The 124,083-nt window shown below is 43.4% G+C and overlaps 3 protein-coding genes across 3 annotated transcripts; 1 reads left to right on the top strand and 2 right to left on the bottom strand.

Moving 5' to 3' along the window:
• Positions 1-34,981: 34,981 nt before the first annotated feature.
• Positions 34,982-99,324, bottom strand: LOC307236965 (myocardin-related transcription factor A-like). Its single transcript, XM_080009560.1, has 20 exons — positions 99,299-99,324; positions 86,463-86,627; positions 61,486-61,551; positions 54,378-54,433; positions 53,941-54,016; positions 52,866-53,027; positions 48,279-48,451; positions 47,965-48,099; positions 47,815-47,877; positions 47,298-47,485; positions 45,986-46,112; positions 45,287-45,521; positions 44,411-44,586; positions 43,015-43,995; positions 42,530-42,718; positions 42,024-42,140; positions 40,637-40,780; positions 39,055-39,147; positions 38,927-38,978; positions 34,982-38,835 (listed from the first exon to the last, which is right to left on the bottom strand). Exons 2-20 carry the CDS (start codon positions 86,587-86,589, stop codon positions 38,297-38,299), a joined length of 3,699 nt encoding a protein of 1,232 aa, XP_079865686.1. The 5' UTR covers positions 86,590-86,627; positions 99,299-99,324; the 3' UTR covers positions 34,982-38,296.
• A 3,124-nt stretch (positions 99,325-102,448) lies between these two features.
• ccdc97 (coiled-coil domain containing 97) lies at positions 102,449-109,521 on the bottom strand. Its single transcript, XM_080009908.1, has 7 exons — positions 109,161-109,521; positions 108,526-108,711; positions 108,255-108,414; positions 107,486-107,574; positions 106,514-106,715; positions 106,176-106,281; positions 102,449-102,750 (listed from the first exon to the last, which is right to left on the bottom strand). The coding sequence occupies exons 1-7, from the start codon at positions 109,320-109,322 to the stop codon at positions 102,528-102,530; spliced, it is 1,128 nt and encodes a 375-aa protein (XP_079866034.1). The 5' UTR covers positions 109,323-109,521; the 3' UTR covers positions 102,449-102,527.
• Positions 109,522-114,215: 4,694 nt separating this feature from the next.
• On the top strand, positions 114,216-121,244 carry slc2a6 (solute carrier family 2 member 6; the record flags this gene model as incomplete). Its single annotated transcript, XM_080009561.1, has 8 exons — positions 114,216-114,308; positions 116,207-116,478; positions 117,418-117,514; positions 119,195-119,294; positions 119,773-119,966; positions 120,092-120,267; positions 120,446-120,714; positions 120,943-121,244. 8 exons carry the CDS (start codon positions 114,216-114,218, stop codon positions 121,242-121,244), a joined length of 1,503 nt encoding a protein of 500 aa, XP_079865687.1.
• Between the last annotated feature and the right edge of the window lie 2,839 nt (positions 121,245-124,083).

Below are 124,083 nucleotides of genomic sequence, written 5' to 3' on the forward strand. Positions count from 1 at the left end.
GTACTCCAATCAATGCCAGTGGTCTGTGCTTGCCGTCTGCAGCCCGGGTTCTTTGCTTGTGGGTGCGTCATCCTGAGTCAGGATGCAGGTTCATCTTGTGCATTTTGGGACTGGTTTGTGCGTCTGTCCTCTCTGGGCTCGACTTCTCCGCGGGTTCGGGGTTCTTCTGTGGCTGCGGTGCTGCGGGCTCAGAATGTTTGTGCAGCTTAAGGGATTCTGTTTGGCTGAGGCTGAGGCCGCGGAGCCTTTACGCCGCTTAGAGGCACTATGATAAGTTCCTGACCTCATACACCAGCACCATTTGGGACCGATCCCATGCACTCACAGGTGGATACATCACACCACCGGCATCTTCTGCACATACTCCTTTGAACACCCTCCTGATTACGTCTTTCTTTTTTCTTCTCCTTAATTGCTATAGGTGTCAAAGAAAGACGCCACGTGCCACAATTGTTGTACAAATATGTGTCAATTTTATTATGTTTTGTCCAATACGTGTTGTTTATTGTTGTTTGTTTGTATCACCCTCTTGGAGAAGAAATAGTAATGATAAGTTGTTTAGTTGATCAAAACGTGCTAAGATTGTCCTCTGAAGAGGGGGACAAGTAGTGGCCATAAATGTAGAACAGAAATGCTGTGCCCTTGTCGTTCCATAGGACATCCAAAGGACGGAGTCATTACAAGCAGTTCTTGATGACTTTTAAAGATTGCCTTTACAAGCTTACAAGGGACTTTTTTAAGGAAGGTACAGAGCATTATCTCTGGCAGAGGTGGAAAGGGTACTGGAATTCCCTACTTGAGCAAGGTATTGCTTCTGTAGAGACAACTCACTTGAGTTAAAGTAAAGGTTGTGATTAGGGAAGGGACTCAATTAAGACTAGATAACTAATTGATTAAAATACCGTACTTGTTGTTGAATTGTAGGCCCTTAAATTACCTTTACATGGGAAAATGTCCTTAAGTACTTTAACAAGGAGGTCTGAGCCCTCGCCCACCTAGTATTAACCAAACCGGGGGTCAGATACAGGTCAACAGAGAAGGGAGGAGAACAGAATGGAAGAGAAGGGCACCTGAGTAAAAGAAAGAGAGAGGGGAGGGGGGGGTGCGGTGTGGGGGTGAAGGCAGGAGAAGAAGCTAAAAGAGAATAAAGCACCAAACCCTTTGCAATCCTATTGAACAATGACTTTTATCATATAATAATTTGACTATTAGTCTCATCTCCTCTGTGCGCTATACAATATAGATCATCTGAATAGTGTTATCGTGTTTCCATATGGTTTAAAAGGATAACACACCTGAATACACACCAGCGTCATGAGGACACTGGGATCATCAGGACACATAATCCCAAAGGATTTCATTCTGTTTTCAGATGTCAGTATATTTTATAGTCACCTCTTGCTTTACTGTTGTGATTCAAATGCGTTATAGCACTGTTTTAAGGCTGCACAATCCCAGATAAACATGATTTTAAACTTTTTTCTTGATGACCCCATGAACCACCTATACCTGTATCTGTGTGTGTTTGTGTAAATGGTGATAGCACATCCATATTTCAGCACTTTTCCCCCCGTTTTTCTCGTGGATCGTGGACAATTTGCAAACACTCGACAGAGTAGTTCACAGCGTGGTCAAGCGGCTTGTCTGTATTTGGTTTGACGGGTCTGTCCTACGCTCACCTCCCTGCGAAGGAGGTAACGGGGTTCATTGCCTCGTTAAGCCATTCTCTTCTCTTCTCTTCCTCTATCGGTTTCTCTTCTTGTCTCCCTGTCTCTCTCTCTCTGTCTGTCTTTCTCCCACACACTTGCTCCTTGCTTAGAGCAGCTTGCATTCACAAGACATGGCTTTTTTCCGCCCAAACAAATTGTCATATACCGTCTTCTTGAAAAAAAGAAAAACTATGTTTTTTTAGGTGGCTTTAGGGAACATAACTTGTGGAGCTAGTTCTGTCAGACAACTCGACAGCACCACACGCTTCCACACCCTCATGGGCCGGTCTATTTAAGCAGCCAATCCCTCCTGCCCTACCTGCTTTGCTTCCTCCTTTGCTGAATGTTTGAAACACATTTGAAACTTCAGATATGGACGGTTGATGGACAGCATTGCACGTGAATTGATTTTGATTTATTTTTGCTGTAATACCCCCTTCACCCTGCGTCTTGCCTACAGACAGAATCATGGACAATGCCGTTTGTAAATGAACACTGGACTGGAACCGGGTCATTGATTCCGCCTCACCCACCCAACCCTGGACCACCCGGCCATCAACCCGGATCAATGCTAATGATGTGCCACAAACCCTTACGACTTTCAACGAGAGCTCAGAGCTCACAGGATAACGTCATTTTTTTAGAGCTGAAAGGGGCGCAGAGCGGATGTAGAGGACTGTATTCTGCGCCTCGGTGCACCGATGTTGAACTGCTTGAGTTCCGCTTTACGTCACTCAATCAAGTCCGTTTAAAAGTGAGTTCTGCTGTGCATCAAGTCTGGGTTGATGAAGGGGAGGGTGCAGCTTTGTAGGAAGAGAAGAGTGAGAGTTTTGAATAAACTGGGGAGGGAACAAACCTCGTGGAAAGCTGATGAAAGCTATCACTGGTGTGGAATCTGAAGATCAGAGTACTTCAGTGTGTGAGTAAAAAGGATTTTTTGGAACATTGTCATATAGCATCTTGCCTCCACAATGCATTGTGGGACACACTTGCCAGCATAATGTTTGGATGCTACTACTATTTCACATGGTTTAGTATGTCATCCTGTTTTTTTTTTATATATACACTATTTGACAATACTATGGTTTGGGACATACTAAACACTAATTTGGTGGACTACATAGTATGCTAGTGCCATTTTGGATGCAGCAAGACACATTGTCCGATTGGAAAACCTGGCAACCTCACCTCATACATAGGGAGTGTGTGTGTGTGTGTGTGTGTGTGTGTGTGTGTGTGTGTGTGTGTGTGTGTGTGTGTGTGTGTGTGTGTGTGTGTGTGTGTGTGTGTGTGTGTGTGCGCGCAAGGAGGTGGTGTGTGGCGATGATATGATAATGTCGCTGTATCAGAGTCAGCCATATATCACTTGCTGATAAGGTCACACCTGAATCATAACCGTCATAATGCGATGAGCCTGGGCCACCACAGCGAGCCGCCGCCCGGGAGCCCACACACACATCATATACACAAATAGACAATGGCTCAAAAACTGAACATTTCAGAAGACCAGTAGAAAATACAAGAAAACAAAAGATAAATAAAGAAAAAAAAGTATTTTTAACATTTCGGTTCAAGCTTTCCTCCACCAATCCAACGTGCCTGAGCCATAAAACAAAATATGTTTACATAATAATAATAATAATAATAATAAAAATAATAAAAATAATAATAATAATAACTGGGCGCTTTTCAGAAACCCAAGGACACTTTACATGCAATATGCTTTAAAACACATTATTTAGACTCAGATCCAACATTTGGGAGTATGGAGGGAGAACAACCAGCAGTTGGCCACTTGAAGACAATAAAATATGTGAGGGAATGAAAACACAATATTAATTATTAATATTATTATTAATAGAGATTTCATGGTAACGTTTCTGTTCTGGAACAGTGGAATGCTCTATTCCGAGAAAAATCTTGGAGATTTGTTTTTGTGGTGCAACGCATAACCCTTAAAATATAAAAAATGTCATCGTTATCGGTAAGTAAATCTCATTGTTTTCCTAAAAAAATTGAGTTCATCACGGGAAAATACGTTGTTGTTGCATGATTGGGTTTATTTCACGACGGACATTGTTCATGAAAGTATCTTCCTTCCTGCTATTATAGAAAGATCTTCAGCCAAAATTACGGTGGCCAAAGGAAGGAAGAAAAGTTTACTGGATGCACTATGCCGCCATAGATTTATATCAAGCAATGGAAAATGGCTTAAATTACAATTCCAAGGTTAGGTGAGCTTTTCACCCAATGACAATGTGTGTGTGTGTGTGTGTGTGTGTGTGTGTGTGTGTGTGTGTGTGTGTCTGTGTCTGTGTGTGTGAGTGTGTGAGTGTGTGAGTGTGTGCGTTTGTGCGTGTGTGTCTCTGTGAAAGCTGGCTTTGCCCTCCCCTCCTCTCTTTCCCCTGCAACCAGAAAACAATTGCCGCTCTGCTAAATTTAGAACGTCTGCGCTTCAACTCACCGATTTCTCTGACTCTGCCCCTTCTCTCTCTCTCTCACCCTTGCCCTCTCTCTCTCCATGACAAGTAAGGCACTTTGGCTCGTTCCCTCCATCTCCCTTCACCCTGCTATCTTTCTTTTTTGTACATCTGAGACACAACTCTTGTCTGCCATTGTTCCTCCACGAGAGAGAGCGAGGGTTGGAGCGAGAGCTGGCGACTATAACAGAGCCTGTAGTGACCTGGAGGAAGGGGGGGCTTAGTTAGCTGTAAACCCCCCCCCCCCCTTTCAGCTCTGACGCATATACATGACAAAAGACAATGGATAAGCCAAACAAGGGGACAGCCTCACCCTTCCATCTTCCCTTCTACTTCTTTGAAACACACACACACACAGTCAAAATACTCTTTCTCTCTCTCTCTCTCTCTCTCTCTCTCTCTCTCTTATGCTTACCTGGGTGTGAAGTTCTCGTGAAGCTTACCAGATCAGGTCGTAAATAAGAACCTACGTTCCTGAGTAACTTCTCTACAGTTCCTCTGTGTTTGAGACAAAAAGCCATATCAATATGAGTTATTAACGAAATCGAAATCTTTATAATGCAAATGTTTTTATTTGAATGTATAAAAGTTTGTTCGCTATACAATGCCGAATGATGGGGATATAAATGCAAGGTTTCAACATGTAATTTATCATGTGACTCCACCACCATCAAGGGACCGAAGATAAGAAGTTATTTTCCTGTATCTGTAAGCTGTGAATCTCCATATCACGATAAAATTTGGTATTTGTTTTCATATATTTTCTTATTAATAGTATGAATATTGAATTTTGAGTATTTCAAAATCATTTTAATGTTGGATTAACTATGAATTCCATGTTGACATACCTGAGAATGTCTGTATTTGAATTCCTGACGTGTTTATGTGTGTTTATGTGGACACGGTTATATACAATGTGTTTGTGGTGTGGGGGTGGTGTGGTTTAAGCAGCCACACCTGTTTTGGGTCTAGGTAATTGGGACCAGAATCACAAGTTCCTCTACGTCCATTGCTTGTCAGAGCAATTAATTAGCAACAGGTAAATCATCCATTCCCACACACACACACACACACACACACACACACACACACACACACACACACACACACACACACACACACACACACACACACACACACACACACACACACACACACACAGCCTCTGTCATCTGCTCCTGGCTTGTTACATCTTGCCACTCTCTACAATAAACTGGTGTGTTTGAAAGATCTCTGCCTGTGTCTCTGTGTCTCAGGTGGTGTGTGATAGGCGGAACTTCCACAGTGGCACCTGAAAATGGACACTCTGGTATGGAGAAGGGACCCGGAAGGGACGTCCCAAGACACACTGGAACCACCAGCAGGTTAACGGGCAGCCACAGCACCAGCCCTCTCCCGACTGGCAGCAGCAGCACCCAGGATGTTCAGCAGAGGACTGGGGGAGAAGCAGCCGCAGCAATCACCATGGGTGACAACCTGTTGTTAACTGCTCCCCCCAGAAGCCACCACCAGGACCATCCAGCAGCCCAGCTTCCAGACCACCCCTCCAAGCAGCCCCCGCAACAATCAAACTTGGCTTCACCTCCAACATTCGGCACAGCAGCCAGGGATTCTCCCTGGCTTCAGTTAGGTGTTGGGGGTATGTGGGGTTTTTTTTTGGTGTGGTTTAAGCAGCCACACCTGTCTTGGGTCTAGGTATTTGGGCCCGGGATCAGAGGTGACTCTACGCCTGTTGCTCATCAGAGCAACAGGTGTAGCAATAGGTAAATCACCCATCCCCCCACACACACACAGGGAGAGCCTTTGTCATGACATGTGTCCAGCTGCTCCTCGCTTGTTACATATTGCCCACTCTAAACAATAAACTGGTGTGTTTTCTGCATCTCTGCCTGTGTCTCTGTGTCAGCAGCCCACGCCTATCACCCACGGGTAAACGCCACTCGGGCGGTGTGGTGGCAGACAGTACTGCCACAGTTTAGAATGAGTGAATTGGCTGCAATGGAGGGTTGTGTGTGAATGCTATCAAATTAAATAGGTACATAAAGAAGAAACAGGCTTCACTGTTGGTGTACCTAGAAAGACACCACGCCGAGGGTTTGGATCAAAGGTTATGCCCCACTTTATACCTGTAATACCTTTTTATATATTTTACCTTCCCCAACGGCTTTTGTTCCTGGGTTTTTGCTCCTCGTTTTTCTATCTGTTTGATTTTGCTTTGAAACCACGAAAGACCCGTGGATGCGCAACACAGATCCTCTTTATCTTAATTATTTTTGTAGTTTTCTCAAGGGCACACTACACAACTTTCAAAGTTTTCAGATGGCTGGACTGTTCACACTACATGAAACTACACTACTGTCTTGTGATTGGGAATCTCGCAGTCATGTGGTTTCACACTACATGACTGATCGCCTACAGTGGCTCACACATTAGTCTGTCGGGTTTCCAAACTACGCTTTGTCCCAAAAACACACGCGAGAAGTGACACCGGAAATGACGTGATGCCATGCATGGGACAGGATTATTTATTTTTTATGAGATTCTTGATCTATGTAAAAAAAAAAAGTACATTTACATAGGAAACATATTAAAAACCTAGAGAATAAAAGTAAAATAGCTATGTTGTATGTTTCTGGCTGCTGCTCCATGCACTCCCGTCTCTCAATCTCTCCTTCTTGACCCCACCCTGTGTCTGCTCTCATTGGCTGTAGTCACTCCCGAGTCAATCCCAACACAACCAGATATTAAATGTGATTGATTTTTTGGCATCTGTGAGCCACCGAATAGTTCTCTGCGAGAATTCAGATCTTGTTGTGAGCAGTTCACACCACACGCTCGTCGAATGGGAGCGCACTTTGATTTTCCTCGGATCTGGGGCTTCCCTCGGCGATCTCCAAAAACCTGGAAAATCTGGCCAGAATCACATAGTGAAAACCAGTTCAAGTTAGAGTTCAAGTTCAAGTTTTTGTATCCTAGTAACCTGATTTCCCGAGTTAATAATAGCTTTGTAATAAGTATTGAATGGCTATCAACGTTATTTGCAAGTTTATTTTTAAACTGCAGGTACTCCTGACTTAACGACTTACCTGTTTAACGACCATCTCAGCATCAAGCATCTCATCGTGCATCACTGTTCTCAGTCTCAGTCTTGTTCCCGCAGTCTGTCAGTAGTCACTACACTAGCGTTCGCAATCACCACACCCCCTTACTGTGAAATAACACGGGTCCTCGCTTAGCGACTAATTCACTTAACAACCTGGTCCTAGGAACGGAACTCGGTCGTTAAGTGAGGAGTACCTGTAGATAGTTAAAAACAATTGAATGAGTTACTATCCGATGCCCAGCTCCAAAGGACCAAGACAACTAGGCAACACAGTTGCAACGTCTGCCTTAAAGCAGACCACGCATGAGGCCCCGGGGACATCCTGAAAAACACTGCTGTTGCGCCTGTCCAAGCTCTGAACACTGTGCTACAGTGGGCTTCCCCACTGGAGTGTATCGTGGATTCCAGACCAGAGCCAAATCGATGAGTGGAGCCGCACTTGCTGAACCTCTTTTGAGGAAGACGCTGTGTCAAGTAAAACACAAAGAACCCTAGCGCCTTCTGATTAAGAGTTGGTGTTGGATAGTGCTTTGAATTCTTCGATAGGAACTCCATTCCTGTCAAACCAGTTGATTGGATTATTTTTCAGTTAAGAAATCCATTCTTTTCATCTATTTGTTTTTTGAATTGGTTAATTTCCTTAACCGATTTATATACTTGATTGGATTTCATTAATTCTTCTCAAGAGAGGTGGCGCCCCCTGTTATGAGTGCAATTTATTAACTGATAACATAGTTATAATCCTACATGGCTAAATTAAGTTCATCAACCATGCCAACTATACCCTGGGAGGACTGTGTGCTACGACAGAAAGCAAACAAAAAGATCGCTGACCTTAACAAGGATATTCGACTGCTTTCTGATGAGCTGCAGAAGAAGGATTCTCTATTGTCCGAAATCGTGGATGACACAGAATGCATACTGACTGTCAGTGTAGATGTTAAAGTTTTTTTTCGTGTGCCAATTTGCACGCTTCGATAAGTGCAATTATTTCTGCGGCTTGGGCTGATAAGTGGCCTGGTATTTTTTCTGTCACTTCTGGTATTTGTGTGTCCATGTCTATGACTGTGAACCCAGCTTGTTGTGCACCAGTGTCCTTATTTCTACTTGCAGTTCCATCTACACATAAGTTAATGTCTGGCTCTTCTTCTGGCTCTCTTTGCTGTCTGGTTTTGTGCTTTCCTCTAGGATATTTATGCAGTCGTGATCATATGGTTGGTCTTGTTCATCTACCGTCGGTAGTAGCGTAGCGGGTTAAGTGGGGTGCAGCGTTTCAACGTAATGTTTGGCATTTCAAATAGTTTTGTTTGGTACCGTAGCCACCGCTGCAGTGTCATGACATGTCGTTTCCCAGTTTGTAGTATCAAATCAACTGCATGTGTGAGTTTGAGTAGCCTATGTATGGGTCCGCTGCTTCTGCAGGTCTTTCTGCAGCGGCCACTGCTTTTATGCATGGTGGGAAACCCACTGCCACTGTGTCTAATTTCGAAGAAGAATAGGCTACCGGTCGTTGTTTTTCCCCATGCTCTTGGCATAGGACTGAGATAATTTGATCCACAAACTGGGTGAATGGTTTTCAGGGGTTGGGCAGGCCCAGAGTGGGGGCCTGTGTCAAAGCAGATTTCAAATCATGAAACGCGGCCTCGGCAGCAGGGGTTCCGACTTCGAGACTAGAGTGCGAGAGCAGAAAGGAGGGATACCCAGACTGCATAGTCAGGAATCCATTGACGACAGTAGGAAGTCATGCCGAGAAAAGACATGAGTTGGTGCTTAGTGCAGGGAGAGGGAATAAGACGGAGGGCAGCGATGCATTTAGGCGAAAGTTGTTTTCCCTCATGAGATAAAATACTGTATCTCCCAGATACAGTAGGTGACAGAGGTACACACTAGTTGGAGTTTATCTTTAATGACTTTGTGACCATTGTTGGCAGGGAAATGGAGAAGCACGAGAGTGACTGTGTGACAGGCTGCAGCGGAGGGGCTGCAGAGAAGGAGGTCATCTACATATTGTAGAAGTGTGGATCAAGCAGGGAGAGTTAGGGTGAAGAGGTTGGAAGCCAAGCAGGAATGGAAAATGGTGGGGTTGTCACATGTCCAGGAGCTGTTGTTAAAAGTACAAGCAAACCAAAATTGGCTGTCAGGGTGGACACGTAGGGAAAATAAGGCGTTCCTAAGATCCACTGCAGAGAAGTGAGTGGAAAAAGGCGGCGTTGCAGTATAGGGCGGAGGGAGACATGAACAAGGAAGAGGCAACGGTTAAGTCAGACGCAATGCGTTTAACGAGGTTACCGGCATAGGTGGTGTCTGGTATGGCCCAGACGAAAGCTGTGGTTTCAGATTGTAGAAGGCAGCGAGAGGGACACAACGACTTCTAAGCCATCTTTGGATGAAACAACACTCAGGCCTACTTGGTGCATAAGGTGCAGCCTCACAGATTGATAGGGCAGGAGGAAGATCAAACTCAAACTAAGTCATATAGACAGCTGTTGAGTGGGACAATGTAGCGCTCGGTTTTTCTAGTGTTGCTACAGCCGACGACAGTTCAGGTTTTAGTGGACAAAGGAGGTTTAACGGGTGTTTTGGTGGCGGACATTAGTGAGCACAAGGCTCCTGGGTCGAATAGAAAGGTTAATTTGTGACCTCTAACATGTAAATCGAGGGTTATTAATTACACAACGGCATTATAATACATGGACATGTGTACTTCCTCACCACTTTTATCATCGGGTGAAATTGACTGTGTGTGTGTTCGATTCACCTGATCAGGTTGAGATTGGTCATTACCATGGTCCTTCGCTAGTGTTCCATCCCCCTGACGTAATTTCCCTTGGTCAAAACGACTTCTGTTATATCCAGATTGATTGGATTGTTCTGGGCGCTTGCGGGACCAATGGCCGAACTTGCCGCAATGGTAACATGGGTCGTCGTTGTGGGTGTTGTGTTGGTCATTTTGCCGTTGTTGCCGATCATGGCTGTCCTGGTTTCCTTGGGTGAAGCCTGGGCCAACATGACCATCTGGCCGCTGTTGTCTTTTTGTTGCTTCGCCTCGGCTTTGTTTTGTTTGTGCCGTGAGTGGACATCTTCAACGTGTTTGACTTGGGCAATGCTGGTGGTGTAGTCCGCAGTTTTCCAGGTGAAACAGAAATGGCCCAACGTCACTGAGGGGTGGATGGAGTCCGTTTATGAACGTCGTTTGAATGTGGACTTCACACGGCGTGAGCAGTTTCTGACCCGCAAGGCCAGGTTTGGTCATCCCGCAGTGGGTCTCGTACACACCCATTAGGTGACAGGTGTCTTGGGGAACCGTTTCCTCCGGTTTTTGGGTGCATTGTGAGATGTGGGTTAAGGTGTAATGGGAACGCCAACATAACGTATTCAGGCTCATACACGGTATGACGGTACCGGAGCTGGTAGCTCATACACAGGGCTTCAAATTGGGGACCCCCTGTTCCCCACGGGACTGGTTATTCCTTTAACCGCCTCACTTGTGGTTGCGGAGTGCATATTTGTGACCCGATGGATTTGGGGCGGGTGCGGTGGCGCCAAGGTCATTGGGATTTTTTTCAATTCGGGGGCTTCATTTTGGGGGGCATTTTGGGGTGGGGGTCGATGCCTCGGGGCATTGGAGTCCAGGTCTGGATTCGGGTACCATCGCAACAGGGCATGAAGAGAAGGATACAGAGAGGCATTAGGTTGATATGCTGGTGGAGCATTTGGTTCTAATGTTTTTGGTTCTTCTAACTTAGTCCCTCTTTTTTCTGTCCCTAACAGTGTTTGTTTTGCATTTTTACCTTTTTTCAGCATCTGCTAACCATTCACCATATGCCCACCAGTCTACATATGTGACCCACCTCAGCAAAACCCGCTGTCTTGTGCAGTTCCAAAATCTCCAGGAGCAGCCAAATAAGTTTAAAAAAAATCCTTCCTGAAGGAAAATTAGATTTTTCCAGATTCGTGTTCCTTTGTGTTTTTTTTATCTCTCAACTTATTTTAAAAACCGAGTTTGATTTATGAATAGTAGAAAAATGGTGGAGTTAAATATTCCTGTTAGATTACATAAGGAAACATAGTTCACTTACCGAGACGCTGAATAGCACTGAACAATGCCGAAGGCCAATGATTTCCTTTAGAGCGAGCGTCCAGGTAAAGATCATTCCTCCATATTGATGTGAAGTCACAATGTGAAACGGTTTTGATAGAGTTCAACCTTTAAATCGTATTACTTTTACACACAAACGGAGACATCATTGTGGAGGGGGCGTGTACCAACGTCTACCATCGAAGAAGAAATCCTGACATCACTGATGTCAATTCTGTAAACAAGACGAGGATCCGGTTTCACTTGTCAGTGATAACATTAGTCTCCTTGATGTTGTGGATTACTAGAAGCGGGTGGAGAGGATCTGAAGCATATCGTGGACCTTAATCTGACCAGTGCGATAGATCCAAGTCAGTGTTAGCAGCGCGTACTGGACTTAATTTTCCGCGATGAAAGTCAATTCTCCGACAGCGCTGCTGAATTTGATATTATCCCGGGACTTAGAGAACATTTCAAACAGCGGATTTCAACCTGAATGTGACGATGAAACTGAATATTTTCAAGAACCACCGGAGGAGACCTACGATACACCCATTGTTGTTACAACGGAAGAAGTTGATGATGTGATGAAGTCCGTTGGGGTTGGTGATTGGCAGATTTTCAGATTTCAGATTTTCTGAGACTCATAATTTTGATAGACTCTACATTTTATTGTGTTTTCCGTACTTTTAAACTCCAAAATAATTCCACTTTTATAAAACATGTATATTCTTACTGTTAAATAAAAGCTTTTTTTAAAAACAAAATTAGTTGTGTGTTGTTGAGCTGTTTGTGATTGGCCCATTCAGCATTATGTTAATTAGCAATTAGGCTTTTTTTGTCCGCCAACCCCATTTGCATTCTGAGAGCTGGCTAAATGAACCTGGTGTGGGTAAAACTTTGGAGGTGATTATCTCAGAAACATGGTTTGCCACACCCTTGTCATTAACAAGTCATCGCTCTAAAAGTATTTGCTTGATTTGCACAGGTGACACCTTGTTTTGAAGCTCTGATTCTCCACTTTCAAATGATGCAAAAGAACAAACTCAAAAGCCAACAAATGACCCTAAAGTACGCGGTGGGTCACATATAGTCATGGTTGACATCAGGACATGGGAAGAGTTCATCATAATGTGATGAGCCACAGCGGGACTAGAGCTGGTTCTAAGTGGTTTCAACAGGAGTTGTTTATTGTGACGAGTGATAGTGTTCATCTTGCATAACAGGGTGTCTGTGGTTTTCTAAGTGCAAAAGAGTGTAACACAACTGCATTTGATTATATGATCACACAATAAAAACAGTATTGTAGCAAATATAATATTGTAACAGTGGCTTCTGGGCAGTCCAGGCCGATTGCCTCACTAAGTGCATCTCTCCAGGACACAGTTCTGTGGGACCCTCCACTTGTTTGGGCTTTCTTCCAACACCTGGCCATCAGTAGTCCTGGGCTGAGGTTGTGGTCCGCGGTCGCAAGAGATGTTGGGGTGGGGCTGCCTCACCACCTCACCTCGCCATCTCCAGCCGCTACCTGACCCTGTCTCCGGACATTGTGGTCCACCTAGCTGGTGCTCCTGCTGTTCCGACTCGTCCTGTTCTGGACCCCTCTCCAAAAATGGCACCTGCTGACATGGCAAAGCCAAGGTAACACTTCTCATCTTGGGTAACAACCTCCTCTTCGAATTGTAAAATGTTGAAAGAGGCCCTGATTTCTACATATTTGACAGCAATATTGTGTTAAAGGATGGCGATGTGGAGACTTTAGTCAAATCGTTTAAGACCCACTGCTCCTCGGTGATGGATAAAGTGGCTCCTCTCAAACTTAAACTAATAAATGAAACGATCCAGAGTTTTAGGCACAAATGGTGAATGGCTGAGTGCTTGTGTAAAGCCAGGAAGCTTGAAGTACAGGTTACATCTCAAAGAACTTATGGGTGTCCTCAATGACATGATGAAGGGTGACAGATCTTCTAATTTCTCGAATTGAATATCTTCCAGTAAGAGAAATCCTAAAGTCCTAAAATTTGCACAGGGTGTTTGATCAATTTCTTACTGAAACGGGTCTCCTTAAGGTTCCAAATGATATCTTCATGGCTGCAGATGCTGGAGAGTGTTCAGTTTTGGTTTTTATGAGACCTTAGCACAGCATTTGATACCGTTGACCACCACATACTAATCAACAGGCTAAAACACCTGGTGGAAATTTCTGGGACTGCATTGGAGTGGTTCTCCTCCTATCTCATAGATAGGACTCTCAGTCTCTGTAGGTGATTTAATGTCAGACACTGCTGCTCTGTCATGTTGCATACCCCAGGGTTTGGTCTTGGGGCCTACTTTATTCTCCATATACATGCTTCCACTAGGACAGATTATCAGTAGTTTCAGCGGCATCTCCTATGACATCCAGTTATATTTTTCCTTCAAAGCTGATGAGCTTAATAGACTTTCTGTATTCTCAATGAGAAACTGGATGGTAAATAATTTTCTGCAGCAAACACAGATAAAATGGATTTCACGGAGCTTATTAATGCTTTTATCTCATCACGTTTGGACTACTGTAATTCTCTTTTTACCTGCCTAAATAAATCTTCCCTGGACCATTTACAAACCGTCCAAAATTATGCTGCTAGGCTTATAGCACGATCCAACAGATGGTCACACATTACACCTATTTTAATCTCTCTGCACTGGCTTCCTGTTCATTTTAGAATTCCTTTTAAAATTTTGGTGCTCACGTATAGAGCCCTACATGGCCAGGCTCCACAATAACGGACCTCACATACCACGAGCCGATCACTTCCGACCAGGGTCTTGTAAGTGTCCCTTGGACACGTTTTAAGACTCAGGGAGATCGTGCTTTCCAGTCGGCAGCACCTAAGCTCTGGAATAGTCTCCCAATTAATCTGAGGTCCCTGGTGTATGTGGATTCTTTCCAAAAGCAGGTAAAAACCCTTATCTGTTCAGACAGGCATTTAGGTAGCGTGTGCTTTGTAATGTTTTAACTTGTGTCTGTCTCCACTTGTGTGTTCTATTTATTTGATTGTATTTCCTTTTTTGTTTTGTCAGGTTTTTTTACCTTTGATTTTATTTAATTGTAAGGCAATTTGTGAGTCTGCGAAAGGTGCGATATAAATAAACTTTACTTACTTACTCCCCCACCCCTCTCTCTCTCTCTCTCTCTCTCTCTCTCTCGCTCTCTCTCTCTTTCTCTCTCTCTCGCTCTCTCTCTCTCCCTCTAATCCACTTCTTTCTCTCCGTCTCCCCCCCCCCCACACACACACATACACACACACCCACACACACACACCCTCCCCCCACATCCCCCCATCGGACTCACTGCGTTGCAGGTCTCGCGCAGCCAATGAGCTCGCCACTAACGCTATTAGCTAAAGCTTTGATAAGTGCGTTCGGATCCCAACCTAGAGTACCACAACCCCCCAAGCACCATTATCAAAGCACCATCCCACTACACACACACACACACACACACACACACACACACACACACACACACACACACACACACACACACACACACAGAAACTACTACTGCATCAGCATTTCTGCATGTGCCGCGTTGGCATAACGCTGAATGTGAAAGGGATGTGTGCGTTCAAACCTGTTGTTCGTCGAGGCGTGGAAGCCAGATCACTCACGCGCGTGTGAGCTTGCGTGGGCCATGTGCACGCGTGTGTGGGTGTGTCTGTGTGTGTGTGCGAATGTGTGGGCGTGTGGGTTTGTCTGTCGATGTGCATTGATTTCACTCCCATGCCATTAGCATTTGGCCTTATGGCTGTGTGTCTGTCCAGAACAACTGCTGCTGCTGCTGGAATGAGACCTTGTGAAATACTTGAACAGAATAGAAAGTGCCACATTACAATCACAAAGTTTCATGTAATCATATCGAACTATATAATCATTTTTTGACCGCTGTTACTCCTACTACCACTTTTTATTAGTCATGCCCCAATGATGTCAGTTTACTTGTTTTCATCTAATTAGCATAACTCACTTGCTACAGAAACACAGACAAGGGAAAAACAAGAACACTTAGTCCTGGGAGAGAAAAGTTCTTCAGCTCCAAGACTTATGACATCAGGTGGTGAAAGCCAGGAGCACCTGGAAGCCTCGGGACGACCAGCCTTCTTTCAACCAGGAACAACATCACCATCGGAATATGGAACGTAAGGACCATTCCCCGCTTGGTGAAAACCACCCAAATAGCAGCAGAAATGAAAAAGACAGAAAACAGGACAGACAGGACAGAAAAAGAAAGATGAGTGGAGTGTTGCTCTATTCGGGTCGTGAAGAATACGATGGCTCACTCACAGAAGGTGAGTGGGTCATCACTTATGCTATCAAGATCTACACAGAGAGCACTGACAGGATGGGAGGCCCATGGATCAAGAATCATCACAGCATCATTCAGAACAAAGAAGCAGAAGATCAAGGTGAACGTGATCCAGTGCTACCCACCAACAAACGATAGTGGAGAAGAAGTGAAAAGTTAATTTTGGGAAAATACTCAGAGAGCACTGACGTCACCATCCTAATGGGAGACTTTAAAGCAAAGATTGGAAAAGATAATATCCCATCCCATCACCTAATCGATACAACACACAGACTGAGAGAAATGAGTAAGAATGGAGAGAAGTTCACAGATACTTGTGCAATCGAACAAGCTTGTCATCGGAGGCAGCATCTTCCCCCAGAATATCCACAACGCAACATGGGTGTTGCCAGACCCTATCGCAGAGAATCAAATGGATCACATCTGTATGAGCAAGAAGTTCACAAGATCACTGCAGGACGTGAAAGTAAAAAAAGGGGAGCAGATGTAGCATCAGACCACCATTTGCTAACTGCTAGACTGAAGCTTCAGTAATAGAAGAATGGGACAGGCGACGGGAAATTAACAAAAATGCAATGCGAGTCTCCATAGGGACGCAGAACATCTAGAGGAGTACAGATTGAAACTATAAAACAAATTTGAAGTTCCCCAGGATTTGTTTGAGGAGGAGGCAGCCAGTGGTGAAATATAAAAGAAGAAAAAAAAGACACTGACGTCAACATGTCAAGAAGTTGTTAGCTACAGGAAATTTCAGCAAAAGGAATGGATATCTGCTGAAACTCTACAAAATATCAAAGTAAGAGAAAAAGCAGCAGTGCAGCAAACAGCCTCACAAGAGCATCAAAAGCAAAGGCACAAGAAGAGCGTACTGATGCAAACAGAAGAGTGAGGAAGTGTATCAAGGTGGACAAGCTGCAATACAGTACATTAACCGCCTAGCAGAAGAAGTGGAGGATGCAGCAGGCAATTGAAAAATGAAGCAGTTGTATGACACCACTAGAAGGATGTCAGGCAGTATAGCAAGCCACAAAGACCAGTGGATGATAAAGAAGGTAACACCATTATGACCACAGAAGATCAACTCAATAGATGGGCAGAACACTATGAGGAACTACTTAACAGACCCCCACCACCAAATCCCCCAGATATCCAACTAGCAGAAATAGATCTCCCATCAGCTGTGACACACCCATTAGGGAGGAGATCAGAAAGCCTGTACAGAAAATAAAGAACGGCAAGGCAGCAGGATACCACCGTGAGGCTGCTGTATCCTCTCTTCAGTTAGATCTGGAAAGAAGAAGAAATCCCTTCAGACCGGAAGGAGGGCTTCATCAACAAGCTCCCTAAAAATGGAGACCTGGGCAACTATTCCAACTATAGAGGGATAACCCTACTCTCTGTGCCAGGGAAAGTGTTGAATAGAGTCATTCTGGATAGAATGAAGGATGCAGTTGACTAACGGCTAAGAGACCAACAAGTGGGATTCAGGAAGAATCGACCTTGTGTCGACCAGATTGCTACTCTTCGTATTTACACTTGCAGCTTCCTCCTCACAAGTGAGACTTAACATCTATAAGGGAAAGACGAAGATAGTGAGGATGACTGCAACCAGCTTTGAACCAATCACACTTGAAGGCAGCGGGCTCAAAGATATAGAGTCCTTTACCTACTTGGGGAGTACCATTGAGAAACGGGTAGTTACAGATGCAGATGTCAAAGCAAGAAAAGGCAAGGCAAGGTCAGCCTTTCTACAGCTCAAGAACATCTGGCACTCTAGAGCAGGGGTTCCCAACCTTTTTATTATCAAGGCTTTCCATTCTTTGTAGAAGCTGATCGTGCAGCGGAGCGATCGCTCCGATGCGCAGCGGAGTGAATGACAGAGACCACAATCAATAAAATGCAAATCTTTATCAGCAACAGCCTATGAAGAATTCCTGATATCCACTGGCCAGACAAGATCAGCAATAACGATTTGTGGACAAGGATGCAACATGGCCTTCTGGCTTCCCTGGGGGCCCGGGGGTCTTCTGTGGCCGCAGGGCAGGGTACTCGGAGCTTTCCTGCAGCCGCGGGGTGTCTACAGGGCTGCCGAGTTCAGGGGGGCTTCGGGGCCCCTTCCGCTGCTTGGAGGCGCCACGACATATTACTGGGATAAGTCATGTACACTCACCGGTGGACATCTTACACACACACACACACACACACACACACACACACACACACACACACACACACATAGTTCTCCAAAGAGGGGGGTTGGTGGTTCTCTATAACAAGAAACTGTGATCTTGTCATCCTCCAGGTCGTCCACAGGACAGAGTTATTGCAGCAGTTCTTGATGATTAAAGAATGAATAAAGAGCTGCATTGCAGGTTGAGAAGTTGAACTCCACTTGCAGACTAACTCTGTCCTGGATGCAGCGACACAAATACTCTGTGTTGTAAGCCCAGCATGCTGACATGCACAGGTAAAAAAAAAACAAAAAAAAAAACACATCAAGAGACTGGGTATTTCTATCTGGTATCAGATAGAAAAGAAAGCTAATGACCAAGAACTTTGGAGGTCCCTTGTCTGCAGCCTATACTCCAGGAGGTGTGTCAGGCATAAGTAAGTAAAGTACAGGTTACCATAGTGCTACTATGTTAACTTTGTAGGTCGATATGTACATACTGTATGTTATTTCTTATCTCACTTTAATTTGTATCTCTTTCTGAACTACACATTTTTGCTGCTGTAACGCCTGAAATTCGCTGTTTTTCAAAACTTTCATTTAAGTTATAAATTAGGAGACTATGGAAGAGTACGGGAGACTGAGTGAGAGAGAGAGAGAGAGAGAGGGATGTGCATTTTAAATCTCTTCGGACAGCGAGGTACTGTGGGTGTGTCGCATTCACTTAAGAAATGATGTATGTATTATGATAAACATTTAGATAGGTATTTATTATACATATTTATAAATACATTATTTATCGGAAAAAGTGCTTTTCTGATTTTTCCAAAATATTTCAAGATGATGATCGTTAATAGAAACAACCATAGTGGGATGAACAGAGCCATCTTTTCTCTAAATAATGATCTCTTTTGTTGTCATTATGATAGCTAACGGAAAATAATTGTAAGAGAATGAAACACACTGTCGCAAGTCACCATGGGAACATGATTTTGTACTAATTTTAGTTGATCCATTACACCTCTTCTCTTACCTTATACTTCACTACCAATATAACTCATCTTCCCATAATAAATCTTTCCTGTCTTTGGACCATATGGAACTTCCCCTTTGATATCCAATATGTGACACTATCCTGAATTCCCTCATGTATTTCGGGCAGGGCCAATGCACTATGCGATGAACCAGCCCTTCTGTGCTGATGCATGCATTGGAAATCAATCGTGCGCAGGCGAACCGCGCAGACAAGCCCTCCTATGGGTCCTTCCTGATACAGAAGAAAAGCTCCAATAACACCACGGGTCATTTTTGAATTGTTGTAGTCATCGGAATGATTAGTGTCCTAATAGCGACTGATTTCCTTGTGCGATTCAAGCGATTCAAACATGTGATCGTATTGATTTGGGGAGTGAGAAGGTTAGATGAACATGGAGTTCATAATCACATCACGCTCGTTACAATTTGGACTTGGACACTTCCCAAATAGAAAATAGCTTGATATGAGATGACAAAAGATGAAACTGTAAATAAAACTCTAAAAATAAATTTTCTATGGAAATCAAGGTGCAAAGGGCCAGGTGCAAAGGGCAACCTTCGCCACCCCCACTGCACGTGCCTGCTCACAATGATGGGTCAAATAAGCCTTAGGTTAAAAACAAAATTTTCTAATATGCGAGAGTTGGTGAAAACAGGAGCATTCGGTGGCCGGTCGCTTTTGGGGGAAATGCTCTACAGTGTTATGTCCTCCATCACTCCGACACACACACACACAAACTCCTGTTCTTGTCCTCCTTCATTCACTTGAGGACTTTTATGTGCCGCAGCCACTGAAGCCAATCATTCATTTCGATCAGAGCAGACAGGAGCTAATCAGGGACATACATCCCATTAACACAGTTGCCGACAAAGCGCAAAATAGTCAATAAGTCAGTGCTCGTGTGCGTGTGTGTGTGTGTGTATGTGTGTGTGTGTGTGTGTGTGGAGAGTGGATCTATCTGGGTGTATGTGTTTATGTGTCCTACTCCTAGTCTACTAAAATAATTCAGATAAGCCTCCCCCAGTACATAGTTCAGCTCTCTAAATGACGTCCCTACTCCTTCCTCAGCCAAGTCAATTCAATGTGCGTCCTAGGTCGGACAGGCTAAGAAGGCTCCCAGATTTTTGTCCCTGCTGGACTTGGGAGGGTAATTCTCTTCCCCATCCTCATAATCATCCCTTCTTTCCTAGCGCTGACAGTGTTCCTTTGTTATCGCTCACGGCTTGACACGCCGGCTACTGAGCACTCTGCGCATCGGGCCCGGTCCTTCGGCAGCGGGGAGCGGAGACGCTCCCGGTGAGGCGGTGCTGGAGTGGCTGGGAGCCTGGCGGGGAGCGCGGGGGTTCTCCACACCGTGCGCACGGAGCGGTTGGAGCGGTCGTCACGGAGCGGTGCCCGCGGAGCGTTCCCCACGGAGCGGTCCCCACACGCAAAGCATTTCATGGTCCCGCAAGCGGGGGAAAAAAGTGGATGACTCCTGATTTTGGATTCTAAATTGGGTATGAAATGATCGCGCCATCCTCTGGAAATGGGGTGAAATGAGCGTTTCTACCCCGTTGTCACGTTTCCATCGTTGCCGATCGGAGCTGGAGCCGATAGATACCCGTGACTACTGCAGAGTCATTTGTCCGGGGGGTGAATGCCGATTGTAACCTTCCCACTAAAGACAAAAGCCAGATATAAGCGGGTATTATTTTTTTGTGTAGTTGAAAAGTTTTATTAATAAGAAACAAACAACCCAGTACCATTGTTTTTTATTGCATATCCTCATATGCTGTTCATCACGTCGAGCACTATGGAGAGAAAATATAATAGTACAGGCTTAAAGACGTGAATGGCCAGAGTTTGCGAAGAAGCTTCAAAGCGAGAGGGATGGTACAGTAAAAAAGTGAGAGGGAGAGAGAGAGAGAGAGAGAGAGAGAGAGAGAGATTTGAATTAAGCCAGGGAAAAGTTTTGTGAAGCGGTGAGGTACTTCTGACGCATTGTCTCTGAGCTTTTTGGCAGCACTTGAGAGAGCCCTCTTTGGCCTATGTGCCAAATAAAGGGGGATTTGAACATTGTACGTCAGGAAAAAAAAAGAGTAAGGAGGAGAGCGGGAGAGGGAGAGAGAGAGAGAGAGAGAGAGAGAGAGAGAGAGCGTGTAGGAGGAATCGTCTGGAGAGATTGAGGGAGCTTAGCGTGCGAGAAGGAGAGAGAAAAAGAGAGAGAGAGTGCAGCAAGAGATGCAAACTGGGCCACTGAGCGACAGAGAAGAGCGGGAAGTAAATAAGGGAAGGGAGGAATGAGCCCAGGTGTTGAATATCCCTGCCTGTGTGTGCGTGTGTGTGTGTGTGTGCGCGCGTGTGTGTGTGTGTTTCTGTGTGTGCATGAATGTGTATGAATCTGCATCTGTTTTTGTGAGAATGGATGCCATCAAGTGTGTGTGTGTGTGTGTGTGTGTGTGTGTGTGTGTATGCGTGTGTGTTTGAGAAGATGACCTAAATCTTTGTTGCTTATGTTTACCCATTCCCAATGGGGGAGGATGGGGCCAATGAATCACTTAGGAAGTGCATCAACATGCGCTCGCATGCAGCATGTAGAGGTGTAGAGGTGGTAACAGATTTATGGGCGACTCAATGTTCATTTGCATATGGATGATCAACGCACACGCACACGCACACGCACACGCACGTACAGTTGCATACCAACAGACCACATCCTCTCACATAAAGGGAAAGACAGACGAGTAAAGTGCAAAAAGGATCTCTATTGGTGATGCAAGAATCGACTCAGGATTCTGGAGTCACTCTGGCAAACGAGTCGTTTGTTCGACTCAGTAACCGCAGCGCTCGATTTGTAAATTAAAAGAGCCGAGAGCTCTGGACCTCGGCGCCAATTCTTCTGAACGTCGTAGGAATCTCTTTACCGAGTCACTCGTCAAGCGACGAATCTCTCTATTCTATTCTCCCTTCATGGTCTGCTGATTGGTAAGCGCAGGGTTCCTCTGCCTGGTAAACCTGTGGTATGTTACTTCTGTGCCTATGAACCCAAATTCCGCCTCCCTGCTCTGGAGCCCACAATCAGTGCCTTGTGCCTCGACTTGCGCTTAGATAAGTCGTTCAGCTGCACAGCTCCTCTGCGATTCTCCTTCGGGCCGACATTATCGTGTTGTTCTTTGTTCCGTCTTCTATCTGCCTTAATGAGAAACACTGTGGCATTTGTCTTTTTGCACAAACACAATGAAAAAAACAACTTTCATATTCAAAACGCTTTCCCCTGGCTTTGTCGTCGCATGCTGGGCATACAACACAGAGTATGTGTAGGCTATTGCATCTAGGATAGAGTTAGTCTGGAAATGGAGTTCAACTTCTCAACCTGCAATGCAACCCTTTATTAATTCTTAAATCATCAAGAACTGCTACAATAACTCTGTCCTGTGGACGACCTGTAGAATGACAAGAGCACAGTTTTTTGTAATACAGAACCACCACCAACCACCCTTTTTGGAGAACTATTTATCATGTTTGGGTCTATAAACAACTAATCACTACTACAAGAGGGGGAGAATCAAAGGGGTGAGACAATTAAACATAGAACCAAACAACAACATGCATATGGAAAAACATAAAAATAGAAACAAACAACATGTACATGGAAAAACGTAAAAATAGAACCAAACAACATGTACAGGGAAAAACATAAACATAGAACCAAACAACAACATGTACATGGAAAAACAGAAAGAAACAAACAAACAACATGTACATGGAAAAACATAAACATTGAAATAAAAAACAATATGTACATGGAAAAACATAAACATAGAAACAAATAACAACATGTACATGGAAAAACATAAACATAGCAACAAACAACAACATGTACATGGAAAAACAAACATAGAAACAAACAACAACATGTACATGGAAAAACAGAAAGAAACAAACAAACAACATGTACATGGAAAAACATAAACATAGAAATAAAAAACAATATGTACATGGAAAAACATAAACATAGCAACAAACCAGATTCAAGATTCAAGATTCAAGATTTTTATTTGTCACATACATATACATACTTTCATACATATATGCAGTGAAATGTAATGCAACGCACCCGGTGATAGCACACAATATGTCCTAGGAAAAAATAAAATAAAATAAAAAGTAGAAAATTCCTTTCTAATAGACCGACTAACTGACTCCTAAAACGTAATACAGTAAGTGGAATACTTATAGAATAAGATAAAAATATAAAGAATAAAATACAATAAAAATAAAATTGAAATAAAATGGAATAGATAGAAGGAATATGCCTATGTATATACAGATATATACAACAACAACATGTACATGGAAAAACATAAACATAGAAACAAACAACAACATGTACATGTAAAACCATAAACATAGAAACATCAGAAGACAACATGTATCGACAAAACAGAGTTTATTAAGTCCAGGAAAACTGCAACAGCAACTGGTCCTGCAACGTGGCCTCTTCTTGTCATAGTTATGGCAGTACATGAGGGGGAAAAGGAAAGGGTTGTAACCAGGAAAAGCACCTGGTGGCGCTCCCTGGTCACAGCAGGCCGGAAAACCCCCCCGCGCAAGCCACCAGGACCAGAACCCAGCCGGCAGGGGGCCAACCCTGTCGACCCCCGGCCAACCACACCCCCACACCAACCCACCAGCGCCCCGCCACCCCGGAAACCCCACCGCCCAATGTGGGTCGTTGGTAATTGCAGTTAAAATTGCGGGGTGTGACCCCAAACCCGATTTCTGTTATTGCATTTTGTTGCATTCTGTTGTACGTACTAGATGTTCTCAACAACTCGATGTTGCCAATGTTTGTCAATGAAGGGAGAATTCATTAATTAAGGGGGAATTTCGCAAACCCCGCAAGCACTGAATCAATAGAATCAGCAGAGACCGCTGCGTCAAGCAAAGTGAATGTTATATCAATAGAGTGACAATTTTATCAACAAAGAAAATGGTATTCATACCAAGGAAGCGTTCTAGCAACAACGTTTATTGTATATTGTGGGGATTATATCAACGTCATTTTTCAGAACACTGGTAATAGCTAATTTCCAACTTCCGACAAAACCATTCAGTCTCAAACACAGAAAGCTCGACACCGTTTTTGAAGAAAAAGAATGCGATTCCCCCCGGAAACTGAAACATCTGGTGACTAACAGACGTTGACAAAGCGTTTCTGAGACACCACAGACACCTACGCTTCTGTCTTTCATACACGGTGTTTTCTTTGTGATTCCTGAAGACAGCATCCGGAGCGCTGGCTTAGTGCTCGGAAAACAATATGGTGACGATTTTGAGACACGTTTAGAGACACGTGTGCTGCGAAAACACAGCTGACGTGTTCTCATTAACTGCTTGATACAAAGGTGTATTGTTTATTTTTTAGGTTTATTTTTTATTGTTCATTTTTCAGATTTGGAATTTTTTTGGTTTGTTTATCATCCGGTTTATTGTATATTCGCCAATTTTCTATTGTTCATGGTTTAATTTAAGGCTTATTTTATTGTTTATTGTTGTTTGTTATGTTTACTGTATATAGTTATTTATTTCGGTCTTCTAGTTAGATTTGTTGTATATTGCCAGATTTTTTATCAAAAATAAAAAAAATTTTGCTTTTGCAAATTTTTTGGCTTTTATTTATTGTTTATTATTAATTATTAAGTTATTGTATGTTGCCATATTTTATTGGTCATTGTTTAATTGTAAGTTTATTGTTTATTGTAGGGTTAATTGTTCTTGTTTATTGTTAAGTAATAGCAGATCTATCTATCTTGATGTACTGTAACTTTTTTCCTTCCTGTTCCTCCATGTTCTACATCTACAAACTTGCTCATGCATCTGTGTTGGACAGGACTTGGCTCACTGCGTAACACAAGGAAAAGGAAGGCAAGTGGAGTCAAAACTGGTGCAAATGCAGCATATTAAAATTTGGGTTTGTGGATGCAAGTGAATTGATCCGTGCTAACTGAAAACATGAACATGCATCAGATTTGATTAGATTAGATTAGATTAGATTAGAGGCAAGTAAAGACAAAAGCAATTAATCCCAAATGTATACTGTATGTACATTCCGCAAACATGAACAGGTATTAGATTAGATTAGATTAGAAAAAACAAAGACTGCCCTTTGAAATTTCAAATTCATTGCAACAGATTTGAAGTCAAGGACGACGCTCACACAGCCCAAATCCAAGCCCCAGCCCCGACAAGGACGCAGCGTGGTAAAACGCAATGCATCATGGTAAACACGCAGCACAGGCGTCTGGATGCCGACCAGTTTCCCTTCACTTATGATCTCCCCGTCTGTCTCTGGCAGACGCTCAATAGTTTTTGCTGAGCGGAGGGCGCAGGCAAAGTATGGAAGCTGTCAGAGTCCATATGATGCTGCCTCTGCAGTTTAGGGAGCGAGAGAGAGAGAGAGAGAGAGAGAGAGAGAGATTGATGGGGAGGACATGAACAAACAAAGCCCTGCCAGACAACAATGAATCACATGCATATAGAGGACTTCAGGTAGAATTCAGGTCCCACACACACACACACACACACACAGACACACAAACACACACTCACACACACACACACTCTTGTACCGGTCTCAAAGCGGGGTCCGAGTAAATACCACTGGTAAGTGAGGACCCATGTTTCTGGCGCACATCTAAACGGAAAAAATTGTCAATTTTGAGACCGGTCCTCACAAGTATAGTAAAACAAGCAAATACACACACACACACACACACACACACACACACACACACACACACACACACACACACACACACACACACAAACAGACGTAGGCCAAACTGTACACTGCACACACTGTTTATCGCGGGCTCAGACCGGCACGAACACTCCACAAACCAAACATGGGGTCACTTTTTTTTAGCGCAATTCCAGGAGGGGATACTATTCCAACGTATTCAACTTGAATGTTACTTAAATGAGGTTGAGCTTGTTTGCGGTGAGTAAAGAGTGCGGGAAATTGTACCATTTTGGACGCACAAACAACGATGAAGTGAAGGAGAAAGAGAGTTAGACACACCCATGACATCGATACAGAGAACTCATTTGGAAGGAGCTGTCTTTCGTCAGTCGATGCATTTCAAACGCTTTTTGGATGCTGACGATAAAGTGTCGTCGTTAAAGATCGTGTGTGTATGTGTGTGAGGTAAAGGTCAGTGGAGATGACAGAATTCGCCACTTGGTTGACCTAAATTGAAAATGTCCTTTATGTGTGTGTGTGTGTGTGTGTGTGTGTGTGTGTGTGTGTGTGTGTGTGTGTGTGTGTGTGTGTGTCCGCGCGTGCAGGAGGTGTGGGAGGCCTGTCACTGTCTCTGTACAATCTCTCGTGTCGCATCTGCTTGCGACACGCCTGACCTACATCGGCCGCTCACACGCACACGTGCACACGTGGACGCACACCTTTTGCACGCGCACACGCAGAGCTGGACGCGCAAATAAAAGGGAGTATTTTATTGAATGGTAAACAAAATAGAGCTCTTCAAGCTCGGGAGCTTGAATTTGCGCCGTTACTTCGGTTTTTTGGTGTGTGTAGTAGAAACGATGGCAAACCACGGTCACTCTACCCAAGTACTAGATTTTAAAGGCAGTTCTAGTTCATACTGCGTTGACCTTTGCAATAAATCAAACACAAACTTTTGGGTACATTGTGGGGTTTATTATCGATAAGTCAATTTAGGTGATTTGAAAAGAAATTGATCGATATCAGTGTTTCCCATATTCCCAAACTTGAGCTGGTATCCCGAAATCCATGAATTGCAGCCTTGCCAGTTTGATCTTGTAACACAAGAGTATTTTCATTCAAATGGAATTTGAAAAATGTCCACAAGATGTACCGCAGCCCTCGATCAGAAACAGTACATCCCACTTGTCTTTCAGCATTATTTGGAGGAAAAGTCTGCTGGGATATTAGTCAAAGCTGTTGTCCATTGAAGACGGACCAAGCTCTTTGTCCTGAGGTCAGAAAAAGATCTGGACTTTTCTAAGTTTACCCACAATGTTTAGTTAAGCCCAAAATAAATGTATTACTGTTTTTAAGTGCGGTGAGGAGTGCTCTGTTTTCAGTGTTACGGTTATGATTTTCGTGTCTGCTCCAAATGCATGATTATAATGTATCTATAGTATATTTTAAGAAGCTGGTGGCCATGCCAGCTATTACAAAATCGTGACTATGAAGTGCTCGAATTTTCGGGTTTCATTGACGTGATCTGTTTAACATGTGCTGTTACATAATGAGCTTTGACGAAGCTTATGTTACATTTTGGATTTTTTTTACCCAAACTAGTCCATTTATTGTTCATACCACCCACCAAATACTGTTTTACAAAAAATAGTGTGCTTTTAAGACAACCCTGGTTCACAGGCAGACTGTGACACACACACACACGCACGCACGCACCACACACGCACGCGCGCGCACACACACACACACACACACACACACACACACAGTTTAGCAACGATGGTAGATTTGCAGAAATGCAGCCGTCACATTAAGGCGAGGATTAGATGATCCTTAAGCTTCTCTCACCATGCTGTGGAACTTTCCATGTGGGGTGCAGGGAAGGTATAATCTTTATACAGACACACACACACACACACACACACACACACACACACACACACACACACACAGACAATAGACTTACATTGGGACATGCACGCACACCGACTAATCCTCATATGCACAATGTTTCCGAAACAACCACTAAACACACACGCTCGCACGCGCTTTACACAGATCAAAGCAGACGCAAATCCTACCTTGAGCATGTGCACAAATGAGGTACAGACACACACACACACACACACACACACACTCTCTCACTGCATTGTGTGCTTTGGCAGTCTATTTGCAGAAGTCTAGCAGCAGTCTAGCAGCAAGTAATTAGAGGTGAGACAGCCAGACAGGTAGAGGTGATGATAATGGGATGCTACTATTTCTGTTCCCCCTCTCCGCCGCTCATCTACCTTCCTCTCCTTCTTCCCCCATGTTTTTCTTTCTGCCGCTGTCCCCCTCTCTCTAGTGCCGTCCAACACTAGACAACTCTAGTCCGGGTGGAATTGGAATGGCGCGCGCGCGCACGCAGGCAGGCAGGCAGGCAGGCAGGCAGGCAGGCAGGCAGGCAGGCAGGCAGGCAGGCGCACGCACGCACACACACACCTCTCCTTTTATCCCTCCTCACACCTTATCTTCCATACCATCCTGAAGCGGAGTCCGTCTGCATATCTGTGTGTGTTTGTGTGTGTGTGTGTGTGTGTGTGTGTGTGTGTGTGTATTTGTCCTACAACCATGTGCATGTGCGTTTCAATGTCACTGTCAGCATTTTTTTTCTCATTCACGCTTATCTTTACATACAGCTGAAGTATACCAGCTCATTGCATAAGTGTACATCCTTTGTGCGTGTGACGTGTCGACATGTGTGTCACCTCGGCGCAGCTCCGGCGTCTTATCTACCGTCCGCAGCCAGGGCGACGTTGACCTTGAGAACCTCACCGAGGCGTCACGCTCCTCCGTTCCTGTTCTTCCTCGTCTCATCAATTTGTCCCGTCTTCCCTTCCTGGGTTCCTTCCTTCCTTCCTTGGTTCCTTCCTTCCTTCCTTCCTTCCCTCCCTCCCTCCCTCCCGTCTTGTCTTTTTTTCCCCTTAAGCCGAGCTTTTGAAATCCCAATCATGGCTAACTGGCCCTTTTTCTGCATCCATTTTGGTCTCACTTCGTTAGTACATAGTAATAGTTGTCATTTATACCCTAGAAACCTATACCAATAATGTATCCTGTTGATAGAATCTCATTTTGTATATTATCTATATTTGTATATAGTTGGTTATTTCTGTTCTGTATTTTTTGGGGATCTTGGTGTATAGTTCGTTATTTTTATTATATATATTTTTTTTTCTCCGTAATTTGATAAATTCTTTATTAATTTTTTTATTATTTTTGATTTCTAGCCTCCCCCCCCCCCCTTCCGTGCTAATTAGAGAGAAACTCACCAATCCTCACCAGGACAGATAACTCGTACATAAAAATGTGACGGGCGGAAATAAACTGGGATGAACTCTGAAATTCTGATTCAAAATAAGATTCAGATTCAGCCTTGGGGGGTTTGGGGCTTTGAGCTGATGCTTCCAATGCTGCTCCATCAAGTCACTGGAGATAACCGGTACGCTGTACGTCTATACAGTATAATCTCACTCAATCGCCGTTCCATCATCTTCACATAGTGTGTAAGTGATAGATATGGGAAAAAATATATATTTTTAAGTGTTTGTCCAATGTCCATGTGCAATACCAAAGTTCTTCCTCCGTGTCCACAGAGCCCTTGCCAAGAAACTTAAAAGACCCGGCTGAATAGGGTTGGGTTCCCTGGTGCTCCAGGATGGGATGGGATGTGTGTGTGTGTGTGTGTGTGTGTGTGTGTGTGTGTGTGTGTATCTCTAAACGCACTCCTCCTCCGGCCTAACTCTTCATCCTCTTTCAGTCTTCATCCCCCCTCACTGGTGTGGAAAGTTGGGGAGAGAGTCAGAAGAAACAGATAAGGAGCTGAGTTGCTTTTTGTCAGATTGTCTCCTTGGTACCGTGTTGGACCGGTGTCCTGCTTCCGGGCCCCCGAGGCCTCGCGGCGAGGACGGTTACCGTATTTTCACGACCATAAGGCGCACCGTACTAAAAGGCGCAGTCTCAGTTATGTGTGCCATTACTGTATTTAACACACACATAAGGCGCACCGGATTATAGGGCGCGGGTTTTATATACCGGTACATATCCTCTACTACGTTTAAATACCTCTACTGCGTATTTAAAAATAGAGCGGGAGCAAAACTGAGTATGTTTGTGCTTTATTCATGTATTTATTACAAAGTATTAATCAAACCCATCGAAGTCATCATCCTCTGTTTCTGAATTAAACAGCTGCGCTAAATCAGACATGCCAGTTTCCCCTTCTTCGCTGTCAGAGTCACTTTCCGTGCCGTGAGGCTCCTCGGAAATGATGCCGGCTTTTGCGAAAGCTCGAACAACAGTGCCAGCAGACACGTTAGCCCAAGCATCTACAATCCATCCGCAAACTGTGGCGTAACTTGCCCGGCGCTGCCTTCCACTTTTCGTGAAACTGTGGTCTCCGTCGGTCATCCATCGCTCCCACGCCGCTCGCAGCCTTACTTTGAACGGCCGGTTCACACCGATGTGGAGCGGTTGTAGTTCCTTTGTCAGACCTCCCAGAATAACAGCAAGCACAGCGTTCATTTGTTTCACCTTGTTTTTCACATCGGCTGTGAGATGGGCACGCATGGAGTCACAGATTAACAGCGATGGTGATGCGTGGAAAAAACCACCTGGTCTCCTTACATACACCTCCCTCAGCCACTCTTTCATCATCTCCTCATCCATCCAGCCCTTTTCATTTGCCTTAATAACGACTCCAGCTGGAAAAGTCTCTTTAGGCAAAGTCTTTCTCTTAAAAATCACCATAGGCGGCAGTTTCTGTCCATTTGCGTGGCAGCCAAGCACAACAGTAAACGACGCCTTTTCATACCCCGTTGTGCGTATCGCTACCGTGCTGGTCCCCTTCTTCTCCACCGTGTGATTCACCGGGATGTCGAAAGTGAGTGGCACCTCGTCCATGTTGGTGATGTGGCTTGGCTGGATGCGTTTGTCGGCGATGTGTTTGCTGCAGTAGGAGTGGAAGCTCGCCAGCTTTTCATTATAATCCGCCGGACGTTGCTGCGCTACTGTAGTCCTGGTCCGGATGGAAAAATGGCACCGTTTCATAAAACGAAAGCACCACGACGGACCTCCTTGAAAATGTTCAATTTTAATTTCTTCCGCTAGAGTTACTGCTTTTAGTCGAACAGTGACCGTCGAAACGCTCGCCCCACTCGTTCTTTGCTCGATGATCCACCGCTCGAGTCTTTCCTCCAACTCGGGCCACCTCACCTTATGTCCGCGGAACACACATAGGGCGCACCGCACTATAGGGCGCGCCGCACATTTTGAGGAAAAAAATAGACGTTTATATGCGCCTTATAGTCGCGAAAATACGGTAAGTAGCAACAAAACGAAACAGTTGACTCATCCTAAAGATCCTAAATTAGTCCGCAAATAAGTGACAAACTCGCTGGTGGGTATAGGCGAGAGAAAAGCGGGACAATTGAAGACGAGGGCGCGGAATGAATGAGCAAATGAGTCACCGCTCCTCCCCCTTCCTTCTAACCTGGAGCAAGGCACCCACTCCCATACACCTACAGCGGGGGGTGGACTTCCCCGTTTGGGGCGTCAAATGGAATTCCGTTTCCGGATTCTTCATAAAACCGTGGTTGAATACGCCCGGGGGAGCGCCGCCGTCATCCCCCTTCATCCGGCTTTCGAGGAAAACCACAAAAAAAAAACAAAAAAAAAACGAAGCTATTGACGGATCTGGAGTTTACACAACAAAAAGCGTTACATCAGCCGCTCTTCGGCGGGGTGATTGCGTAATGATGTCGTTTTTTTGTTGTTTTTTTTTCTCCGCCGCTAATGCGAATGCGCGGTGGATTGTTTTAGCCTTTCAGTGGGAGGCCGGAAAAGCATGAGGTGGAATAGATTTTAGCCTCCCCCATCCCCCCCCACCCCCCCCCCCCATCTCCATTAGTCTATAAAGAGCTGTTATTAAACAGCCTCCCCATCGCCTCAACTATCCATTCGGTCCATTCATGTGGATGTGTGGGTGCGCATCTCTCCCGAGCCATACCCCCCATTTAATTGTCCTCCTCTGACTCACTTCTCTCAACACTTCTGATCTATCATCCTATCGCTCACCAATCAGCTTGTTGGGTTGGAATCACAAAAAATAACATATAACTCATCGTCCTTGTCTTCCAATTCAGATTCGAAGGCAACACAAGGATTTTCACGTGCGCGCAAAGTCTTACGGGTCTTATGGCAGGTCACACATTTCAAGAGCTTTTTGTCCATCCAAGTAGTGCACACACTATGGGATTAAGCAAGGACGGGGATTTCAAGGGGATCAACACATCTTGGGATTCTAGCGCACACACCAGGAGACTCCACACTCAAACCAAACTTATTTATTCTTGGAAGAGAGTCTTAAGTAATTACTTAAGTAATTTCCCCCTGGGATTATTAAAGTATTTCTGATCTGCCCGTCTCAAATCAAGCGACTGCTGGGGATGGGACGAGGGATTTTCCTTGAGATCTTGAAATTTTGTCTGGTAGTGAGAAATCCTCGTGAAAGTCCTTTGGCGTATTCTCGGCATTACCGTGCAATTATGTTCTGCTGTGGTACCGCCACAAGTGTTAGAGGAAGAGTCATATATAGATGTGTAAAATAGAGGGTTGATTAACTCTACCCCTGTCACCCATGCTTTTACTTTGTTGCTATGTATAGTTTTCCGTTCCTGGTCACAGCAAGGATCACAGGTGTGAGGGTGGGGCCTGGAGAACGGAGGGAGATGCTGGACTACTAATCCCCAGTTCTATGTCCAGTGAGTTTGATTCTTTGGGACCATTTTTCTTCTTTGCTTGCAATGCATTGCTGTTGCTGATTTCTATTTTTGCATTTTGAAGGGAGGACATAAAATCCATTTTTGTGTTCTGGGACATTTCACTTGGACCAGTATAAGGAGGATTTGGACTTGGATTAACTTTGCACTCCGTGATTTCCTTTGTGAATTAACCTTTTCTTTCCTTTTTCTTTTCTCATAAATTGTTATGTGTGGCGGACAAAGGGCCGTGGTCAAGCCACGGCCTCAGACGGCAGCGTGGCTTCCTTCCCACGGCCGCCCAGCTGCCTCAAATCGGCCGAATCAGCGCTCGTGCTGATTGGTCCGACTCGGTGCAGGGAGCTTTGTGATCAGCACACGGGCTCGTCAGCCGACCAGCAGCCAGATCGGAACGCCTAGCTGCTGCGCCCGAAATAATTATTGAAAATTATTTATCCTTTTGGCCAGAGAGCTTTTCTGTTAAACTTTATCATAAAAAACACTCACCATATTGGCAAACCATGGCCAAAAAGAATGTCTCCCTCCCTAAAGCCCAACCAGTGGGCAGAGACCCCACATTGTGTTAGCATACATTGAAGTTTTCATTTAGTACATTCCTTTGTTACTGCCAAGAGGGCTTTAAAGGTACCCAAAACCAAATTTCCTCATTTACATTAACCAGATCTTAGTAACTACATCACAGTAGCACTCAAATGATAATAGTAAGCTTAAGCCTTAAGCTGATTGTTCTACTGCTACAAAGTTCAATTCCAGAGTCAAATATTCTGGACACGTCCAAGTTCTGTCAACTTAAAACTGCTTATTTGTCCCAACAAAAACTCACTGGATTCCAAAAAGTATCGGAAAGTTGTTCCATTGCATCAACGCTGTTAAATAGAACATTGATTATAGGTCTCTCGTTTTCTCTCTCTCTGAGAATGTGAAAGCAGAAAAACACAAAAAGGACAAGTCAACACCACTCCACCATGACTTACCCTTTCCACATATTTTATGAATTCCATGACTTTCTATAAATTGTGCATAAAGCTTCTGACTGTTCCCCTTCCCCCCATCACTCAAAATCTTTAAATGTCTATAAAAAAAAAAAGAAAGAAAAAAAAAAAAAAAAAAAAAAAAAAAAAACAGAAACAGAACACATCTACACGTACACTACTCTCAAAAAGTTAGGGATATTCGGCTTTCGGGTGAAATTTCAGGATGAACCTAAAGTGCACTATAGCCTTTACAGGTGATCTTAATTTGACCTTCTCTAAACTTTTGAATGCACATGTCCAACTGTTCAATGTTTCAGTACTTTTTGCACAACTTGCTGTTCTCTAACAAGGAGCTGAACGGCAAAATTAACAACAGGTGTTTGATCCATGAATCGACCAATACATTTCCTGGTTCAATTAGAATTGGTATTTAAACAGTCCTCTTCATCATGCTGTTCACATTTTGACATCATGAGACCAAGACGACACCTAACAACTGATCAACAGGACCTCGCCATTGTGAGGCTTCAAACAGGATGTTCTCAGGGGGAAGTGGCCACTGAGCTTAGAGTGTTCACTCTAAGTGTCACTTAGAGTGTACCTGACCACACCACCAGGCACAGGCATCATCATCTTGCATGGGCTAGAAATGATGGCCGCCAACGATGTGGGAGACGTCAAGGAGAGCGCTATGCATCAGCCACTGGTGTCACCAGACGAGCCTTTGGTGGTGGTGGTGTTACAGTGTGGGCAGGTGTGTCTCGTCAATACAGAACTGCCCTACACTTTGTGAATGGTACAGTGACAAGCCCATACTACCTGAATAACATCATTAATCCAGTCATTGTGCCCCTGCATGAACAACACAGGCATCATTTCATCTTCATGGACGACAATGCTCCAGCTCATCGAGGTGGCGTCATTAGGGAACGGCTGCTGGAGACTGGGGCACCTCAAATGGAGTGGCCTGCACTTTCTCCAGACCTGAATCCCATAGAAAACCTATGGGATCAGCTGAGTCGCCGTGTAGAGGCTCGTCACTCTACACCGGTACACCGTACCCCAGAACCTCAATGACCTGAGGGCCGCCCTTCAAAAAGAGTGGGGGGCCAGGCCTCAGCAGACAATAAGTCGACTTGTGAACAGCATGAGACATCGTTGTCAAGCTGTAATTTATGCTCAAGGGCACATGACAAGTTGAGACATTGACAATTTTTGTTGTGGTATACCCACCACTGTTGTTGGCTTTTGTTTCAGTAAATTGTTTGAGATGAGGAAATCACCATTGCATGCTTCTACTTAAATGCCCTACTTTCATGATATAATATCACTGTAGCGTAAACTTTTTACATTTTTCATATATTTCACCTGGAAACCAAATATCCCTAACTTTTTGTGAGTAGTGTATTTACACTTCATGTAAAGTACCACTTCATGTAAAATAACCAATCGGTGACCAAGATCAAGACTAAAAAATAAATATCTTATTTTACAAATCCTTTGAGTGCCAGAGATTAAAAAGAAAAGAAAAACCAAACACACCGTTTTTACCTCTTTATCATCATTTGCGTACAGCAGTAACACGTAAAAAAAAATAAAATAGAGACTGACCGGTGATCAGATACTGGACCTCCACGGCGTATCACAGCTTTTATATTCAATCACTGTTTTCACAGAAAACAAGCGATTCCATCAAATTTCATATATTCACTGAGAATGGCACTTTCGGCAAGTTTGGTGTATACGAAGAGTTGATCTAGGAGCTAGTTTTCCAAAATATCGCTCCCTAAACCAGTCAACGATTTTAAGTGCAATGTCGGAATAACAAAAGAATTATGTTAAGCAAGTATTGTTGGTAATAATAAAAGTCCTAAAAGTAGACCCCAGAAACGAACGCATATATATATATATATATATATATATATATATATATATATATATATATATATACATATACATGTGAGATAGTGATATATGCTGGGTATTGATATATAAGGTAAAGTGAGCGAAAAATGTGAAAAAATAAACAACTGCTATTATTAATTACTATTATTATTATTATTATTATTATTATTATAATTAATTATTATTATTATTATTATTATTATTGAGTGTTAAAGACTTTGCACTAGGGGATTTGGAGTCACAAACTTTTCACAATACACTGCTTCCAACTCCTTGAATCTGCACAAAATACTAAAATATTCACAAATTGGAAATATGAGTAAGCGTAAGAGATACGGATAGGGAAATTTGATATTATAAATTATGTAAATAATGTGTGCTATGTAATCGGATTACTTTTTACTTGCGTGAGGCCAACCTTTGTATTTTTTTAATACAATTAAAAATTTTAAAATGACCTCAATATCTTATTATAATCATTTTCAATGAACTGTTACGAGCAGAAATCATGTTCTCTCTTTGTTTTTCCATTTTCTAGATTTGGTACAGTGGGATGACTAACCAACCGAGCGTGTTTGAATACTGGAAAAATCCCCATAACGTTCAATTTAATAGAGGAAAAGGGAGTGGGAATATGAGAAACCTAATAAAAAAACACCAAGCTTACGGACTTGTTTGCTGTATATATTAACCACCATGTGACAAACGTTGTTACTTTTAAAGCAAATTTGAACCTCATCGGTCAATTTTCAATAACAGTCTATGTTACAAACGGAAGTATAATGTACATGGAGGTTACAGCTTCCCTTGCATCGACCTCCCCCGAAGCCGTGGGGAGGGAGTACAGTGACACCCCCCCCCCCCGTTTTTTTTTTACCAGGCAAAAACACGGGGATTCCCGGAGCCAAACTTTTGCTTTAACTAAGTTGCAAAAAAGTTTTTAAAGTAACTTTTCCCAACGCTAAAATATAAAATGTAAAGAACCCATAAAGGGGTATTTAGAAGAATACAATCACCAGATTGGCAAAGGTACTGATGCAGTACAGGCTGTCCAATTATAACAATCTTTATGAAGACAGCGCATCAACAAAAAAATAAATAGTGCATATGTGTCCAATAATTTAGAGTACACACACACATAGAAAGAGTACGAAAGTAGTACGTGGAAAAACAAAACCGCTTGGTGCTGCAAATCAGCACTGTAACCGCACAGCGCACATCACCCCATGTAAAGTCACTCATCAGAGGTAATGAATCATCGCTGCTGTTGTATTTGTACATTCGGCCACGCTTACACAAGAACAAATGAAACAAAAATGCATCCCATCGCGACCAGAATGGTTGATGTAATTTGGCAACATCCCGAATCAAGAGTTAAGACCGCGAGTTTCACATGTAGCGCCTCAAAAGAGACCCGATACTCGCAACAACAAAACGCTGCTATCAGCCTGTGACATTTTCGCTGATTACGCTCCGCCATTTAGCGTTGGAAACAATTAACCTTGTTAGCACTGTTTTTCCTCCTGAGAGTTTTCCCCACCACCAAAAATATGTTAATGCATAAAGTCACACAATATCTTTTGCCGAACGCTCTCACTTTGAGTAATGACGGTGACATTTGGTTATAATGTTTGCCCTTTTAAATGGAGCGTACATAAAGTAGTAATGGCATCTCTAAATCCGTGCAGTCTGTTAAAATGCTGAAAATGAGGCAAAAATGGTACAGTGTCTAGTCTTAATATATAATATAGGCACAACTAAAGTAATGCCTGTGCAGTATAATAGATGACATTGCATTACATTGCTTTGCATTGTATCTATGGCGTCTTTGGCTTTACGGTGCAAAATGGTTCTGGTAGGTGTTCCAGTGCAGAGCTACAGTAAATGAGTCCAAATCATTCAAAACGATCTTCATGGCAGCGGGCAGACATCACAAACGCAATTAAAAAGTTGAAGAGATCATTTCAAAGATAGTTCCTTAGGCCTGATCTCTAAAGCAGCGATTCTCAAGCTTTTTTTTTTTTTTTTTTTCCATTTTTAGGGCCCGAGGAATTTGATATGCCACCAATTTGATGAGGTTTGGTCTCCGGGAAGATTTTTACGTTCGATATGATTTAATCCAAACTTCCACATCAAGATAACCGAAACTGTACTCAAAACCGTTGTTACTGAATTGTACATTCTCAAATGTTACTTGTAAATAAAATAACAGTGAAGTTTAACTACTAATCATTTTGCTGGGGAACCCCACAGGAACCTCCTCAAGGACCCTTTGGTGGTCCCCAGATCCCATGAGAGAACCACCGCTATAAAGCAGCAATTGTGTTGTTCCGCATTGTAAGTATTTATTTTTAGCGTTCACTCAAAGTGCAGAAACCCCTGACCCCGCTCACAATTTTCCGCATCGTTAAAAAATATTAATGAGAGCGATTCATTCTCATAGCAATTGACTTTCGGACTGTTAACCTGTGAGTTTACGACAACGACTGTACTTTCTGCACAAGAAGGTGCAGTGTCTGTCATCGTCTATCATCCCTCTAAAACTTTGGCCATTGGATTGGCCCTTCGGTTTACCTGAGGCGTTAAAATAACGATTATCACACACTTGCCAAGGCCACGTACTGGGACCGCAATGAGGCAAAAGCTCTAATTTCTCCCAGCTGTGGAAATGAAAGGTTGAAAGGCTTCCACTTTAAAGTGCCCGAATGTAATTAATTGGAGTCCAGATAGATGGCATGTGCTTTCAAACGACTAAAAACGAAATCATTCGGTGTCTATGCATGCTTGCCTAATGTCCGTGTCTAAAACTGTAACAATGTCATTACGATGTAATAATGTAATTACAATGTAATTAACAGAAGTAATTACAATGTAATAACAGTGTAATTAACAGATTGTAATTGTAATAACATGTAATGTAATAAAATGTATTTGCATTTCTGTATCTTGTATCACAGACAGGAGTCCCAGTGTATCTGCAGGTCCACGCTGTCCAGGAAGTCGGTGGAGAAGACGCTGGTGGGCGTGTGCGGCGCCAGCGGTGCCAGCCCCCGCTCCCTGGCCCCGTCCCCCTCGCCCGCGGTGAGGTCCAACCACTCCATGGCGTCTGCGCCCGGGCCGTGGTGGTCCGCCATGCCGCCCAGGTCGTAGGTGTCCATGGGCGAGGGCGGATGGTTGAGGATGCTGGCCGTGCTCAGCATCTGGCTGTGCAGGTCGTCGATCACGGTCAGCGGGCTGCCGGGCTCCACGCCCAACAGGGGCTTGCCGGTGGTGCTCTCTAGGAAGTCCTCCAGGCGGCCGCCCCCCCCGCCGCCGGGGGGCGCTTGATGGTCCTCTTCCGCGGCGTCGTTTCGCAGGGCGTCCGAGCAGGGCGGGGGCGTCGGTGGGAACAGCGCCAGCTGCAGCGGGGAGGGGGGAGGCGAGGGGGTGTGGGAGCTACAGTGGAGGCGGGCTAGGGAGGGGTCCGGGGACGGCTTGAAGGAAGAGATTTCTGGCAGCGGCGACAAAGAAAAAAAGGGCCATGAAACCCAACCTCTCACACCTCATTACATTATATTTGAAATTCTGGCGTTGCCTCTTACCACCGCTCTGGAAGAGGAGGTCGAATAAGTCCTCCATTTGCTCCGAGTTCTCCTGAGAACGAGGAGAAAAATGAGTCCTCCAGAAACGCTGAAGTTCAGTAGAATGGGAAGGTCAGGTTAACACTTACCTTGTGGTCGTGGCATGAGGCGGACATCTTGACGGAAGCTGGAGACAGAGGACTAAGCAAGACATCATGATCCAAGGCAGAGTACACCTCCTCCTGCAGGAGAGTGGAGGATGAGGAAGAGAAGGTAAAGGGCATATGCGATGGCAGCTTAAATTTAAAAGGCTGTTGCAGCTGTCTAGGCATGATGAGATAAAAGCCTGGAAAATGGCCCCTGACTTTTAAAGAGATCTTACATTTAAATAATGTAATATTTCTAAGATGATTAAAAACATGTAGTATTGAATTCCTTGAGCTCAACAAGAAATTGACTTGGAATTACATCAAGAGGACACATCATCTACCGAAGAAGTTCAGGTGTAAACTGGCTGGAATGGTGCGTCTTGCTGACTCTATTTTCTCATTTAAGTAGGATAAGGACGATTCTGAATTGAATTATTTCCATCTGGGGCACAAAGAGCAGCTGGATTTACTAGATTATCTATAGTTCCTTCCAGAAAGGTGGGCCCAAAGAAGGGTAAACATCAGGTCAAACATGTGTTCATTCAAAGTTAAAAAGCTTTGTGATACGAACGGTAACTGACATGAATACTAAAATCACCATGACGAACAACTTGATGAAAAAGAGAAGAAGTCTTGCTAAAAGCTACCACTGCAGCAATAAATGATAAATAAGGGAAAACAGCAGAGTCTGAAGTGCAAGTCGTTTCAAATTAATCGGGCTGCCTTTAAGAAACCTTCAGTACAAGATCACCTTTCTTAGCTTGGTTAAAACAGCTGTAACCTGGAGGGTGCAGTTGAAGTAGCCGCCTGTAATAACTGGGTTGTAACCAAGACTCATTCAAAGCTAAAATCGAAAAGCAAAAGACAGAATAAAGTCCTTTAAAATGAACGTTCGTTTGGAGAGCAATCTAATGTGGACCAAGGCCACAGTCTAGTATGTGGGGTTAATACTGGCGCTCGTCCGGATCATTTCCATAATATCGGGTTTCGTTTGACAGACCTATTTGTAATAATTATGGGGATATTAAGGCTACGCAAAACGGCAGTGGAATGAAATCAATCATTTTTTTCCACAGGATTTGAGTGGAAGCTGAACAAAAGCAATCGTGGGAAAGACCATGGTCTGCTGCCGGGGAATGTAAAGTGAGTATGTCAATTAAATTGAAAGTTTCCCAGCAATGCTCTTTAAGCATCAATGCTCTTTAAGAAGAAGAAGAATCACTTTATTGGTCTCACAGGTGTGAATGCACTTAGCGCGCACACGCACGCACGCACGCACAGAGTGGTGAGGGAATGCCTCTGCATTCAATCCCTTCTCCAGGGGGCAGCCAGGAGCAGTAGCGCCCAGGGACCAATGTGGAGCCATGTTGTGTCAGGGACAGGACAGGAAGTGTCCTTTTTTTTTTAAATTGGTTTTTTTTTTATATTGAATGAGACCCCCTGTGAGCACGGGGAGAACATGCAAACTCCCTAATCATGCAAAGGCCACTAATTGGAAGATTAGGGGCCTTTCCTGATTTCTGTGTTAATGCAGATGGAAAAATAAACAAATATTTGACAAAGTATCTTTTTGTTGGCTTACTGTTCGAGCAGCAGGTGAGAGACAGTCCTTCTCTGACGGGACGGTCTCTGTGTCCACAAATAAGGACTTCGGAAGGGGCATGGCTGATATTGTCTTCCCCAATTGAGATTGGTCTTTTGGAGTTTGAAGTCCCGCCTTCTGCGCCTTAAACCAATCAGAACAGGAGCAAGACAGCTACGGTTATGAGACATTCGGTAGCAAGGGAAGCTTTGACTCCTTTTTCCAAATTGGGTTCTTTGCGAGTCACTCAGTGATAAAATAGTTGTTTGATTTTCAGACTGTTCATTCACTTGATTCAGTCGCTTCTGAGTCATGGATGGAATTCTCATAAGAATCGTCTAATTCTGTCAAAATGATTTATTAGACGGAAGTATGCAAACTGTGGATCTCAGAAATCTCTGGATCTCTTTCAACCAAATTCTCTTCAAACTATTAACATAATTTAAGTAAATACAACATAATTTACTTATCTGCCAAAAACATCTATTTTGGTGGAATTTTAAAGTGTAAATCGGCGAATAACGCCAAAGGCCTCGACCTTTTTTGCATCTGACTTAAATTTGGTCCTCAGTAATTATTTTCTGTGAGTGAGATTGGAAAATTCAGAACAGTGACTCAACTCCCGATTCATTTAAAACATCCATTCACTACGAACGTTTGCGAATCTGTGTCATTACTCGAGAAGTGCGGTGAGGCACATGCTCTGAATTGGAATTAAAATTTTCTGAGCATACATGGCAAATGTCATTTTCTACAACCCTGGGTCGAATAACTGACACCTGTGGGCTGTCGAGTACAACAGCCTATTTGTGACTCCAATTGCAACTGGAACAAGTAGAAGCTTTTTTTCTGTGCAAAATTAAACTGCACTACTGGGCCGTGGGGTCACACAGTGATTTTAATTCATAAGCCGAAACTTGACAGTTCTGAATTGGGCGCGACTGCGATTGACAGAGAAGGAAAGCACTGCTCTTCCTCTATTAGCAGAAGTACAAGCGTGTCCTCGTTCCTCCGTCCTGTGTGTTAACAGCGTAAATTGGCGCCGTGGAGGTAATTGTTGTAGCAATTAGCGGCGCCATCATCGTCACTGTCCAAATACATTTGGATTCCATCGGCTCGCTCTTATCGACGGTGTACGCCATTAACTTCCTGCTTGTTATGGGACTCACCGGGGAGGTTCTTCAAGACTCTCCCATTTATTTCCCCATTCATGTAGAATTAAAGAACAGTGAGATTGTTCCGTTATTGCCGTAGCGACGGTAAGACGAGCACCCACCTAATGTTTAAGTGGCCGGACAGAGCTATTAAATCACAGCTGTGTTATATTATTATTCGATACCGACAGTTTTGAATGACTTTTGTGAAACCAAGCTAATTCTGAGCTCACCATTATGTTTGGTTCTTTCAAAGAGCCAAGGTGTGTCCTCTCTTTGGATTGGCTCTGAGTGTCGGCCGGCCGAGGGGGTGATTGGCCAGGGATCTTGGTTGGCGTAGATTGGAGTCGCTAACAGGTAAAAATATTCAAGTACATGAACCAATAATATAGATAGATAGATCGACAGACAGACAGACAGACAGACAGACAGACAGACAGACAGACAGCTAGGCAATAATAAAGTAATAAAAAAAGGCAAAAAATAGCAATATGTTACACACCTAGGAATTAGCAAAAACAACATTTGAACAAAATGTAAATATATATAAAAAATATGTGATACCAATAAACAATAAATAGAAATGTAGAAATGTACAACAAAACAAACATAAGATAAACCGAAAAACTAAACAAGAAACATTTGGCAATGTACAATAAACCTAAAAATTAAAAATAACTGTGGTGAAAAATAACATCAATAAAGAGGCTTAGGTGAAACAATGGCCAGTAGGAAGTACCTGCAGCGTAATGGTTGTTTTGTCATTGGAGCCGGTTCCTGGTAACTCTGACATATTATTGGTCAGCGCGATCAGGAAGTGGTTGCCATTGCTGTCGGTGACCAGTGTTGGAGTGGAGCCGGTCTTGAGGAGATCCAGGTGGTAGGAGGGGGTGGAGCCTGGCTGCTGGTTGAGGAGCTGCTGTGAGACCTTTGGGGAGACAGATATGCAAAATAAGGAGCTTAAACTTAGTTTAGAATACTTATTTAGAAAAAATTAAGACATTTCCAGACATGTATCCATTATTTTTGGACCGCTTTATAAGATGACTAAGACAATTAAATTCACAATATCAAGATTTTCTCTTCTATTTTTTAGGAAATCTCATCAAATAGCAAAATAAATTGACCTTGGCAGATGACTAAACTCTTATCTTATGCTAAGATAACAAAAAACAATAAAGTGAATACATTTAAAAAAACCTAGTACCCTGCCTTGTCACTCACCTTTTGCGACTGCTGCACGACCAACTGCTGCTTGTTCTCGAGAAACCGTTGCTGCTTCGGTTGCACCGGAGCTTGTGTCTGGCTCTGTTGCCGTGGTTGCTCCGTTTTCTGCTGCTGTTGGTGCTGTTGCTGCTTCAACCTTTGCGCCAAGAGCAGCTGCTGCTGCTTCAACAGAGCCTGCTGCTTCAGGGGAATCTGCTGCTGATGCTGCATTTGCAGAAGCTGCTGCTTCATCTGCTGCTTGTGGGACTTCTTCTTCCTCTGCTGGGAACGATTGAGAAGATTCTGGCTCTGCTGGTCCTGGAGCTGCTGGTTCTGCTGGTTCTGCAGACTCTGCTGCAGCAGCAGCTTCTGGATGGCCTTCTGCTGGGCCAGCTGGAGCGCCGCCTGCTGCAGACGCAACTGTGCGGCCTGAGGAGCGACCACCGCCTCACTGGTGTTCTCCTGCTTGAAGGTCACCTTGGTGCCGATTGACTGGCGGGGGGTGGATGGGGGACGGACGGGGATGGATGGCGGGAGATTGAGGCCGGGGACGTCGGGTGGTTCTTCCTTCACTCGGACCAGAACCGCAGGCTCCGCCACCTTCACCCCTCCTGCCTTCCACTCCCCTCCTCCCGCTCCTCCCCCCACCTCTCTCCTCCCGTGCTCCAGCTGCAACCGCAGAGCCTCCACCAGCCGCTGCTTCTGCACCAGCATCCCGCTCAGCATCTCGATCTGCCTGTCCTTCTCACGCAGCATCTTGTCTTTGTCCACTGTGGGCGCCACATCGCGGCCTCTGCTGGTGGCGAGGGGCGTGGTAATGGTGGTCGTAGTGATGGAAGAGGAGGAGGAGGAGGAGGAGGAGCAGGTGGTGGTAGCAGAGGCAGGTACGCACTGAGGGAGCTGGCAGTGCTGGTGCTGGCCACACAAGCAGCAGGGTGCTGGGACAAAGGAAGCAGGCTCTTCTTTGATGGCGGGCAAACAGGGACGGGGTGAACTTACCTGAGAGAGAGAGAGAGAGATAGAGAGAGAGAGAGAGAGAGAGAGAGAGAGAGAGAGAGAGAGAGAGAGAGAGAAATTAAAGGTCTGAATATGAGGCTAAGCTGCATTGACAGCAGTTTAATTGGTGTCAGGCGATGCGGCTAACAGGTCACGCATTGAACGGGGGAGAGATTTTGGAGGGAAAAGATACAAAATTAGAAAAGAATGAAACAAACGTAAAAAATAAAATAAAAAATAATACATTTCCGGTAGCCCTTTGTGTCAAAGAAGATGGTCGTTTAATGAGGTGAAAAGATGGGCGGCGGGAACATGAAAGTGAAAATTACTCTTAATAGGCTAGTCGCTAGCTCCGATTTCAAATGTCATTATATAAAGCGGTGGAGTCGTGGCGTCCAGAGAAGGAACTCTTTCTGACCATTTCTCCCAGTGCATCGGCGTCATAGCAGGCGTCTTCTGGACTCGCGGCCGAAGGAGAATGGTCGGTGAGGGCAGGGGAAGAGGGTGCGGAACGGCCAAAGGTTGCAACCTGTCGTGACGGAGGCGCTTCCTGGTGCACAGGCGACCGACCGCTCCCTGCATCTTCAGCGTCACCTGCACGAACAAAAGATCACGTTTACCCATGTTTTTCCCTCTTATTTTCCCATTGAAGCTGCATTAAGCGATATTTCTGCGAATTAAACAAATCTGACTCCCGGTAATTTCAAGGAGGATGCGAGAAAATTAAAAACTACAACAAATATGAAAAAGTAGTTAATATATATTTTAAGCACTAATTTGACATGACTACTTACATTTCCTGACATATATTCATTCAAGATTTCTCAATCTATTGGGATAATAGTTTGAAAAAAAACAATGGGGAATCACTGGGAATGTTGTTAGATGGGGAGGGACGACAGGAGAGAGAAAAGGGTTATTATTTTTTATATTATTTTTATTTTTCATTGAAAATAATAAAAAAAAAAAAATCATATTTTAAATATTTTTTACTTCAGGTTGAGTGCCTTGCTCAAGGGTGGCGGCGTCACTTGTGGTGGATTCTTTCGACCCGCTCTCTAATCACTGAGCTGTTGCTGCCTCCCAGCTCAATTACTTTTATATTACATACAGACGCCGAACCGTGCAACAAAATGTGCTTAGCTCCGAACAGGAACTCCACACGCTGGATAAACAACTAAGTGCCTGATTGCGTTTAATTGGATGATTGCACGGAGAGGGTTTCACTACGTTGCGTACAGCTGGCGTAATCACAGAGCTGAGCGGTAATTTCCCCCTAAATGTCTTCTATTACCTGAGTGGAGAAGCAGAGATGGGGGCTGCTGCTGCTGCTGCTGCTGTTGTTGTTGTGATGCAGAGTTGTTGGGGGTTCCTCCCGCACCTGCGGTGGCCCCTGCTGGAGGAGGCGAGGTACCGCCGCCCTCCCCGCCGCGCAGCTCCTGGTAAGCCCGGAGCCGCTCAATCAGGTCACTCTTGGTGCCGGAGACCGTCAAGCTGCGGAGCTTCAGCTCGGTCTTCAGCTCGGCCACCTGACAGCGAGAGCGAGAAAAAGAGAGAGAGAGAGAGAGAGAGAGAGAGAGAGAGAGAGAGAGAGAGAGAGAGAGAGAGAGAGAGAGAGAGAGAGAGAGAGAGAGAGAGAGAGAGAGAGAGAGAGAGAGAGAGAGAGAGAGTGGCGAGAAAGAGAGAGAGTGCGAGAGAGAGAGCATGAGAGAGGAACAATGAAAATATGAGGTAAATATAATGGGGGGGGTTGAGATTGAACCGAGGGGCACGGCGACGGCAAACGTAGCGAAGCAATAAGACGGAATGATCCATCACTGTCAGGTCTTTGTGTCAGTGCCGAGCTGCGAGGCCATTTCTCAGCGTCACACCAGCTCGCGCTGGCATTTCAAGTTAACGAAGGAACTGATAGAATAACAACAGCTTGTACGAGATAAAACCAGCAACGACTACAACAACGACGGCATGGTCAGGAAACCCTTTTTATGTCCACCTTCATTTCGTCCAGGTTGGGGGGGAGGCAGGCCGTTGGGGCGGCATGCTGCCGGCTGTCCGCGCTGGGCTGAGGCGGGAGGGTGGCGGAAGGAGCGGTGGTGGTCTTGGGAGGGGAGGGGGCGGCGGAGGAGGTGGAGGTGGAGGCAGAAGAGCAGGATGAGGGAGGGGGAAGCAGCTGATCTGCCTGGGGTCTGCGAGGAGGGAGGATGGATGTTAAGATACTCGACAATGTCTGGGATTTTGATCATCGTAACATCGTGAAATTGCAGAAATTAGCCTTTACCCCCCCCGGTTCAGGACAAACCCTTGGATTGTGATTGATTAAAAACAAAGAAAAACTGCGCAAATCTACAAATTATACCAATTTCTGTCCCTATTGCCACTTGATGTGAGTTTTAATTAGAGACTTAGGGAAGTTAGGCGAATGTTCCCACTGTGGTGGGATCAAGATGGCGCCAATAATACACTGCCTGTAATGGGGAGAGGGTAAAGATTTGTAATACACACACACACACACACACACACACACACACACACACACACACACACACACACACACACACACACACACGAGTCCTATTAAGCATACCACTCCAGATAATGGAGATTCGTCCTCATAAAACCAAACCAAAAACCATGTCGTGGAGACTTTCACACCTAGAGTAGCCCTTCGTATTGGCCTTCATCATCTTTTGGGTTGCATTGTACAGTTGTGAAATACATGACAAGGTATGACATGATATTTCTTAAAATGTGGGAGAAAGAGTCTTCTCCCACATCTTACACCCAAAGGCATTTCCAAACAGAGGTCTGCGGCCTGTAGGAATTGCAGGGGGTCCGCAGCAAAATTATTTATTTATTTATTTATTTGACTAATTTTCCATGTTTTAAAATAGCATTTCATGCAAACAGGCTTGTTTGTCTTAGCGCAAAGGAATAGGAGCGCAATAGCAACTTGTTATGCTTATAGTGTAAATACATTTTGATGAAGATTAGTTTGTGTTTCTGTTCTCAATGACCAAACCATAGTATGGCTATAACTCAATGCACTGCTTCTGAAAGAGAAAAATCTTTCTTTCCGTTAGATTTTGACTACATTTTGAGGAAATGTAAAAATTGCGATTAATCACGCGATATTTGTGCAATATAATCGTGATAAATAGAAATTTATAAATCTACTCATTAATTATTTCAATCATTTCACAGTCCTCATTGCTATTTCATCTCACTATAGATAACACAACATATCTAACATGTTAGATACATCGAACAGAGCGCATATATGGACAGATTCAGATTGAGAGACTGACTTGGGTGGAGCGGGCAGGATGGTGTGATAGTTGTAGTTGTGCTGCTGCTGGTTGAGGATCTGCAGCTGCAGGAAGAGTTGCTGTTGCTGGAGGATCTTGGCGTAGAAGGAGTCCAGCTGTGGGGGAGGTGGCTCCCTGTCCCCCCTCTGGTCAGGAGGGATGTACTGATGGTACTTGAGCTTTTTAATCTGCTGAGTAAAAACAGAGCCCACAGTCAAAGCGACGTCCCGAGCCAACACGAGAAGAGCCGCTGTTTCATCGATTCATTACATCAAACCCCTCGTCTGGGGGTATTTACCGAGCACACTCAAGCTCCTTTGGGTCTGCGGAGCGGGATTTCAACAATTTAATGAGTTTCTTTAATTGCTTGGATTCATTCCCTGGTATTTATCATCGTAGATTTACATCCTGATAGTAATATACCAGGAAATATGAGATCTGTTATTTACAAGTGGGATAATTCACTTAAGACTCGCTGCTACTGAAGTAAGAGTAAAACGAAAAAAGTCATAGTAACCTTAGGCTTGTTGTCCTTGCTTTTCTTGGATTTCTGGATGGAGCGGTCTGAGTTTGGCTTAGGCTGAGACCGGAGAGATAAAAAGAAAAAGCGTTAGGGTTGTACCGATTTATCTCCATTGAAAGTTCTTCTGCCAGGGATGTCGCTCACCTGCGCTGAGGAAGGAACCCTCTGGGGAGCCAGGGCCGCCGTCCCATTGGTCAACTTGAGCGAGGATATGGGCGGGGAGGAGGGGGGAGAGACAGAAGGGGGGCGGGGAGCTGACGGAGGGGCCCGATTTAGAAACTGTAAAAGAAGAAGTGGATTGATTCTCAAGTGGGACTTTCCATCATTCATTTCTTGGGTAATCTCTTTATCGACAAATGGAAAACACCTCCTCAAGCCATCCAACTTTTCACAACATATGACATCATATTTTCATACGTTTCTATGTTCAATGTCAAAAATGGTTAAAAAACATTTACCTGTGAAGGTGAGGTAACACTGCTCCCAGCCAGGGTGTCTGGAGGAGAGGCCGGGGGCCCCGACCCCAGCGGAGACCCCTGAGATCCCGTCTGCACCGGAGATCTGAGGGGAGAGAGGCTGTCGTGGCTGTCCTCGTCGAACGACGAGTTCTCCCCCGACACCTTGGGAAAGTCTGTCTCCAGATAGATAGTTAAGGAAAAGGGAGAAGGGAGAGAAAGGAGATAACGGAGGTGAATTTCATGTTAGTATAGACTGTTGACAAAACTATTATCTTTATCGGAGGAGTGGAGGGACAATTTATAAGTGTCTATAGGAATGACGAGTACATGCAGTGAGCTTTATTTCTTGCGTTTCCAGGTGTTAGGTCAAAAGACCCTTCACTTTAGCTAACCCCCTCCCCGTCTGACTGTTCGAATGTGCTCGATGAGTGCCGGCATTATCGCCTGCTTATTCACCTCCTATTTAAAGTGAGGCTGTGACCGCCTTGACCCACTACAGCCCTGGCATATGCAGCCCCCCGCCTACCTGTCAACCCCCAACCCGGTAAGCTAATGTGACAATGAGATATCAGCTGCCCTGTGGTCGCTTAGCACCTATCATCGCTATGAGGACTCTGAAGATGCTCTCAAGCAGCAACCTTTACAGCTGGGTGTTAAAGTCAATGCAGAAGTACCTTGAACTGCAGTAATAATAGCCGATAGATTCTGCTTCAACAAAACCTCAGACTGACAGAAGTCAATGGAAAAAGAAGAAATATTAAGGCTTAAAGAGAGGTATGTTTGGGGCCGTGATCGCTTTTACAGGTGTTTGAGCAACTTGCCCGTTTATTTTTCTTCCTTTCCTGCAATGTGTGGAGGTGTCACTCATTTGAGTACCTGAGGACACAGAGACTCTGCCCTGCTCCCTGTATTTGGCAGTTCTGGCTCCATATCTTGGCAAGATGGTGTTCTGAATAGACCTCAAATTGTCTCCCCAGAAACATACATTTTCTTTCTACAGTCTATGGTTGCTCTTCACAATGACTTTTCTCATCCCCAGAAATCCCCCTATTGTTGGGATGGTAGAGTTTCTTCCCGTATTTAGCAGGAGACTGCAAACTGATTTTCAGGGTGTTCTTAGACTCCGCCTCCATTAACATCACTATCTCTTCAATATGAACATTTATAAATGAATAAAACCAATCAGTGCGACTGATAATTGTATTTGTTCTTATTGAAGGGTTTGCTAATGACTATTGTACTATGAATTTGACAACTACTGGAAAACATAGAAGTAATCTGTGATGAAAGTATTTGGTGAATGACATAATACAGTGGACACTGACAGCCTTTTAACTATGTCTATAGTTGTGTGTTCAACATATCAGAGTATCACATATATTCTACACCTATGTTTAACAACAATGCTAGATTCGGGCTTAAAGATGGATTGACTGACTTTGTGGAATGGATTCATTTGATCTCATCGAATGGAGCATTAAGGAATGCCCCATGCTTGACTTTGTTTGTTTTTGGTTTTTTTCCGGACCCACATCTGACTCTTCTGAATGAAGAACTGCAGTTCAATTTGTGTGCGGCACTAAGACTAATGACGCACAAGAAAACAAACACTGCTAAATGAGGAACAAAGAAACAAGGAAAACACTTCTAAAGACATCTACAATCTAATTAAAGGAGACATTAATCTGAGCAGCTCCTCGGGAGACATTTATATAAGCGAGGGAGGAAAATGGAAATGGGATAGTATGTGTATTACCGTGCTGCATTAATCAGACAGGAGGTGGAGGAGGATTATGATCACCATCTATTCTATGGTTGCATCAGATATACTGTATGTGTACATATAAATGCTGCGTAGCTTGTGGAGCTAGTTCTGTCAGACAACTTGACGGCGCCACATGTTTACCCGCCCTTATCGGCCGGCCTATTTAAGCAGCCTATTCCTCCTGCCAATATGAGAAGGATTACTGATACAGTGGCCTACTAGGGGGAAAAAAGGGATTTAATCATATCCATCGCACTCCACGCCCAATCCCCCCCCACAGGTTCATCCACCGCAGTCTGAGACAAACAAAGAAAATCTTCCTCCTGGGAATCAACCTTGTATCAGATAACCATCATTACCGGGACATCTTGAGTCTCTTGCGGTCTCCAGTTTCATTACAGATGGTGTGTGTGTGTGTGTGTGTGTGTGTGTGTGTGTGTGTGTGTGTGTGTGTGTGTGTAAATTATAATCTGAAGTGATGGCAGCTTGTGTAGAGAGAGAGAGGTGGAGGAGTGGGCTGCTCCAAAAACACCGCTGGCCCTTAATTTACCATCAGCAGGAGATGATGAAGAGACGACACTGGGCTGATTAAATACCCTCCCGACCAGTATGACGGTGAAGACTTCTTTACTGCTGGGCCACTCGATGTTGGTGTGTGTGACTACTTGTTAGAGCTGCTATGAAACTGTGTGGTATGTGTACATGTGTGTATGGATGCGTTTCCACATAACATACAGTATACATTATCTGTACACTCATTATTTATTTATCTTATTAAGCGTTTATTTGCAGAGGGCCAGATACAAACACATCGACATATTGAAAAGACGTTTTATATATATATATATATATATATATATATATATATATATATATAGACGTGTGTGTGTGTGTGTGTGTGTGTGTGTGTGTGTGTGTGTGTGTGCAGTGAGCACCTCACTCACAGCTTACGTCTCCCAGCTGGACCTCAGAGGCCATGATGTGATTATGCTTTTGTATCTTTATTGAACCTCAACTTCCACACCTCCGCCCATCAATCATCCGGGCAGACGCCGCGCACTCCGCCTTCATAATCCAACATCGGGGGACACAGGGACCCACAACACACCTCCAACAGTCGATTGATGCAGAAAAAGGTCTATCTTTGCGGGACTTTACCCCCCCACACACACACACACAATTGGATGTTGATACAAAGGATGTAAAAGGGTGTTAATGAAAAACGGGGTCTTGACATCGGTCACAATACTCCAATTACAGCAGCGGGAAATGCAATTCATGCAACCTTTTGTTTTATTGCCGCGGCGCTGTGTGAGCGCCCACACATGCACTCACGCACGTACACACATGCGCACGCGCGCACACACACACACACGTGCGCATGCACACACGCACGTGCGCTCACTCCATCTCTGTCTCTTTCACTCTCTCTTTCTGAAACACACACGCGCACACACGTTTAGACTCTTCAAGGATTAAGCAATTACACTAATCACGGGTGACGGGGGCTTCGTTAGCAGACCTTGTAGCTATCTACAAGCCAACTGTGGGGGAAGCGGGGGGACAGGTTTAATTCCCGTCTGTCAGACATGAGATGACACAGCATAGGCGATTTAACACGTCCTGGTTTAACCTTAAAGAAAAACATTCTAAATCTCAATAAAAGGAATCTAAGAGCGCTTGCTATTTTTGAAGCACCCACACCCAGCTGGGAGAGCGGGGAGCGTGAGGAACAGCACATGCGTCATCAGGCGTCTTGTGAATGTGCTTGTGTAAGTGTGTGTGTGTGTGTGTGTGTCTGTGTGTGTGACGTGAATATGCAGGCTTGTGTGTGTAACCTGTTTGTGTGTGGGAGTTAGTCGAGTGCTACAAAGGCGAAATTCATCAATATGTTCATGATAGCTGGGGAGGACGGGGTCGGCCAGGGGGTACTTCCTGTCAGAAGCCTCCCTCAGCATTGTGGGGGTTTTGATGTAAATTACAAATGCGTTTATCAGCGAGGAAGCTGACACGGATGTGCGCACACACGCACGCTTTAGAACTTGGTGATGGAACGTAGCTGTGACATGAATATGAAGATGAAAATGAATGCAGCAGGTGCTGACGTGAACAGAGTGCGTATGAGCTTCTTTTATGGTCGCCCGTAGATCTAATGAATTTGATAACAAAGAGAGACTGGATCCAGCAGACAAGTCTCTGATTCGGGACAAAATAGAGTTCCCATCAGTGCCGAGCACCTGAGTCTCTACCGGGGACACTGGCCTCTGAAAACAAGCACCTGGACTCCAGCACTCTGCACGGTTTTGGCTCCGCTAATCTTGCATGGACATAGTTATTAAAATAAGTCGACTAATGTTATTACCAATCATCATATTTACCATTTTAAACAACATTTTTTTTACCCAAAATGTTTGTTCATTGTTTTTTCCCATTATCTATTGCAATTCTAGCAAAGGCTTATCTTTATTATATTTTTCAATGTGACAATCTCGTAGTGTAAGTACATATGGCACAAAAGATAAATACAAATGTACTGGTAGACAATTGAAAATCATGGATAAGCCTCCTATAATGCATGTCAACATGACAGAAGTAATGCACTACCAAAACCTGTTACCTGCTACACTGGGGGGTTGTGGGATTTAGTGAATAGATCAACAATTGCTAGGATGTCGTATTAGCAGATGATCAGTGTAATACAGTGTGTAATCTGCACAATGGTAAGAATAGTAATAATAGTAAGTATAGTGTGAATCTCTAGTCAAACAAAGACTCTACAGTAGTGTTTGTTCGTTCGTTCATGAAAGGGTGGCACTACTTGCCTATAATAGCCTGTTTGATGCTGGAGTGGAGTGGCAGGATGTTCTTGTGGATCAATTCCATGGGTCCTGGCCGGTGGGAGATCTTGTCGTTCAGGTCGTCGGCCAGACGGGCTCTCTTCAGTCGGAGTTGCTTGGCCTGCAGCGAGGGCTCTGCAGACGTCTCTGGAAGCACACAACAAAGTGGTCATTTGTGATGACTGTCTGAGGGGCGGCAGTATGGTTGATGTTTTTAAAAATCCATAGCGCTGAATGGAGGGGATTTGCAATGCATGGCGAGTTAGATTTTCCTGATATGTGGTGGGATGTTTTGAATGGTCACATTTATAATAAAAACAAACTTGTGTGTTACATTAAGCACATTAAGGAGGTGCACTAATTAGAAAGAGTAAAACTAGGATTGTAGAGGGATGAAGCGGGGAGCTATTTAAGATTCCTATGGTTCACTGTAATAATTTAAAGCATTCATTTAGAGATATTTCTCATTTTCCATCAAATAATCTTTCCAGTGCTTTTGGTAAGAAACTTGCATGTAACGAGCTATGCATTTTAATGATTGTATGAACGTGACTATGTTTTTAACATTAACATCCTATCATTTTTGATACCTCGCTGCATAACTGAGCTACGCAGTGGGACTGCCAAGTTAACTTCTACAAATTCGAGTTGTCAAGCAACAGGACTGGTTGTCAGAAACGAGAACAACGATGATGCCGTGCATTAGCTAGCGCTGTGGAAAACTATAGCTGCATTTTGTCTTTGCAATTTTCCCAGCGGAAAGGCAGCTCATTCCATAGCTGTAACATGCATTACGATATCAATTATGGGAGCTTAATTGCTTAATCACAGCCAATTAAAACAGCTTGGGGTGAGAAACCTGTTCCCATGCGCCAAATTCCAAGTTGATTAAGATTTATAGGGAATAATACACACTGTGTATTAGACTGTGTGAGTATGTTTTAACTATTCTGTGTGTAATCAAGATACAGTTTAATAAATTGGGCCACTGGCGAATTGAAGTGGATGTAGAATTATTAATTTGGAGTAAATAATGAGCTGATGCTGCCAGGCCACTCACCCTCCAGGATGTGCATCCTGATCAGCTCAGAGCGCTCCGGGCGACTCTGAATCTTCCTCTTCAGGTAATCCTCAGTCTGGGGAGAGTCAGTTGCACAGTCAGTCAGTTGGAACTGGCACGACACACATCAACCTGTACACTAGCAAACACACCATGAATTACAGCATTTGAGGAGATACATTTATTTATACCAAATGTTGTTACAGGCTCTTAGGCTGCAAAGCTTAAAGTCGTTTTAAGTCAACAAATGTGAGTTCTCGTTAATGGTAACTTCTAGCCGCGATTCTCCACACCTAAACTGTAAATAACACCTCCAACCTCTCTGACTGACACCTCACCTTAGACGCCATGTGCTTTCTCTCTGGTGTTTAAATGTTGTAGAAGCGAGCGGCTGATTCTTGTTTTTAAAGCATTAATTGCAGGGCGGGTGTACTCACCCGTGCCCGTTCCAAACTCCGTCTCTGCTCATGGAAGGCAGCTGAATTTTTCAATGCTGAGAAGAGAGGATGAAAGCAAGTGAGAGGGAGGAGGAGAGAGATAGATAGAAGCCAGCGTTGCAGAGACTGATTTGGAAAAGCGGCACCAAATAGTTCATAATGTTGCCCCCCACACAATTAATTTCAATCCTTCAGTAAATAAAATACTTTTTGAAAACCATTTTATTGTTGATTGTGATGACTCGTGTCACACTGCCAAAGCTTCTCCTTCCTAACTCTTGAAATTTCACCAAAGACACAGGCACCGCGTACAGAAATAGATGGTGAAATTTAGCCCAGTGAGGCTCCCTCCCATAATAGGACAGGGCACAGCCAAATGACTTTATGATAGCATTGGCTTTGGATGAATTGCTTGGCTCTGAAGAAGTCCACCTCATAACGGACAGAATGGAAATGGAATGGGATCACTCGTTTGAAGGTTCCATTGTCCAATGAGGTTCCTCTATCCAGGGCTCCAGACCGCAACCATTTAGTCGCATTTTGTGACCATTTTTGGAGTCAGTACTCCTAAAGTTTATAAAGGAGCACCAGCGCGACTTGCAAATATGCTGACCATTTATTTATTTTTTATTTTTTTATTTTGATCGTCATCAGATATCAGTATGAGTCATGGAGAAAGTGTCAACATTGCACACGGCACTTGTTTAGTTCCATAAGGAGATGATAACCTACATCTAATAAAAATAACCTACATTTTAAATAAAAAGACACTGTTTTTGTGAGACGATCGCGGGCACGCTAGCGCATCGTCAGTATCGTCGGAGAGGGAGACAGGTGAGCAAAATGTGGCCCGATCGCTCCCTCTCGGCGCCCCCCCCTCGGGATGGTGCCCTAGGCGGCCGCCTACCTGCTCAGCTGGTGGATTAAAAAATCAATAAAGTACACGAACAAAGCTCATTTACTTGTGCGCACAAAGAGGATGTGTGGGGACGTATGCGTGCAACAATTTTATCAAAAACAATACATTTCTGCTGAAACACATACTGCGTTTTTTTTTTTCCAAATGTAAACTTTCAGATTCAAACGTCATTTGTTTTTTAAAATTTGAATAGCATTAGATTATTGAACCATCGTTTGACAGCCTGTGTGTGTGTGTGTGTCTGTGTTTGTGTGTGAGTGAGAGAGTGAGTTAGAGAGAGAGTGTGATTAGAGGCTCTCATTATGGTTGTTAATGACAATAATGTACTGACCACATACCTTATGTTTACATTTGTTAATATATTATTTGGTGTCTATGTTTGAAAAAACAAGTTAAAAAAATGTAACTTGATGATTTTTTCTGTTCAAACATTACTTAAAAATTGTGACTTTCCTTTAAAATAAAACAGCACATAGTTATTTCTGTAAATGGTATATTTATTACCAAAGCATTTATCAGTAACGCAGTTAAGATGGAAAAAATATGAATGTGTTGAGCTACATGTCGATTTAAGTGGTGCTCCTAAATTTTGTGCTGGTGCTCCTAAAACCTTCAGTGGAGCACACCAGAGCTCCTAGTGAAAAATGTTTGTCTAGAGCCCTGCTACCACGCTGAAACCTGCCAGAATCCCTGTGAGCACTCTGTGATGACAAAAGGAGCCGTAGTACGGATTGTGAAAATGGCATCACAATACCAAATTAAAACTAAAACATAACAAGACACATCGGTCCTTGCTATCAAGACTCCCAACACGTCTCAACTCAAACCAACAACTTGTGTCCGATGGGAATTTTTTAAAACCATCAGGTTATGAGTTTAATTACCGCCACGTAAAATGACAATGACGAGACAAGATACTGATCATTCATTGGTCCATTGCGGTCTTAAATATGGAAAAATCCAATTAAGTAAATAAGTTCAGTAATGTTGACTTCCTTCTCAACCTCTTCCACCCAGTTTAGTCCTTGCCAATCACTGTTACTGCATCCCAACCCGTCCCAAATCCCCAGTTATGAGTAAAAGTTGTGGTCAAAACTTAAAGTGGACCGATCTACCAACCAAGACACACCACCACACATCAAGAAACACCAATATCAATATCTAGTCAGAGGGCAAGATTAAATCATGTCTGTGGCAGTTTCACCTCCCACACACCACCCAAGTGGCATGTTCAGGGACCTCCGGCACAGAGACACAGACGACGAGGTTGTAGACACCAGTTTATTGTAGAGAGAAGGCTAGTTGGAATTAGCCCAGGAGCAGATAGACACGTGTCATGACAAGGGCTCCTCTCCTGAGTGAGTGTGGGGATGGGGGTTTTACCTGTTGCTCGTTAGACAAACCAACGAGCAACAGGTATGCAGCCACTCTGATCCTAGGTCCCCAATTTTCTAGATCCAGGTCAGGTGTAGCTGCTCAAACTACACCATCCCCACACCACAATGTCATTTAAATACTCTCGTATTTTAGTCGAGACGGCTTTGCTAATTCTAGGGTCAGACACAGTCTCCTCCTTTCCAGGCAGATTTACGTTGATAGAAAATGTGACTTTAAAACATGAAATAACTAGTATTGTAATGTACCATGTTGTTTACACAAACAGGATAGCACAAAAAAGATTCTGGTCCCCGTATCATCCACCCAAAAGTGGAATAACTTTCACCAATGGGCCGACGTCTTACCTTATGAAGTCATGAAAGCAAAAACAATGCATGTGAAAATGTTGCTAGACAAAACCAGACACATAGATTCAAGCAAACACACATTCATACACACGAATGCACCCACACACAAATACACACATGTTTGACCCAATGGGTTAGCCAGCCTGTGGCAGGACGACAGTGCAGGCTCAAGCCTGAGTTCACGTTGTTGAGCATCGCCACATCCCTTCCACACACATGTGAATGCACACGTCTGTACTCCCACGTGACCAAAGACCCGCACTCACCCTTGGGAGGGAAACCCTCTCTGACCTCTCACCTCTGTTTGGCCTCCTGGAAGTGGCATGAACCCACTTGTCAGTCAGCCGGAGGGTAAGAAAGAAACAGGATGGAAAGAATGAGCGGGGGAAAGCGAGATTCGTGGAAGGATCAGTGCAGTATGGAGGAGGGGAGGTCGAGGGTTGGACGGATGGATGGATGGATGAATGGATGGATGGATGGATGATAAAGATGCTGCCTAATAGAGGCGGGAGAAGTCCAAGAGGGGGAAGCACCACAAGGGAGTGAGCTAGAGAGGGATGAGATAGAAAGAGAGGATGAAGATGGAAGAGGCGTTCCTGGGTAGACTGGCGGGAGCTGGTCAGAGAGAAATGACCCCTTTATCTGCACGATTGGCCGCCATCACCGCTCGAGAGCCGACGAGCAGTCTAGTGGCAGACGGCTCGGTCTGAAACATTGAGGGACCATAGCTTACTTTTTTCAAGGAATCACGGAACAGATTTTCCAATAAACTGTCTTTTGATTCAAATTTCCTCAGCTTGACTTGACCTAAAAAATACACCAAAATATTCATGTTTGTAAATTAAATGCCCTTCTTGTGTCCTCCGTCTTTAGAAACCACGTTATTTGTTTATAAACACATTTCCCCTCACCCCATCTACAAGCACTGCACCACAACTTGAGGCCAAGGTTTTCGAAATGTTCTTCAGCCTCTGGTCAGGGTCAGTGTATGACAAAGTCATGTGATAACATGAACAAGACTTCTGGCCACGGATAATATCCAGCTCTTGGCTAAGACTCGTCATTAGCCTGGCCACTGCATTCTTATCTTATTATCTATGCTGCACACCTAAGGTTACTTACATGGTTGATATAAGAAGACGGGTCATTCCTTCTAGGCCACCACTAGAAAGGGCGCAGCTTCTGCTCTCAATAAAGGTCATGGTAAAGACAGAAGGAGGCCAGTGTTAAGCCCCACCAAAGAAACAGCCCTGGGAATGCAGAACGGCATAAAGTGCTTGATTCAGGAACTCACAGTAGCAAGAGCAGCAGTGACACATATTGGAAAGGCTAGGATTTTATGCAGGATTTTTTCTTCATTTGTGAGCACCTGCAAAATGTGAGATTAGTAAGGGTTACTTTTGCAACAAAAAAAGTGCTATTTCTGAAACTCTTTCAGATTTTCAAAATCCACCACTAATCTCGTCGTGTATCTAGATCTACCCATTCGGCAAAAAAAGAAAGAACAATGAAATATGAGATATTACTTCCTTATTTCATCCCTGGTGTGTGTGGCTGGCAGAAGTTCTGCCGGCCTGCAGGGAAGGGCCCTGTCGCCTGGAAAGTTACATAAGACATAGCAGGTCCACGGGGAAAAGAGAGATGGATGGAGAGAGGGGTGATGGAGGGAGAGTAAGAAAAGAGCAAGACCAATGCCCTGAGAGAAAAATGTTCCGACGGGGAGAAAGAGGAGCTCGACAGTTGGGGGAAATGAGGCAGAGAGAAACAGGGAGAGACAGAGAGAGAGAGAGAGAGAGAGATGGAGGGAAGGTGAAGCGTGTGTATTGTATGGCAGTAGTGCTTTCTATCTGTGGTCTATGTACTGTATTGTATTGCTCTGTGGCGCAATCTTTTTCTCTCAAATAAACGATCAAGAGGAAGTTGGGGAATTGGACATCCTGGACAATAGATGAGGCGAGGGAGAAAACAGACGATGGGGAAGAGAACAAAATGGGTGAAGAAAGAGAAAGAGGAGTGGGTGGATGTACGACATGTGAGAGGTGAATTGCAGCAGGTGGGAAAACTGCAGCTAGAAAGTTAGTTACAAAGGATGACCAGCCACGTTTTGTTCAGTTAAAAAAAGGCAAGAACGAAGTGAGAGGAGTGATTAAAAAAAGATGTGGAGCATATACTGAGGCGTGAATGAAACGCAGGGAGAAAAGAGGAGGAGGAGGAGGAGGAAGAGAAGGAGTAGGAGTACGAAGGTGCTAAGGAGCAAACATGCGGAGTTGTTAAGTACGAGCCAAGGTGTCAATGAGAAGTTGAGCGAGAGAGAGAGAGAGAGAGAGAGAGAGAGAGAGAGAGAAGGCAATACAGAACTTGACAAAGAAGAACCGCCCTGCCGAATCTCCTCCCAGCAGTCAACCACGCAATATTTGGACCAAAGACGTCAGAAATGTTTTTCTGTCTGACTTCTTGTTCTCAACTCATCTTTTTGCTCAAAAAAGTTCTGCTCCTCCGTGAGTATACTGGCGCTAGAACGAGTCAGAACAGTGGTGAAGCAAAAATGACACAGCTATGCAGAGTGAAATACGCTTCTTTTCCACTCCTATTCTCACTGACATGGCTACAATGAATTTAAATACCGTATACAATATAAGACAGTGTACATCTCTCCAGAAGCCGATTTGCCACCATACGGTACGCACAGTACGAAAATATGTTTGAGAGATACACCATGGCCGTCTAGGTTTCACAATGTTACTTTGATTAAACTGCAGGGCCTGAATAAGGCCTTAAAAGTCACAACTTCCAAATCCACCCGAGCAGCTTCCTCACGTAGCTTCACACCGGCCGCGCGGCGTCATGTGTATGTGTGTGTGTGTGTGTGTGTGTGTATAGAGAGCAGAGATGAGAGGAAATGCAAAATGACAAGAAACACAAGAGCTGCGATATGAACAAGCGCCCCAGTCACACTCGAAAACTGCACTCAAGACGGCAGTCGCACTCTTTTTTTCTTTCCATTTCCCTCTTTCTTTCTCTCTCTCGCTCTCTTTTCTTTGTCACTCACATACACACAAATAAACTGTCATTAAGCAGATAGGAACACAACGGCAGCCTTAATCCACCCGTCGTCAACAGTGTTAGGTTTCAATTTGCGGCTGTCCATTTAGCGGTCACTCTCCAACTAAATGAGGTCCGACTCAGTTATTGTTGATGCGGTCTGTCGACCCAGATAAGGACCGCTTTGTCCGTTTGTTACTATACATAGAGGAGGAATAAATGTGGAGTTGTGGGGGGGGGGTAAGCAAGTATGTGTTTGTCATGCATAATAATGTCTTCCTCTAATAGCATAGCTTTTTTTTTTTTTTTTTTTTTAAACCACAAACACATTCCGATGCAGACCGACGGCAACCAAAAAAATAATAAAACTGCCAATAAGGGCCACGTCAAAACGCATTTCTCTGAATAGCAATGATTAATTTAAATTGAAGCCAAAGAGCATTTATCAGCCCTCTACACAGGCGAAACTATTTGCTGTCCACACCATAAAACTAGGAAAAGAAGGATTGAATGTCATAATTCAACATTTCATACTTTTTTTGAATGACAGATTAAACATTTAAGATGGCCCACACTGACATGAGCATTTAAGCCTGAATTGGCCCTTTTGGTGTTGAAACTAAAAAAACTGAACCCACTCAACAGTTGAATGGCAAACTTGACTATTGTAACAGTTCTATTGAAGCACAATGTCCAATGATGAGCGGCTGCCATTTTAAATGTACCAAAACACATTAACCTGGATAGACTCACACTTTAACCATTGAAATCTTAGGCTACTGAAACTTTTAATTGTTCTCGGGTTAGAAGCACAAATACAATTAATAACATTAAATCTGGTCTACTGTATGTGACGGTGGAGTGAGTGAAATGGAATACCGTGCAGGTAAGGTAGCGGATGCTCATAGCGGTGGTTCTTCTAATGACCTTGATTCATATCTTTCTAGAATGAAACTGGCATTTCTTACGTCTTCACCAGAAACCAAATCCTTTCAGAAACTTGTTGTGGGGACCGAGTTAGCGCAACATGGGTTACGCAGAATGACGTGGCTGACATAGATTAAGCCAAATGATTAACATTGCTTGACACTAGTCAGCAGAAAATCAAGTTTATCTTGAAAATTGGTTAAAAGTTGCTTAAACCTTTGGAATTGACAGAAGTTTTGTCAGGAAAACTGTAGGCATCTCAATAGAAAAAAAATTGAATAAATAAAGCCCTGACATTGTATATTTTACATTTTTAAGACTCTCCATGGACGTATTTGGTCAAAAGTAGTAATGACATTGGGACAAATTAATTTAGTTCTTCAAATAGGTACTTAATAGAAGACACTTTCTGGCACACTATGTCGCAGCAAAGCGAAGCCGACAAACGCTAGTGCTAGTCGAGGGTTCTACTCACGAGGCATGATGCCCTGGTTGACCAGCTCCTCTCTGGTCCTCCTCTGCTGGAGCTTTAGCTGGAGAACTGCAGAGGACATCGGGGGAAGAGACAGAGAGGGACGAGCATCAGGTTTGTGCAAAGCGAGGAGGAATACAGACAACAGCAAAAAAAAAAAGAAAGAAAAAAAACAAAAAAAAACAGCCCTCATATCTTGTTTCCTGATCTCTGATCTTCTTCGTCTGTGGCCCCAATGAGGCCACTGGTGTGAGCGCCTTTGCCAGCCATGTGAGATGAAGGTGACTTAACCCAAGTTGTGAAGAACAACAAAAAACATCAAAACAACACAAGTGCTGCTTTATTTTGGATTATCTTTCAGAGAAACGTATGACCAAAGTTTCCTCCTTGCACAAAATGTGTACAGGAAAGTCGTACCGTCAGATCTAAAAAGCAACAGGAAAGGAGTGTTTATCTACCGTGGCAGAGCTGTCGATGTGGCCTTCATCCACATTCACTCCCATTCCCAAGGCTGAGAGAAGTTTGAGACACACACACAGTGGGAAATAATCATGCCCGTGCACCACTTCCTGTTTCTAGTGTCTCATGAAACCCTGCGGCAGTCTGACACCTCTTCACCGGAGGATGGTGACAATAGGAGACATGGAGGCAGACTCAGATAAAGCGAATGAGATTCAAAGATAGCGAGGGCAGGAAATTTCGACACGGCTGTCAGGGGGCGCCCACATGTGCGTCTCATCCAGGAATCAGAATGCAGAGAGAAAGAGACACAAGCGCCACCCGCTGTTCGGAGCACGGCATCGCCGATCTGTGAACTTATTTATAGCAGGCTTTCATGGGACCTGCGGTTGTGCTTGTTAAGATTCACAAAGGTGTTCGGTAATTTGCATTTTAGCGACGCGACTCCAGAAACCAGATGAACCCAGTTGTTTCTCAAAAAATGTCATCTGTAACGCAGTCTCACACAAAGCTCTCCAGAGTACATTTCATATGACTGGGTGAATGCAAAGGCATAGGATATAGATACAGTACCCAATGTTGGCTAATTGCGCCATTGATGACCTTAATCAAGTAAGACATTTGAACATGTTGATTGCTAAAAGCCTCATCAATAACTCAATAGGGCACATGCGGTCTATTATTGTGTAAAACGAAAGAGTAGGACCAACGCAAACTTGTCTTCCTCAACTGCTTTTTCATATACTGATACATCTGTATATGTAATATATATACGTATGTTTATCTGTATATATACACACACCGATCAATCACAATATTAAAACCACTGACAGGTGAAGTGAATAACATTGCTCATCTTGTTCCAATGGCACCTGTCAAGGGGTGGGATGTATGAGGCAGCAAGTAAACAGTCAGTTCTTGAAGTTGATGTGTTGGAAGCAGGAAAAATGGGCAAGCGTAAGGATCTGAGCCACTTTGACAAGGGCCAAATTGTGGTGGGTAGATGGCTGGGTCACAGAATGTCCAAAACAGCAGGTCTTGGGGGTTTTCCTAGTATGCAGTGGTTAGTACCTACTGAAAGTGGTCCAAGGAAGGACAACCAGTGAACTGGTGACAGGGTCATGGACACCCAAGGGCTCATTGATGCACGTGGGGAGCGAAGTCTAACCTGTCTGGTCCGATCCCACAGAAGAGCCACTGTAGTACAAATTGTTGAAAAAGATTATGCTGCTCTGATAGAAAGGTGTCAGAACACACAGTGCATCACAGCTTGCTGCGTATGGGGACCGGTCAGAGTGTCCATGCTGACCCCACTGTTCACCACCAAAAGTGCCGACAATGGACCCGTGAGCGTCAGAACTGGACCATGGAGCAATGGAAGGAGGTGGCCTGGTCTGATGAATCACGTTTTCTTCTCCATCATGTGGATGGCCGGGGTTAGGGTCCGATCCGATCAAGCATCTGTGTGATGTGCTAGAACAACAAGCCCGATCCATGGAGGCCCCACCTCACAACTTACAGGACTTAAAGGATCTGCTGCTCACGTCTTGGTGCCTGATACCACAGGACACCTTCAGAGGTCTTGTGGAGTCCATGCCTCGACAGATCAGAGCTGTTTTGACCGCACAAGGGGGACCGACACAATATTAGTGGTTGTTAGTTACTCTGCTGTACGCGCATGAACAGCCACTTCCACTTTTGCAGTATCTGACTACGTATTGATAACACTCGTATTCACAAGTTTTTTACAAATTACAATTTTTTTTTTTCATTTGATAAACGTGGGCGCTGATATGTGAAAGATTAACAAATTGTTATTATTTGGGTCTTATTTCTATATATTGTGAGGGGAAAAATGATTACGATCAACTATTTTGAATGAGGACAAAGGCCTCTACCTCCAAAAGGGGGTTTGAAAACATTTGTGTCTGTCCCCCCCCCCCATTCTGCCTGGTCAAAGTTGCAAGTACCTGTTATTTCCCTTGTCTAGGAAGGGGGGGGCACCCAGGAAGACAGTTGGGGGGGTGGGCGCAGACCCGTTGGAGACCTCTGACCCAAACCACACCCTGTTCTCCTGTATAAAGCCTCCTGTCTTTCTCTGTGATAGTAGATTGATCCCAGCGCTGCTTTGGAGCAGTACTGAATCTTTCTCTTTATTCTGCAGAATAAATAATCTTGGATATTCTCAGTTTTGTCTTCTTGTAGCGGGCAGATTAACCTCACCGATCATTGCGGAAGAATTTCCTTCACAATATATAAAAAAAAAAAAATGACAGTGAGGACAGTGGGCAAGTAATGTAATCGGTGTACACCTGAACACCCGGAACACCGATAACCGCAACCCTAGAGTGGTGATTTTAATGTGGCTGATCAGTGCATGTATGTAATATATGTTTTATCTTCCGACAAAATATAATCTAAACAATGGCTCTTCTCTATTAAATGTGTCTTTTTTTATCCACCATTGACTCTCTGAGGACAGAAAACAACTTTCAGAGATGAACGTCACACATGATTCCAGGAATTATATTTAAAAAAAACACAGCCACTGAAAAACGGCCTAGTTAAGCCCCCACAGAAAAAAATCTTTTTTTAACAATTGTCGGCTCTTGACAAACTGGCGTCTATATAAAGCAAAAACCAATTAGCGGTATTAATCTATTTTCTGTGAAGGACAGAGGAAAAAACAGACTGGTTTTATTACTCACGCTCAAATATTTTGGCTGTTTTCTAAACAGGGCCTCAGTTTCAAGGTTTTAATTGAACTCCCTTGTCAGACATGCAATCCTGCGTCTATTAAACAAAGGGGAAAAAAAACAACTAAAGTTAATAATCCAAAAAGATCTACACCGGCGCTGCCTGCAAATGCCGCCATATGTATTGCTATATCACAGAAGGTTTCAGTTCATATTCTACACCTCAGCCTTCGTCAGTCTTCATCTACGCCGGGTACTGCAGTCAGTTTGTAAAATCTAACAAACGTGACGGGATAAGAGTGACATAAATGCTAAAGGGTCTGGTATGGGCAGAAATGTGTGTCACAAGAATTGAATTTGAAACATTTATATTTGAATTTGAATTGCTCAACTTGAAAAATTGCATTAAAAAACTGAATTTGAATCACATCATTTGAATTTGTATTGTTTAACTTGAATAATTGCATTGAAAAACTGAATCTGAATAGGATGATTTGAAATTGAATTTATTAGTTTGGAACTGTATTCCAATAAATTTCAAACTGAATGTAATATTGTAATATTGTGAAATGAATAATTTGCTCTGGAACTGTATTTGATCCTCACTGAAAATGAATTAAGTTCTCACATTTTCAAATTTAATTCTCGTAATTCAAATTCTATTTCAGTTCACGGAGACACACATCCGGGTGACTGAGGAAGAGCAATTGAGTGCAGATTCACGGAACTCCTTTTCACGTACTGTAACGACAATAGAGAAACGCACTGTTAAGTAGTGAAAATCCCATTCATATTCTGAATCGAGGTTTTGATTATTATCCATAATGTCGTAACCATCCAAGGCAGGCGTACCACGACATGAGGTTGTGAAATGATGGTAAATGCTTCAGTAGAAACCACAAGTCTGTATGATATCAACCTTGTTTTTTAAGAAAATACATGTTTTATTCAAGGTGTCATGGAGAAGTAGTTCGCTACCTTCAATCCTAAAGTGAAACAGCGACCTCTCTGATTGGTGCAGCTCGCTGTTACCATGGAATAATTGACATTACGTTTACCACAGAGCAACCATGATTTCAACACTACTATTAACAATACAAACACTATAATAATGATAAAGGCTTAACTCAAGAAGAAGTGCGCTAAACGATACTTTAGGTTGGAAGTCATTGGAAAGGTATCATTCGCAATGGTTTATGGGATGAGTAGTTCCTTCACTCTCATAATAATTATGTAGACAGTCTTGTACCTTTGCCTTTTTTATTATTTTCGTTTTTTCAATTTTTAATTTTTGCTCCGAATCAAAATGTTTTATGATCACAATTCATCCCGTCATTAATTGGCTTGGTTCCAGGCTTAAATCTCTTCATATGGATTTCCTGAAACATCAATGGAGTGAATGAATGGGAAGTTCCCTTCCGGAATCTGCACTCGATTGCTCTCCCTCAACCACCCGGGTGTGTGTCTCAGTAAACTCAAATTGCATCGCAAGAACTGAATTTGAATTGTGAAAACTGAATGAATTTTCAGTGAGGATCAAATACAGTTTCAGAGCAAATTAATTCAATTTCACAATATTACATTCAGTTTCAAGTTTATTGGAATCCATTTCCAAACTAATAAACTCAATTTCAAATGATGCCATTCAGATTCAGTTTTGCGATTATTCAAGTTAAACAATTCAAATTAAATTTTTATGCAATTACTTAAGCAATTCAAATTGAAACTAAAATGATTAAAATTCAGTTTTCTCGTGACACATGTTTCTGCCCACAGTTTGCACATTATTTTACGTGGCTCGTTGTAGTTGATTGACACTGCGTTTACTTCTCTATCGAGTGCTAATGCGGGTGCGATCTGAAGTTGTCAGCTCAGTCTAGTTCCTGGCTGTGCCTACCTTCTCGCGGTGAAAATAGGTAGTGATAGTCAAATAATACCCAGTTATGTCACAATAAAAGCCTCATCCATTTTCCATTCACTCTAAAGAGGATTGAGGAAACCGTCATCATGTCATGACTGGATTTCCACCCACTACTTAAAAGGACCTTAAGTCACAAGCTTAGAGCCACCAGAACATTTTTCTGAAGACCCCATTGAAGTTCTGTGCTTCTCTCATGTTTTCTAAACTTCTCATGCTCTCTCCATTGCCTTAAGGGCAACAGGCAGCATGAGCTCTGGTCTCTTTTTCGGAGAAGCTGAGGCTGTCGATGACCAGCGACCCAAGGGTTCCCGTACAGTAACATCTCAAAGCTACACTGTAAGTCATCTTTCCCTCCTGGGTACTTCGCTGACTTTGGAGGACACCTTAGCTCATCTTTGTCTCTTCTTACCAATCAGCAGGTGATTTACAGTGCATCCAGAAAGTATTCACACCCCTTCACTTTCCCCACATTTTGTTATGTAACAGCCTTATTCAAAATGGATTAAATTCCTTTTTTTTTTCTCTCATCAATCTACACACAATACCCCATAATGACAAAGCGAAAAAGGTTTTTTTAGAAATTTAGAAATTTTTGCAAATGTATTAAAAATAAAAAAACTATAAATATCAAATATACATATGTATTCACACCCTTTGCTATGACACTCAAAATTGAGCTCAGGAGCATCCTGTTTCCACTGATCATCCTTGAGATGTTTCTACAACTTGATTGGAGTCCACCTGTAGTAAATTCCATTGATCGGAGATGATTTGGAAAGCCACACATACTGTATCTCTATAAGGTCCCACTGTTGACAGTGCTTGTCAGAGCAGAAACCAAGCCATGAAGTCAAATGAGTTGTCTGTCGACCTCCATGGCAGGATTGTATCGAGGCACAGATCTGGGGAAGGGTACAAAAAAATTTCTGCAGCATTGAAGGTCCCGAAGAGCACAGGTCTCCATCTTTCGTAAATGGAAGAAGTTTGGAACCACCAGCACTCAACCTAGAGTTGGCCGCCCAGCCAAACTGGGCAATTGGGAGAGAAGGGCCTTGGTCAGGGAGGTGACCAAGAACCTGATGGTCACTCTGACAGAGCACCAGCGTTCCTCTGTGGAGATGGGAGAACTTCCAGAAGGACAACAATCTCTGCAGCACTCCACCAATCAAGCCGTTATCGTAGAGTGGCCAGACGGAAGTCTCTACTCAGTAAAAGGCACATGACAGCCCTCTTGGAGTTTGCCAGAAGGCACCTAAAGGACTCTCAGACCATGAGAAACAAGATTCTCTGATCTGATGAAACCAAGATTGAACACTTTGGCCTGAATGCCAAGTGTCACGTCTGGAGGAAACCAGGCACCTCTCATCACTTGGCTAATACCATCCCTATGGTGAAGCATGGAGGTGGCAGCATCATGCTGTGGGGATGTTTTACAGAGGCTGGAACTGGGAGACCAGTCAGGATCGAGGGAAAGATGAACGGAGCAAAGTACCGAGAAATCCTTGATGAAAACCTGCTCCAGAGCGCTCAGGACTGGGGCAAAGGCCCAGGCTGTGTGCTTAGGCCCAACCCTAAGCACACAGCCAAGATGACGAAGGAGTGGCTTCCGGACAAGTCTGTGAATGTCCTTTGAGTGGCCCAGCCAGAGCCCAGACTTGAACCCGAATGAACATCTTTTGAAATACCTGAAAATAGCTGTGCAGCGACGCTCCCCATCTAACCTGACAGAGCTGAACATATGTACATATGTATGCGATATTTCAGGTTTTTTGATTTTTAATACATTTGCAAAAATTTAAAAAAAAATGTTTCGCTTTGTCATTATGGGGTATTGTGTGTAGATTGATGAGGAAAAAAAGGAATTTAATCCATTTTGGAATAAGGCTGTTACATAACAAAATGTGGGGAAAGTGAAGGGGTGTGAATACTTTCCAGATGCACTGAAAATCATCAATTTATTTTCTCCATAAACAATTCGGCACAACTCAGTTTTGAGGCTACAGAAACGAAAACCGACTAAAAATATGATAAGATGTCATGAAGGCCTATGAGGAGAGTTGGACGACATATCAGTCAGTGCAACGTCAGGTAATTATCATTAAAACTTTGTTCAAATCTCTCTCTCTTTCCTCACCTTCTGATGCTTTTTTGTTTGCTCTGCTGTCATGTTGCTATGATTTTGTATTCAATCGCATTCACCGAAGATCTTCAGCTTTTTGCCAGCAATATTTACACACTAGATTAACTTTGCATCCATAGTGTCCATAATGCATTACAGTACTGTAAACTAATATGGTTTGATCTGGGACCTCTTGGTTATATTAACTCAACTGTGAGACACAGCTTACAGTATGTTTTTGTATGAATGTTATTATTTGCATTTTTGGATATCTCGGGTACCAACGACAAAAAAATAAAATTATTTTCTTTTCCCCATGTTTTGGGTTTTGTCCCCCCCCCCCCCATTCTTCAGTCCCTCGGGTGTTATTTCTATCTTCCAAAACAAACAAAGTGCACAATCTTCTCTCCATGTGCCGAAATCGCTGAACAAACACGCAAAGTATGTTTTTGGAGAAAATTCACTCTATGGTTTGTTCTTTCTCTGTCTCTCTCTCTCTTTTATATAGATGACGTACCTTAAGATGTTTTTATACTCATTCTCATTGCATCCATTACTTTTTCTCACATCTGATTAAAAAAAACAACTATGCTATGTCTATATCTATATACAGTATAAGCTCTATGTTCTTGTAGTGGTATATTAGCAACCTGCTAACCAGGTTCTCAAGGTTATGTTTATGTGTGGCACCCTTGACTAAAAGACATTAATCCCCTTATCTGCGATCGCTGTGATATGGGCCACAGCTGACATAGGATGGCACTGATGCTACCGCCCTGTGGCAGCGGGCAAAATTTCAACTGAAAAAAAAATATGCATCAGAGCGACATTCACACAAACACACACGCCCACAAACATTTCCTTTCAAGCTGAGCGATCTGTAATGCGTGCCACAAGATGACAGCCAAGTGATGCAAGGTGCTGATATGGAATCTATTCTGGGAAGATGTGCCCGTTGCACAAATGCCAATCCATAAGAGCCAGTTAAACCTTCCTCCACTCCGCTACAATGCACGGCTGCCTCTAGGAAATGCTAAAGCGGGGACTGATATTTCTGGTTCTTGTATGACGCAGGATGTGTTCATAAAAAAATATTTTAGAGCCCTGTGACTTGGATGATGCTTTTAATAGTATTTGATGTAGGTCCCGCTGCCAAGACATTTTAACAGCACCGGGAACACCATTCAAAGAGGCAGAATAAATGATTGCTTCGCCTTTGAGCTATAATTTGTTACAGAAGAGTGCCGTATAATCAGAAAGATAATGGCTCTGAAACCAGAGAAAGAGAAGTTGTATTTATGTTTGATTATTTACTGCATCCCTGTTTTCCATTAAGAGAATGTTTGAAAAGTGCTTGCATATCACATAGGGGCGATAATTAGTAACTGTTAAAGACTGAAAGGGTTATTCTGTATGGGCTGGCTAGCAAACACCACCATGTCTGTTTTTAACACCGAGTAATGTAGATTCACTTGACATCAGTAGGAGTGCTTACCCTGTTTCAATATGTCAAGGCTAGGGAGATGAATTAGAGATGAATTACAATGTAGTCAATAGGAAACCCCTTCAAAATAATTTCTCATGTCTCATATCAAAATCAATATCCTCATGATCCATGTCTAGCTACACTACTTTTTAACATGTTCCCTATAGAATGACACTGTAGACGTCTCTGGTAAGTCTTGTGCAGTTCTCAGATAACATCCCCGACTAAGTCAGCCCGGCTCTCAGTCCGACTCCTCTAATCTGAGGAACCTGTTGCTTCTGCAGCCGGAGTCGCCACTTTCCAAGTTCATGGACTCATGGCACGTTGCGTGTACGGTGTCGTGGCTGGCTCAGTCCCAGATGTAGTCAGGCCAGAGGGTATCAGGCCCACTTAGCACCTCAGTGCGGTAAAAAATAGGATCTGTACAACACTCTACCACCAAGGCCGTTGGAGTCCTTCTGAGTTTTAAAACCATGTCGACCGAGTTTTAGCAATATCTGCACTTTGTATTCAATATTTCCTTCTATGAAATTTGGAAGTGCCGAGCGAATAATTGGCTACCAACAGGAATTTGTACAACAGCAAAGCTCTTCTCAAAGATTATCTCGCTTTGTTTCTAGAATACTCGTAGTGACAGCCGGGCGGCCTGTTTTGGAAGACAAATATCTCTGAAGAGATTTCTGAAATAGTGGAGTGTCTGATATCTACCAATGGCAAACCGCTGTCCAAGCATTAAAGTATATTTGTTGTTTGAATCTTACCAACCTAACATTTGCAAATGTATTAAAAATAAAAAAACTATAAATATCAAATATACATATGTAGTCCACAACACACTTTTTTGGTGTGCCACATTGCAACACTGGAACTAACATTGCATCCTTAACAGATTTTTCCAAGACAAAGCACTGTGCAAATAAATATATGACATCTAAACAAGATGATGCTGTTCTCTATTGTGATTATGGGTCTGCAAAGCATGAGATGTACCCAAGTGCCCATAATCACACTAAAAGAACATCTTAAATATATAATAGTTTTTTTTTAAGAAAATACCAATTACAGGCAGAAACAAGGGTTCCTCCAGAAGTCTACTTCAGCCGAAAGAATTACACAAATGAATGATAACTAGCTACTTGTTACAGTGACAGCTGACACAGCAAACAATAAAATACAGCTGTGGTTAAAGGAGTTTAGGAAAGATTTAGAATGCAACTTTGGCCAATCAGGTTGCCATCGTGAAAGTATGAAGAAGTATGTAAAATGTGGTATAACCCTACTCTTTATCTAGCTAGCCTGCAAGCTAGGGAACAACAAACGGGAAAGTCAAATTCCTGGTGTGTTTGTACTTTGGGAAACAGACTTGGCTAAGATTAGGGTGACAATGAAAAGGAAAATCACCATCTTGGTATTTTATTCCCGGGCCGGACTGTCAACAGATGAAAAGATGACTGTATCTGTATCGCATGAATCACCATTCACTCATTCAGACAACAAACAAATAGAAGACATGATATTGTCCCAAATATTTGTCAACAGCATACACGTTCTCCAGGTTGTACACGTGTGTGAGAGACATGGCGCACACAGTAGGTATCCCACCTTTCCTGAGGCTCTGGCAGGCCTGGCGCTTCAACTCAAACCGTATGGCCCTCTTATCCATGCCGCTTCCAATTGGCTGAGGCCTAAAGGGGGCAGGCTCAATGCAGAGGTGCGATGGCGGTTCCAGCATGGTTGGGTGCGTGGAGTTGATCAATTGTTTTTGAATGAGCAGATCCTGGTGAAGAGGTATCCACGCCAATCAAGAGGCACAAGGGCCAAGAATGGGAGAGAAAAAAAAATCTTCAAAAGTTTCAGTTTGTGTTACCAGATTATTGGATGATCTCGTCCCATCCCAATACTTGCAATATTTTTGTAATCAAAAATAATTTCGGTCACAAAATGCCACAACCAAAGTTTTTTCTAGATTTACCTCAAAATGAAGAGTGGTTGTATAGTGTTAGATGGTGATCTTTCGATAAAAATAAAACTGTAAGACACATTCATGACACATCCAAAGAAAGAGCATATGTCCTCATCGCACCATCATAAAAAAAAAAAAAACTCCTCAAGCTCTTAGTTCAAGCCCAACTGGAAGAGATGTCCTTTCTTTGGCATAGCATTCCAATTTTTTTGTTGGAAGTCTGTAAAGATGCAATTGACTGGTCCATAATAAAGTCCACGAGACGTACAGAGAAAAAAAATGAAGGAATAACAATACAAAAAAGTGAAATTAGTTCACTCTGGCAGGAAAAAAAGGCCTATGACTGCCACAGTGCAGCTTAAAACAGGGTACTGCTGCATCTAGAGCAGGAGGATTAGCTGACCAGGAAGTGTGCGTCAGTGGCTGTGTGTGTGCGTGTGTTTGTCAGACAACGGTGAATCCTTGATCAAGCAGTCTGTCACAGCTGTTGCTGCGCTCAGTCATTTCGGACGGTTGACAGACACGAGCAGGCGTGCAGGAGGGGCCTGTAGAGAAGAGCCCCCCACCTCCCTACTCACTAAATATTTCTCACTTTGCACCTATGATCTCAGCACGGCGGTGTAAACATGGTGAGTCTGCAGCTGTGTGAGCCCCACTGGTTACAGCAACAGCACAGACACACGGTGCATGCACTGTGCATCCAGGCACGTTACAGGGCAGCCCTCCCCTGTTCACCTGGATTTGAGGGTGCCCCCATTTGCATAATTTCGCCAGCAGTCTAAAGCAACTTTACACTGAATCCGACAAATGACAACAACAAACCGGAAGGCCATTCATTTCAATGGCAAGTTGGATTCCGCATCTGCAAAAGCTCTGATCTTCTTGGGGTGCGAGATTTACGCATTTGATCGAGGCTCCAGGACACGTTCAAAGTTTTCAACTCAAGATCTGGCAGTATGACCGGAAATTACTATTTTCTTTATTGGAACTGGCCTTAAAATAAAGTAAATAAGTTACATACTTGTGTAAAATAATGATGCAATTAACGTTAACCGTTTTCACTATTAATAAATCTTTATTTTATGAATGAATTGTGTGTATTTTTGATTATTTCAACACTTTGAAACCACTATACAAAAGGAGAAGACAGAGCACCCCCCTTTTTACCTAACATACTGTATTTTGTGATGCAAGATCCAGACACAGGTAATTTAACGACCACTAGGGGGGAGGGTCCGACTATCGGATGTGTTTGTGAATTGAGGAGTAAGGCCGGCTTAATCCATTTCAGACCTCCTTCCATTTCCATAAAAACCATTAAAAAAAATCTTGAAAAAATTACCATCATTGAAGATTGGGGTGGGATGGGCACATCCCCCATATTCATAATACCTATGCCTTGTAGCCAGCTTCCCTCCGCAGCTCAAGAAACTGTTTCATATCACAGGTTTCACTTGTTTCCCCATCACTTGACATGCTGTCAGGGGTGAAATCAAATGACATGACACAGCATTAGCAGGGGTGGCAGCGCCCTTTCAAGGTGAAACCGCTAAGGCCCCCCCCCCCTTCTTTTCTGTCAGCTAGTATTAAGTGAAACAGGCTGCTTCCCTTGTCCTCATGCTAGGGCTCTGAATCCACACGGATGAAATGAGGTGTGCTGCGCGTATATGTTTGTTTATTTGTTTGTGTGTCAGCATACCTCTATAACAGGACACTGGGCATGAAGGAATGTTTACTACAAACACATTCCACAGATAAGTGTGTGTCTGTGTGCGTGTGTGTGTGTGTCTGTGTGCAAACACACGTATTACAGTGCTTTAAATATGCAGGATGCAGCGTCCCCGTGCAAAGCACTCTTCACTTTAACGAGAGAGGGGAAAAGGAATCGGGACTCTGATCCCCCCATTGCTGCAGATAATGTCCCAACCGTACACTGGCAGGGATAATCCTGCTTCCCGACAGGTTCACGTGTGTACTTGTGCATGTGAGCGTGTGTTTTCGTTTGTTAAAGTTCTTCACGTGTGCGCAGGTATGCGAGGATGTCTTGTCCAACGTGCATCAGTAATGAGAATGTGTGTATAATTTGTGTAGCTTTAAGTGTGTGTGTGTTTGTCCATACTGTAACAGTGTGTGCTTACATCAGCCATAAATACTGAGAGGAAAAGCAAATTACGAGTTGCTTAGGGCTCTAAATGTTCCCAAAATCCCCCTCTGTCTCCAACACACTAATACTCACACACACACAAAGTCACACACCTGCAGCTCAGTAGTGCTGTATCAGTTAGAGGCAGATATTTATCACTGAGGAAATACAGAGCTCAGAGAAAATCACGGGATGCTGGAGTCTGGATCAGAGCTTCTCCCCTTCATGTCTACAAGCTGCGGCTCACCCTAATGGTTTTAGTTCTGGACATCTAAGCTCAGGGCCAAATTGCTGTCATCAGCAGTTAATACGAAATTTAAGCGTGTCTTTCTATGCTAAGCCCTCCTGATTACATGACATTGTCTGATGTTTTCTTTTTTCCCTTGTTTGTGTCATGTTCTCCAAATAAACTTGAATATTAGCAAGGAGAAGAAAAGCACATCCCGGAGCTGAAATCCTGGGGTTACAAAAACTGGTCAAGTCTTTCTCATTGAAATCCCAATGAGCGTCGTACTTGAGTGGAAGTCTTTTGTGTCCTAAATAAAAAAGAAAAAACAAATAAAATGGCACACTATGGCAAAAAATCAATGCAGTGTGTGCCGGAGTAGCCCTATCACCCAATGGCTTCTGGTCACCAACCAACCAGAGACCCCTGACCCCAGTTGCATAACATGCCGGAAGCAAAAAGTGATATCAGACCCTGAAACTAGAACCCCTCAGTATGTTTACCTGGTCATCATTTTATTCAAATATATATTGGCTGTACAATCATGTACAATAAACATGCTGTAAGCTGCTCAAATGGACTACAAAAATGCGAACTAAACAAACCACCAAGCAAACAAGATTATTACCTACCTACCTATTACCATTTTACGTGAAGTAAAAACGTATTCATATTGAGCATTCGTCAAATTACATTTTGCACAGCAGGGCAAGCTTTTAGATTACGAGTCTTTTTTAAGAACACTTAAGAGCAGTTACTGGGCTAGGAGGCTGTCCAATTGAAAGCTGGTGCTAGGCCTGTAAACATAAACTTTGTGTAGTAAAACACGTCATCTGAATTGGACCAAGATTAAAGTGAGTACAGTAATAAAGATGGCATTAAAAAATAAGAACGAAAACAAAAAAAGTGAAAGAAAAAGGAGGGCGGGTGATTGGAATCTTAGAGCGGAAATCAGGGCACTAGAGGTCAGCGGTCATTGTCAAAAACAGCTTTTCTATGGCCTGTGTATGTCTCATGAGGGGAGGGTATAACTAAGTATAGGTCAGTATATCTAAAAAACTGACAACTCCATAGGCAGACAACATCCTTGTGGCCCACTTTACAGGAAGTTGATTCATTACTCGGAAGCCTATAAAAAGGGTCAATTATGATTGCTTCAACTAATATAACTAATATTTCTCTGGTGCCCGTTGTTTGGAGGTCAAGGCGATACCGGTCACTGCCTTTCTGTAGTTCTAACTGATGAAGGGCAAATCAGGTCTTCCTCTGCCTTTAAAAGCAAAGACTGTGCTGTAACCATGACCAAACCGTTTGGAAATCTCATGGGTGGGAAAGAAAAAAAGCTGAAATTGGTTTTATATGTCCCTTGGGTCATAAAAACTTTCAAGAAGTCATCATTATTGAAGGTTCTTCTGTGGGTGGCTTGCACAAGGATTGGAAGTAACTACAAATAACTACTATAGGTGTAATTGACCAGAGATTCTGCAGCACCTTGCAAAAGACAAGCAAAAGCAAGAGAAACATTACTAATACTAGTGTTATATATAGTATAAAAGTGGTACCTCTAGCACATAGTATTTTCAATACTACCTTGGGTTGCGGAAATGCAAAGATTATGAAGCTGAATGAAACCACTAAGATCTCTGAGAAAATGACAAATTGTCATCTCTGACAAATTTTACCTTTACCTATTATGCCCCTTTTATCATCCTCACTCCAAAATAGTCTACTCCCTCAATAAACATCGACCCTGTACCTTCCTCTACTTACACTATCCCTCCCTTCAATCGCTGTGCGGTGGGGGTGGTGTGGTTGAAGTAGCCACACCTGTGTTGGGTCTAGGTAATTGGGCCCGGGACCAGGGTGGCTGAACGCCTGTTGCTTGTCAGACCAATCAACAAGCAACGGTAAAAGCCCCATCCCCACACACACACAGGAGAGAAGCCCTTGTCATGACATGCTTTCCACCTGCTTCGGAATTGTTCCACCTTGCCACTCTCTAAAATAAAACGGGTGTGTTTTCGACAGCATTGCCTGTGTCTTTGTGTCGGTGGGCCCTGAAAACGCCACTTGGTGGAGTGTGGCAAGCGTAACTGCCACAATCTCTGATCGTACAACCTCTCTCCATCTGTGGGTGTTGTACTTTCTTCTTTCCTACTTTTGACCATTTTAGATTTTTCGTCAGCCCTTGTTTTCCAAGGCAAAAGTTCACTAAACCCCTTGATATATTTTCCTGGCTAAATATCCTGCCTTCCCTCCCCCATTGCCCTTAAGCTCCTCATCTCCTCTTCCTCACACACCTGTCCATCATCTCCCCCCTCCCCCTTTTTCTCGTGCCCACTGAACCCACCCTGCCCTTTCAAAGCTCCCACCAACCCAAGTTTAAATAGACAGCTCCAGCTGGCCACATGGCTATATTGAGATCCCCCTCACCTGTGCGCAGTGGGGCTAGGGTTACTAGGAGATAGGAGCCCACGTACACACACACACACACACACACACACACACACACACACACACACACACACACACACACACACACACACACACACACACACACACACACACACACACACACACACACACACACACACACACACACACACGCACAGCTATTATTGACCTGACTAAACAGATATTTTCTGGTGACGTGTCACGAGGCATCTCCTCACAGCCATTCGGCACAAAACACAGGTCTTAGGGTGGAGAGGTTTGACTGCGACTATAACAGAGCCTAAGCCCAATAGATGCTGTAGAAATATGGTGCATAATGAGCCAGTCTAGACAGCACCACTGGACACTTTACAGCAATTCTATCTGCCCTGGGTTTAAACACTTGTGGAACTGTTACTGAGAAGCCAGTTGTAGGGCTCACATTGGTCAGAAGGTGGCAGCATTTATCAGCTAGAAATTCTACAGTGTGCTTCTGTGACACCAAGAAGGGAAATTTACAGCGGACTGGGAAAAAACGAGGACAGGGAGGTTGGTGATTGGGGTAACTTTCTAGCAAGTCCAGGACTAAGTTAGGTCACATTTGTTCTTTGGCAGAGTTGAGGATGTTGAGATTTTCATTGGGAGTGACAAGGATGGACAGGATTAAGAATGGGTACATTAGTGAGACCAGCTATGTTGTAGGGTTTAGAGGTGGAGGCACTGACAAAAAGGCAGGTGGCTGAACTGGAGGTGGCAGAGTGGAGGATGTTGATATTTTCCTTGAGAGTGACAAGGATGGACAGGATTAAGAATGAGTACATTAGAGGGACAGCTCAGGTTGGACAGTTTGGTGAAAAAGTGAGAGAGGACAGATTGAGATGGTTTGGACACGTGTGTAGGAGAGATGAGAGTTACATTGGGAGAAGGATGCCGAGGATGGAGCTGCCAGGCAAGAGGAAAAGAGGAAGGCCAAAGAGAAGGTTTGTGGGTGTGGTGAGGGAGGACATGCAGGCGGTTGGTGTAAGGGAGGAAGATGCGCAGAACAGAAGGTATTGGAGGCAGATGATCTGCTGTGGCGACCCCTAACAGGAGCAGCCGAAAGAGAAAGAAGAGGAGATTTGTTCTTTAGAGGAAAAAAAATAAACCTCATTGAGTCAACTATCGCTTAACAAAGACATCTCTCTCCCTGCTTTTCTTTCCTCAACGGTTTGTAGACATGTTTTATTCAAGTTTTCTCAATTTCTAAGTACAAATTGATTACCACCCCAGAGACAGAGCTTAGCTGGAGTGACATCTCCCTCAATGAGAAACAAGCAGAGGTGGAGGGTCATGAATTTGTGGAAACAAAATGTTTTTGAGACAACATTAGCTATAACCCATTTGTAAATAACATAGACAACATAATGAATCAATAAGACATTTTTATTTTGTGCACACATTAGAAGATTGCACCAAACTGCAGATGACATTTAAACGGAGACAAGGAAAGGCTTTGTTTAGTTTGGCTCCAGAATTCAAATCTTTAAAAATGTTCCCGTGACTAATTCAAGTTTGTTGAGAGACTAAACATACTAATGTTAAAACAAATAGATAGTTATCATAATTAGAAATGGTGCAGTACCATACTTTGTTAGAAAATAACTAATTTAAAAATAGTTATTTTTTGTAAGTACCATTACAGGGGGAAATGTACTCAAGTACTGTAATGAGAGTATTTGTAACTAGTTACATTCCATCTCTAGAAACCAAGGGAGGGGCTCTACTAGCACTCAGAAGTCAGATAGTTACTGAAAAAGTGTGAAACACTCACCAACACAACCTGTTCAGCTGGATGGGGAGTGAGAGCACCTGTATATTGAAAAAATATATTTGCATGTGGATGTAATAGACTTTGTCGTCACAAACAAATCACTCACTAAAACACATATTCAGGGCATACAAACTAGAAAAGCTATGTTTTTCCAGATACATATGTGACTGAATTATGGTTTTGTATAAAACATCTAAATAGAAAATAAATGATTTTAAAATGTGGTACTTAACCTGAACATAAATTCATTGGGCACTATTTGCGTATGTACTAAATTGTGCGTACGCATGGTTTTAGCAAAAAATTTGGTACCCAACAATATGTTTCTTACTTGAGTTTGTTCTCACTTTAGAAGAAAACTTAAACTGCCTCAGAGCCAGAGCCGACATTATATTTGAATTATATGATCCTGGCATATTAGACAATGACTGAGACTAAGATTATATTATATTTTAATGAATAAAGATCATGTTGAAAATGGATTATATTTGTTTTACGTGAAGTATATAGGAAGCCACAAGCCAGTGTATCATCAGTGCCGGTCCCAAGCCCGGATGAATAGAGAGGGTTGCGTCAGGAAGGGCATCCGGCGTAAGAACCATGCCAAATCAAACATGCGGACAACAAATCTGATTTCCATACCGGATTGGTTGAGGCCAGGGTTAACAACGACCGCCACTGGTGCTGTTAGCCAACAGGGTGCCAGTGGAATTTGTGCTACTGAAAAAAAAGAAGAAGAGGGGGAAGGCGTGTCCGGAGACGGCAGGAGAGGAAGAAGGGTAGGACAGTAGAGTTGAGAGTAGGAACTTTGAACGTTGGCACTATGAAGGGTAAAGAGAGAGTGCTGGCTGACTTGATGGAGAGAAGGAAGGTAGATGTACTATGTGTACAAGAGACCAGGTGGAAGGGGAGTAAGGCCAGGAGTATCGGAGCCGGGTACAAACTGTTCTACCATGGAGTGGATGGCAGGAAAATTGGGGTAGGGTTAGTCTTGAAGGAAGAATATGTCAAGAGTGTCTTGGAGGTGACGAGAGTGTCGGACAGAGTGATGAGCATGAAGCTGGAAATTGATGGGGTGATAATGAATGTGGTCAGTGCATATGCTCCCCAAGTTGTGTGTGAGATGGAAGAGAAAGAAGAATTCTTTAGTGAGTTGGATGTAGTGGTGGAGAGCATCCCCAAGGGGGAGAGAGAGTGGTCATTGGAGCAGATCTCAATGGGCATGTTGGCGGAGGGATCAGAGACATAGGTGACGAGAAGATGATGGGTAGATGGTGGTGGATTTCGCCAAAAGGCTGGAATTGGCTGTTGTGAATACATATTTCAAGAAGAGAGAGGAACACAGGGTGGCATACAAGAGTGAAGGAAGGTGCACACAGGTGGACTTCATCTTATGCAGGAGGTGCAATCTCAAAGAGATTAGTGACTGCAAAGCGGTGGTAGAGGAGTGTGTTGCTAGGCAGCATCGGATGGTGGTCTGTAGGATGACTCTGGAGGCCAAGAAGAAGAAGGGAGTGAAAGAAGAGCCAAAGATAAAATGGTGGAAGTTGAAAAAGGAGGAGTGTTGCATGCAATTTAGGGAAGAGGTAAGGCAGGCAATAGGTGGGAATGAACAGTTTCCAGATGACTGAGAAACAACCGCAGAAGTGGTGAGGGAGACGGCAAAGAAGGTACTCGGTGTATCATGCAGGAAGAGGAAGGAAGACAAGGACTCTTGGTGGTGGAATGAGTACAGGAGGGCATAGAGCAGAAGAGTTTGGTAAAAAAGAAATGGGATGGTCAGAGGGATGAAGAAAGTAGACAGATAGCAGTGGCCTTCCTAACGAGACTGTTTAACACCATCTTGGAAAGGGAGAGGATGCCGGAGGAGTGGAGTGGAATAAGGGAGACGTACAGAGCTGTATTAACTACAGGGGAATAAAGTTGATCAGCCACAGCATGAAGCTATGGGAAAGGGTAGTGGAGGCTAGGTTAAGAGGAGAGGTGGGGATCAGCGAGTGGCCGTATGGTTTCATGCCAGGAAAGAGTACTACAGATGCAATGTTTGCTTTAAGAATGCTGATGGAAAAGTACAGGGAAGGCCAGAGGGAGTTGCACTGCGTCTTTGTGGATTTAGAGAAAGCATATGATAGGGTGCTGAGCGAGGAAGTGTGGTATTGCATGAGGAAGTCAAGGGTGGCAGAGAAGTACGTAAGAGTGGTACAGGATATGTATGAGGGCAGTCAGACAGTAGTAAGGTGTGCAGTAGGTGTGACGAAGGCATTCAAAGTAGAGGTGGGATTGCATCAAGGATGAGCTCTGAGTCCTTTCTTGTTTGCAATGGTGATGGACAGGTTAACAAATGAAATCAGGCAGGAGTCTCCGTGGACTATGATGTTTGCGGATGACATTGTGATCTGTAGCGAGAGTAGGGAGCAGGTTGAGGAGAGCCTGGAGAAGTGGAGGCATGCATTAGAGAGTGGAGAAAGCTGATGAGTTGGTGGGAGTTACTTGGGGTCGACCATCTAAAGCAGCGGAGAGTGCGGGAGAGAGGTGAAGAAGAGAGTACAGGCAGGGTGGAGTGGGTGGAGTGATCTGTGACAGAAGGCTTCCAGCAAGAGTGAAGTGAAAGGTCTACAGGACGGTAGTGAGACCCGCTATGTTGAACGGTTTAGAGACGGTGGCACTGACAAAAAGGCAGGTGGCTGAACTGGAGGTGCCAGAGTTGAGGATGTTGAGATTTTCATTGGGAGTGACAAGGATGGACAGGATTAAGAATGAGTACATTAGAGGGACAGCTCAGGTTGGACAGTTTGGTGAAAAAATGAGAGAGGCCAGATTGAGATGGTTTGGACACGTGTGTAGGAGAGATGAGAGTTACATTGGGAGAAGGATTCTGAGGATGGAGCTGCCAGGCAAGAGATGTGGTGAGGGAGGACATGCAGGCGGCTGGTGTAAGGGAGGAAGATGCGCAGAACAGAAGGTATTGGAGGCAGATGATCTGCTGCGGCGGCTCCCAACGGGAGCAGCCGAAAGAAGAAGAATTTTTTTAAAAATTAATTAAATATTCATAAAATATATCATCTTTAAAGATCGCCAGATCTGTTTCCTGAGAATGATCAATGATCTGTTTGCGAAGGTTGATCACCCGCTTTTCAGTGGCAAGACAAACTGTTCTTTTATTATTAATTATTAATATTTTCATTCTATTATAATATATGAAATAACCTGGAGCCTGGCATTCAAGCCTGCAATCTAAATATAGCCAAAGTAGCTCTTTGCAACAAGAGACAATGGAGCTCATGGGAAATGCAGTCTTTATTCTATGAAGTGCCAGCGCTCCACATGGGAGCTTTAACAAAAAAGCAGTACCCTGAGCTTCACAAGAACCTCGAAGGGTACACCTCTCTCTCTCTCTTGTTAGTTTTGAAAGGCTACTGCCGTGGGCCGGGGACAAAATCCAGAGAGAAGTTACAATCATTTTGGGGTTTTAAAGTGATTTTTGGTAGTTATGGCTGGGGACTTTGTGGATGTGTGTGTGCATTAGTATTTCAGAAGGACTGAGACTTATAATAAGGTCCAAATTGCTGCTATTGCTGAATTGTTGCTGTGGCGGATGACATATCCGCCATACAGCAAGCATTCAGGCAAACAAGAAAAAGTTTCCCAAAGAACAAGCTGTCCACACACTTACACAGCTACCCTCGTTCTATAATCATGTCAGACATAACCCTAATTGAATTTGTCAGCACTGTTAGGTACTGTAATGCGTCATCTCTGCAGCCACACAGACACACACACACACACACACACACACACACACATACACACACACACAGACACACACACACACACACGTTTGAGTATCACGCCTTGGGCTGTGTGTTTGGGTCAGGCTCAGGGCCAGCTTTGCCATTTAAAAGCCATTTCAAGTACTGCACTTCACTAAAATATGGAGTGTGTACAATATCTCACTCTGAGTGGCTGTGTGTGTGTGTGTGTGTTTGTGTGGGAGAGGGAGTGAGGAAGAGAGAGAGAGTCAGTTTACGTACTATAATTATTAGTCCATCTTTCTCTATTTATGTGTGTCTTTCCGTCTCCATCAGTAAGGAATAGCATGCCTGCTCGCACATGCACGAGAGCATTTGCCCTTCATGGTGAGGCAATGCAGGGATCGTCCTCGTGGGCCTGCTATGTAAACTGCATGGAGACTCGAGCTTGCAGCTGTCAACAGGGGACAGTGCAGGGGGGGAAAACTACACACTAACTAACCTCTCTCTCTCTCTCCCTCTCTCTCTCTCTCTCTCTCATGGTGTTTCACACATTGCGATGAAATTAAATCATATCGTAATACATAATTTCACACTGCCAACTATTTGAGGTCTGATATCAAACTTCACATTACCATACGTATAGTTCGATGTAACAAGGCAATTTGATTTGATGATGACAACATGATGATGTGAAACAATTAAATATGGTTTATTATCGAGAAAATAAACTTCACTATCTGGCCCATTTGTCGAAATAACTGTTTTGCAGTAATTTTCTTTCATTCAAAAAGTGATGTTTCACAGTAGAGAGAGAGAGACAGCAGAGGAGTCATTAAGCTCGAGGTACGCTCAAGTTACACAGATTTGCATAGCGCGGTCTTCGTTTCCATGTTTTATACTCGTAAAAATATAGAGATAACAAATGTATGACGACTCCTGTAAGACCAAAGGAGGGGGACTTTGCATTTATATTCAAAAAGCTTGGTGCACTGAGAGTGGCATCATTGAGAGTCACTGCTCTGCTCACCTTGAATATCTCATGGTTAAGTGTAGACCATTCTATCTGCCCAGAGAGCTTACATCTGTTGACTGCAGCATACATTCCACCAGATGCTAATGCTAAGCTTGCAAAGAAAGAACTGCATGCTGCCATTAGCAAACAATAGACTACACAGACGGAGGCAGCCTTTATTGTTGCAGGTCATTTCAACCACTCCAACCTGAAGACTGTACTCCCCAAATTCCACCAACATATCTCCTGACAAGACCCTCGACCATGTTTACACACACATGGCTGGAGCTTACAAAGCCATTCCCCTCCCCCTCCTGGAACAGTCTGACCACCTCTCACTGTTCCTACTCCCCAAGTACACACCACTCATCCAACGTGTGAAACCCTTAGTCAGAACAGTTAAAGTATGGCCAGAGGAGGCAGACTCTGTCCTACAGCACCGGTTCCAACACACCGACTGGAGCATGTTCGCTACTCAGGCCACCCTGGACTCCCACACAGACATTGACTCCTATGCTACCTCCTTTCTGGACCACATCAATACAAATATCAACAGTGTCACCACTCAAACAGATCCCAACAGTTCCCCAACAAGAAGCCGTGGAACAGAGAGGTCCGCCTACTGCTGAAAGCAAGTGACATCATCTTCAGATCAGGTGACACGCAGGCCCGGTGCACGAAGGACGCGGTCTTCACGGCACTACACTCCGCCCTCTCCTGCTTGGATAACAACAACACCCACGTGAGAATGCCGTTCATCGACTTCAGCTCAGCATTCAACACATTCATCGCCTCCAGACTGGTCACCAAACTAGGTGACCTCAACATCAACCCCTCCCTCTGAAAGTGGATACTGGACTTCTTAACCAACAGACCCAGCATGTTAGATTAGGCAACCTCACCTCCTAAACCCTTAGCCTGAACACCGGCGTCCCACAGGGCTGTGTACTGAGTCCTCTCCTCTACTCCCTCTTAACCCACAACTGCACTCCTGTACATGGCTCCAACACCATTATCAGGTTTGCAGACGACACAACGGTGGTTGGCCTCATCAACAACAACGATGAGATGGCCTACAGGGAAGAGGTCCAGTGCCTGGCTGTGTGGTGCGCCGACAACAACCTCGCCCTGAATATCAAGAAGACCAAGGAGCTAATAGAGGACTTAAGGATGAAAGGTGACACACAGCTCCATCCATATCAATGGGATGGAGGTCGAGCATGTCACCAGCTTCAGGTTTCTGGATGTCCACATCTCCGAGGACCTCTCTTGGGCCCTCAACACCTCGAGCCTCATCAAGAAGCCTCACCAGCGTCTCTTCTTCCTGAGGAGACTGAAGAAAGCCCACCTGTCTCCACTGATCCTGGTGAACTTCTACCGCTGCACCATTGAGAGCATCCTCACCAACTGCCTCTCAGTCTGGTACGGCAACTGTACTGCTGCAGACCGGAAAGTACTGCAGAGGGTTGTGAAAACTGCCCAACGCATCCCCGGCACTCCCTGAGATTGAGGCTCGCCACCACAAGCGGTGCCTGCAGAGGGCGCGCAGCATCGCCAGAGACACCTCTCACCCCAGCCACAGGCTGTTTGCCCTCCTCCCCTCCGGGAGGCGCTACAGCAGGGGTCTCAAACTCGCGGCCCACAGGCCAATTTTGTGGCAATTTTGTGACGATATTTGTGGCCCCCTACTTGACATCAAAGTTTAGTGTTGGTGCGGCCCGCGCATTTTTCTCACACGCACCTTTTTGCCGAGTCGTTGTCCTGGGTGTTTTATTTTTTTTTATCACTTATGGGCTACCATAGCTCAGGCTCGTGACAGCTTCCGGTGGTGTTTGTTGACAAGTTAGCCAACGTTATCGTTGAATAACGTTAGCGTTATTCACTTGGTTGAAACGTGATTCCGGAGTGACACTAAGTGGAAGGAAAATATATCCTGTCACCCAGTGCAAGGTACAGAGGACCCAGGAAGTGGGCGGACTCAACCAGAGTAATCAGTGACCCAATAAAGACAGCAAAGTGTTGCAATAGGAAAGGGAAAAGAAGTTGTACTTTTTTTTGGAATACTTGAAACCCTTTCTTTGTGGAATACTTGATGCGGCCCAGCCTCACCCAGACTCTACCTCCAGCGGCCCCCAGGTAAGTTGAGTTTGAGACCCCTGCGCTACAGTAACCTCTGTTCCAGGACCAGCAGGTTTAGGATCAGCTTCTTCTCCTCAGCTGTCTTGTCCTGCTGAGCTTTAAATCATAATGACAGTGCCCCCCCATACCTGAATTACCCCCTCCCCCCCGACCTTCAAAATCCCCCCCCCAGCTCCAGATTACCCCCCCCTGGTCTGTTGTTATAAATGTGGTATACATGTGCATAGTGATGCTAGTCCCATACTTACCTTATCGCATCACCTCAAATACAACAGAAAACGTGCCATTTAATGCTGCTTCAATCAAAAACTCCTCAATGTTTTATCTGTGTGTAATTTGTAAAATGGCTGAGGCACTTGGCTTCACAGTTTGGAAGAAATCAGACAAAGTTAACTGAATGTAAAGTACATCCTGAACTGGCCCATAGAACACAAGCGCACCTGACAAAAATTATATTTTTATTTTTCAATAAATGTATTTTATCAGAATAGTAGGGCTGTCAAAGTTAACCCGATAATAAAGCGTTAGCGCAAATACGTTTTAATGCCACCATTTTCTGGCACATTAACGCACATTCTGTCATGACCGTAGGGTTTTTTTGAGGGGGGCCCTTAGTACAAAATCCTCGTTGTGTGATCTGTTTGTGGGTGTGTGTGTTCTTTAGAATCACGTCAAGTCTGTAGTTGCTGTGGTGACTATGGGGGGGGTAAATAAAGGTAAATAAACTTTTACAAAAAAAGTTGAAAGAACGTTTTAAACATGTTTAAAAAGTTGAGTCCAGCTGGGACGTACTGTGGGCAAGGCGGCCATCTCTTACTTACCATTCTTCCTCTCCCTAACTGGGGTGGGCTTAGGAGCGGGTTGAAGGGACAACTCCTGCAGCTCAGTGGTCACAGCCTCACTCTGAGGGCTCTGGATGGAGCTGCCTGTCCCAGAGTGGGCCTCCATGATTATTGGGAACCAAGGCACGGAAATCAGACACAGACCTGGAGAACAACAAACAAACACAGATGAGCACATAATCTAACACACATTAGGATAATAAAAGGTACAATCAGCAACACTGGAAAATTAGCAACAAACAGCGGCCTTTACAGGAAGCCGTAGAAACGACACCAACATTGACAAACATGTTATGCAAATATAACTGATTGTACTTTTAAGGAGTGCTTGTACAGTTATCGTGTATTATTATGTCACATAGTAGGGGGTTGTTATAACTACATTTAATTCAAACCCTTTATAAACCTTTGATATGCATTTCACCTTGAATAGCTGTGAAATTCCCTATTTAGTACTTAATCATACTTCCAACAAGGTAATTTTAGGAGACGTCTGTTCACTAAAGCCTGCTTTACATGTATAGTCAGCTCAGCCATAGTGTCGTTCAGTACACGCGCCATAAATTACATCATTGCGGCACTCACTACATCGCCGCAAGACGATTTTGCACAAGGGCGCGCCCCTCCCAATTTTTGGAACTCCACAGCATCCACTTCAGGTAATTCAAGATGGATGCGTCCGAAGGGGGGTTGTGCAAAGAACTCTGCTGGTAAATTACATTACATTTAGCAGAAAATTACATTACATTTAGCAGACGCTTTAATCCAAAGTGACTTACAATTACCAAAGCGACTTAAAATTAAAAAATTAAATCCATCCATGCGTGACCACAAAAATAATCAGATGGCGTTAAATTAATGGAAGGGGATAGCGCTGTCTTTGTCCAACGATTTAGACTTATTCAGATACTTCCCTCAGGACTTCTTTGTAATGTTTACAGCAGTTCTTCAGTTTCCCTTGGAGGCTTGTGCACAGGGCCCTGTCTTTCAGGAGAATATGACCATGCCATCTTCACGGCAAAGCGCAACTATAATGCTCTCTGGTAGTGCGTACGCCTTGAGTCGCACGGCTCGCTTGCGGCGACTATAAAGCAGGCTTTAGGGGCCATCTTGGGCGGTCGGTTGGTGACTAACAAGACAACATTTTTATTAGTGTTTACTGGTTATGAGATACAGAACATATAGTTGAGGTTGCCTCACAAAAGCCTGGTCCACATTACGTAATTTTTTTCCAATTGTGAACGACAATGAAAAGATTGAGCAGCACACATTTAAGATAAGATAAGATAAAGATAAGATAAGATAAGCCTTTATTAGTCCCACAATGGGGAATTTTACATCGTTCCAGCAGCAAAAAGGGGACAGCGGAAAATAGAGGGCACACTATAAACAATATAAAATATATAGAAACATAAAAAAAAATAAAAAATCACCATAAATAGAAACCAGAGTACTAAATGTATTGCACAAATTGCACATTTAACAACTGAAACTTGCAGATTTTGTCTCTTCTTCACACACACATAATAACTGCTGTCTTTGAGGAGCAAGCTAAAGACAGAGAACAGACTAACAGAGTTTTGTGGTACCGGAATGTATCTTCCCGCGAGATCCCTCAAGAGGCAAAATATCTTGCGATCTTTTGACACCAAAACAAACATTGGATGCCATACTTGCTACTATGGTTTAGGGTTATGATTAGGGTTAGGGTAATAGATAATTAGACACTCATGAATCTGCCACAGTTACACAAGTCGCTCCTCCATTTAGAAGTCTACACTTGCCCACTTTCCGCTTTCTTTGGTTTTGCCACCGTGCAGGCTTGCGATCTCATTGGCTGTTGAAAATTTGGTGGTTATTTGAGGCCAGCCCATGATAAAATCAAACATGTTGTATAGAGACTGATTTGAGTGTTCGACTCACACACTCTGTTATAAGAAATTTATATGTTTATATATTGCTGTGCCTTTCACGTGAACTCTTGTAAAACATATGTGTACCCGGTTTATCCTTCTAAATGCTAAGTTGAGTTCACGTTTTATTGCTGTGCCTTTCAGGTTAACTCTTGTACGTTGTATGTGTACTCGGTTTATCCTTCCCAAGGCTAAGTAGAGTACCTGTCGTAAAAAGGACGTAAACTAGTCACTTTCTGTGTCATAAAGAGGAGGAAGGGAACCTCGACAGATAGTCGGACTCAACGAAACTGTCCCATCAATGATCTATGCAGGGGCGTTGCGACATCTGCTGACCTTCATCCCAGCGGGTCCTCAGTTTCACCACTCCAAGAACACTGTATAAAAAGCTCAGCTCTCCAATGAGAACTGAGCCATTCTGTTGTGTTGTTACACTGAAACTGCTCCTCTTGTACAAGATTAAATACTTTAGTAACCTAAAGTATTTGTCTCCGATTTCCTCTGTACGGTTAGTCCGTCCACGAACAAAGTTTATAGCTGTTTAACTTTAACACACTCATCTCAATGAGGGCTACGATTCTGCAGCGCGACTACCCCGAATCTCAAATCGTTGCCAAATAGGCCTTGAAAATCATGTAATGTGGCCCTAGTTTACACAGAGAGAATCCAGCGACGCATGTACCTGTTGGCATGTACTTAATCCCTGAGCTGTGAGCTTGTTGGACGATATATTGTCCCATAAATAATTGGGATAAAATATATTATTGTCATTTTAAGACCATTTTTTTGCCAGGGATATGTTAATACAATAATGCAAGTACACCCTTTCAAATAGCAATGAACTTTTAATTATGAAGAATATTCAGACATTGTGATGTAAAAAAAAAATTTAAATATCCTAATATAAAGCTTTATAAAGCTCTTGTAACACGTTATCTTCACCTGGTTCACTGTCACTGTGTGTGTGTGTGTGTGTGTGTGTGTGTGTGTGTGTGTGTGTGTGTGTGTGTGTGTGTGTGTGTGTGTGTGTGTGTGTGTGTGTGTGTTTGGGGGGGGCGGGGGGGCTGCTTAAGCTTCACCCACAGTGGATTTCCAACACAGAGCAAACAAGAGGACAGAAGCTGCGCAAACCAAAAATGACAGCAAAACGTGTCTCAGCAGTTTTTTTTTTGTTCATTCGTCTCAGTTACATTGATTTGTAAAATGGTTTTACACAATGCAAGTAATACATTATTTATTGGTGGATTTGGAAAAACATTTATGGCTCTTTTTAAACCTTAATACAGATTTGTAGATTGTGGTATTTATTCATCTTTTCCCATTTGTATTTATTGCATTATAAATATTTGTGAATTGCGCCAATTGCTTCCATAACGTGTTGTATAAGCTTTTAAAGGTATAGCATTTGTGCTATATAAAGTAATTTAGCTAACACTTTTATTTTTCCACAAGTTCAAAAATAAGAAGATATAACATTTTATGGATATAAAAAAAAAAAAAAGAGATTGAGGTTATGACCAGCAAAAAGGCAAAAAGCAGCAAGTCGTTTTGATCCTAAATTCCCAGGTGACTTAAATGCAGCATCTGTAGGAGTAACCGTGGCAGAGAGTCCACTGTGGATTTAGCGTAGATAAAATTCAGCCTGGGACTATGATCGTGGTCACTGTGAAAACTCCAAAAGATAAGGAGGAGATCTTGATTTTGGAGGATTCTTCTATCGCCAAGGCACTAGTGATCGACAGATTGATTCAGATTCAGATTTAATTCTGCCTATATTTGCGCATTTTGAGATAACCGGCATCGGCCGATGCCTGTGGTCACAAGGCCAATTAACAGAAAATGTCTGCAGACTAGTGTTACTAGTGAAAAATATAGATTTTTTCTGCACTATCAATGTACCAGTAATAGCTGCGCTTCCTCACTCTCTCTTCTCTCTGACAGCGAGTTGACACACACACACACACACACCGCTGCAGCGCCCACATAACCCCCTCTCACTCACTCGCTGTCTTCACACGTCGCATTCACTCCAGTTTGTTATGGTGTTAGCTCATTAGAGATGGAAAGTGCAGAGCGTCTGCGGCCGATTTTGTAAGAAAACAGCAGGAGTGCTGTTTGGAAATACTTTGCATTTGAGGCAAAACGTAAACCTAATTGGAATTTGAGTGGAGTTTGTTTTTTTTTCTCCTCCAGACAGCGCTGCACCATGCGTGCGTTCCCGTGGCAATTCTTTTTTTTTTTTTCCAAACAACAACACGGCTCTTTTTAGTTTTGGTTCAATAAGGGAACAGAGTGCACATCACGGGCCCCCTGATGCGCACCATCCCAGGGTTCACAGAAATCCGCTACCTTGGTGCCCGTTCACTCTTAAAAAAACACGACACATAAAAAGGGAACCATGAACATCAAGGGGCAGGTGCTTGGGGACCCTCAGCCACCCCCCTGGAGGTGCCTGCCTGTGTGTCCTGAGCTGCGTCACACCGGCTCCAAATTGCTTTCCGTTGCTATGGGACTTAATTGCGTGAAAACTCGATGTTTTTGTATGGACACTTTATTTGTAAATAATAAATCCTGCACTTCTGTAATGGGGAGACTCTATTTCCCGACTAGACTTTAAAATTATGCAGTTATCAACATTTTTTTATTGTGTATAATTATTTATTTTTCATTCATAAGTTGTTGTTTTTTTTAACAAAGTTTAGTTTTTGATTACATATATTGAATTGATCTTTTTTTTTTTTAATAAGTGCACTGCAGAGACAATGCAGACAATTACATTAGTGTTAAACAAATGTTCATATAAGTTCAGAAATGTTGTGTCTTATTTGTTAATATTATTAAATTGTTGCATTATATCAGATGCAAAAAACAACATGATATCGGCATTATATATCGGCCATCTGCCACCCTGCTCTCTGAATATCGGCTTTGACATCGGCCACTGAAAAACCCACATCGGCTGACTACAAGGTACTGTTTAAGTTTTGTCACATTGATACTTTGAGTAGAGGCGGAGTCACTCCCCGGCGCTGTGGAAAAACGCTTAAGCGCTGTTACCAAGTCTTACAATGGTAGGGAAAACCCTGCTGTTTATTCTAGCATTATGTTGGCTAAAATGTTGGTGACATTCTTATGTAAACAAACACGCACGTAAACACAACAGGCAATTATTGAGGTTACAAAAATAATTGAGGTCATGTCCATATATCGCACGATAAGTCGATATAGTAATTATTGCGACAGGCCCAGTGCCATCTCGCATGAATTCCTGCTATGCCCTCCCTCAACCGCTACTACCAGGGATCCTGGGGGTCCTACAATCCCTTCACCAGGAACATAGTTGAATTTAAGGTGCAGAGGACGGGCATCCCACGCCTCGAGGAGTCGCTGGCGCACTACTTCATCCTGATCCTTGGATCTTGGGCATCCAAGAAACCACAGCTGCTGTCGGCAAAGGACAAGTTCCCTGCCCTGCTGGCTGGAAAGATATACTGTATGTCTTATCGACCCAAGCAGTGGCGGCAACATTCAATGTGGCAATGCTGGCGGCCTCGCTCTCCAGTTTATCCACAGACAGGGAGTTATTGACACCCTTTCAAGGTAGAGGAAGTCTTGAAGGCTTCCTCTGCCCTCCACCTCACCCAGGTGCAGGCCCCATGCGAGGGTCGTTCCGCGGCATTGTTTGTGGTCAGCCACAGGCATCTCTGGCTGAACATGACCGCCATGCGTGAATACGGGAGACAGGCCAGAACCACGGAGCACCTCAGGAAGATGGAGGAGGAGAGACAGCAGCTCCCCCTGCAGGAAAGAGCATCACTTCCTGCCCCAGAACGGTAGCCGGAGCACCTTCTTCTCGCCCCAGTCCTGCAGCAGCAGCGAGGCGTGCAGAAGCGGCATGCTGCCAAGTCCAGCAAAACACCAACGCCCGTGGCACTGAGCTCTCCTCCCAACGTCACTCCTGCCAGGACACTCCAGGACATAGCCTATGAGTACACCTCACGTGTGTTCTCCCGCTACGTTGAGGCAGCACTTTTGCCACTGCATCATCAAGCGGTCAGAATTATGACATATCTCCACAATCTCCTAATTCTGGCTTCCTCGGTGGAGCTAGCGGTTGCCCACACCAGGCTCATGACACTTGACCTTGGGGTTTGCGATCAACTGGGAGAAGAGCACTCCTATACCCAGTCAGCCTCGGTAGTCTACCTAGGTATGCAGTTAGACACCGTGCAGAGGAGGGCCCAGTTGTCTGAACCACAAACAGCGAACATTAGATCTTTCCTAGGACGTGTGTGTTGCTTTCCGTTGCTATGGGACTTAATTTAGTACAAAAATAGATGTTTATGTGGAAAAACTTTACTTGTAAATAATACATTCTGCACTTCTGTAACTGGGCGTTTGAGTCGCCGCATTACATTACGCATTCCCTTGGATTTGGAGCCTATTGGAGTGATCTGCAGACCAGGATCCTTCCCTGCCTAGGTGTTCTCTGTCTGCCTCTACAGTAGGAGCCACTTGAAGAGGCCTCTTCCTGCTTGCTGGCAGCTGACTTGCAGCCAGCTTTCAGCCAGTTTCCAGCCAACCACCATGCGCTTCCCAGCCGGTTGCCATTCCCCTGGAATCCCGCCTGCTTCTCATGTGTCCTGACAGGGCGTGTTTCATTTAGACTGTAAACACGCCCATTTTTTCAATTGCAGCGTGTCAGCATGAGGTGGCGCTAATTTGACAAAAACAGTCACATTCCAGAGATTTCAGATTTTCACCCCTAACCCTGACTCATGACCTGAGATATTGTCCTTTGAACCCTGACCAGAGGTCATCTTTAAAAGTTCAATTGTTTTTTGTCATATGAATGAGAACAGGTCTTAATGATTTATTTTAATCTACATGTTGCACAGCTGTTTAATTTCAAAATGAGAGCTATTTTATTATTTACATTTTTAAAATTACAAAGTTCAATAGCTCAAAATAGGTCTATGTAATTATAGTTTCAAGTTTATTGTGAAATACTTGAAAACAATGCAAGCATCATTACCAGTAATGAGATTCTTAGTCTCAGAGCCAACTCAACTTAATAATACGTAAAATATAATATATATAATATAATAACATAACACGTAAAATAAGGGCATAGTAGTGATTAAAATAAAACAGTATATAAAAACAGAATTTAAAGAGTATTTAAACAGTTAATTTTTAAACAAAATTAAAAAATCTAAAATGGAAAGGTGTAGTATAACTAATACAAAAGTATTTACCTAAAAGAACAACAAAATAAAATGCAGACAATAATGGCGATGAGTCAACTTGATAGCGGACATCTTAAATAATCGTGGGCCACAACAATGCAATGTCATACTGAATATAAGATAGACAGTGTTGTAAGAAAACACTGCAATATACTACTAAGAGGTGAGACAAAACGGTATGCAATACTTGATAAAAATTAATTAAAAAATTTAAATTAAAATTAGTAGTTCTAAAGTTTTACTAGTCTCTTTTTAAAGTGGCCAAGTGTGTGGATTAATCGGTTCTAATCTTCGGCCTTTTGATTTCAAAATGAGAATTTTTGAAGTCTCAAATTTTTATTTTACTTAAAATAATTTGTGAAATATCACAAAAAATGTCTGTATTTGAGCCTCTCCGCCAAAGAAACAGTCCCCCGTCATCCCCCCTATCAAATAGATTGGTTTTGGGTTTTTCAGATGGTAGGGTCAGAATTTGGCGTAAACAACATGAAAGCATGGATCCATCCTGCCTTGTATCAAGGGTTCAGGCTGGTGGTGGTGGTGGTGGTGTGGGGGATATTTCTTGGCACACTTTGGGCCCCTTAGTACCAATTGAGCATGGTTTAAATTTTTATTTTTATTATTTGTCCACATCCATCACTGAAGGTTCAGTCGGTGTCTTGCAGCAGGAGCTGAATGAGTTGCTCAAAACGGAGTTCTAAGAACGATCTTCCCTACTGTAGTTCCTGCAGCGCGATAACTATTGCGATATTGTTGTTGCAATATTTCACATTTATTTTAGGTAAATTATAACACCTGTTACACACGGTTATGCACAGTGTTTGAATTTGTTGTATTCAATTAAATACATCCACAAAAAAATAACAACATAGATTCATTAATTCTTTCAAACTATTTGTCGTTTTGCACCACTGCTCTGTCCTGGTGGACAGATAAAGCATTGCAACTGCTTTTCCACAAATGCAGCCTGGGGGCGTTCCCGGGCGCTGGCACTAAATTACCTCATCGAGGGGGATATAATTACAGCCAGGGTCCGAGCGCGACCTAAACCTGGTCCCCATTCACTCTGTCGGTGTCCGATTGTCGCATGTGTTCCTGAATGTGTTGCTTGAACTCTCGGTCCTGTCTAAAAGCCTGATTCCTGGTCCTGACTTCCTGCCTGTTCCTGGTCCTGACTTCCTGCCTGCTCCTGGTTCCCGACTCCCTGCCTGCTTCTGGTTGCTGACTCCCTGCCTGCTCCTGGTTCCTGGTTGCCTGCCTTCGCCCAGTTCCCGATTGCCTGCCTGCTCCTGGGCCCGAATTCCTGCCTGCTCCTGGTCCTGAGTCCCTTCCTGTTCGTGAGTCCCTGCCTGTTCCTGGTCACGAGTGCCTGCCTGTTCCTGATCCTCCATCTGTTTTCTGTCTTGATTCCTCGTCTGTCTGCACATTAAACCCTGTACCTACTCCTTCTAACAGTATGATCGGACCAAACATGAACCCGTTCAGGGGGTTCCTCACCCGGGGCCAACCTGGAGACTCGCCTGCTAGCTGTAGGCCTGCTGGTCGCCAGCATGCTTCCCGGCCTGGACGTCCCCTCAGGGCACCCCGGACTGCTGGCCCCCCGCCCCCACCCCCAGCAATCAAATGCAGGGTTGCGAGGGTGGAGCCGATCTTTGGCCAAACCTCCAGACCTGAGCTTTATAGCCCGGTACTTGCCTGTCCTGTTCCTGTCCCTGAGGATCCTGAGCAGTCCCCCTTCTGGGGGTCGCGCCTTGACTTTTTTTCTAGGGACCCTCAGAAGTCCCCCAGGAGAGGGCGCAGTCCCAAGGATCCCCGAGGCCGCCCATGTTCACAGTGGCGCTCCCCAGCCTCCGCAGCCCGGCGCTCCCAAGGCTACGCAGAGCGGCGCCCCCCCAGGCTCCGCGGCCCGGCGCTCCCCAGGCTACGTTGACCGGGGCGCCCCAGGCTACGTTGACCGGCGCTCCCCAGGCTACGCGGACCGGCGCTCCCCAGGCTCCGCGGCCTGGTGTCCCCCAGGCTCCGGGGCCCAGCGCTCCCCAGTCTCCGCTACCCCGCTTGCCTTTCTCCTGCCAGGACTTTGGAGTTTCAAAGTGTGGGGAGGGGGAGGAGCCCGCCTTCCTCAGGCTACTTGCAATCTCCTGGAAACAGGATCCTGAGTTTTGCAGGACGCCAAACTATAGTACTGTATGTGGCCCTGTCAATAATACATCATCTTTTTGCTTCTCCTCCGTTTTGGATGTTGTGCGCCGTCTCTGCCCCGTGTGTATTGTGCTTACAAGCACAACCTGTAGGCTGGCTTTTTTCTATATCAACAAACGTGACTGGTTAGAGGCGAAAGGTCAGCTTCAGATCGTCCAAACTGATTGGCTTTCCTTTGCAACTTGCGGAGACGGAAATTAACAGATCTGCGGATTTTATTTTTATATAAATGATAGATGTTATTTCGACATAGAGGGAAAAAAAAATTGCGAAAATTATCATTATTGTTTTATCGCCCAGCACTCATTCAAATTGTATTTAGAGGGAATTATTTTCACCGGACATTATGACATTTAAATATATCCGACTTCAACAAATGTTTCTGGTCAAAGACCGCCAATTACTGGATAATGGAAACCCTGGTGTTCAGGTCCAGTGGGGAGTATAGTATCGGGGGTCTCCACCCCTGGTACAACAATAGGAGACATAAGACATACGACATAAGAAGGCAGATGCTCCCGACAGAATGAGGGTTACTGTAGCTTTGTAACTACAGTTCTATGAAGGAGGCCTAGCCCCTTTGTGTTTTAGACCGCACTGAAACACCATCAGTCTTGCTAAATTGGTTTCAGAGGACGAAGGGGGCACTTTCGGGTTTCATATAGGCTATGCTGCTCCATCCTGATTGGCTGAAGTGAGGGCATGTGATGAATTTCAGTAGTTGGATGTATGTATGTCCATAGGAGCATAGCCCCTAAGGGGCGCAGCCTCCTGACATTCAACAACCAAGCCTTTCTTTGGCCGGTCAGCAATGATTTGTAGGTGCATTTACTTTTAACATTGCCAAGAATGCCTAAAATGGCCGAATGCTTTCTTGTTTTGCACAAAATTTCCGGGACCCCTTTTTAGCACAATTTAAGCGCTTGTGGCATGAATGGTAAATAATCTGATAGGGACTACCACTCCTTCATAGAGCTGTAGTTACAAAGCGACAGTAACTCTCGTTTTACCACCAAACCGGTTTCTGGGTTATTTGCCGTGCCGGCTGCCATGGCAACAAAACTGAGGCAGTGGGTTCCACACTGTTTACTCTAAAGCCTGCTGGTCCTCCCTCTCCCCCTAAGATACACACCGGTACCCAGGTGAGTAGTGAGGAAGACTCTGTGGGATTCTGCTCAAAGAAGGTACCATACCATTTTTTTATCTAATCAAGCCAACTGCCAAATAAACGGTAACACATAATGACACCTTTAACTTTTACAACCAGAGACAAAAATAAAACTACTCTACAATCATTTGTTTACAGAATTTAACCCCAAACACCGCCTGTTCATGCATTATCTAGTAGAAACCATCACAACAACAGGATGAGAGTGAGGTTAAGCGTCATTCTCTCATGCACTTTGACCTTTTTCTTTAGTTTATGATCCATTGTGTTAAGACATGAAATCTGCTCTTTTGCAACCCTGTAGCCGCCTCTGCAGCCAGACAGTATGTATTCTGGGCCGTTACCCAAAGATGATGTCACCAAGTCACAGTAGCCCAAAGCTTTAGTAAGAAGCTCAAATAGAACAAGGGAGACATTTGACAAGGATTTTTGACCAACTTTTGAAGAATGGTGAACGGTATGGCGGGTTAAACCAAAACACAGCATCTCCAAAGCATAAGCCCCTTTGACTGAGAATGTATTTTACCTTGGTCCGGGGGCCAACACAAATATTTAGAACCAAGAAACACTGTATTTCCCCCTGGGGATGAACGTTGTTCTGTGGTTTTGGAATATTTTCATTTAGAATTTCCTTATTTGTAGGCTGAGTGAGCAGACGGACTGGTTTTCTTTTGGGGAAGATCAAAAACACTGCCGTTCTCGTCATGTCGGGATGCAGAAAAAGCAGCTGGTTCCCTGTGACCCAGACACAGACATGGCTTCATCACAGAGGCCCTGACAAATCGTAGGCCAGTGCTATAAAAAGGTACCATGTTTCGTTTTTGGGGGGGTGGTGGGGGAGGTCACTGTTGGCATACATTAGCTCTAGAAAATCCCTGCCTCTGTCAGAAGGCAAACAATGTGCTCAGCTCGAGCTATTCAAACAGTGATGATGTACATTGACTCATACAGCAAAACACCCAGACACAAATGCAAAGAAGTGACAGAAATGCTTTGCCTACCTGCTGTATTTTCCGCTTAAAAAAGCCACTGTGGATTTCTATCTTATTTTTAAAGGAATATGCGACAGATTGATTGCTTTAGTTACTGAAGATGAAACCACTACGTCATCAGGCCAAATAACTTGATGGATTCATTTCAGCAAGCAATGCTACAGTTCAATCCAGGCTAATGAAATCAAATAATACGAGACGGGACATGTTTATTGCCATTTCTTTCTCACGGGCCAAGGTTTCAGGACAAAGTACTCTCAAAGGTTAAAGTATTGACTTTAAATGTTTATAACTGTATGCGTTTGAGGGACAAAGAATATCAGGCAAAAAAGTAGGACAAAAAAGTCTGTGCATGGGTGTTACAATATTAAGTACAATCACTATAAATAGGGGTCCTCATCCATCTCTGGGGCTGAGGATTCAATGACAATATTGTATATACTGAAGTGTTTTTAAACCAACAGGTTTTAAAAAGATCTTGGCGCACAGGTAGGGAGGGCCCAGAATCATGGGAACTAAGCTATAGATTGGGTTCTGTCAACCTCCTTGAGGCAATAACAAACTTCTGGGCTATACGGTGACGACAGTACCTCCTGCTTTCATCGATTTAAATCATATTTTTTAGGTTGTTGTTTTTACATCAGATATTTTAATGCAATCAGCTTAAATCACTTTAGTCACACACACCATGGTAGCATGTTGATATTGTTTTGGTATCATTTTGTACATTATAAAAAATGGTGTATTTTGTGTTGAAAACCAATCGCAGCATTAATTGTGACAATGCTGGATGTGTTTAACAGTCCGAAAACAAATATGATCAGCAAGAAAAATGATCTAATCTTCCTTCACAGATACTGCACTTGAGACGCCTGCAGCAAAAAGTAGAGTAGACAGGAAATGTGTGTGTGTGTGTGTGTGTGTGTGTGTGTGTGTGTGTGTGTTATTATTGAAATTGAATCAATATAACTATTCATACTTGCACTATACAGTCCTTTAGGCTGATTTATGGTCACTTAGACTAGTATTAATGTAAAATGTAATTAGATGTAATTAAATTGTACTCTTCACTCAGCTGGAACATCGTGTACAGTAGAAGTTACAAGCACAGTAGGGTTAGTTTGTCGTTATTTCGCCTTTGAAATTATAAAAATGTAAAGACAACATTTAAGCTACATCCCAACACTACAGAGTTCCCCACAGACGCCGTGTCTTCTTCTTCTGTGGTTTAACAGCAGTTTGCGTGGACATTCGTCCCACGTCGCGATATAAACATATGTAGCAAGCCACGTACCTGCGATACGACCTTGTCACCCTTATGGCCCTGATGTAAATCATTGACGAACGACAAATAAAAACATGTCGCCAGGGTTCTTTTCGATTATAGCAGCCAAGCTAGTTTGAAGTGTACTCTCGTAATGTTGTGGCGGGTCCCGCCCCCTCAGGAGCGACACATGGGACACATGGTGCACTCGGGGAGGTTGTGCCGCTGGCGAATACCTTTCCATTCACGTCGCGATAGCAATTCATGTCATGCCATTTCAATGGCAGCCACTCAGCCACACATTTCAACTCGCCTCCGCCCGCGCCATGTCACCGGAGTTTCGATATCACGTTAAACTGAAGCCATCGCTTACTTCCTGCGGCGCTAGCGCGATGTGCGGCACGGGGCAGCCCCGCGGGGCGGAGCACCGTTGTTCGAAACCCGACTTTGGACGTTATCAGCCCAGGGCTCCGAGCTTCCGGGTTGCCCCGGGTTGTGAATCAATCCCCAATATCGACGGGCGGGAGTGACGCATCGGTAGTGCCAGGAAACTGACGTGGATGGAAGACCCAAATTAAAAAAAACAACAAATTAAACAACACAATAACGAGTGAGACCAAAAAAAAATTATAGATTATAGATTATTAAAAAATATATATATATAGACCGCAAACTCCTCGAAATAAACTGGAAATTAGGGGTAGAGCATCTCCAAAAGGGCAGGTTTTGTCGGGTGTTTCCAGTATCCAAGGTGGTCCAAGGAAGGACAACCGGTGATCCGGTGACAGGGTCATGTCATGTCATCTCTGGGCGATCTGGTCCGACTCCACAGTAGAGCTACTGTAGCACAAATTGCTGAAAAAGTTAACGCTGCTCTGATAGAAAGGTGTCAGAACACACAGTGCATCACAGCTTGCTGCGTATGGGGACCGGTCAGAGTGTCCATGTTGACCCCTGTCCACGCCCGAAAGCACCTACAATGGACACGTGAGCGTCAGAACTGGACCATGGAGCAATGGAAGGAGGTGGCCTGGTCTGTCTACATCATGTGGATGACCTGGGTTAGGGTCCGATCCGACTGAGTGTCTGTAGGATGTGCTGGAACAACAAGTCCGATCCATGGAGGCCCCACCTCACAACTTACAGGACTTAAAGGATCTGCTGCTAACATCTTGGTGCCTGATACCACAGGACACCTTCAGAGGTCTTGTGGAGTCCATGCCTCCACGGGTCAGAGCTGTTTTGGCGGAACGAGGGGGAGCTACACTATTATTACAATTTTACAAAAGTGAAAAGCACTCAAGAGTTTTAATTTGAAATGTACGTGATATTCTCATAAGCCTTGCAGCCCACTCCTTGAACTGTACAAAACTTTAGTTAGGCTTTTTTTTCCCCCTGCCGACTCTTTGTATACAGGTACTCCTCACTTGACAGCCAAGTTACGTTCCTAGGACCAGGTCGTTAAGTGAATTGGTTGATAAGCGAGGACCGGTGTTATTTCACGGTAAGGGGGCCTGGCCATTGCCAACGCTAGTGTAGTGAACACTGACAGACTACGAGTACGAAACTGAGACTGAGAACAGTGATGAGATGAAATGTATACAGCGTATCTAGTATATATAGTATATACAGCGTATAGAGTGTATAGTATATATAGAGTATATAGGTTATATAGCATATCTAGTGTATATATAGTGTATAAAGGGTGATGCACGATGAGATGCTTGACGCTGAGACAACGTGCACGCAGCGCACAATGCAGACTGGTCAGAGAGCTGGTGGTAAGTCCCAACGTTAAACAGGTAGGTTGATAAGTGAGGAGTACCTGTACAAATACAATTACCGGACTTAAAACTGTAACTAAAAGGGGACGTATTATGAAAACTCACTTTCAGTGCTTGTGCATACATTTATGTCTCTGATGGTCCCACTAACATTAAACATGTGCTGAAAGGAGCCGATCACATTTCCAGCCAACCCCTAGGTCACCTTGGGCTTCATTAGAACAATAACCACCCCTCATCTGAGTAACTTAACAAATCTTTCCAAAGAAAGAGGAATTAATATCAACTGTCCGTGAAGAAAGCGCAGATGAGGGAAATGTCTGTATTTAAAAAATAATTCTGCTGTTTCCTTTAAAAATAAAAACATTTAAAAGAAAGGATACGGTAGATAACACTGTAGACTGCAACGCGCAATCTGCTCTACTTTTCTCCAAACAAAACCAATAAAATTGTGTTTTTATTGTAGATTTGTATTTATTTATTCACGTGAAACAAAAAAAATCCCTGTGTACTGGCGTCACAGTGTGGCGTTCCTGTCTCCCACAAGCAGTGAGAACGGCAACGAAAGCTGTAACAAACCTTTAAAAGAGGCCTTGTAGATCTACTATGAGTGAAGATTTAGAAACTGGATTGCTTTATTTCTCGCCTAAAATTTGTTCAGAAACTGGTTTTGGTGGACTGATAACTTACAAATACAAAAACTTAAATACAACAGAACCCGGAAGTAAAGCTCAAAGCCCATTGGCTAACAGAACTCAGGGCCTCGGGAGGGAGGCTCCTCCCACAGAAAACAGCCCGATTTGGAACAAGAGGATATAGAGGTATGTTAGAACGCATAATATGAGTGTCATTTTCAGCAAAAAAATAACAAAACAATTTAAAACATGTTTTGGGGACTTCAGAGACATATATTAACTTGTGTAAAAAAGGAGCATACTGTAAAACATCCCCTTTCAAACCAGAAGACTGATTGGGAAAGCAAATGAATACCCCCATCTAGTGGTACATAGGTGAAAACACAGAGGTATGGATAACCTAAAGATGAGCTGCTGTCAGCGCACGATGACGTACAAGTAATTTTGGTTGATCAATTGCTGATCAACCAAAGGTGGAAAATCTGGGCTGAGAAAATAAAATTCCACTCCGGGATTTTGAGTCAACCATGTGGATGAGCTGTTTTCTGATTGGCAGCAACCCAGAGGTCCAATCAGACGATCAGTGCACGGCTGGAGGAATTTTACTTTCTGGACCTGGAATGGGACAACTATCTCTATTAAACACTGCCGGTGCGTTTCGGAATGCCACTCTTTTTCTGTCCTAAAAGTATAGTACTTCTAAAATAATGACACTTATAAAACACAAATACTGTACACACAAAAAAAGTTTATTACCTGTATTTTTCCAACATTTAAAGTGATAAAAGTGAAACACAGAAAATGGTTCCTCCTTACTGGTGAATGTTCAAAATGTGAGTCCTATTCAGTCATACACTCCTCTTCTTCAACCTCCTCTTTATTTACACCATCCTCCGGCTTCCCGTCTGGTTGGAGACATTCTTTCTCTTTCTCACCCTCCTCCTCCTCCTCCTCCACCTCCTCGTCGTCCTCCTCATCATAGTCGTCTTCGTCAAAGTACTTCTCCTCTGCATCTCTGCTCACAAGGTCCAAGTTATCGTAATCCGAGTTCCCGTCCACCTCACTGTGAGACACGCAAACACGCAAAATAAATATATATATATATATATATATATATATAAATGAGATTCAAGATTCATTTCCAGATATTGTTCTCCTTGCAATTTCTAAACTTGGACAGATAAGGAAAGGAGCCTTATCTATGGAGCTTTATCAATCAATCAATCAATAATCTTTATGAAAAATAACAAAAATAGATTTGCTCCAAAGGGCTTCGCAGAGGGCAGGGATAAAAAGTTAGACAAAGTTTGAAGGTTTAGAAAGCAAGAAGAAAGAACAAGGGACAAACATTAGAGATTAAATGATAAAATAAATAAAAGGAAAATAAATTTGAAGTAAAATATGAAATGAAAACAATAAAAGGTAAAAATAAAAATAAAAAAACATTAAAGGGGACCCATTATGCTTTTCCTTGTTTTCTGTCATATATATAATGTTACAATGGTAGATGTTCATATTAGACGTGGCCAAAGTGTCAAATTATGAGGTCAACTAATTACCAAGGAATCCCTGTGAGCAAAATGCTCAGGCTTCAGACCGCTCTGAACACTCAAGTTTATACATTTTTTTTCTACTCTCTGGACGAGCTGACGTCAGCTTGTCAAGGATTTCTTTATATGGTCATCTGCTCCATGGGATCCGCTGTGTTTCTCCAAACAAAACCAATAAATATTGTGCGTTTTTATTGTAGATGTATATATAATTTTTTTCCGACGTCGCGCCGTGTCCCCCTCAAGCCTGAAGAACGGCAACGATAGTCAGAACAAACTTTTAAATGAGGCTTTGTAGATCTAATATGAGTGAAGATTCAGAAACGGGATTGCTCATTGCAATGGCTCACAGAACTTGTGGCCTCGGGAGGGTGGCTCGACCCACAGTAACGAGTGTCAGGAACACAATGGATTCAGAGATACGTTAGGAAAGCAAAAAGGAGCATAATAGGTCCATTTTAAAAATGAAATCATACGCCGCGTTCCAAATTATTATGCAAATTGGATTTAAGTGTCATAAACATTACATTTTTTGTTTTTCAATTAAACTCATGGATGGTATTGTGTCTCAGGGCTCTTTGGATCACTGAAATCAATCTCAGACACCTGTGATAATTAGTTTGCCAGTTGAGCCCAATTAAAGGAAAACTACTTAAGAAGAAATTTCTGAATCTTCACTCATATTAGATCTACAAAGCCTCATTTAAAAGTTTGTTCCGACTTTCGTTGCCGTTCTTCAGGCTTGTGGGGGACACTGCGCGACGTCGGAAAAAAATAATATATACATCTACAATAAAAACGTTCCACATTATTAAGCAGGCCACAGGGTTCAAGCAAGACGGGAAAGATAAAGGATCTCTCTGCTGCCGAAAAGCCTCAAATAGTGCAATGCCTTGGACAAGGTATGAAAACATTGGATATTTCACGAAAACTTAAGCATGATCATCGTACTGTGAAGAGATTTGTGGCTGATTCAGAGCACAGACGGGTTCGCGCAGATAAAAGCATAATGAGGAAGGTTTCTGCCAGACAAATTCATGGGATGAAGAGAGCAGCTGTTAAAAAGCCATTTCAAAGCAGCAAACAGGTATTTGAAGCTGCTGGTGCCTCTGGGTGTAGGATCCTCCAGAGGCTTTCAGTTGTTCATAAACCTACTATTTGGCCGCCCCTAATCAATGCTCACAAGCAGAAACGGTTGCAGTGGGCCCAGAAATACATGAAGACTAATTTTCAAACAGTCTTGTTTACTGATGATTGCCGTGCAACCCTGGATGGTGGAGATGGATGGAGTAGTGGATGGTTGGTGGATGGCCACCATGTCCCAACAAGGCTGCGACGTCAGCAAGGAGGTGGCGTAGTCATGTTTTGGGCCGGAATCATGGGGAGAGAGCTGGTCGGCCCCTTTAGGGTCCCTGAAGGTGTGAAAATGACCTCAGCAAAGTATATAGAGATTCTGACTGACCACTTTCTTCCATGGTACAAAAAGAAGAAGCGTGCCTTCCATAGCAAAATCATCTTCATGCATGACAATGCACCATCTCATGCTGCAAAGAATACCTCTGTGTTATTGGCTGCTATGGGCATAAAAGGAGAGAAACTTATGGTGTGGCCCCCATCCTGCCCTGACCTCAACCCTATTGAGAACCTTTGGAGCATCCTCAAGCAAAAGATCTATGAGGGTGGGAGGTAGTTTGCATCAAAACAGCAGCTCTGGGAGGCTATTCTGACATTCTGCAAAGAAATTCAAGCAGAAACTCTCCAAAAACTCACAAGTTCAATGGATACAAGAATTGTGAAGGTGATATTAAAGAAGGGTCCTATGTTAACATGTAACTTGGCCTGTTAAGTTGTTTTTGATTGAAATAGCTTTTGATTTCAGTAAATATGACCTCCTACTGCTGCAAATTCAACAAATCACCATTTTCAGTTCTTTACAACCTATAAAATGTTTTGAAACTCTGTTGTGCATAATAATTTGGAACAGTGCATTTTGAGTTTTTTATCTTTGAAAAAAATACTGTTATCATTGGGAGGTTTGTTCAATAACATTCAAATTATACCCTAACGGTTGATGACTGGAAAACTATACTGACTGTCATTTGCATCGCCTATTAAGGAAAATCTGAGAAAAATATCATTTGCATAATAATTTAGAACACGGTGTATATACTTCATGCAAAACAAATATGCATGAATGCATTTTCATCATGATCTTTATTCATTAAAATATAATATAATCTTAGTCTCATTCACTGTCATTTATATTAAATATATTATATTATATAAGTCTTACTATATATGAGTACATCTATCTATATATCTACAGGTGCTCCTCACTTAACAATCGAGTTTAGTTCCTACAACCAGGTCGTTAAGTGAACTGGTGGATAAGAGAGGACCCGTGTAACCACACGGTAAGGGGACGTGGCCATTGAGAACGCTAGTGTAGTAAATACTGACAGACAGGGAACGAAACTGAGAACGGTGATGAGATGAGATGTATACAGTTTATATAGTATATATGGTATATATAGTGTTTATAGTGTATATAGTATATATAGTGTGTACAGTATATAAAGTGTATATAGTATATATAGTGTATATAGTATATAAAGAGTGATACACGATGAGATGCTTGAGGCTGAGACACGGCGGTATTGTATGCAGTGTACAATACAGACTGGTTGGAGAGCTGGTCGTAAGTCTGAAAGTCCTAAACAGGTAGGTCGTTAAGTGAGGAGTACCTGTATTATTAATCTCAGTGTCATTTACCAAGTCAGTTTTCTTTCTTCCAAATTCGAGCACTTCGAGGGCCTGGTTAACACCCTGACTTCAGACTGAATCAGCACAAAGGGGGCTATTTTCAAGGTATTCCAGTGCTTAAATTTCCGAGGACGAAATGCAAGCACTTCAAGGATCTGGTAAGAACCGTACCGACCTGTAGTTGAAGTCCTTGTCTTTGCCATCCAGGAAGCGCTGGTGCATCTGACTGATGAACTCCTGCCTGAGCAGAGCCTTCTCCTCGGCGCAGGGCTGCCGCTCTTCTAGCGACCGCCCCACACACACACACACACACACACACACACACACACACACACACACACACACACACACACACACACACACACACACACACACACACACACACACACACACACACACACACACACACCAGAGAGATATCCGTTCATAGAGCTATCATGCCGGGGTTCATTCACAATTTTTTTTTTTGTCAAACTGCCCCAGCGGAGTGGTCTCTCTCTTCGTTTTACTCACCATCGACCTCTTCGTCCTCATCTTCCTGCTCCTCTACTGCCGCCTCTTCCTTCTCCTGCTCCTCTTCCAGGCGGCTCTGCAGCAGGCGCTCTTGGTAGGAATCGAGGAGAATATGGGCGAGCCCTGCTGTGCAGCCCTCGGTGCCCCCCGACGCTCCCTGGGCCGCTCCCTCCTGCATGGCTTTCTGGGAGCGCTCCACTATCTATTATAGTAGTTTAAAAATAAAGATTATACCAAATTTAAAAGAGCAGTCAAGTATTTGTTTATTTTTTTATAAATACTACTCGGACTAATAATAATAATAATAATAATAATAATTTCTATTTACAGCACAATTTATACAGAAGACTTAAAGCGCTTCATTATCTATTATAGTATTAAAAAAATACATATTAAATTTATATTCAACTTAAAAGAGCAGTCAAGTTTTCATTATTTCGTTCAATATTTTTATTCAATTACTATTATTTATACAGCACAATTCATAGATCAACTTAAAGTGCTTCACAGCAAGCAAATTCAAAAAATAAATGTAAATTTTAAATATGTATGGGAAATTTGGTAATAAATTGGTAATAAAACAAGCAAACATCTACCAAATTCATATTTGAAAAGTGAGAATAAACTGTAATTCATACAGCATATGCAACTTAAAGTGCTTCACGGAAAGTCAAAAAATATAAAGATAATAATTAAATAAAACAGATAAAAATTATAATAAATAACTAGCAATTAGTAATAAAACTAGTAAACATAAAACATTTAAAGTAAGTAAAAATAATCATATGATAATAAACTAGCAATTTGTAATAAAACTAGCAATTACAATCAAATCAGGATTTGATCAGCGCTCATACCACCCAACATTTAAAGTTGGGTTGTCAGACTCTGTATTGTCAATGAAAAAGTGTTATTATTGTATCCCTAATAATATTAATAATAATCCTAATATTCTGTATCATCTTGTCTCACCTCCTCATCAGTCAAGTACTGGCCAATGTACTGCTCATACAGAAGAGGCGCCCTCATCCGCATCTGCTCCTCATTGAAATACTGACCCTCTGGTCCAGGAGGGAGCAGAACAGAGACCCAGGGGCAGATGGTGATCAGTGATTATTTTAGGTGAATATTATCTATAGGGAAAATATTGATTTGATAAACTTCAGCTGAGAAATTTAAGAGGAAATTAGCTAGTAAAAAAAGGAAGGAAAGCAAAAAAAGGAAGTCCAAGGAACAAGACTGTGCACATTAGAAGGAAGTGAAAAATGAGGTGCTGCCTAACGGACAGCAGCTGAAAGTCGGTCAGTGTTTCAAAAAGCCGAGTCGAGATCGTCTACAACATACATGACTCAATTTTCAAAGTTAAATAGCTTTTCTTACTCATATGAATAAGAACACTCAAACTAAGTCTATATCCTTCTGAGATCTAATTTGCATATTGCACAGCCTTTTAATTTAAAAATAAAAGCTCTGTTCTTTTATTTGCATTTTTTTAAATTACAAAGTTCAATAGCTTTTTTGTCATGGGACTGAGAGCACTCAAAATAATTCTATATAATTATGGGAGCTAATCTACATGTTGCACAGCCCCTGATTTCAAAATAAAGGACGCTGAATTTTTATTTTGAAATGAAATTAACTTTGAAAATTGAGTGATGTTTTTTGTAGACGGCCCCTAAAACGCCACTGAAACATTGTCAAGAACACATGCAGTCACCAATACAAAAGCTGAACCCCTTACCCCTGTGCAAGGCATTGAGGGCGGCATAGCGCTGGTTCCGGACCCTAGTCCTGTCTGTGCGGCCTGGAGCCCGTCTCTGTATCACTCTGCAATAGTGCTGGGCCCGTGGGTCTGATCTGAGGTGGGAGAAGGCCGCCAGGTGCTGCGGCTTCAGGTGGGCCTGGAAATGGAAGAAAGGTTGAAATGCTAAGACACAGCAGCATCCATAGAGAGTATCTTGGCAAGCTATGGGGCGCTTTGATGCAGAAAGAAACACACAGTCAAGCCCTACCTGGTACCTTTCCAGGAACACCAGGGGTCTGCTCCGATACTGCTGTAGTAGCTCGTCTCTCCGCTGGTCCAGTGTCAAGTCAGCTTCTCCTTTCTGCTGGCTCTTCACCTGGATCCCACTCCCAGCCACGGCCTCCAACATGGTGCTCACATTGTGGGACAAGAACGGCCAGTCGTTTGTGGCGGACTGCCCAAAGCACTCTGAAGTTAGCAACCAATTTGTAGCTTCTGACTTTATAGCGCATTCAAAAAAACTCTGATTTTTTTTTAGTAATGTACTGTGTTTCAGAGATACATAACTGGTGTATGGATGATATTCAATAAAAACACATGGTGAATGGTTTATGTTATTGATACTAAACAGCATATAAAACCCTATTTCAGATTTGTGAGACCTGTTTGTGAAAACAAGAAATAGGTGGATTTCACCGCATGCGTTTTACTACACACGGGCCATTTAATACCAGGTCTAGCTCAAAAACGACTACATTATATATTATAATACTTATAAGCAGATGGACTGGGTGAGAGGAAATCAAAGACAACTGTCCAAGGGGAAGTGAAAAAAGGACTCTCACTCTCTCTCTCTCTATATATATATATATATATATATAATATAGATGGTGCCCAGCCCACCTGCTTCTGTAGATTGTCTCCAGCGTGTGCGGGCATCTGTATCTCACACCCAGGCGTCTGTCTCCCCGACTCAGCTCCTGGGCGGTCATCCGTCACGCCACTGTCGTCTTCCTCAAAAACACGTGCCTGGGTTTGTGGTGGAGTCTGTATTTCACCCCACATGGTTGTTTACGAGGTAATTTCCTTCGGATAACGGTTGTGTTCAAAACATGGTGGTGGAGCGTCACTCTCACTTTTATTTGAAGTAAACGGTGGCCAAGTGAAGTATTACAATTCACACTTGACACATATCAAGCAAAATAATAAACAATATTTACTAGTTAGCCTGCGCGCGTTTACGTAGGGCGGCCATGTTGGTCCGTCGCTGTCATTGTTCCCCTCTCGTGGTGCACTCAGTGGGACGAACACAGGTTCCGCATAGTTTTTGGGACATTTCCATGGGCCCAGGGCTCAATCGGGGCCGTTTCTTGCAAAATGCGGACTATGCGGTTGCATGCGGCGCCCATGAAGCCGCCCGCCCACCCTCAAGCTGCCCTTTCAGCCTTCATTTATTGATTGTTTCATTAAAATGACCAGTCTGTCTTGGAAGCCGAGCGCCCTCTTATTCTGTGCAACGGCCTAATTTATTTTATGTATTGTTGGGGGGTGGGGGGTATTTGTATATATTCAGTACTTATCAGTTGCAATGTTTGCCTTAATGTTGATTGCTTAACGAATTTGTTCCTAACGTTTAAAATGAACATTTTAGGCAAAATGGAGCGTCCGTCTCATTTACGTATGTGAATTTTGGAGGTGTTATAATGCAGATTTGGTAGATCCTGTAAGTCTTCGGGAGTTTCTTGATGTAGGGGAGCCCCGGTGGTTCTCAGTTGTCATTTTCTGTAGGCGCAAATTGCTGGGGTGAAATTGCGACATTCGATTTGAAAGAAAAAATAGAGGTTAAGAGTTCTTCACTGATCTAGCCTCTTTCCCTCTAAAAGCGCACCAGATCGATGCATGTGAATGTTAATTGCATGCCCCCAGACCACCTTAGAGGGGTTGGAATCCCCCCACCATAGAACACAAAATAGGGGCCCCCAAAAAACATTTTGCATAGGGCCCCAAAGTAGCTAGAAACAGCCCTGGATTCAATGATAGTACCAACTATTTCATACTTTATTTCCTTTTTTGACTCTGTGACAAAACCATGTCAACCGACTGCATGTATTGGTACATACATCTGGTATTTGAATAGATTGTGCGTCATAACATGTATCTCATTGTTTAAATAGAATACAGAAGAGGCGGCTGAACCTTATGAAATCTATTTTATTTTCCAAAGCAGCACCCACTATACAGTTTAGATACTGTAGGTTAAACATGTTAAAAAAAACCTAAGAGAATAAAAAGGCATGACTTAAGCAATCAAACTAATTAACAGAATGATATTTCTGTAATCTCTCATATAGAAATACAATATATAGCATAAAATATATAAAATACGCTATTTGCCAAAGGTCAGATTGATTCCAAACCTATACTGAATTGAAAAATATAATAATAAAATAATATTTTACAATACATCTGTTGACATAAAGTAAAAGGTATTATGGGTTATTAGTGAAAATTAACTGAAATCTTTTACAGGCATCTCATAATACATGTGCATGCTTGTGTAAAATATCACACGCAGTGTTCCAAACACTCGCACGCCACCAGCATCCCCTCGCCCTGCGTCCCCTCCACGTCCTCAATGCCCAGCACCCACCCTCTGGGCAGACCCCTGCCCTCCGCTAGGCTTCGCACCTTCCCGGGGATTAGCGCTGGTCCCACACCCTGAACCGCGCCATACGGCCGGCAAAAGGCGAAAGGTTGAAATCCAAGCCTTGGTGACCTGAGTTTATCTGATTATGGGGATCGGAAGGAGGGCGAGGGTACGGTTGGTTTGGTGCATCATGCTCTGACTGGCGCTGAGACAAAGTCTGTGCGTGAGGAAAGGGCGCCCGCGGTTTAGGCTGGGGCCACCGTCGGGAACTACAGTGTTGTTGGGATTGGTCTGGCTGTGATGGAGCCCTGGATGGATGGATGTGTGATCTCGGCTGGGGCTGCTGATGGTGGTTTGGTTGAGAGTGTGCCGGGGTTGAAATCTGGGGGTTGGGCCTTGAGGTTGCTGGAATAATGAAATCTGCTCCGTGGTTGAAGGATACGCCCAGTTTGTGACTCTTCCTGAAGTCTGGGTATCTTGTTGAGGTAGTTCAGCTTTGAGTGTTTTGGCTGGTTGAGTGTGTTTTGAGCCTGGTTCTGATGAGACATGGTTGGGGAGCTTCTCTGGGTGGTCCGACCATGGAATAGCATGTTTGACCAGGGATAGCTGGTAATAGCTGGAGACCTGAGCTGGTCGTGTCTATCCGGACTCCTGGTGCTTCTGACTCCACTGTCTCTAGGGCTCCCGTCACCTATTCCCCACAGCATCTTAGCCAACCTTCGTTCCAGCCGGCTCATACATACCTCCTGGTTTTTCAGTGAGTCATGCAGCGCTTTCAACCCGACCAGCAACTCCCCTGGCTGGTCTTCCGAGGAGGTCAGCCTCCCGTCTTGGCTCTGAAGCTCGAGGGTGACATTTGAAGAGCCCTGATCCAGTTGCGGCTTCTGTTTCTGGATGTTGTGGCAGTTACTCTGCCTAAGGTGTCTTTCCAGCATCGCCAGATGACCCTCCATCCGCTTACTCTTATTTTCTAGCTTCCTGCTCCACTCTCTGGGAAGAAATCAACAGAAAAGAATCAACAGGAAGAAGAAATCTACACTGTATACTTTAAAGGCATCAGATAACTCAGACTCCATTCCATTTGCTATCTAATCATAATTGCTACTTCCTCAGCTGGAGTCGTGCTTGGTTGGAATGAAAACCTACCTTTGTAGTACCTTTGGCAGTCTATAGTGCATGGTTGCTGTATAATTGATCACATATACAACAAAATACACTGAGGACTTTCTCTTAGCAGCATTGGAACCTACCACCATATCTCCAACCTGAGGGCTTGCGTCTCATTCGTGCTGGCCTGTCTAAGGAGATCCACGTCCTGTGAGGTCTTGTCGTAGTGGTCGACCAATGACTGGATCTGGCTCTCCAAAATTGCAGAGGAGTTTTTGTTCTGGTTGAGGGCCAGCTTGTTCAAACGGGCTTGGGTGAGCGCCTAGAACTGCAGGATCTGAGATATTGGACATGTGCTTTTGAGTCACCTGTTTGGCCGGATCAGGTTGTGGCAGAAATGTGTGGACAAGCACGTTTGGCCCATTTTCTGAATGTCTTTTAAACAGATCGTAAATGGGATCTAGCACTGACCAGTTCATCAAGCCGTCGTAGTTTGTGGAGCATGGGGTTTCTTGGGTCTTGGTGGGCGCCTCCTTTGCAGTGTAATAGCGAGATATGGACCGGGAACAAGGGGCACAGGCTGAGCGTCATGGCTGCAGTACAGCTGGGGATGGAGTGAGCTGGGGGGGATCCCCTTTAAGAGGACCATCGCTGAGATGGGTTGAGCTCGGTAGAAACAAGTCTGTGTGTACAAAAATAATGCTTGCTTGCCCACGTTTATATGAACAACCTAGACACACATACGCACGCACGTACGCACGCACGCACACACGCACACACACACACACTAGCCAAGAAAATAACACACTTTCCATTTTCCACAACAGCAGTTGCCATCAGGGAGACAGATGGCCAAGCAGATGAATTTAACAGGTTTTGTCATTTTCTCCCTAACACTCTCCCTCTCTCTTACACGCTCTTGCATAGACAAACTTTTTTATGGCCTCTTTCAGATGCTGCACGATAGAATAACGTGTCTTCAATAACAACAAATAAATTCTTATATATTTATAAGTCTGGCAGTTTCGCCTACCACGGTTTTCAGGGCCCTCCGGCACAGAGAAACAAGACGGGGGAGTTGAGGGTGGGCTAGTTGGAATTAGCCTGGAGCAGATAGACATGTCATGACAAGGCACCTATCCTGAGTGAGTGTGGGGATGGGGGTTTTACCTGTTGCTCATTAGACCAACCCATGAACAGCAGGTATGCAGCCACTCTGATCCCGGGTCCCTAATTATCTAGATCCAGGACAGGTGTGGCTGCTCAAACCACACCATCCCCACACAACAATAATATATATGTATATATATTTATGTATATTATTAGGTTAAAAGTGATTGTCTCTGAATAAATAATAAATAACATTCAAGATCCCCTCATATGCAATTAATTCGCTGACCTGGTATTTTAGGATTCAAGTTGCATTCTTGTAAATCTCATAGTGGGTGGTGGCCTGGCCTTTTTTGTTTCTTTTTTTTTTTTCAAACAGCAAGGGTGTTGTATGTGTGTGTGTGTGTGTGTGTGTGTGTGTGTGTGTGTGTGTGTGTGTGTGTGTGTGTGTGTGTGTGTGTGTGTGTGTGTGTGTGTGTGTGTGTGTGTGTGTGTGTGTGTGTCTGTGCTTGCGTGGGTGGATGGCGGTGGGTCCTAGGGTTCTCAGTTTCTCTGTTTCTTCTGCTTTCTGAACTGTATGGCCCAATGTGGGATTATCCCACTGACCAGCTCCTTCTGCTTTCTGCTGCTGACCATAACTCAGATAGCAAGACAACTGCTGGACTACGTACTCATAAAAAACAAAATACACACTGAATGTGAGATCTTCTTCTCCTCGTCTCCTTCCTACCCTCTTTTGTCATTGCAAAATGACAAAAGAGGGTAGGAAGGATATTTTAGAATATTTTTTACCCCAAAACTACTTCCTGAAGTTCATACTTCCTGCCTTAGGTTTCAATTTCGCTTTCGCTGCGGCTCCCTGACATCCTGCTGTCCCCAGTCTCAACAGCTGTAGAAGCAGTGACTATTGTAAGAACTAGTTCATTCCCTATCAAGTGGTTCCTGTGTTTTTTTCATTAAGATGCTGACCATTAGCCAAAGCAGTTGATTGAGACATTTAGGTGGTCCGGGAAGAAAAGCTATCTGTTCCTATTCCACCCAGAGGTTAGATAGTTGCACAGGGAGTTTGTTTTAGTGAAACACTGGTAGCCAAGATGACAATCAATAGCTCCATACAAGCAAACGCTCCACAAGAGGATGAAGAGAGTCCCTTGCTGGACAGAAGACCAAACCCCTTTCCCTCCGAGGTAGGTTCACATTTTATCCGGATTTAAAACTGCTTGTCTTCCGGTTTGAAAGTTAAGAAGTTACTTTCATCACAAACCTTCCAAGGCAAAAGATGTAAAGAGCTATTATGATTAAGCCATAATATATATTAGTGGATTATGGATTGTGTGGATTTGTGTGTCCAATGGAGCCCCCTTGTCACATTCTCCATCCGCAGGGCTTGTCACAACAGTGGAGGTCATCGCACGACAAGAACTTGATTGATTTGGAGAAGCATAGAACCCCCCTAGAACTGAATTTCAATCAATAAAGCCAATCATCTGTGTTCTTTAGATAAAATGATAGACAAAATTCAGGCAATTAAATTTAAACAAAATTCAAACTGGACTCCCATCAGTCATGAACAGTAACAAAGTAAAAATACTTTGTTAAGCATTTTTGGGAGTATCTTTACTTTACTTGAGTTATTATATTTCTGTTGACTTTTACTTTTATTCAGCTACATTAAGCCCCGAAGAAGTTTACTTTTACTCCGATATATTTTTCGTGACCACCTTTGTTACTCGCTACAAAATAAAATCAGAGGAAAACTGGGAGCCATAAACTTGAAGAAAGTTTATGGCTTATGACAATTCGTTTTAACATATAATCTGTAGAATGAACACGTCACTTTTAGTACTTAAATATCAGTTACGAGTTGCTTTTCAAACAGCTATGAGTAACTATTTTAGTTTTACTAGTCAAAATGTATTAAGAACTAGTTCTTATTTATTAGATACTAGTTACTATCCAACGTTTCTAGTAAATATTTGGACAATTTTGTCATTGAATCCTATCTCCAACCTTTATCTATTCCAATTGTCACTAGAAGCTATTTCAATTTTACTAGTCACTATTAATTTAGTACTAGTACTTATTCATTAGTGACTCGTGCCTTTTCCTGTTGTTAGAAGTAACATTTTCATTTTTACTAGTAAACTACAAAAGAAGCAGTTTTGTCTAAGAATTTCTCATAACAGGCTGAAAATACAATCTTCTTCTTCTTTCGGCTGCTCCCGTTAGCGGTCGCCACAGCGGATCGTCTGCCCTGACACCAACCGCCTCACCAGACCCACAAACCTTCTCTTTGGCCTTCCTCTTTTCCTCTTGCCTGGCAGCTCCATCCTCAGCATCCTTCTCCCAATGTAACTCTCATCTCTCCTACACACGTGTCCAAACCATCTCAATCTGTCCTCTCTCACTTTTCCACCAAACTGTCCAACCTGAGCTGTCCCTCTAATGTACTCATTCTTAATCCTGTCCATCTTTGTCACTCCCAATGAAAATCTCAACATCCTCAACTCTGCCACCTCCAGTTCAGCCACCTGCCTTTTTGTCAGTGCCACCGTCTCTAAACAGTACAACATAGCTGGTCTCACTACCGTCCTGTAGACCTTTCACTTCACTCTTGCTGGAACCCTTCTGTCACAGATCACTCCACCCACTCCACCCTGCCTGTAGTCTCTTCTTCACCTCTCTCCCGCAAGTACTTGAACTCATCCTCCTCCTCCACCTCCACTCCTTGCATTCTCAGCTTTTCGCCGCCCTCCCTCCCATTCAGGCACATGTATACTGTCTTACAGGCTAAAAATACATTGTTACTGGTAAAAAAAAAAAAAAATGTTTCCAGGAACAGCAAGACAAGGCGCTCTTATGCTTACCAAAAAAATGCAGTTTACAAAATTGACAACCATAAAAAAATCAGAGCCAAAAAAAATCCAAGCTCATAGCGAAAAAAAGGAGTCTGGTTGTTTACTTTTGATACTTTTGATATCAGATACTTTAAGACTTTTACTCAATAGTATTCCAATGAGTGCCTTTTTACTTTTAGCCGTTGTTTTATTTGTTTTAAGATATCTCTACTTTTACCGCCCCGAAGATCCGCAACTCCACACTGCTCCTGGCCGTCTTCTCGGCCGTCCTGGGCAACTTCAGCTTTGGCTACTCCCTGGTCTACCCGTCCCCGGTGTTGCCCAAGCTCCAGAGCCCCGACGCCGACCCCCGCCTCCACATGAGCGCGGATCAGGCCGGCTGGTTCGGCTCCATCTACCCCCTGGGGGCTGCCGGCGGCGGCCTGGGGGCCATGCTGCTCAATGACATAATCGGACGCAAGCTGAGCATCATGACATCGGCCATCCCCTCCGCGATTGGGTGTGTAGGCCCGGCAGCCACGCCTCCACACCTCAAGCCCATGTTGCGATTTTGCCGTTGTCTTGTTTTCTCGTTGACAGCGGCAGCAGTGATAATAAAAAAAAAATAATAATAATAATAATTAAAAAAAAAAAAAATAATAATAATAATAATAACCTTTATTTCAATAACACCTTTCATACACAACGTGCTACTCAAAGTGCTTACATTAAAAGATTATTAGATAGTAACAAGAAAATCGAAGCAAAATGCATTTTCATCTACATCTAAAATAATTTATTAAATGTAAAACAGGGTAGGTATACAAATTGTATTAAAATAACAAATGAAAAAGCAAAATGCATTTAATTTAAAAATAAATATTACAAAAATCTTTAGATTTGGGGTCATCAATTGAGGCCATGAAGGATCACAGTCGTTCCTCAGCGAATTATTTCTCATCGATATGGTGATGAAATGTGCTGACCATTTACTGCATATCGGCTATTGGGTTTCCCCGTTTCAGCCTTTCTAGGCTACAAAGAAGTCTTTGAATTCATGATGAAACTTGAATGAATTACAGGAGTTTGGGGTATTGATTTAGTCAGTTTTCACATATTTCAAAAAGTATTCTTGAACTATTTCACTTTATAACCAAGAATATTGGGAACTTTGGTCATGCCTAGTCCAAGGCAGATCTTATTGGCCGCTGTAGCGTGTGACTTTTTGGATAGTAATCTGTTTTGACTTCAGTTGCCCATATGTTTGAAGTAATTTTTCCCTGGATTTGGTATGAAATCGTGAATAAAACCACAATGCTTCCCATACAAAAAAAACAATCGATGATGAAGATGATGATGAAACGAATGAGGCGCTCCACCTGCTGTTGATGGGGATAATATTGAGTCTCTTGAGGCTAAATATCTATGTGTGTGTGTCTAATATCTGTATGTGTTCCAGGTACTTGCTAATGGCGGGGGCAGTGGACAGGTGGATGCTCAACCTGGGCCGTTTCTTGACCGGTGTTGCCGGGGGTATGACCGCTGCCTCTATACCTGTAGGTTGGCATGGTTCCGGAGTTACTTTAGTCTTTTTCGTCTCCCCAGAAGCTCACACTCATAGCAGGTTTAATCTGTAAGGGCAAAACAGGCAACTGTCTCTTAGAAAAAGAGGAAATCCAGAAGGACTGCAAGGAAAACAACTTTTCCCTGTATCAGCAGCAGAACTGGCCTATTGCTATAATGATAATAATTATAATAATGATAATAATGATAATAATGATAATAATAATAATAATAATAATAAATTTAGTTGCAGGCAAGCTGCAGGCAGCAATACACAGGGCCCAGTTTATTCGTTTTAGGTATGTATTAGAGGTTCTTGGTTTCTGTGAAATGCATCACAAGTTACAAGTTACAATTATCAAACATCCTGGCGTTACATTGTGGAGTAAGTGCCACAGTACTGTTTTTTAAAATATTGTGACTGACCTCGAGGACTGGATTTTTGGACAATTGTCTTTATTGTCTTTGATTTTCTGCAACTTTTTCGGCATCTGGAACAATATCAAAAACAAACTTTGTAAGTCGTTTCATAACAATAATAATAAATACATTTATTTTTATAAATATAATAATTAAATGTTGGTTTTAATTAGTACTTCATTGTATTTTTTCTGTTAACAATCTACAATTAGAAAATCCAGTTGAATAGATAGATAGATTTGGACATATTTCGGACTGGAGTACTGGCACAACGGTCTTAAAGTTGCTCCATTTTTGGTCGGTCTGTGGCTAATATCTGCTCCATATGTGAATCAATTTGGAGGAAACTTCTGCCATGAGATCCTTGTGACATAGCGGTGTAAATGACACCTCAACCATGTTCGTAGCTTACGATGTGTTACAGATAGTTTTAGCTGGGTAGGACATATTCCTCTATTCTATTCTATTCTCATATTCTCATGATTGGAAACTTCAACCACGAGGTCTTTTTCCCAGATAGTTTCAGAGAATTGTTGGTTCTTTTTACTTACAATAACAATAAGGGGCTGCCGTAAAATTACAATAAGGATACATTATTGGGGGGGTGTACATTATTATTAGGGCCCTAATTATGATAAAAATGTAATAATTATTCTAATAATAATAATAATAATGTGATGATAATAATAACAGTGCAATAATAATAGCTAAATATAATAACTGAAATAATTATATAGAACAATAATAGCAATTAGAATAATTATTACTTCTATTATGTATAGAAAATTATGATAATAAAAATAAAATAATAATAATAATAACAATTATAACAATAACAATAATAACACAAAAAATTGACACTATAAGTAAAAATAAAATAATATTAATATTAAACTTTATTTATAGAGCACTTTTCAAGGTAAGACCTACAAAGTGCTCTCGAAAAAAATGCTCTGAAAGCACAAACAACAATTATTGAGAGAATTTTGTCCTCAACTAAAATCAGATCATGGTCTTCAATAAAGGCAGGTCACCCAAGGACCCCAAGTTGCGAATGACTCCCTGTGCCATAATTTGTATCTGCACCTTGTTGTGTGCCTGGGTTAATTGACACGTCAACATGTGTGTGTGTGTGTGTGTGTGTGTGTGTGTGTGTGTGTGTGTGTGTGTGTGTGTGTCTGTGTGTGTGTGTGTGTGTGTGTGTGTCTGTGTGTGTGTGTGTGTGTGTGTGTGTGCGTGTGCACTTGGCCCAGGTGTACATATCTGAGATCTCCCATCCCTCAGTGAGAGGAGCCCTGGGTTCCTGTCCTCAGATCACAGCTGTGTTTGGGGCCCTGGCCCTCTACCTCCTCGGTAAGAGCAAGGCTCATGCTGACACTGAAACGTGCATTAAAAGTCTTTACAAGCCGGAAAAAAAACTATTTTTAATTAGAAATCTATTTATTTTACTTAAGGGTTTAAAAACCCTTGAGATAAATGGATCTCGGGCTCCTTTGATTTAGTTAGTCACTTTTTTAAAGGGAACCGTGGATTTGTGTAGGTCTTCACTCTGAAACGTTTAAGACACTCTTCCAATACGTTTCTAAGACTATGAGATCATTTATCACAAGATTAAATTTTTTTGCTGTTTTAAGAGAAGATTTGTAGTTTTTTCTATAATTCGATATGATATTTTTTGACTAAGCGAGCAGTTTTGGAGTGGTACAACACAGACTTGAGAGGTAAACAAAACCTCTGTGTGTGGGTGTGCATGTGCGTGTGTGTGTGGGTGTGCATGTGCGTGTGCGTGTGTGTGTGTATGTGCGTGTGTGGGTGTGTGTGTGATATACAGGCCTGGTCCTGTCGTGGCGGTGGCTGGCAGTGGCTGGCGAGTTCCCGGCCTTCCTGATGGTGTTGCTGTTGGCGCTGATGCCCCGTTCCCCCAGAAGGCTGCTCTCCCTGGGGTTGGAGAAGGAGGCAGAGGGTGCCCTCCGCTGGCTGAGGGGGCCACACTACGACGTCAACTCCGAGCTCCGGGCCATACAGGTAGGGAAGCCGAGCTCGTCCGTGCAACATTTATTCATGCAACAAGAGACAGGAGAAAGATCAGGCGTGTGTGTGTGTGTCCGTGCGTGCATGCGTGTGTGTGTGTGTGTGTGCATTCTATACAGCACAGCATCAGCATGCAAGGCAAAGTCACGTGGGCAGAGCTGACCACACCCGTCTACTACCGACCAATCACCATCTCGGTGGTGATGCGTTTCCTGCAGCAAATGGCCGGCATCACGCCCATCCTGGTCTACATGGAGCCCATCTTCTCTAAGAGCAACGTGTCTCTGGATCCACAGTAGGAGAAGATTATTTGGTGGGGTGTTGTTCATCAACACCTATAGTGCAGAAAGTATTGCTTATACCCCATACTTAGTAGGTGCAGATTGATTAAAAACCTTAGTGGAGTCCCCTAAAATGGAATGAATTGCTTCACTGAAATGATAAAGTGCCTCCAAACATTTCTTCCCCCCCAGGTACGACGCCGCCATCGTGGGGGCGGTCCGCCTCGTCTCCGTCGTCATCGCGGCCCTTTTGATGGACAAGGCCGGGCGCAAGGTCCTCCTGTACACCTCCACCATGCTGATGATCCTGTCCAGTCTGACGCTCACCATGCACTTTCGCGCCGCCCCCTCGCCCCAATCTCCTTCCAACCTCACCGGCTTGACCATCTCCGCCCTGAACGCCCACGCCCCGTCAGACGCCAGCATCCTCCCTCTCATCGCCACCATCGTGTTCATCTTCGGTGAGTATCGAACCCCTTGTGGGTTATTGAATAGATTATATCAATTGCCGTTAATCTAAATGCGTTCACATGACAGAAATGCTGGAGAGGCTAATTTATTTCATATCTCTAAGTTTGGCGATCTCGATGGCGTGGCCATTTTTTCTCGGTCTGTGCAACGTGCGTGTTTTTGGAAAAGTTCAGTTTGTGTGTGGAAGTGTGTCAGTGAACCCGAGCCCCGTCTCGCAGGGTACGCCATGGGCTGGGGGCCGATCACGTGGCTGCTGATGTCCGAAGTGCTGCCGCTGGTGACCAGGGGCGTGGCGTCGGGCCTGTGCGTGGCGGTCAGCTGGCTGACAGCCTTCGGGCTCACTCGCGGCTTCATACACATGCAGGAGACCTACGGCCTGTACGCGCCCTACCTGGGCTTCAACGTGGTCTGCGTGGTGTGCCTGCTGTTCACAGCCACCTGCGTGCCGGAGACGCGCGGGCGAACGCTGGAGGAGATAGAGAACTACTTCAGGACGGGAACTTTCACCATCAGCATCTAGGGGGCATCAGCTGACAGTATGCGTGTGTGTGTGTGTGTGTAGATGCCTGGTTGTTTTCTTTTCTTTTGTTTTGGTTTATTTGTTAAAGACATGTTTTTTTTCATTTGGATTCAACTCCTCCTTTAAAATAAATAATTGTCTTTTTTTTTTTTGGGTGACCTTTTGTGGTGACACTTGCTTCTACATTGTAAGCCAGTGTTGTTTTTTTGATGAAATGTCATTTTCTCTCATTTCTTGCCCTCTCAGTCTTGAGGGATATGAGACAGACACTTTTATATTAGTGTAACTTGTCATTTTGGATGGACTGATCTGACATGTCCTTCTATATTATGCTATTATGTTATTAATGAGAGCATTACTTCATGCAGTGATGGAAAATAACTTAAACCCACTTAAGTAAAAGTACAAGTACCCTGACACAAAATGACTCTCATAAAAGTACTACGCTGATCTTTCTACTGGAGTAAAATTATATATGTAGTTGCTCTAAAAATCTTCTTCAAGTATTCAAAGTAAAAGTACTTGTCATATCTGGTGCATTGATATAACAGAGCCTATAATACAGTATAAAGGATAAAAAGCTCATGCATATTCTGATTACAATTTACAAAAAATGCTTATTTACATATACATTATTTAGTTATAGTTACTTATATACTATATGCTGTATATATATATATATATAAATCTTAAAAAGTAATGTGTTACTGTTAGAAATGTAGTACAGTAAAAAGTGTGGATATTTGATTTGAAATTTAGTGGAGTAAAAGTGGAAAGTCTCCTCAACAGTAGACTTACGGGTAAGTACACATACTGAAATACGGTAAAAAAAGTACTTATACTTTGTTACTTTCCACCACTGACCTTAAGTGTGTATGTGTGGATGTGTGTGTGTGTGTGTGTGTGTGTGCGTGCGTGTGTGTGTGCGCGTGTGCGCGTGTAGCTGCAAAACTCATCTCATCGAAAACACTTTGTAGAACGCCTATTGACTGTATCCTGTATGAAATATATTTGACCTTATCAAAGAATTAAAACGAATAAAACAATCTCCTTGGCTCCTATTCATTCATTTATTGAATCAATAACTGATAATATTCATTATTATATTCATATTATTATATTAATATTATTATTATTCATATAATTAAGAATTAATATTAATACAGACAAAACTGTTCTCTACTATATTATCCGCACACATTTGGGTTTCCAGGTTCCTGGGCCTGACACACGAGTAAAATAAATACATGTAAAAAAATAAAACACACTGTTTTCTTTGTTTTATTTGGAGAGATGGGAAACGGGCACATACAGCGGAGCATGAATGCGTAATGGAGCCTCCATGGGGGCCCAGGGGAGAAGGTGGGTGAATTGTGAATTGGATGTTTTTTGCAATGAGGCTCATTTGCATAGCCCTACCACAAGCACGAGCTCCACCGAACCAGTTCAAGTGTCTGTTCAATCTGAATTTAAGTTGACCAAAATGCAGATTGAACCGCAGCCATCGTCACTTTCCAAAACAAAACAGATGAATTACACCTGGGACAAATATAAACTTAAATAAATTATTTTGGGGGATTTTTTGGATTTTTTGGGGGACTCATTTCTTTGGGTGAGCTCGATCATGACGAGGCGATTGTGCCTCCAAATAAGAGACTTGTTGACGAACGTCATCACTGACATGGGAACAAAAAGATAATAGCACGTACAGTTTGCTATGAGCACCTTGACAGGAATGTGTCAGTTGATAAGCTTAAGCACATTATGCTGTAATTAATAGCGTGCCTAAACCATTAACAGTTTTGGGAGGGTTAAAAGAAAAATGTAATGACTAGTTGCTGAAAAGGTGTGGATGGATCCCAGCCTGCCACGAGCCTTGGGGTAATCCTAGGACGCTCTCCTGCAAGGCCATCCCATCGACTGCTCCTCCATTTCTCTAATCACCGGTCTGATTCCAGACTCCGCTCCTCCACCCTCGCAGGCGTACAGTAGCGCCTCGCTCCTCCGCCGCTACGTGGTCGCAAGGGTTGGTTATCCCAGTCACGATTCTTCTCATCCCTGGCGGCCCAATGGTGGGACGGGCTCCCATGGTGTGTCAAAACGGGTGAATCGCTCCCTATCTTCCATCGCAGACTAAAGACCTGTCCCTTCAGACTACACTTGCTGCAGCCTACGTGCACCTGCCTCCCCCATGAGCATCTTCTTTCCCTTTACTGTCGAACATACTTTCATTACAAAAAAAACTCTCTCCAAAGTCCCTTTGCCGCTGAAAGCCGTAAATCTACTGCCAATGTTCCTTATTGGCGTAATGTGGGAAAAGGAGCCGGTCTCGATGTTCCGTAAAAGTCACTCCGTAAATATCCCCTCTCTCGACCGCATATCATTTGGGAAAATGCCACTATGGCTACGAATGGAAGTGTGAGGGAATGAAAGGAGAAACATTGCCGTAAAGTAGAGGTCGAGCCATAATCAAACAAAGCACAAATAGCGCGTTTTTACAAATATTTATTTCGTACAAATATTTAAAAATATATATTTGATTTGGGGAAGAGAAAAAAAACCATTTAGAGAAATGGCGAGTCCGATCTGAACCGTGGAGCTCGGCCGCAACGACGAGAACATGACGCGTCGTCTTTATATTCTTAAATTTTATTATTTTTCTTCTTAAAAATGCAACTCAGACCCTAGACGTGTCTTTTAGAGTTAGGGGTGCTATGCAGGGAGAGGTAGTACGGGTGGAGAACGTTCCTTCTCCGGAGGCAGAGAGTGTAGGACAGGTTGAAAATGATCACACTGATTTAATAACATTGGCTTAGGGTTTTGCGTCCGCGACCGGGGG

This window comes from Zeus faber, assembly GCF_960531495.2.
Source record: "Zeus faber genome assembly, chromosome: 11".
In the NCBI taxonomy this organism is placed as follows: Eukaryota; Metazoa; Chordata; class Actinopteri; order Zeiformes; family Zeidae; genus Zeus; species Zeus faber.

Bases quoted from the DNA above. Each gene is read 5' to 3' on its own strand.
- LOC307236965 (XM_080009560.1), bottom strand. From the start codon at position 86,589: ATGGAGGCCCACTCTGGGACAGGCAGCTCCATCCAGAGCCCTCAGAGT. The intron at 54,434-61,485 runs GTGAGTAGAACC...CTCTCTTCTCAG, and splicing joins CAACCAGGGCATCATGCCTC to CATTGAAAAATTCAGCTGCC. The intron at 47,486-47,814 runs GTTACTATGACT...TTTACTCAGCAG, and splicing joins GCAAGGACAACAAGCCTAAG to ATTAAAAAGCTCAAGTACCA.
- ccdc97 (XM_080009908.1), bottom strand. From the start codon at position 109,322: ATGTGGGGTGAAATACAGACTCCACCACAAACCCAGGCACGTGTTTTT. The intron at 107,575-108,254 runs GTAAGGGGTTCA...CTCCTGGACCAG, and splicing joins CCTCAATGCCTTGCACAGGG to AGGGTCAGTATTTCAATGAG. The intron at 102,751-106,175 runs GTCGGTACGGTT...CGTGTCTCACAG, and splicing joins GACAAGGACTTCAACTACAG to TGAGGTGGACGGGAACTCGG.